At 40.3% G+C, this 133,398-nt stretch overlaps 2 protein-coding genes across 2 annotated transcripts; both read right to left on the bottom strand.

Moving 5' to 3' along the window:
• Positions 1-11,810: 11,810 nt before the first annotated feature.
• Positions 11,811-62,456, bottom strand: Daw1 (dynein assembly factor with WD repeats 1). The gene is made up of 13 exons (XM_036173457.1): positions 62,380-62,456; positions 50,749-50,821; positions 47,272-47,416; positions 45,407-45,465; positions 44,301-44,423; positions 38,295-38,394; positions 37,151-37,258; positions 33,933-34,039; positions 31,277-31,379; positions 30,405-30,519; positions 16,140-16,216; positions 12,993-13,155; positions 11,811-12,227 (listed from the first exon to the last, which is right to left on the bottom strand). Exons 1-13 carry the CDS (start codon positions 62,417-62,419, stop codon positions 12,193-12,195), a joined length of 1,248 nt encoding a protein of 415 aa, XP_036029350.1. The 5' UTR covers positions 62,420-62,456; the 3' UTR covers positions 11,811-12,192.
• A 30,296-nt stretch (positions 62,457-92,752) lies between these two features.
• Positions 92,753-100,779, bottom strand: Ccl20 (C-C motif chemokine ligand 20). Its single transcript, XM_036173021.1, has 4 exons — positions 100,701-100,779; positions 99,507-99,621; positions 98,657-98,844; positions 92,753-92,925 (listed from the first exon to the last, which is right to left on the bottom strand). Exons 1-4 carry the CDS (start codon positions 100,777-100,779, stop codon positions 92,753-92,755), a joined length of 555 nt encoding a protein of 184 aa, XP_036028914.1.
• Between the last annotated feature and the right edge of the window lie 32,619 nt (positions 100,780-133,398).

Raw genomic sequence — 133,398 nt, 5'->3', positions numbered from 1 at the left:
TTCAAAAAGCAAAGCCCTCGAGCCCTTCTCAAAACAAAACGAAGCCAAAATCTTATAAATCCTTTCTATCAATCTGTGTCTGAGATGCCTCATGGGCCCCCATGGCAGGATATCTCTCTCCAAAAAGTAATAGAATTGATTTGTTCAGCTCTAGATAGTCTTTGCCCAGAAGACACTGGCAAAAATAATAAGAATTATTATTGTTTTTATTATTACATCCATTCAAGGTTTTCTCCTAGTGACTTTTTCCCGTGGTTGTGATTGTTGTGGCCATGTCGAGAGACCCCGAGCAAGACCACCACAGAGCCAATATCAGATTATTATTATTATTATTATTATTATTATTATTATTATTATTGATAACAAGTAAGCCCGGGCTTGGTCCATTTCCAACACTCAACACATCAGGTGGGGAGGATGGCCCTGAGCTCTCAGGGTGAGGGTTTTTTAAAGGGAAAAACCGCAAGCACTGTGGTACAAGCCTTCGAGTCATATGATTGGGTGAGGGTGTATAACCTTTGAATTCACTGGTTGGGGGTTACAGTTATCATTTTTGGGCAAGCCTGGACAAGTCCCAGGCTTTGTCCTTGAGCTGCCATGGAGGCTGGCTGGCCTCGCACGTTCACATTGACCTGTGCATGTAGTTCTAACTTGGTGAGGGGTCCCAGACAGTAAACAACTGGCTAAACCTTGAGCAGTCAGAGTACGTGCAGAGCCGGGCACTAGAAGCGCACACCTTTAATCCCAGAACTTGGGAGGCAGAGGCAAGTGGATCTCTGTGAGTTCAAGACCAGCTTGGGCTGCCAAGTGAGTTCCAGGAAAGGCGCAAAGCTATACAGAGAAACCCTATCTCGAAAAACAAAACAAAACAAAACAAAAAAACAAAAAACAAAACAAAAAACAGAGTATGTGCAGAAACAGAGCTACTGCAAGGACTATGTCTTTTGTTCATGGCCCTACTAGAAACTGCTTGCTCAAGTCTCAGGAAACTGAAATTGAGGCCTGATCTCTGAGAGAAGACTGAGCAGCGTGTTATGGCATCTGCTTGGTGCTTTCAGTGGTAAAAGGCTGACAAAAGCAGATTAAGAGAGAATGGGTTTATTCTGGCTCACAGTTCAAAGGCACAGTCCACCATGACAGAGAAGTCAAGGTCACAAGAGTTTGAAGCTGTAGCACTCTTGGGCATATACCTAAGGAATGCTCAATCATACCACAAGGGCATTTGCTCAGCTATGTTCATATCAGCATTGTTTGTAATAGCCAGAACCTGGAAACAACTTAGATGCCCTTCAACTGAAGAATGGATAAAGAAAATATGGTACATATACACAATGGAGTACTACTCAGTGGAGAAAAACAATGACATCATGAGGTTTGCAGGCAAATGGATGGATCTAGAAAAAATCATCCTGAGTGAGGTAACCCATACTCAGAAGGACAAGAGTTTGAAGAAGTTGGTCACATGGCACTCATGACCAGGAAGTAGAGAATAATAAATGCATCCTTGGCTTGTTTTATCCATTTTATATACAGCCCAGGATCCCAGCCTAGAGAATGGTACCACCCATAGCTAAGATGAATCTTCCTACAACAATCAACATACTCAAGATAATCCCTCACAGACATTCTAGAATTACCTAGGAGACAAGCCTCTGGGCATACCTCTGAAGCTAATGGGTAGCCTTGAACTCACAGAGATCCGACTGCCTCTGCCTCCCCAATGCCTCCTGGTGATGACTTCATTTTTAGCAAGCAGTGTCAATGTGAGTAGGACAAACTCACATTGGGGGGGGTGAGGAGTTAAAGAAAAATTTCTGTCTGGGGTAAACAATAGAGCATGATGTAGTGGTTGAAATAAAAATGGTCCCCATAGGTTCATATGTTTGAATGCTTGGTCCCCAGTTAGTGGAACTGTTTGTGAAGGATTTGAAGGTGTGGTCTTATTGGAGGATGTATGTCACTAGGAGTGAGTTTCCAGGTTTCAAAAACCCAGACTAGACCCAATCTCTGTCTCTCTGCCTGCAACTTGTGGATCAGCTGTGAGCTTTCTGCTACTGCTTCAAGACCATGCCTGTCTGCTTGCTGCCATGCTCCTCACCATGATGCTAATGGACTGGCCCTCTGCAACTGTAAGCCAGCCCCTGATGAACTGCTTTATAGGTTGCCTTGGTCATGGTGTCTCATCACAGCAACAAAGCAATAATTAAGACACATAGACAAGGAGTGGTCTTACCCAGTTGCAGGTATAGAAAAAAGAGCTTCAGAGACAGAAGGCAAAAGCAGAGCCACAGAGGAAAGGAAGTGCGGCGCATCTCAAGACAGTGAGACCCAATGAGTACTCCTCTGATGTATAAGCTTGTCAAGGTGCTATAACAAAACATTCACACTGGGCGTCTTAAATAACTGAAACTTTTTAAAAAAGAGTTCTGGAGGCTTTGAAACCCACGATCAAGGTGCCTAAATGGCTGATTTATTCTGAGGTCTCTCTGACTTCCTGGATGACAGATGGTCTCCTAGCTTTGTCTCATGTGGTCTTTACTCTAAGAACAAATGACTTGGGGTCTATTTCTCTGGTTTTCTACTTAGAGAGTGGACTCTAAGGACACTTGTCATGACATGTCTTATGTCATTAAATTACTCAAAATTGAGTGTTAAATTTACTCACAAATAAATTTTCTGTGCAAGTTATGGCATATAATTTGTAGCAACTAACACTTGGTGATATTCATATTTTTCTGCTTCTGTTCTTCTTCCATACCAGATCTTATAGCAAGAACCTACAAATATTAAAAGGATTGCTAAATGGGCAATGCTAAAAAAAAAAATTCTATATGGATGTAACAAATCTCATTTAAACAAGGGGAGGGGTCGTTAGTGCATATAAGCATTAGTTCAAATGTTCAGAGAAGCAGCTGATGCTCTTCTAAATATAGGCCACCTGTTGTGCCTGAGGGCATCAGAGAAGAGCATTGGAGGGGGGAAGTCTCCATTCTGCGTCATCAGCAAGGAGCCTTCAGGAAGACTAAGGTGCTACTCCTGTGCCCTTGGACAAAAGCTGGCAATTAGGCACCAGTGCCTTCCCCCAGACACAAGTCAGCACTGATACCAACCTTAAATATACATTCTCCAGGGACACAGGGAAGGTCCGACACACTTGACAACAATCAATTACACTGAAGACATTGAGATAGTGAGTGTCTGTAGTGCCTTATTTCATTCCATTATCATATTTCCATGTCACAGATAAGGAAATAAGCCTGGTAATGTGACATATTCACAATGAGGGGAGCAATGAGTGGTATATGCTCTTATACCAAAGCCATACACCAAGTGTAGTGGATTTTCTCTCCCAGTCTTTGGTTTGAATTAAATGCTGTCTGCTGTCTGCTATCTGCCCTCTCCACCAGACTGTAGTATTGGGGAGTGGACCACTGTTGAGGATTTGCTTAAGCAGCTGAGCCAAAAATCTCTCACCCTTCACTGAATAAGCAACATATGAAGTAAAACTATATGCAATCATTATAGGTCAAATTTTGTCAAAACTGGCAATTGAATGTGATTTACACTAATTGCTTCTTCATCATAATAACCCAAAGCACAGTAACTATTCATCTACTTCTCCCTGGAGAGTGTTTACTGCACAGTCCTTTTGCCTCAAGCACACCTAGAAAATAAGTCTTATACTGCCTGAGGAAAGAAGGACAAAATTATCTTCCAGAACCTTCCATCACCATCCACGCACAAGCTGGAAAGCAAAGAAAAGCTGTCTTTGAATTAAGCAGAAATTCAGGCATTCTCCCTGAGATTGTTATTTCCATAATTAAAGATGAGTGTGTCCTAGAAATACCAGCAGAGTGTGTGGACGAAAACTAAAATACTAACCCAGAAGCACTCCTAAAAGAGATCCTTCCCAAGGAGTCCTTAAACACTTAGCATAGAGCAAAGTCAGAAATGTTGATGGTCCTTATACCAGAGAAGCCTATGTAAAGTTCATCTAAAGCCATTTGTTCTGAAGGATACTGGATTCTTTACTGGCAAATACAGTCTAGAGGATGTACCAATGTCTCCACTATATACAAAACAATGCATATCAGAACGTCAGAGAATGTCTCCACTTTTAAGTATTTTAAGTACCTTATACATTTTCATTTTTCCTCGAGTATTGGGAAAAAGGGTTCTAGAAGCGTTAGGAAATCATACTTAATTAATGATTTTTACATCTCATCTGTCTCCTTACCCACAAATGGAATTATTTTCGTTGAGGTGGAGGCTGGTAGAGGTGCCTTAACTGAGTTAGAAACAAGAAGAAAAAAATAAAGAAAGCCTGGGCTGACTCAGAGTCACCACTAGATTATTAAATTGAGCCCAAATAGTACTCACATCCCTGAATACAGAATAGCCACTACATTTCTTTAATCCTTTTTGTTTCCTAAGGAAAGGAGACATGGGTTACAAACAATATAATAATGACAAAACTCGTTTTGAATGGACAGATACTTTCATGGGTCTTAAATCCATCAAATTCAAGTTAGCAGACCAATGTCTACAAATACTAGCTAATATTAATTGACTGCTTCCTTTATATCAAGCTCTTTACGCGTTTATGGATTGATTTAATCTGAGGAAGTTTCCACATACTGCTATCCATTCTATTTTAAAGATAAGAAACCTGAATTACAGAAGGTTTGATGTCCCCAAGATCCCAGTGCCAGGAAGCAGAAGGCAGAATATTAAAACTTGCATTCCAATTCCAGAGCCCATGTTTTTAATCACCAAGAACTGTGGCTCAGGTGTAGCAGGCTGGCCAGGCAGCCAAATCTTGCCCCCAAATATTATGAAGGTTTGATCACAAAAGAAAAACAGTCACTCTATTCAAGTCAGAGGGAGACAGAGATAGAGATCTCCCACAAGACAAAATGACCCTTATTCTTTTGACAGTCCTCCCCAATTGTAGCCATCCAAACATGACTGGTTGTGCCTGAAGACTAATGAGAAGGTCCAAAGTTCCCATATTAAAAATAGTCTCTTAATGAGGGACCAGCCCGTGTTTCTTCTTTTCTTTCTGTAAAGCTGACCTTCGGTTGCTTTTGATGTCCTGGGAGGAAGTGATGACAGCAGCTGGGCTCCTGTGACAACTGGGCTCCTGTGACAACAGCTGGGCTCCTGTGACAGCAGCTGGGCTCCCTTGCCACCAGCTTATGAGTAGCAGACTTTCTTATAGTTTGGTCTCAAACTTAAAAAAAAAATACCTTTTCTTTTCTTTTTTCTTTTTATTTTTCACGTGCACTGGTGTTTTGCCTGCCTGTATGTCTGTGTGAGGCTATCGGATCTCCCAGAACTGGAGTCGCAGACATTGTAACCTTCTTCCATGTGGGTCCTACAAATTGAACCCGAGTCCTCTGGAAGAGTGGCCAGTGTTCTTAACCGCTGAGCATCTCTCCAGCCCCTGGTCTCAGGTTTTTGTCTTTGCCAACCAAATATGAACTGATTTACTTTACAATTATGTAATGATAAAATAAAATGCAGTATTTACTTTCAATCCACTGAAATTACAGAAAAATTTATTGACACACAAAACAACCCATGTTGGCTCTGATAAGACAGTGGTGTGAAAAGACTTTGTCCAGAGTTGCAGTCTTTGATACCAGTCATTAAAAAATAAATCTTTGCACATGGTTTCCCACAGGGGACCTTTAAAGAAACAATGGTCCTATCTGTTATTCAACTTACTGGTCTCTGTCCTCAAGACAGATGAGGAAAATGTCCCTGCAGAATGTCAAGATTAATGAGACATGCCATTTGTCCCAAATCTGCCAGGATAGTCCCAAACGTTAAACCATATCGCATCCTGAGTTATCATATCCCCACATAACCGTGTCTGTAAGGGACCTGGAATTTTAAAGGTTACTCTGTACAGTCTCTGTCAAGAAAAGCAAGAACTGAAAAAGGAGAAACACTGCCCCCTACTGAAAGGAGAGAAGAAATCAAAGCTTGTAAGCCTGTAAACTCTGTAAACAGCAACATGTTCCAGGTTCCTCAAAGCGAGCTTGTGCATTCTTCGCTCTCCCTAATGGGTGCTCCCACTTGACATGTAGGAACAAATATTTAAGCAACACACCGTATTTCCAGCAAAAGGGCATCAAAGGTGGCTTTGTCCAAAGTAATAAATCTAAAGTTTCCTTATAGGCAAAACAAATGGCAACCCTCACCATTATTTTACCTGCTGCCTCCCCTGAACTTTTCTGGAATTTACATCTTTTAAAGGTTCCCAAACTGTTCCCAAATCAATCTAATACTTCCAGATAAGGGAAGAAAGTGAGGAGGTTAAGAAGAGGTAAGGAGGAGCAATAGAGCCCAAATCATTTAAATTTCTGAGTATGTGTTATCATTCTTTAGAGCTCACCATTCCTATTCCTTCCCTCTGGGTAAACATACTGATTTATGAGAAAGTGTTGTAAGTATAAAATATTAAGCCCTTTTATAAGTACTGTTTATCTCATAAAGAAATAATCTTAAAAGGTGGGAGAAAGCCAGAGTAATATAGAACTTTGTTCAGTTTCTGCTCCTAGTGCCAGAGCGATAATAAAATGGTAGCCATATGGAGGTCAGTAATGACTTTGTGGCTAGAAGAAAAAGAAGAAATCGAGTTATCCCCCATTGACAGAAATGGTGCTTCTGAGATGACATCAAATGTAACAGATAGGGAGGGTAAGACGACAGTCATCCCTCTGTGACCATGGAGTTCTTTAACCATGTATTCAACCAAATATGGATCAAAACTGTTTTTAAAAACTGTATTTGCCAGGCGGTGGTGGCATACGCCTTTAATCCCAACACTCAGGAGGCAGAAGCAGGCAGATTTCTATGAGTTTGAGGCCAGCCCGGGCTACCAAGTAAGTTCCAGGAAAGGCGCAAAGCTACACAGAGAAACCCTGTCTTAAAAAACCAAAAGAGAGAGAGAGAGACAGACAGAGAGAGAGAGAGAGAGAGAGAGAGAGAGAGAGAGAGAGAGAGAGAGAAAAGAGAAAAAATTGTATTTATATGAGGAATCTGGACCCCACCTAAGTCATCTAAACTGACAGTCTTCTCACTTCTTAGCACTTCTGGTTCAAGGACTAAGAACCACAAAAAATTAGTTATAGTTACCTGAACAAAACGTGCACAGATGAAGCCAGCCTGGAGTGAGGAGGGGCTCACCAGCCCTCACCCCTGGCTGAGGGTCTATTAGCAGTTGATGGCTGCTAAGGGAAGGAGAATCAGTTTTCTCTAAGAGTGTGGCCTCTAGGAGGTCCATTATATTCCCTAAGTACATGACCACCAAAAATTGGATAGTGGATTTAAAAAAAAAAAAAAAAAAAAAGGAAACTGAACACGTGGTACAGGTGGGAATGTTGACCCCGGGGTCAAATAGCAGAGAGTGGAAGAGCTGGGCCTGCCCCCTACTGGCTGCGGCACTCAGGAGAGTGGGTCTTGCACCTCTCCTGGGCAATATGTAGAGTTGACCCTGGTGGTGTAGGTGTGGGTGAGCCACCCCTAAGGGAGTGAGAGCAAGAGAACAGGACCTATTCCTTGCAGCTTACTGCATAGACTGAGCTAACTGGGGCAGTGGTGAGAGCTCACCCTAGTGATGGGGATGAGGAGAGCTGGTGGGCTGACCAACCCAGCTACCCTTCAGGCCCAGAACCAGGGCTGTGAGTTGGTCTACCTCAACATCTACACTATCTAGGATCTGCTGGAGCACATGAAGGGGCCAGTCCTGCAGATCCAAAGCTGCAGGATCAACATGATACAGAGCAACAGCAAGATGTCCAAAACGAGTCTCAGTGATGGCCCAGCAGAAGCCAGAGGCCTTAAACCAAACCAGTGACTCAATTGCAGTGAACACTTGCAAGTAAAGATGTATGGACTAAAGGGTACACTGTCACTCACTGTGTCACACTGCAGCTTCCAGGATGAGATTTTTATTTTCTTTTTTTTTTTTTTTCTAAATTTTATTTGTTTTGTTTTGGGGGTAGGTTGCAGGGGCAGAGGGTAGACTCAAAGGGATGGGGAGAGGAATGGGTTTGGGACATATGATGTGAAATCCACAAAGAATCAGTAAAAAAAAAAAAATGAAAAATAAAGAGGAGGAAGAGATATGAAATTGGGAGGGGCAGATCTGGGAGGAGTTAGAGGAAGGAGTAGAAGATATATAACAGAAAATATACTAACACAAAGACAATTATCCTAGAAATGTTAGATTTTTTGATAAAAAAATTGATTATTTCTCCTTAAGACACTATAAAACATAAAATAGGCCAGGCAGTGGTAGTGCACGCCTTTAATCCCAGCACTCTGGAGGGAGGCCAACCTGGTATCCAAAGTGAGTTCCAGGAAAGGAACAAAGCTACACAGAGAAACCTTGTCTCAAAAAACCAAAAAACAAACAAACAAACAGAAAACATAAAATAGTTCAGATCTTTACTATTAAAGTTCTGAAAAAATATTGTGTTCTGTTTTCAAAAAATATGTTCATATAATCATAAAAGTATTAATCATACAAGTAACTATCTGTATCACATGCTTATATATACCAGATATTCATAATCCTCAAAATAGAACTATTATTATAACTTTTGAAAATAGGAGACTGTGAATCAGAGTAGTGAAGGCCTTCCCAACAATTAAGGGCAGAAGCCAGAACATACATCCAGATGTTTGTGGCCATACCACTCTGGGTATGTCTGACGTCATAAACTATGTGGGGCTGGGCCTGGTTAGTAACTGGATGGGAGACGGTGTATCCAGGCAACCTGACTCCACACTCCACAGGCTTGCTTATAGTATCATGCTGCCTTTAATTCAAATGAAAATAAAATGGATATGTCATCATTTTTCATATCATCTTGATTATTTAGGCACCTTTTTTGTTTTTGTTTTTGTTTTTTTGTTTTTTGTTTTTCGTTTTTTTGAGACAGGGTTTCTTTGTGTAGTTTTGGTGCCTGTCCTGGATCTCATTCTGTAGACTAGGCTAGCCTTGAACTCACAGAGATCTGCCTGGCTCTGCCTCCCGAGTGCTGGGATTAACACCATGTGTCACCACCGCCCAGCATTAGGCACTTATTTTTAAGCAAGCTGTGGTATCTAAAAATCTTAGTAAATATTCTTTTAAGAAAGACTTCCTTCCAGTATTGGAATCTCAGGGCTTCTCAAGGAGCAGGGGTAGGAAAACCACAAATTCAAGTCCAGTCTGGGCTACAGAAGGAATTCAAATGCGGTCTGGGAAACTTGGCAGGACGTATCCTCAAAAAGAAAAGAAAAGAAGTGAGGATGAGAGTACAGGTCAGTGGTAGAATGGCTGCCTAGCATGTGCTAGCCCAGGGTTTGATCCCCAGTACTGGGGCGGGGGGTGGGGGGAGGGAGGGGAGTGCAGGGCCAGGGAGGAGTAAGACTTCATTGGTACATAGAGGCAAAAAGAATAAACCGCCATCGGGCCAAAGCTCCCTACACCTTAGCTGGTTTATCAGACATTGAATGCCTACTAACTGTACGCTGGCTGACCCTTCTAAATAGTGTAACAAAATAATAATAGAGTCATCTGAGTGCCTTGGTTTGCTTTCTGCTGCTGTGATACAACAATTACCGAACCAACATCAGGGAGGAAAGGGTCTATTTGGCTTATATTTCCATGTCATTGCTTGTCATTGCAGGATGTCAGGGAAGGACCGCAAGGCAGGAGTTTGGAGCAGAAATCAACAGAGGAACACTGTTTACTGGCTTGCTTCCTCCTGCTTGCTTAGCTACCTTCCTCATAGAATTGAGGGCCCCTTGCCCAGGGATGGCATGGCCTACAGTGGAGTGGACCCTTCTACACCGATTAGCAATTGAGATGTCCCATAGTCATACCCATATGCTAATGCAGTGGAAGCAATTCCTCCTTTGGGGACACTCTCCCCTTCTCGGATGTGTCGAGTTGATAAAGATTGTAACACATGAACTAAAGTCAAAAGAGTCCCAAGCCTGTGACTACTCCTTGAGAATCTTAAAAGTAGCCACCACAATGGAAAAAGAAATGGGTTCTTTGATAAAAAGTGTCAGAGAAACAGTCTCTGCATGCAATAAATAAAACTGTACATGTATTGCTGATTTGGATCTGGAACATGTCCTGAAGTCCCATGTGCTAAAGAATTGCTCTCCAACCAGGCATTTCTGGGAGGTGGTGGAAACCTTATAAGATGGGGCCATAAGGGAGGTTCCAGGTCAGTGGGGGATTGTCATCAAAAGGGATTATAGAACTCCCCATCAGTGTGTCTCTCTCTCTAATTTCTCTCTCTCTCTCTCTTCCCCTCCCCTCCATCTCTTCTTCTCCCTCTCCTTCCCTCCACACCTCCCATCTCTTACCTCTCTTCCTAGTCATGAAGTAAGTGTCTTTGCTATGCCATATACTCCCTCATTTCCTTTACTACAAGCCCAGGAGCAACTGGACCAACCAGTTCTGTACTGAACCTTCTAAAAGCATGAACAAAATCAAACCTTTTCATAAGTAGATTTTTATTACCTTAAAATATTTGATCATAGAGGTGGAGAGCTAACTAAACCAAATACTGCACACTATACACAAAAGTCATGTCAAAATCCACTGGAAATTTTAACCCCAAGACTGGAAAATATAAAACTTCCCGAAGAACCATAAGAGGAATGTACTGTGGCACTGTTCTTGATGTTGAATTTTTGGACATGAGCCCAGAAGCACAGGAAGTAAAAGGAAAAAGTAATGAGACTGTGCCATCTAAAGCACCTCCAAGGAAACCATAGGCAACAGGGAAGCAGGGCTGGTGAGATGATCCAGTGGGGAAAGGCAAAGGCACTTGCTGCCAAGCCTGACAACCTGAGTCTGTCATCAACCCTGGGACCCCACGTGGTAGGAGAGAACTGACTCTGTCACGTTGTCCTGTCACCTGCATGGGTGCACCGTGGCATAAACAAGTAAATGAACAGAGCGCACACATGCATAGATACAAAGAATGGCCTTATTTGGCATGGAAAAGAGGAAAATTCTGTCATCTGTGAAACTAGAATAGTATTGAGGACACTGTGCTAATGAAAATCAGTCAGGCACTGAAATACAAACAGTGCATGATCTCAGGCATAAAAAGCCAAACTCAACAGAAACAGTAGATTAGTGGTAACCAAGGAATAGAGGGTAGATGAAGTGAAAATATATTGGCCAAAGAGTAAAAAATTTTAGTTAAATGACAAATAAATATAAATTTAGGGTACCATGTGGTGATGCTATGCCTTTAGATCTTTGTTAGTAGATCTAAACATCCTCATTATGAGGGATGGACAATGGATCTTTAAAGATTATGTGTGTGTATGTATGTGTGTGTGTGTGTGTGTGTGTGTGTGTGTGTGTGTGTGTGTGTGTGTTCATGAGTTTATGTGTACTACATAAATGCAGGTGACCACAGAAGACAGTGTCAGATTCCCTGGGACTAGAGTCACAGCCCACTGTGAGCTGCCTGATATGGGTGCTGGGAAATAACCCTGGGTCCTCTGCAATAGCAATAAGTGCTTGTAATTGCTCCAGCACCCCAAGATATTTTTAATATTTTAGCAACAGTTTGGTTGTTTTATGCTTCAATGATTTCATTCAGGGTTTTTAAATTTACTAATCTGAATATATATTCTGTTTAACACATCCTTAGAGATAAACTTACCTACATATATTCAATGCTACTTTCAATGCCGAATGTATTTGCTGATGACAACCATTTTACTCTTTGTTATCTTACCCTCCAAGCATATAATAAAACACTACTCGCAAGAAATTTTGTCTAAAAACTTTATTGAAGGGAAACTGTAACATAAACATTCAGGTAGAATCTAGAAGATTCTAGAATCTAGAAGTACTGCCAAGGCACTCTGACTCCATTTATCAGTATCCTGATGCTACTGAAACACAAAACACAACCCAAACAGTCAGTGACATTTACCACAGATTATGCTTGTTCCTGTCTCACCTCAGATAACATCAAGAAATGATGTAAGTTCATCAGTTTTCACAGTCATCTCTGTAAGTGAAGGACAGGCTGCTCCATGGGTGAGTTGTGCAAAAAAAGGAAGCAGAGGAAATAGGCTCACTTGTTCTCTGGGAGTTCAAGGTCTTGATCACTGTTGCCAACAGCCCTGCGCCACAGCTAAGCCCTTCAGTCAACGCCATATCCTGCAGGAATTGTCCTTGCTACCTGATGAAACAAATTGCACGATCATTTCCCCCTTATCTTACCTCTGTTATCCTCTCTTCAAACAGGCGGACTTTGTCCTGGGTCACTGCTACTTAGCCATGTATGAAATGTGAGGCTTTCCAAAGGACAGCTCACCAGGAAGTTACACAATTGCTGATAGTTGGAAAACATTCAATGCACGTTCTTTTCCCCACATATTAGCACTTTGGCCAGAAAGAGCCAAGAAAAAAGTTGTTTACATTTAACATCTCTACTAGGCCATTTTCCACATCATCTGTGGAAAATGAAATGTCCTGACTTGTTTACATTATTGGTGTCTACTACCAACAGCTGAGCAGTAACCATCAGAAAAGTAGAGTAACCAGCTAGACAAGTTCCAAAATGGCTACCATACCTAGAGCAACAGAATTAAAAGTCACAAACGTTTACAGAGAACACTCTTGTGAGTCCTGGTGCAATTTAATGGGAACCTAGCATGGTGGCTAATACTTCCAGCCCTAGCACTGAGGAAGCTGAGACAGGAGGATTGCAGCAAGTCTGAGACCAGGATGTATAGCAAGACCCCATCTCAAAATATTTTTTTTTTAAATCTGATAATAAGAACAAAAATTCAATAATGGAAATAAAATAAAATTCCAGGATAAGCCAGACCCCTAGAAAACTGAGCAGAGGTTGAGAGCATGAACTCCCTTTAGCATTCTTTTTAAAATTCTAGTAGACAATTTAAAAGGGAAACTAGCTCTGTGATGTCTATTCCCCCCTTACCTGTAATGACTATATTTCCTTTATAGTTGAAAGCACATGAAAATATTTCATCAGTGTGCCCCTCCAAGACCTGGAGGCACTGGCCAGTCTGAACATCCCAGATTCTGGCTGTCTTATCAGAGCTGCCTGTCAGGAGTCGGTTTCCTTGGGGATTGAAAGAGATCTGCAAAATAACAAAAGAGATGGTAATAAGTTGAAGTTTGGGTTAATAGATTCCCATTAGCAAATAGAGGGCTGAGTATCCATCTTCTCCCTGGCCTAGTGTTTATTTTTACTACAGTTTCTTCCTGATGGGAAAAATATAGGGACTAATATTTGAAAATTGAAATCTAGATGCTGATGTTTTATTGCTTACTTTCTCACAGTTCTCATTGTAAAAGACCAAAGCGCCCGAATACTTTGGATCTTCCCCAACAGTTTCTTCACAAAGACTCATGGTTCCTTCCTCACCCAAAAGAGAGGCAGAGCCTGGTTGTAGATAAAAACAAAGCAGGCTCTATCTGTAAAGTCCAATGTCACCGCTGCCACACATTCTTCTGTCACTGAAGCCACATGGAACACTCCCCCTACCCCGCCCTGCCCCGCCATCCATCTGTCTGTACCAGAGAAAGAGCAGGTACCCAGGGCTGCAAGAGGATTTTCATCTATTGCCACCCAAAATGCATCACTTTCAGATAATACGTTTGGATGCTTCCCTGGGTCCAGGCATTCTCCTTCAGTGTTTGAGTGGCAGAGGTACTCACTTCTGGCCCTTGCATTTCTCTGATATTCCCAGTGATAGCCCTCTATATTTATCATGAGCCAATGATTGGAACCACTTCCAGTGGGACTGAAAACATGAGGAGGACAAGTCCATGTCTGTTTCTCATCACTGTCTCACCAGTGTCAGCAAACACCTGGTATGGGGGAATGCTCTCCAAAGGTGATTACTGACACCTGCACTCATCTAAGCCATGCTAATGAAACCCACTGGATCACACACACAAAAGTACATGAAGCTAGAAAGAGGGCTAATTGGAAATAGGAAGAGAATCACAGGAAAGACAAGGGAAGGCAATCAGGACAAATATGATCACAAAACATTATATACATGCATGAAAATGTCATAATAAATCCATTATTGTACATAAGGAATATAGCCTAAAGTTTTAAGTGTTTAGTGAATGAATATATAAGATATTAACCGTTTGAGCTCTGTACTCCTTATAAATATTATTGCCATCATTAATTTCATGAGCAATATATTTGTTTCATATGTATATAATTTAATAATATAGAATTCAAGATTTTCTTATAGTCACATGTTCACAAAGACAAATACACACGTATTGAGGGGAAATGCCAAACATGACGGTAACTATCCTCAGGAATATGGCTCAGGCTGCCCTTCCATGTCCCACTTTCTCATACCCTCCAGCCATCCCATCACCTCTCAGTCCATGAAGTGGTCAGCAGCACCCATTGCCCTGGATACCAGCACCTACCAGCCACGGTGCAATGGCCACCAGCAACAGGGGTAAAGAATGGAGGGACAGGAATACACAAGGGCAATGCTGGAATCTCACTATAACCTTTGGAGTTCTGAAGCCATCAAGCTATTACTCCATAAGGGAGGGGCAGAGAATTTAGGCTGAGCTGGGAGGCAAGAGCCCTCCTCATTCAGTCCAGCATACTCTGTCATGTTCTAGGGACACATTCAAACCTCAGACACTCACTGAGTGGCTCTGCTCTGTGAAGCTTCTAAAAAGTATGTGATAAAACCCTGAGTTACAGCCCTAGAGTTTCAAGAAGGATAAGTTCACACTCTGTTAAATATTTCCAAACATCACTCCTTCCATCCCATCAAATTTATAGAACCCTTGAGGCACCACATGCTTTTTTGCATAATACAAACATGCATGTTTATTAGAGCTAGAAAAAAAGCACTTTACAAGCCCCTTAAATTGCTGAGTTGGGTATTTTCAGCTAATTAAATATTTGCTGATGTTTGAAAAGAATACTGTTTCATGCTTTTTAAGTGTTTAGGAAATCATTTTTTTTTGCTGAATCAGAGAGGGCATGCTTTAAAAAAAAAAAGGCTTAAATAGTTGAATTTTAGGGGAGGATGATATAATTAAAGAGACTAGAGCACTTTAGTCACAATACACCAGGGTTTTTTTTTTGGGGGGGGGTGGAGAGGGTGATTTTGTTTTTTGGTTGCTTGGAACAATGCACCATATAGCCCAGGCTGGTTTGAACTCCTGATCTCCATCTCCAACATGCCACAATTACATGCATGTGTCACCATGCCAAGCTAATCCTTATAAGAGCTATAGAATACTACATTTTATGTAACCAATACTAGATATAACTCCACTCTTCTAGGAAATAAATGAGCTTAGTATTTTGAAAGGAAAATTAACTGAAATTCCTGGATTCAAAATCCAGTCTGATTCATCCACATTTCTTTGCTCTCCAACAGGAAGCCACTGTCAATAATGGATGTAGGAAAGACAATGAGTAGCTTCAATGGTAGATATTTTCAAGAGGTGTCACCAGTTGCTGTAAGTGGTGTTTTTAGTCACTTTAGATGAAAGTTCATCTTCAACTAATCATCAAATGCAGATATGACATAAGCAAGTCCAATGATGTTACTCCTCAGCCATTCAACTCCAGGAGCTCTAGCAATATTGGACACCATATTAGACTCATTGAGGGCACAGCAATATGTCATTCTAGGGACTGGAGAGATGGCTCAGTGGTTAAGAGCACTGATTGCTCTTCCAGAGGACCCAGGTTCAATTCCCAGCACACATATGGCAGTTCACAACTGTTTGTAACTCTAGTTCCAGTGGATCCGACACCCTCACACAGACATATGTTCAGGCAATACTCCAATGCATATAAAAATAAAAATCTTTTAAAAAGTCGTTCTGATCATTTAACTTGGTTTTATCTTTCTTCTTTCTACTTCAAGCCACTTAATGTCAGAAACATTATTTCTCTGCCTGCTCCATATTAATAAATATGTTGGTTATTTTAAGGGTGAGTTCTGATCTATTAACTCACAGGGTTAATTTGAAGCTTCTATTATACTACTCATATTAAACATGCTCTTCTTCTTTTTGTTCTGGTAAACACACTGATCCAAATGAGAAGGCAACTCACCTTTGAGATTTCTCCTTCATGGCCTTCCAGTTTGGTTATGCATTTTCTTGTGGTTGCATTGTAAACTCTTGCTGTCCCTTTTGGAGAGGGATTGGAATATATATTAACCCATATGGAATGCAAGAAGTCATGTTATCTTAAAATCTAATCCTCTGACAAATGAGCTCTGCACTGAGTTTGTGCTTCCTGTGTTGAGAGTCATGCTCAACCTTCTAAATGCAAGCTGTCCCACTGCAGAAGAGACTGCACAGGACTTGCGCTCTATCTCTCACATTGTTGGAAGAGATCATGGGCTTCCAAGTAGAAGAAAATGTGATATGTGGAATAAAAAAAAGTGGAATAGATAAAATGATTTTTAATGTTATTTTAGAATTGGGATGTTTACAAACATAAAGTGTACAGCTGAGATGCTTCACAATCCAGTAACACAGAAATGTGGGGCACCTTAGAAAGGAAGACTAGGAACTTGAAATACTGTATGTGATGCAAAGACCCCTCTTTGACATCATCTCTATGAACAAGACAGGATAAGAATGAAGTCATGCACTAAGAACACCTTGGACTTACACAGGGACACTTTGCTCAGCCTGGAAGGAGGGGACTGGACCTGCCTATACTGAATCCACCAGGTTTAAATGAATCCCCAGGGGAGTCTTGGCCCTGTAGGAGATGGGAATTGAGGGGAGGGGATGAGGGTAAGGTGGGAGTGGGATGGGAAGAGGGAGGACAGGGGAACCCATGACTGATGTGTAATATTAAAACACAAATATAATAATAATAATAAAAAAGAAGAAAAGGTCCGCCCGAGAGCTCCCATCTGGTCCAGAGGTGAGTGCCTGGGGTTATAGCCAGAGAGGCAACTGCCCTTGGGTCCCACCACTGGACACAGGCTATTCTGGGAGGACCTGACCAACTGAGCCCCAGTTTCCTGCCAATCAGCAGGCCCTGCGGGAAGGCTCCCCTTTTCCAAGACTGTAGGCATACACTGCAGTCTCCACACCCTGCCCCCACACCCATCTGCTGGAGAGCCCAGCCACTTCCTGAGAAGCAGAGAACAGCCGCAAGCTTCCATCCTGCCCTGGAACTCCCATCTGGACCAGAGACCAGAGGAAATCCCATCTGGACAAAATAAGGAGACCCCATGGACTTCCCGAGATTCAAAGTCCAGCCCCCCAGCTCCTATCCAGCAAGCCCTCTCATATGGACCAGCGCTCCCATCTGGCCCAGGGCTTCCATCTGGACCAGAGAGAGGCTCCCTAAATCTGTCAACTCTCTCTGGACCAAGTACATTGATAAGACCAAGAACGAACACAAGAGGAGATGGGCAGAGGTCAAGGCAGGAGTACATACAACAAAATAAAGAGCAATACAGCATTACCAGAACTTAGCCCTTCTCCAACAGCTAGACCTGAACATCACAGAATGGAAGAAGAAGAAGAAAACAACCTTATAAGTAACATGATGAAGAGGCTAGAGCCTTATATAGAAGAAAGCAAAAATAAAGTAGAGGAACAGACAAACAAAAAATGGGAAGAACGCTATAAAAAAAAAAAAAAAAAAACTAGAGGAAAGGACAATTAAAGCAGAAGAAAATGATAAATCCTTGAATGAAAATCATGAAAAAGCAAGGGAGACAATCCAAGATCTGAAGAGGGAAATAGAAAAACTGAAGAAGACACTAGCAGAAGGAATGCTGGAAATAGAAAATCTGAGTAAACAAACAGGAACTTCAGAGGCAAGTATAACCAACAGAATGCAAGAGATGGAAGACAGGATCTCTGGTGTTGAAGATACATTAGAAGAAATAGATTCATCAGTCATAAAAAACACTAAAACCAACAAAGTCATGACCCAAAATGTCCAAGAAATTTGGGACACCATGAAAAGACCAAACCTATGAATAATAGGGATAGAGGAAGGAGAAGAATACCAATTCAAAGGCACAGAAAATATATTTAACAAGATCATAGAAGGAAACTTTCCCAACTTAAAGAAGGAAATGCCTATGAAGATACAAGAAGCCTATAGAACACCAAACACACTAGACCCCCCAAAAAAGTCCAATTGCCACATAATAATAAACAACTAAATGTACAGAATAAAGAAAAAATATTAAGGGCAGCAAAGGAAAGAGGCCAAGTGACTTACAAAGGCAAACCCATCAGAATAACACCCTATTTCTCAATGGAGACTTTGAAAGCCAGAAGGACCTGGACAGATATAATGCAGACACTAAGAGACCATGGATGCCAGCCTAGACTAATATACCCAGCAAAACTTTCAATCATCATAGATAGGGTGAACAAGACCTTCCAAGACAAAACCAGATTTAAACAATACTTATCCACAAACCTAGCCCTACAGAAAGCACTAGAAGGAAAATTCCAACCTAAGGAAGGCAGATACACACATGAAAACACAGGCAATAGATAACACCACAGCAGTAAACCCCAAAGAAGAGAAGTACACACACACTACCACCAAAAAATAAAAATAACAACAGGAACGAACAATCACTGGTCATTAATATCCCTTAATATCAATGGACTTAATTCACCTATAAAAAGACACAGACTAACAAAATGGATATGAAAACAGGACCCATCTTTCTGCTGCATACAAGAAACACACCTCAAATTCAAAGACAGACACCTCCTAAGAATAAAAGGCTGGGAAAAGACTTTCCAATCAAATGGTCTTAAGAAGCAAGCTGGTGTAGCCATCCTAATATCCAGCAAAAGAGACTTCAAACTAAAATCAATCAAAAGAGATGATGAAGGACATTACATACTCATCAAAGGAAAGATCCACCAAGATGAAGTCTCAATTCTGAACATTTATGACCCAAACACAAGGACACCCACATATGTAAAAGAAACATTATTAAAGCTTAAATCACATATAAAACCCCTCACATTAATAGTGGGAGACTTCAACACCCTACTTTCACCTCTGGACAGATCGGCCAAATTGAAACTTAACAGAGACATAATGGACTTAACTGATGTTATGGCTCAAATGGACTTAATCCATGTCTACAGAACATTCCACCCAAACAAAAAAGAATATACCTTCTTCTCAGCACCCCATGGAACCTTCTCTAAAATTGACCACATACTTGGCCACAAAGCAAATGTCAACAGATACAAAACAATTAGAATAACCTCCTGTGTTCTATCAGACCACCATGGCTTAAAGTTAGATTTCAACAACAGAAAAAACTATAGAAATCCTACAATCTCATGGAAACTGAATAATGCTCAACTGAATCACCAATGGGTTAAGGAAGAAATAAAGAAAGAGATTAAAGACTTCCTAGAGATCAATGAAAATGAATACACCACATACCCAAACTTATAGGATACTATGAAAGCAGTGCTAAGAGGGAAATTCATAGCACTAAATGCCCACATAAAGAAGCTGGAGAAATCTCAGGCTAAGTGACTTGACAGCACACCTGAAAGCCCTGGAACAGGAAGAAGCAAAGTCTCCCAGGAGGAACAGATGCCAGGAAATTATTAAATTGAGAGCTAAAATCAATAAAATAGAAATAAAGAGAACAATACAAAGGATTAATGAAACAAGGAGTTGGTTCTTTGAGAAGATCAACAAGATAGACAAGCCCTTATCCAAAATAACCAAAAGACACAGAGAGAGCATCCAAATTAACAAAATCAGAAATGAAAAGGGGAAATAACAACAGACAATGAGGAAATCCAGAGAATCATCAGGTCATACTTCAAAAACCTCTACTCCACAAAACTGGAAAATCTAAAAGAAATGGATAATTTTCTGGATAGGTACCACATACCTAAGTTAAATCAAGACCAGATAAACCATTTAAGTAGTCCAATAACCCCTAAGGAAATAGAATCAGTCATTAAAAGTCTCCCAACCAAAAAAAGCCCTGGACCTGATGGTTTCACTGCAGAATTCTACCAGATCTTCAAAGAAGACTTAATACCAATACTCTTAAATTGTTCCACACAATAGAAGCAGAAGGTATATTACCAAACTCCTTCTATTAGGCTACAATTACCGTGATTCCTAAACCAAACAAAGATGCAACAAAGAAAGAGAACTACAGACCGATCTCCCTCATGAACATTGATGTAAAAATATTCAATAAAATTCTGGCAAACAGACTCCAAGAACACATCAAAACAATTATCCACCATGATCAAGTAGGCTTCATCCCAGGGATACAAGGGTGGTTCAACATACAAAAGTCCAACAATGTAATACACCATATAAACAAACTCAAAGGAAAAAAACCACATGATCATCTCACTAGATGCAGAAAAGGCATTTGACAAAATCCAACACCCCTTCATGATAAAGGTCTTGGAGCAATCAGGAATACAGGGAACATACAGAAACATAATAAAGGCAATCTACAGCAAGCCAATAGCCAACATCAAATTAAATGGAGAGAAACTCAAAGCCATACCACTAAAATCAGGAACAAGGCAAGGCTGTCCCCTCTCCCCCTACTTATTTAATATAGTGCTTGAAGTTCTAGCCAGAGCTATAAGACAACATAAAGAGATTAAGGGGATACAAATTGGAAAGGAAGAAGTGAAGCTCTCCCTATTTACAGATGACATGTTAGTATACATGAGTGACCACAAAAATTCAACCAAGGAACTGATACAGCTAATAAAAACCTTCAGCAACATTGCAGGATACAAGATCAACTCAAAAAAATCAGTAGCCCTTCTATATACAGTAGAAACACAGACTGAGAAGGAAATCAGAGATATATCACCCTTTACAATAGCCATAAATGATATAAAATACCTTGGGGTTACTCTAACTAAGCATGTGAAGGACCTAGATGACAAGAACTTTAAGTCCCTGAAAAAAGAAATTGAAGAAGATGTCAGAAAATGGAAAGATCTCCCATGCTCATGGATAGGCAGGATTAACATAGTAAAAATGGAGATCTTAACAAAAGCACTCTACAGAGTCAATGAAATTCCCATCAAATTACCAACACAATTCTTCACAGATCTGGAAAGAATAATACTCAAGTTCATATGGAAAAACAAAAAACCCAGGATAGCCAAAAGAATCCTGTACAATAAAACAACTTCTGGAGGCATCACAATCCCTGACCTCAAGCTCTACTATAGAGCTACCATAATAAAAACAGCTTGGTACTGGCATAAAAACCGACATGTGGACCAATGGAATCGAATTGAAGACCCTGACATTAACCCGCACACATATAATTTTTGACAAAGAAGCCAAAAATGTACAATGGAAAAAAGAAAGCATCTTCAACAAATGGTGCTGGCATAACTGGATGTCAATGTGTGGAAGGCTGCAAATAGATCCGTATCTGTCACTGTGCACAAAACTTAAGTCCAAGTGGATCAAAGACCTCAACATAAATCCAGTTACTCTGAACCTGATAGAAGAGAAAGTAGTAAGTAATCTTGAACGCATTGGCACTGGAGATCACTTTCTAAATATAACACCAGTAGCACAGACACTGAGAGAAACAATCAATCAATGGGACCTGTTGAAACTGAGAAGCTTTTGTAGAGCAACGGACACGGTCAACAAGATAAGCCTCCAGAATGGGAAAAGGTCTTCACCAACCCCACATCTGACAGAGGGCTGATATCCAGAATATATAAAGAACTCACGAAATTAGACATCAAAACGCCCAACAGTCCAATTAAGAAATGGGCTATAGAACTAAACAGAGAATTCTCAACAGAGGAAGTTCAAACGGCTGAACGACATTTAAGGAATTGTTCAACATCCCTAATTATCCGGGAAATGCTAATCAAAATGACTCTGAGATACCACCTTACACCTGTCAGAATGGCTAAGATCAAAAACACAGAAGACAGCTTATGCTGGAGTGGATGTGGAGCAAGGGGAACTCTCCTCCACTACTGGTGGGAATGCAAGCTTGTACAGCCACTTTGGAAATCAATATGACGCTTCCTTAGAAAATTGGGAATCCATCTCCCCCAAGACCCAGCTGTAACACTCTTGGGCATATACCCAAGGAATGCTCAATCATACAACAAGGGCATTTGCTCAGCTATGTTCATATCAGCATTGTTTGTAATAGCCAGAACCTGGAAACAACCTAGATGCCCTTCAACTGAAGAATGGATAAAGAAAATATGGTACATATACACAATGGAGTACTACTCAGCAGAGAAAAACAATGACATCATGAGGGTTGCAGGCAAATGGATGGATCTAGAAAAAATCATCCTGAGTGAGGTAACCCAGACTCAGAAGGACAAACACGGTATGTACTCACTCATAGGAGGATATTAGATGTAAAACAAAGATGACTAGACTGCTACACAACTCCAGGGAGGCTACCTAGAAAACGGGACCCTAGGAAATACCCAAGGATCACCCAATGACAGAGAAATGGGTGAGATCTACATGAACAACCTGGATGACAGTGGGAGTAATGAAGGGCAAGGTTTGAGGAAAAGAAAGCTTAGGGGAGCAGGAGATCCCAGCTGGATCAAGAACAGAAAGGGAGAATGCAGAATAACAGACCATGATAAATGAAGACCACATGAGAACAGGAATAGGCAGAGTGCTCGAGAGGTTCCCAGAAATCCTCAATGTTATATCCTCTGTAGTCTGCTGGCAGTGGTCGAGAGAAAGCCTGATCTGACCTAGTCTGGTGATCAGATGACTAAACACCCTAACAGTCGTCTTGGAACTCTCATCCAATAACTGATGGAAGTGGATGCAGAGATCCTCAGCCAGGCCCCAGGTGGAGCTCCAGGTGTCCAAGTGTTGAGAAAGAGGATGGTCTGTAAGAGCATGAATTGTTGATTCCAAGATTGCAAAAAGCACAGGGACAAATAGCCAAATAATGGAAGCACATGAATTATGAACCAAAGGCTGTGGAGCCCCCAGCTGGATCAGGCCCTCTGGATAAGTGAGACAATTGAATAGCTTGAACTGTTTGGGAGGCACCCAGGCTGTGGGACTGGGACCTGTCCTTAGTGCATGAGCTGGCTGTTTGAAACCTTGGGCTTACACAGGGACACTTTGCTCAGTCTGGAAGGTGGTGACAGGACCTGCCTGTAGTGAATCCACAAGGTTTAAATGAATCCCCAGGGCTGCCTTGATCCCGGAGGAGATGGGAATGGAGGGGAGGGCCTGGGTAGAAGGTGGGGGTGGGGGCGGGAGTGGGGAGGACAGGGGAACCCATGGCTGATGTATAAATTTTAAAATACATAATAATAAAGAAAAAATTAAAAAATTTTTAAAAAGGAAAAGATAAATAAATAAATAGATACATAGATAGATAAAAATAAATAAATAAAAATAAATAAATAAATAAATAGATAAATAAATAAATAAATAAATAGATAGATAGATAAATAAATAAATAAATAAATAAATAAAGCTGGTCCACATTCCTCTCCACAATATCCTCACTCTGTGTCCTGACATGAGGTTCCTTAGCTACTTTATGTACACTTTAGCTCCCTCAGCTTCAAAATGAGGACAACAATTAGGCCAGCCTGAGTTAATTATCTTTTACTGTGCAACAAACTAATCCAAACTTAGGAACATCAAACAATAAACATCTGTCATTTTCGAGATAAACAAGAATGTTATACATCTCATTGCTTCTTAGGAAGCACAGAATCAGAAGAGGTTTAAGAATACCCTAAAAGAAAAAGAAATTGTTTTTGAAGTAATGGTTTGTAGAACAATAGAAGAACAGAATCACTATTGGAATAAACAACAGGTTTGTTTATTGGCAAGGAAATAAAAACTAGAATGGAACTTGTACTTTAGCAAACTCTTCATTCCTTGTAGTGGGTAGCTGTTCCATCTTTGACCTTGAAGCACAGCCCCTAATGTGGCATCAAGTTAACTGCCACACCTATCTATGATCTACCCCTGGGGCATGGCCAAGACAAGACCCTTTAAGATCTGAAATGTGTATTTGCCAGCTCTCTTGGCTCCTTGTGATCCTGGATACTGGATTACAGACCAAGTCCAAGTTCTCACCTCTTCTGGATCCTATAACCAACACTTTATTGGTTATTAAGTTACCCTGAAATAAACCTCTTTTAACTGCCAGATAAAATACATGAAATTGCCTCATTAATTGATACTATAATTCCTCAGCTTTCTGATCCTCCAACCTTTTCCCTAGCAAATGCTGTTGAGTGACTTCCAATATTCTATGCAACCTAACAGTTTATGTAATAAATATGTATGGATGATTAATTATGTCCTGTCTTGCTTTCCATAACATAGCTTCATGAGGAATATGTTGAATTATCCACAGTGTAACAAACTACCACATAAAATCATAACTTTCAAAGGCACAATGTAGATACCAGTGTTACATTATGTGTGCTTATGAGGAAGGAGGAAAGATTATGCAGCATTCCACACTATTCTAAGAAAACATGACACAGGTATAGCTTGACATCATACACAATAGACAGAGGTGATTATACAGAAATATAAACTAAGAGAGTAGTGAGGTGAAGTATCATACAATTTCATGCAATGTTATCAAGAACTAGACCCAGCCTAAAGCCCACAGGTATTTACTATAGGTATGCAATATTGTGTAGAATCACACATTATTCTCAAGGATATGGTATGCATTCAATATGATAGTTTATACAGATTGTTTAAAGATTTATTTTCTTTTTAATTGTGTGTATTTGTATGTGTCTGTGTGTAGGTATTATAGGTGAGTGCAGGTGCTGATAGAGACCAGAAGAGAATGTTGCAACCAACAGAACTGAAGTTGCAGGCAGTTGTGAGCTACCCAATATGAGTGCTGGGAACCAAACTTAGGTCCTTCTTAAGAGCAGCAAGCACCCTTAACCACTGAACCATCTCTCCAACCCATCTTATACAGATATGATACAAAGATATGATACAAAGCCATGTGTTACATCACTAAATAATGGAAGCATAGTGTGGTAGAATGCAAAATGTCAAACATCTTACACAGAGAAAGTGTAGCATCTGTAAGGTCTTCAAAGACAGTTAACATTACACACAATCACTGGGAATAAAAAGCAACCATTGTATGGCATAATATATGGTAACAGAAGCTGTCACAGAAATAACATATCCACATATGTGGTTATATATTGTTTGGAGTGGCAGAACACATAAAGGAAATATGTCATTCATATCCATGGTATCACACATATTTAAAAGAAATGTCATGACATATTGTAGAATCAAAGTTGGATGTGGTGTTCAAACATCATCTTCATAAGATGATATAGATATACACAGTATAAGCATATGGAAACTCAGAATAAACTATATAAATCTGCATAGTGTTTTACCTCACTCTTGCTATAGCTCAAACCAGAGAAATCATTATAGTCAGATATTGTCTAAATATGGTGTAATATCATAAAGGGGCTTTTGGAAGTAAGACAGAACAGTATGACATAATATGGGATCACTGTGAATATGGCATTTATAGAATATTAAAGCTATAATATAGAAAAGAGAAAGCATGGTACCTGGCTAAGCAGATAAAGCACACATAGTATTGCATTATGTTTATCCAAGAAGGCCAGAAGCTCATAGTGTATATTATACATGGTCAGCATGCATAGCGAGGCACCATAACACATATATGTTTCAATATGTCACTCAGTAATCAAAAGATGGCATACATACATTTTAATACACTGTCATCAAAGATAAATGTATAATATACTCTTGCATCATAAGTGGATATCAAACTGATGTGACAGGTGGCAATTCATCATATGTGTTTATCAAAGAGATGATGAGATAGTATCTTAGGTCATTTTCAAGGCCTTGGATCATATCATAATGCATGGGACTCAGGAAGACCAGAGAGACACAGTCTATCACCAGACATAGTTACTGGGGACATGGAGAAACAATGCAGCACCACATGTGGCCATCAGAAAGATAATAGAGACAGTGCATGCCACGATCTGTGGTCTTCCTGGAGCTGAGGCACATTCAGTGGATATTTCTGTGTGCTGATCAAGGATATAACACAATACAGTATGGGGCCTAACTATTAAAGAGACATCAAAAACACAGTGGAGCAGCATAAAAGATGACTTATATTAGTGTTACCATGCATTATGTCTGAATGATGGCATTGACTCATTAAATACCATTTTTGTTCATTTGTTTTTGAGATAGGGTCTCATTATGCAGTCCTGGCTGGCCCAGAGCTCACAGAGATCTGCCTGCCTCTGATCCCTTTCTCTAGCATCTTCTCATAACAACCTTTGTTCAAAGTTACAAAGCTATGTTATAAGAAGTGATATTTCCATTATTGGTTTTATGATATTGATTTTATGCAAACAAATTCCTAGATTTACACAGTATAGCAGTCTTTAGTCAAGAAATAACCTACGAGACATATTTAAACTAGGCATTATAAATTAAGGAATGTGATAACCAAGAAAGAATGAGGACAGGGAAGCAGCTAAGGACTAACAAGAATTAAAGTCATTTAAAAGGACAGCATTTGGAGAACTTTTCTTTCCTGATATCAGTATTTTCTTTATGCCACAGTAAATAGGACTGTGTGGTCTTGGCCAAAGAATAGACATAGGTTACAAATAGAGAGCTCAGAAGAGGTGCACACACATGGTCCCCACCCATTGCCCAGTACAATTCAATGGAAGAAATAAAATGTCATATGGATATAGGTATGGGAAGCAATGAGCTCACACTTCTATTTACTCCATATACAAAAACTACTGCAATAAAATGTAAAATCAAAAGCTATAGAAATGCAACAAGTTCCCTAAGACTTAGTAGGTTAAAGACTTATTTATTACCCGATAGTTTCTGTGTGGAGAACTCAGGAGGGACTTTGATAGCTAAGGATATCCTTACTGGGTCTAAAAAAAGGGGAGTGCCACCATGTTTAGCTTAAATACCATTCTTTATGGCTATCCAAAAGAAGAAGTGTATGGTGTCATCACAATGATATTTAATTTCATAATTAATACATAGGGTAGCTTCATATATCATCAAAAAGATGAACAAAAATAGAATGTTATTTGAGAATGTTACTATGATATCATAGATATCATAAATCATATACTATCATCATACATCATTATTAAAAAAGGGGGTAAAAATAGAGTTTTCATGCCTATAATGCTATCAGAGATGTGAATAATGGCAGGGTATCACATAGTCATCACAATACATCACAGTATGACCATACTATGACATAAAACTTAAATATGAGGTGCATTGTAGGTTTTGTTGTATATTTTTGTCATGAATGTAGAGTAGACATCTACAATATCATTCTGCATCATCATAGACTTTCATAGCAGGATTACACATGGTTATCAAAGAGGCAAAGTAGTCATACTGCAGTGCCATATGTAGTATTCTAAAGTGTGTACATACAGTTTAACATGATACATAGTTGCCATGTACATTACCTACAGAATAGAATCATGCATAATTATCAGAAATTATGTAGACATACAATGTCATCTTATTAACAAAGAGATGATATATTAATGCAGTATCATGTATGATCTTCAAGAAGATTATATAAGCATTATGTATAGCTGATACAGTCAGTGAGATGATAAACCCAGTTGTAACAGAGATGATACATATACAGTATATTACCATTATTCAATAGATTATGTGACACTGAGATTATCTGTAGAGAATATAGAGTAAGATATTGTCAATATTAATAATATATATAAAGTAGCATTATATAAAGTAAGATATTGTCAGTAGAGATCTCACACACACACTACAGGATTGTATAGAGTAAGGTATTGTCAGTAGATATCAAGTATATGTATATACTGAAGCATTATATAAAGTAAAATACTGTCAGTAAAGATATATATATATATATATATATATATATATATATATATATATATATATATATATATATATATATATATCTTCATCATATAGAGTAAGAAGCTGCCAGTAGAGCTCATGTGTATACACACACACATTATATATAATATATATAATATATATAAAATATATATACTATATATATGTAATCATAAGGTAGATAAGATAAATGTGGCAAGTAACCTGACATAAACTTACTGTAGTGTTAGAGGTGTTATTTTCTACTTCTGACTCTGATACACTGTGGCATAAAACATGCTCATCCAGAGGGTGTGGCTGACTGTGAATTCTCATAAGTGATCATCAGTGAGATGGCAATATACTGTCATTTATTGATAGAAAGAAAGTGGTATGGCTTGACACAGCTTTACTTATAACATTCTCAGATGTCATTCACACAGTGAACAGAGTTATGAATAGTATTCAAAGAGATGAAACATAGACTGGTACCATGCATAGGCATTTATTTATGTGACTGTTTAGTGTAGTACCATAACTGACCATCAAAGCCATGACCTGCAGCAGGCCACAAGAATATATTATAGAGATCAAGCTGTATATTAAAGCGATACTTAGAAAAGTCAAGGTATTTTTCTAGAGGAAGCCATTTATCAAGGAATATTTGGTGTTATTCAATTTTTAATATATCAGCTGTCTTTTACTATGAAATTCTTGTGTTCCCATTTACTATGGTCATATGGCAAACAGATTAGCTTCTCAGACCTACTGCTGATCCACTAGGTAGCAGCCCTGCAGGGCCTAGGAGACAGAGCATAGCTTTGTTTCTTGTGCAAATGAAGCTCAGGCCACCCCTTGCCTTCAGGCCAGTAGCATTGCAGAGCTATTGACTCAGAACAACAGGGCTTTTTGCATAACCATGTGCAGTAAAGATGGGATTCCTGACCAGAGCAGAGTCCCATGGCCGGGAGAGAAAGAGCATGATAGTTTCTGTAAGATGGTAAATAGAACCATGTGGCTGGAGAGAAGATAACAGGGCAGAGTTTCTCAGAGCCAGGAATAAGGAACAAGGAAGGAAAGATGGAGGATGAAGGAATAGAGGACAAAGAAGAGGTCAAAAGCATAGGAGCTTAGTTAGGTCTATGACAAGGCAGAAGGTACAGAGAGGAGCTGTATGTGAGGACAGAGCTGAAGCTGTATAGATATAATTTTGTCCTGGAGGAATAAAGAAACAGATGAAATAGCATGGTGTATATAGATTCTTTTCCCTCAGATAACCCCACGCCAGATGTAGCATCTTTCCCAGGACCCTGGGAGGGATTTTCTCAGGGAAGGCCCTTGGGAAAATTCCATTAATGACTAAGAGTATAGTGTTGGAGAATACACATGAAGGAAACTTCATGGATACTGTATAACATCATGTGTGGTGATCAAGGACAAGGGCACACAATATTATAGCACCATTTATAGTTAACAAGCAGCATCATAAATGATAATCAGGCCAATGGTATAAAATCAGAATGAGGACGTGGGGTTTCAAAAATATACAGGAACATCAGATAATGGGGACATAATACGGTATTATATTTGCCTATGAACAAGGTAATGGAAGCATACTGTAGGATATGTTTCTCACAGGGATTTGACAGACATAGTAAAACAGCACATTATTAGTAGTGTTCATGCAGTTTACTTTGGTAACATCAATAGTGGCCAACTTGATAATCCCAAAACAATGGAACATTGTGCGCAATCATCAAAGACATAACAGTGAACATGGGATCATACACACAGAAGACATCAAGACCTGTAGAAACACATGTGGTTCTATCAAGGAGATAACACAGACAACAGAGGTTGGGGATTTAGCTCAGTGGTAGAGCCCTTCCTAGCAAGCACAAGGCCCTGGGTTCGATCCTCAGCTCCACATACAAAAAAAAAAAAAAAAAAGAAGAAGAAGAAGAAAAACACAGACAATGGAAAAACATTACATGTGATTATTAAGAATGCAACATAGACCCAGGATTTGTGACAAAATCAGCAATGCCTACTATTCAGAGACTGAGGCAAAAGGATCACAAGTTTAGGCCAGCCTGGGCTATGGAGTGAATTCAAGTCCAAGATGGAAAACTTAGAGAGATCTTTCCTCAAAATAAAACTCAGGGTATATAGTTCAGTGGGAAAATGTTGCTGAGCTCATACTAAACTGTAGATTCAATGACCCAATATCACACACAAACAAAAAGAATGTGACAGGACACACTATGATGACATACACGTCATCATGGAGATAAGACACATGTTTCTACCACAACAGGTTCTTGGGGAGATGGAGCATGGTATAGAGTCAGGCACCATTTCTAAGGCAAACATAAATTCCTCCATAAATTAGCTGTGTGACAGATGACTTACCATCAGCAGAAGCCGTCGCAATACGTTTCCCCGTGTAATCAAAGCAGCTGTCTAGTATTTCATCATCGTGGCCTGTTAAGGTTGCTACACATTTCCCACTTGTAGCATCCCACAGCTGAAATTGAGAGACACAGAAACTATCAACTAAGCAACTAAATCCCTCCCCAAATGGGAAGATGTCCAGGGATCTTCATGACATGAGTGTGCCTTGCTAAATAACTGTGCTAAAAGGATACATATAATTCTTTCTGATCAGTTAATTCCACTTTGATTTATGATCAAAGACCACAGCCAACCATCTGGTCACAGGAAAATCAAAGAAGAGACACTTAGAATTTTCCACATCATTAAGGAATTAAAAATCATCCTAAGTGATTTGCTTCAGGGATTGGTATGAAGATCTTTTCTGTGACAAAGATTTCAGATGATTATGAGTTTGATCCCAAACTATTATGACAGAAAATGAAAAGATTTGAATGCTACTTGTATAATATTGAGTTACAAATGATTATAACCTCTCAATAATTATTTTTTGAAGTGAAGAAAAGAGACTCAATGGCAGGAAGAAACTTATTTGAGGCTCTTTGAGGGTCGTGCCAATCCAAGCATACTAAATAAACAGCAGGACACTGAATAAAATTAATGTGACTTTTCAAAAAAGACCTTTCTTGCTTTGAAGCAATCAAAATTGTTTTATCACCTCCTAGTTCCTTCAAGCTTAGAAAACTGGTAACTTTAAATAAAAATTAGCAATTATTATTTATAAATCAGTGTTTAATGTCCTCCTTGAAGTGTGTTAGTGTTATGATGAATACCTGATGCTGTATAAAGGACAGAGACATGGTACAAAGCAAGGCCAACTTTGAGCTCACCATGCAGGTCTTGTCCATGGAGCCTGTTAATATTAGAGAGCAATCCCAATTGAACAAGGCACTGCTGATCTCAGCACAGTGGCCAATTAAAGTGTGCACCTTCCTGCAAGACAAAAACAGTTACAGCCAGTAAACAATGTCCTGGTTTCATTTCTGTGTGAGAAGCCACCATGAAGAAAGCAATGTAGGGTAGGAAGGGACTATTCAGCCTGTCATTCTAGGGTACAGCCCATCATTTCAGAGAAGCTAAGGCAGGGACTCAGACAGCTGGTCACATCTCAGAGGGAAGCAAGAACACCCCACACCCCATGCTGCCTGCTCGGTGCTGCTTCTACGCAGCTAGATTTCTTCATTCTTAACACAGTTTAGGGCCCAGGCCAGAAATGGTGCTGTCCACATCCAGGGTAGGTCCTCCTACATCGATGAACATTCAACATGAATCTCCCACAGACATGTCCACAGGCCATCTTTATCAAAATGATTCCTCACTTGGAGTCTTTCTTCTCAGGTGACTCTAGGCCAATGGTTCACAACCTATGGGTCACAACCCCTTTGGTAAAACTCCATCTCCAAAAATATTTACATGACATTTCAGAAAAGTAGCAAAATTATAGTCATGAAGTAGCAATGAAAATAATTTTATGATGGGGGTCACCACAACATGAGGAACTATACTAAAGGGTCACAGCATTAGGAAGGTTGAAAACCATTGTCCTAGGTTGTGTCAGGTTAACAATAATAAACTAGCTGCCATGGGTGTTTTACTACAGCATATATACACATGGTCAAGCCCATATAGTGCACTAAATTTTAGTATTTACAAAATTGCATTTTTTATAATGAAACAAAAATTAGTTTTGCTGTTACTCAAAAAGAGAACACTAATTTCAGTAAAAATACATGTGAGTTTTAAGCAATCAAAGATAATATGACTGAGGCTGGAGAGATGGCTCAACAGTGAAGAGCACTCACTGAACCCAGAAGGCCCATGTTCAGTTCCCAGCATCCATATGGCAACTCACAACCACCTGTAACCAGTTCCAGGAGATCCAATGTCCTCTCCAAGCCTCCCTGGGCACCAGATAGGCATGTGATGCATATACATACATGAATGCAAAAACATTCACATACATAAAGTAAAAATAAATCTTTATTTACAAAGGAAATATGATTGTGTCTGACTTATTCCAACCCCAGTTTCCAATTTGATCAGAAACGTATTGTATCATGTGTTCACATATCACACTGTACCCCATAAATATGTACAATTATCATATATTAGTATGACTTTGAAAAAAGTATTGAAGGAGATAGCGATGTTAACTACCCTATTTTCATCATTTAACACTTTATCCGTATATTGAATTATCACACTGTACATATAAATATGTACAATTAAAATACATTTTGAAAACTATAACTTTACTTAAAGTAACACTTCAGAAAAGACTGGGTAATGGTTCATAAAGATAGCCTCAAACTCTAGAAACGGTCTTAAAATCAACGAGTACAGCTAGGAAGGTAGCTCGGCTGGCAGAGTGGTACTTTCTTACCATGAAGAACACTCTGGGTTTAATAGTCCCCAGTATTACATGAATCAAGTGTGGTGGCACATGAGTATAATACCAGCATTCAGAAGATGGAGGCATGGAGATCAGAAGTTCAAGGTCACCCACAGCTACAAAGAGAGTTTGAGGCCAGCTTGAACTATATGGAAATCTGACTCCAAAAGTAATTAATTAGCTAGCTAATTCATGAATGAATAAAAGCACATTACTGGATCTCACAGAGCCATGGGTGTTCAGAAGCAATGCATCAAATGGTCCTTCCTTCACTCACGCTCTTGTGTAATACCACTGGTAATGAATCCTTCTATCCAAATTTGGAGTTCAAGAGTAGAGCTTTCCAACACAAATACGCTAATGTAGCTAACTCTTGACAAGTAAGAATGACAACCTTTAGAAAGGAAATTGAAGTTCTTGGGCTAAATTAAGTTTAGGAACTAACTACAAGTTTTAATTCATTGAAAGTTCATTATATAGTACATGGGACTAATAATAGTTACGTAACCAAGCTCTTCATAACTTTCTCCTTTCATGTTGCCCAGACTTGTGGGAAATCCCTTATTTTGTGGTTCCAAAATAGCACTAAAGAACCACCTCTGGGGGATTAGGGAGGTGACACACGGTCAAGAGCACTTGCTGCTCTTGCAGAGGACTCAGGTTTAGTACCTAGCACCTACACAGTGCCTTTCAAGCAGCAAAGTGCCAGACGCATTTGTGGTGCTCATCCATCCATGCAGGAAAATTACTAAAACACATTTCAAAAAATCAACTATGAGACTGGACCTGCCTGTACTGAATCCACTAGGTTTAAATGAGTCCCCGGGGGTGTCTGGGTCCTGGAGGACATGGGAATGGAGGGGAGGGGCTGGAGGAAGGTGGGGGTGGAGGCAGGAGAGGGGAGGACAGGGGAACCCATGGCTGATGTATAAAATTAAAACACATAATAATAAAAAAAATTTTTCAAAGTTAAAAAAAAAGCAACTATAAGATTGCAGAATTTAAGCCACAAACTCCTTAGGCAAGGCTAAGCTAATGTATAACACAGAATCTTCTTAAGCTCTGCCACAGGTCAAAAATATATAGAAAATTACCTTCCAGTACTTGCATCCCATACCACAACTGTGTGGTCAAAGGACCCCGTGATAATTCTGTCTCCTGTGGTGTCAAATGACAAGGAAATGATTTCTGCCAAATGACCCTGGAAAAAGAACAGACACAGTTATATGCATGTGTAGATAAGACCACACTGATAAGAATATGTGTAGATAAGAGTACAGTATCATCCAAAAGACGGGAGAGAAAGGTACAGGGAGACACAGGAAATCTTGCTCAGCTGGGCTGGGCTGAGCTGGGTAGAAAGGGTTGCGCATGTGCACAGCTTTCTCTGCAGGGTGACAAGGAGGTTGAGAGATCAGAATTTGGTGGTGTGCACAGTAAATCAACAAAGTTCACTGTCTTGCACACTTCAAGTAGGTCCATTGCAGGACAATGAAAATGTTGTAGGGCAGGAACTGGGTTATTTTAAAAATAAGAGAATGTGCTAGGAGAAACTAGAAAGGTCTTTCCCATTGTCCTGGGAAGGCTAGAAGGGCTGTCATTGGGTAGTCATGATACTAATGAGTGGAAAAAAGAAAACAGTAGACAGGATAATCTAGTAACTTTAAAAAGGAAGAAACTTCTATGGTAGTGTGATGTGGAATCAGTGGATGATAGGCAGCTGCCCATTGTAGTTACAGTTTTCCTGCCTGGCCCACTATCAGGACAAATCTCTCTTACCCGCCAGTCCCATAGTCGCTCAGACCCAACAAAGAAAGCACACAGAGACTTATATTGTTTACAATCTGTATGGCCATGGCAGGCTTCTTGTTATCTACTTTTTCTATCTTAAATTAACCCATTTCTATAAATCTATACTTTGCCACATGGCTCGTGGCTTACCAGTACCTTACATCTTGTCATGGCGGTGGCTGGCAGTCTCTCCGCCCCAGCCTTTACTTCAGTTGGTAGAGCATGAGACTCTTAATCTCAGGGTAGTGGGTTCGAGCCCCACGTTGGGCACCAGATATTAGTGAAATTATTAAGGCCACTCCACATAGTTAAAAGGGAGGTTTATTTTGTGGGGTCACTTAAAAATGAAGGGATAGGTTGTAGGGTCTGGCAAAGGTATGGCGCAGTCTGGCGGTGTTCTCTGGAGAACTCTGCTTGGTCTACCTCCAGCGTCCAGGGTCCCAGAACCAAGAGAGCCCTCTCCTCTCAATCCTGGGTCTTCAGCTTCCTCCCTCAGCCCCGCCTTGTGGGCGTGACCATTACCAAAGCCTCAATGGGGGTTGGAACTTCCAGGCCAACACTGGGATGGCTACCCACTACAGCCCATAACCTGACTTTCCTTCCTCATAGGCTAGAGTTCAGGAGCCCACTGTATGAGACTATATGAAGAAGTTCATCCTGCAGCAAATTCTGAGAATCTGGAAAGAGGATCTTATTCACAATATGAGCACCATCTTCCTAATTATTTCAGTAAATGAATACAATTAAATACCTTTATTTCTATTCATTTTGTTCTGATTTGCTTCTGCACTATATCCTTGAACACACAACCCTCTTGTCTTCACCTCTGAACTGCTAGGATTGTCCCCCCTCGCCGTGTGTGTGTGTGTGTGTGTGTGTGTGTGTGTGTGTGTGTGTGTGTGTATCTGTGTGTCTGTGTGTCTGTGTCTGTGTAATGTTATGTATACGTGCATGTTTATGGGTGCACTAGCCTGTGGAGGCATTTGTGGAGACCAGAGACCAACTTCATGTATCTTTCTCCATCACTACTCACTTGAGTGCTTTTGAGACTGAGTCTCTCCCTGGACCTAGAGCTGACTGTTAGACTGGGCTGGCTGGCCAGGATCCATCTGTTCTACCATGCCAGGCACTGGGGATACATGTCTGTGTCACCACACCTGGCTTATATATGAATACAAGGAATCTGAACTCGGTGTCTTACGCTTACTGAGAGGGATTTACCCGCTGAGATGCTTACTCAGCCCTTGAGGCTATATGTGGATAATAGAATAGTTTAAAATCTCATCTACAAACTGACTGACTGACAAGGTGAAACATAGCTGAGCATCCGAATTTGGGGCATGCACACAGGTTCCTTTCTACCAGCAGATGGGTATGCAGGCACACATGCATAGCAGGCCTTGGTATGCCAAACAGGCCCAGAAGAGTCAAGAGTAAGAAAATATATTGAAACCACAGACATCAACTAAAACGAAGTTTTCCTGAAAGACAATACAGTCAAGAAACTCTGTACCATGTGGATGTTAATAATGGTAGGTATTCAGATTAAAAAAAAAAAAGAAAGAAAGAAAAGAAAAGCTATTGGAATAACTTTTTAAATGATGTTTTCTTTCCCTCTTGTTTTAGTCTACTTTTAATTTTCTTAGAGAAAGTATCTTGTTTGTGTTTGTCTGGTGGTGGTGCATGCCTTTAATCCCAGCAATCAGGAGGCAGAGCCAGGCAGATCTCTGAGAGTTCAAGGCCAGCCTGGTCTACAGAGGGAGATCCAGGACAGGCACCAAAACTACACAGAGAAATCCTGTCAAACAAAAAAAAAAGCGAAAGAAAGAAAGAAAGAAAGAAAGGAAGGAAGGAAGGAAGGAAGGAAGGAAGGAAGGAAGGAAGGAAGGAAGGAGGAAGGAAAAGAAAATCACTTACACTTGTAAAGGGCAAGGAAACCAGGACCACCATCTGATGGCCCCTACTCATTACAACAGGGACCTACTTTATCTCACTTGTGGTCACTTGAGCTGGGTGGGATGCAATGGAGGGTGACAGGTCCTGGGAAGGTATCAAACACGGGGTGGTAACAGGCAAGACGGAAAACCATAGGTATCCTATCTGTGGCTCATGCCCTTTGCTCTTTCTGCTTCCAGACCTTTGTCCTTCTGTGTAACTCAGAAGAATCTGAAGCTGGGCATGGAAGGAGCAGGAGAGCATGAACCACAATCTCAAAAAGAATTTCTGGTGTGGCTCTTCAGTGGTGCATCTTCCACACAGGAACAGCCCTACCCATACCCTTTCAGTCAGATAGACAGGGGATGCTAAGATTATGTGATTTACATAATAAAAAGCAAAAGCTGGGTTGGTTGCTCTACCTTCACCTGAGTCTGACCCAATAGTCAGAAAACCAACTGTAGGATCTCCCACAGTTTAAACACCAGTGGCTCAAAAACTTCCTTTAACATATCCTTCACTTCATAACAAAACACAGCTAATAATCAACATGGAGGATGACAGGCTTATTACAATATTGACCTACTGTTAGAGTGACCACTTCCTCTCCATTCTGAATGTCCCATAATTTGGCTGTGGTATCCATACTTCCAGTAGCAACCAATGTACTTTGTGGGTTGAATGATAAACACACCTACAGCAAATGAAATGGGGGGAGCTTTAGAAAAATGATGTTTCAGACGCTTAATAATGCATTGGAACTCTTGCAATTTCCTTAGCAGATGTCGGTTTAATGGTTTGTGTAAGAACACACCAAGCCATCAGAGTGGGAAACTTGTTGGCTCCAGGTAGAATCCTGAGCAATCTCCTACTAAAGAGAGGCTTTGTTCCTCTCCTGTCACCTGCTGTGTCACAGATTGCCTTTACAGCTTCCAGAACACAGAACAATGAGAGCCAAAGCACAGCCCATCTCCCGTGAGTTTCATGCTAGGGGCTCTCTGTGTCTTTGTAGCTGTGATCACAGTCCTGCTGAGAATGCTCTTTGGTGATTAACTGTGACTTCTGGCCCACTTTGTCAATTCCATGTCCTGGATGGCCTTTCTGAAGGCAGTCTTTCTAGTACTCCCAGACCCATGCCTTTGGTCTTCCCGTTAGCAACTGTGTTTATGACTATAACTTCACCACCAGCTAGTCCATCTCTGGTTACAATTTCCGAATACTTTCAGCTTTCTTTTTCACTTGCCATCCCATCCTTGTCCCAGGAAATCTTCTGTGTCCTTGAGACCTCTGCCTTGTCTCCTGGTCTGTCATTACCATTCAGCTAATGGTACTGGGAGCATCACTGCCCCTAGAATACTCAGCCTACACATCCAACAGGGTTCACAGAAGCTTTCTTACAGCTCCTGTGACAACCTCATCAACCCTCATGGAGTCATTTCTCTAATGATAAGCTAATGAAAACCAGAGAAGAGGTCTGCTCATCACACTTAGATGCCAGTCACATCACATGGCTACTTATAGTCACTGCAGACTACCCTAAACATATCTATGAATGATTAAATCTTAAGTGGTGGGAGTTACATGGACAATCCATGGAGACTGAAAATACTGGGTCAAAGTTTGAAAACTCAATATAAAAGTAACCTCCACTCTCACTGTGGAGTCCTAAAAGGAAGAGGAAGAGGAATGTGAACGAGTCTTCAGAATGTCAACATGTTAACTGTACTCACGATCTCTGCTGTGTGGCCCCTGAAGGTGTGGTAACACTTTCCCGACTCTGCACTCCAGAGCTTACAGGTCTTGTCAAAGGACCCAGTGGCAATTTTGTCACTGTGAATTTTAAAGGTCTGGATTTTAGAAACAAATTCAGCCACATTGCACAATACCCTGAACTGAGACTAGACATGCTGACATGTGGCTATCATCCTACATAGGCATACACTGCACTGTTAAAATAGGAAGCAGTTTCCTGTTGGCTCCAGTGAATAAAAAAATCAAGGTCTGATTTTTAATGGTATCAATTCATATGCATGGATGTCAAAGACATCTCATTAAAGGTATAAATATATTTTTGTAATTAAACAATAGCAATGTAACTTCAGAAAAGAGTGAGAGAATTAGCCCTGCCCCACACAGGAGAGCAGTCCCTGTGCCCCATCTGGGCAGCACACTAGAGGTAAACCTGTTGTTGGTGACACAGGTGAGCCAGTCCAGAGGGCGTGAGAGGAGGAGAGCTGACCCTGCTCCCCTTGTATGCCCCCTACAGCAATTGGGAGAAAGGGAAAAACAGTAGAGCTGGGCCTAGCAATATGAGTGAGGGGGACCCAGATCTGAGGGCCTAAGAGCAGGAGAACTGCACCCCACCTCCTTGATGCAAGCTTCATTGGGTGAGCTGGCTGAGGCAATGCTGGAGCTCACCAGGGTAGTGATGATGAGGGAAAGCTAGAGAGCTGACCAACACAGCTGCCACCTAGGCCCAGAACAAGGGCTATGAGTTGGCCTACCCCAACATCCACCGAATCTATGAACTGTTGGAGCATGTGAAGGGGATGAGCCTGTAGATCCAAAACAGCGGGATCTCCATAACACAGGACATCAACAGGATATCCAAGAGGAGCCACAGTGAGAGCCCATTATTGGTGGTGTAGTAGAAACCAGAGGCCTTGAGCCAGACCAATGACTAATGGTAATGAACACTTACAAGTAAAGATGAATAGACTAAAGAGTAAACTGTGTGTCTCAATGAGCTACACTACAGCTTCCATGACAAGATACTTCTTCTGGTTTTTTGTTGTTTTTTGTTTGGTTTTGCATTTTTCTTTTAAATTTAGTTTTGATTTGCAGGGGAGGGAGATAAGTGGACTCTGAATACATGATGTGAAATCCACAAAGAACCAATTAAAGTATAAAAAAGAAAAATTAGCTGTATGAATATTAATAATATACAATCTTAGCTATATGGACATAGAAAAACTCTATTATAGGTATACAGAAGGGAAACACTAAATTTTAAAGGGGAAAGTCAAAGTCACAGAGATAAGTCTAGGAAAACACGTGGTTGATAAGATCTTGAGAAGTTTGGACTTCAGTGATTCCTTGAGAAAAATAGTAACCAAATTATGCCTGTTGCAGAGACATTTACAGAGGATAGACTCAAAGACTAGAATACTGTGGGCAGAAGAGATGGTTCAATTGGTCAACTTCTTGCTTCACAAGCATGAAGTCCTAAGTTCAAGGCCCAGAACCCACATGAGAAAGCAGGAGAAACAGCTCAACAGTTAAGAGTCTGCACTGTTCTTGAAGAGGACCTGAGTTTGATTCCCAGCACCAGCATCAAGTGGCTCATAACCACCTACACTCCAGTTCTGGGAGACCCAATGCCCTCTCTGGTCTCCACAAGTACTATATTCACATGCATGCACTTGCGCACACACACACACACACACACACACACACACACACACACACTCACACACAGAAGACTTGGGTCCTTTTCAAACCAAAGGTTATGTTGACTTTAGGACATGAATATTGTCCTTACTCAAAAGGCCTGATTGTCCTTCCATCTTAGCACTGAAATCTTTCATTTCACCCATAATCCATATTGGATTATTTGTTGTGGTGGTTTGGTTTGGTTGGGTTAGGTTTGCTTCCTACAGGGTCTCATTACATAGTCCAGACTGGCCTCAATCCAAAGATTCTCTTGTCTTTGCCTCCTGAGTGACTCTAGATATGCACCTTCATGCCTGGCATTTTATTTTATTTTATTTTATTTTATTTTATTTTATTTTATTTTATTTTATTTTATTTTATTTTATTTTATTTTATTTTATTTTATAGGAATCTAATTTTCTGGAGAGATGGCCCAGGTGGTTAAAATCACTGGCTGTTCTTCAAGAAGCCCTGAGTTCAATTCCCAGCAACCACATGGAGGCTCACAACCATCTATAATGAGATCTGGTGTCCTCTGACATGTAGGTATATATACAGGCAGAACACTGTATAATAATAAATAAAAAATCTTTAAAAAAATAAAGAATCTAAAATATTTGTTTTCTTTTATTTCTCTGGTGTTTTTGTTTTTCTTTTTCAAATCCAGGCTCTTGCCTCTCCTGGACAAGTGTTCTACCACTGAACTATATCCTCAGTCCCGACATTGTCATCACATATTATCTTACTGAAGATTCATTTTTTCAGAAGCATAAGGACTGGGCCATAAGGTTCAAGTCACATACACTAAAGAAAGTTATAAATGTCCATGCCAGGCATGGAACTTATATTTGTCCAGACTAACACTGATGTCTTGCCTTTTTCCTCTAGTTCCAAGCCACCCACTCAATGTACCAGCAATCACTCTTGACTAAATGAAGCAAGGACTTGCTGTGGATGCTCCAGAGTGAACACCCACAGAATGCCCAAAAGCTTCCTGACACTCTAGGCTGGTCAGGCTCCAGAGTCTCAAAAGAGCTCCTCCTGTTATGTGGTGATTTGAAACAAAATGGCCACCAAAGGGAATGCCACTATTAGAGGTGTATCCTTGTGTGGGTGTGGTCTTGTTTGAGGAAGTGAGGCATTGTGGAGGTGGACTTGGAAGTCTCATATATGCTCAAGATACCACGCAGTGTTTTTGACCACTTCCTGTTGCCTGAAAGATGGAGAACTCTCAGTTACCTTTCTATTACCATGTCTGCCTGCATGCTGCCATGTCCCACCAGAATGAAAATGAACTGAACTTGGGAAACTGTAAGCCACCACCTCAATTAAATATTTTCCTTTATAAGTGTTTGGGTGGGAGCTCACATCAGTCCCTGGCACCCTGGCATCCTATACCCAAAAAGTCTGAAATGTTCTGGTGGAAGAGCCCTCTCAATTCCCCTTCCCCATTTCTTTCCCCAAACCCACCCCTTCAAAAACCGTCAAACACAGGTCCTCCCCCAGAGATGCTCAAGACCACTCCCACGGGGTATTTAAGCTACATCCCAAAAAACAGACAAGTGGTTTTCCAGTCTCTCATCCCCATCTCCTCTCTTGGGGCTGGAGAATCACCCAGGAATGCTTTACCCAGTTTCTAATTTGGTCTAATTTGGTCTGATTTGGATTGCTGCATCAGCAGAGAGGTTTGTTGGGGTGCAAGAAACTTATCAATAAGAGTTGCCATTGTCATGGTGTCTCTTCACAGCAATGGAAACTAAAACACATAGTATCTGGTCTAAGACATAAAGGCATTTTACCTTCACTTCTGCTGCCTTTCAACGTCTGTACATCATGACTTCAAAGACTTGTGAGTTACCTCAGTCCATTTTGCTGGCCTTCCTGCCCTTCAAACACTTAAGTCTCAAGTTGCCATTGTCTCTTAATCAATTTGTGCTCCATGGCAAACTGTTCTCTATGTCTTATGACATCATACCATAAAAGATAATTATAGGTTGCGTTTTAATAATTACACTATTGAGCCAAAACTTACCCTTTACTTTATAAAAACACACCAACACTAAATGAGCAACACACACACACACACACACACACACACACACACACACACACTCACACACACACATACATTTGGACTCAAATGTGTGGTTACACACACACTCACACTCCATCTTATTCTTTGATAGCTATCTCTAATTCATTTCTCTGAAACCAAAATGCAATGAGGTGCAATGGAAAATCCTGCCTTAGCTCATAAATAAATCATCAGACTGGGATGACTATTTTCATAATTTGACATGTGAATTTTCATCAGAGGCATGGGTAGACTTCAATAGAACAACCAGAATATATGCCTCTCTTCAGAAAACTTTGTTCACACAAGAATGTCATGCCTGTTAAAGAGACTACTGAGGAACATTTAGTAAAATTAAATATTATATCAGTATTTAAAAAGTATCATTTTCAATAAAAAATTGTATTGCTACATATTAGTTTAATAAGGCACTAAAAATTATTCTCTATAATGTAAAAAATGTATGCATCAAAGTTAATTTTTCTTCATAATTTATCAGTTTATATTACCAATTTAAGTTGATTGTGCCATCATAATTAATGTATTTTGGGAGCATATTTTAAAAGATATAATTGTACTAGAAGCCCACATGTTGATTGTTTTAACTGTGATGCAAAATGTCTAGTCTAAGTGCAAACAGTCTTGCAGACTCCATTGTCTCCCTCTGCAGCTCTGTCAAAGAAGGCTCCAAGCATTGTGAAGGCTGGTCTCCTGCCTCCTCACATGTCCCTTTGACCCTTTCAGTCTGCCAGAACAATCTTTGTCAAAAGCACTTTTTACTGTTCCACTCCTGTGTTCACAAGCCTCTGTGAGCAGTCTAACCCTGCGGGGTAGAGTGTGCCTCCACAGCTCATGATGACCTCAGCCCTGCATCCCACTTTGGGAAACAGTCCCTTCAGAGACAGACCAGCTTGCTGGGCTGCTGGTGAATCGCCAAAGTAAAAGCCCAAGCTGCTACTGCCCCTCCCCCTGGTATAGTCACCAGGCTTCTACCTTCAGGGTTCAGCTTTATGTGAGTCACCTTAAGACACCCAAACAGGAAGAATCTCCTTGGTTCCCTCCTCTTAGCCCTTTAATCACTTACTGTTTTGTTCTTGTTGTGATGGTGAGATGGTAAATAAACCAGATCCCTCAAACCATTTTCACTAATGGAAAAAGTCATTGAAAGGGATCCATTGAGAAAGAAAAGTACAAAAGTTTTTGAAATTTTACTTTGAAATGTATACACCCATGTGGCACCCTTGTGACAGAAAACCAAGGTCTCTGAACTCACTAAACTGGCTCAGGGTCAGCAAATTAATCACCTGGGTTACAGAAATCTGGCTGAATCCCCACAATTTCCAGCTTTGTTTTCCTTGAAAGGAGATGAGAAGGAACTTGAGGGATGGTTCAGGGAGTAAAGGTACCTGCTGCCCAACCTGAGATGAGATTCTTCTCTTGGTCTCATGTGTTAAAAGAAGAGAAGTGAATCCTGGGAAATATCCTCTGACTACAACATATGCACTTTGGCATCAGGGTGTATGTGTGTATATATATATATATATACATATACATACACACACACATACACATATATATGTATGTATATGTATAAAGTTTTTTATATATATGAAATTTAAAAAGTTGAACATATATTTTAAGATTTTAAATAGGATGAGAAATTTGAAGAATTTAAATACACTAGAAGGACAAAATCCATTGGCTCTTACAACTTCATCAGGAAGAACTTCCTCAAACATTTCTCTTACTGCTCTTAAGGTGCTGAGTCAGCTGGCCAGAGGTTGGCCTGAAAGAGGCCGCCATTGTTCTTGGCACTGTTTCTTAGCATATTACTATATACATTTTTTTCTGCCCCACAAGACTGAATATTCACTTAAAAGTGAAAGAAACCATGTTGTACAGTTGATGCACGTCACGCTCTCCAGAGCCATGAGCTTTACATCCGTAAGAGCCGCTTCTTAGGAGCTTCAAAGGGCAGGAACCAGCATGGCTGCCCTCAAACTCCAGCTGACTCTCTGCAGGGTGTTCCTGGGAAGGGCACTTCAGCTTCCAACATTTTATAAAGCTGATGTCTATCCCAAAGGCAGTAAACATGGAAGACTTGAAAAGGCTTCCAAGGAACATGGCAGAAACTCAGTAAATCTTAATCCTGTCTTCTCCCCATTGTCAAGCAGTAGGTGGCAAGATGAATACAGGAATGGTGAAGGAGTGAGGGATGGAATGAACATACCCATAAGGATTGTTGAAGGCTATGGCATAAACCACATTCCTGTGGCCCTCCAGCGTGTGCAGCTCCTCTCCAGATGCAGTGTCCCACACCTTGCATGTCCGGTCATAGCTTCCTGTGATAAAGCTAGCACAGGGAATATGAGCACATTGCACAGTGGAAATGGCAGGCACTGCACTCATAGATACCTCGCTGGTTTGTGTGTTTTGGTTTTTGGGTTTTTTTTTTTCTTCCCACTGGATAATAACCCCTTTACCATCCTTTGGTATGCCTCTTAATATTGGAATCATACATTCAAAACAAAGAACAGTTTGCAAATCCTTTGACTTTAAAAAAATCACTAAATAAATAAATCTTCCAGCTCTATTCCTATAATACATACTCTTATACAATTAAAGTGTGTGCTATAATGACTTGTACGACTTTTGCGAAACTGCACATACTTCATTGTGAGTAGGACTATGCTCCTGGTTGTTCAGATCATAACTTTTGACATTAATTACCATTGTCCCTCTCTTCTCTACACTCTACACACCCCTGTCATTATATTCTACAATATCAAAATGTGTTTCTGTTTGAGAGCCATTTAGTCTGTGCTTCTTTATGACAGCAATCTTAGCAGACTGACAAGACATATGTGCATGTTTGTATACCACAATGATCCTTTTATCCCATCCTTCCTAATCAGACCCTCAGAGCCCAAGCCGATCAAAGAATTTTCTGAACACAGCCTTGGTGGTTATAAGCATCATACATCAAAACAGAGCTAGACAGGAAAGGCCCACTCTGAATGAACACATGCCAATTAACTGCAGTGCTTCCCCTGATTGGCAGTTCCTACAGCCCAGGCAAAGTTGCAGGTGCCCAGTGATGTGAGTCTTCTTGGTCTCAGCTGTAGTTCTCAATGACACCTCTCATACAAAATTATACAAACACATAGAGAACTTGGGCTACAGCCATGAGAACAAGTGCTTTCCTCTGTAGTCATCAGGATCAGAAAATCCAGGAGATGGGCACATTAGTTCCGTAACTAACTGAACTACTTGAGAACCTCTCAGTAATGTTCATCCTTTGCTTGCTACAAGTTAAAAAGAGGAAGGGAACCTTACCAGGAGCCTGCTTTGTTGAGCGCCACATTGGTCAACGGCAATATGTGTGCTCTGAGAACCTTCAATAGAAGGAAACACTGTTTATTTTGGATTCACACCAAATTAAATGTACCCATTTTCACTTCAAAAATTGATGACATTCTATGTATTCTTAAACATATGTAGTAAATGGACAAGATCCAGTAGTCAAACAAACTATTAATAAAACAGCAGTGTGCCTCTGATAAAGACAAACTATACTCTCAATAGCCATAGATAATTGCAAAAAGTAATTGACTCTTCACTTCCCATCAATACCAATTTACTGTTGAGATAAATTATGGTTACCAAAGAAGATTCCAAATGACACTTTTTTTTGGAACATTGTTTTGTACATGCTACATATGGTCTCCTATGAATGTTTGAACAGTGTCATAAGGAAAAACCTTAAACATGTTTCAAATACTTTTTACAATGCACTGTTCCTTTTTTAATCCTAAAACTATCTTCATATTGGAATGTCTCATTTATCTTGAAATCCCTACATTATCTATCAGTTAGTGAGTGCTTAGTGGATATTCATTGACAAATATAGTAACTTAATAACATACAAGTTGAGGAGTTAACTAGGGTGAGTCAGCTTCAGATATGTCTGCTTCCAGAGTACAACTACTAATATCTTCCTTTTTTGGCTATCAAGTATGTTCCCTTGCATGAGAAATCACAGCTTATATTTGTAATTAAACAGTGCCACCTGCTGTAGAAAAAAAAAAAAACAAAGCATGAAAAGTCTTATTTTTCTGGGAACTTGAATGGGTGAGAACAAAGGAGAACCTGGACATTTATATCAGGTAGACGCAATGAACGCAAAATAAAAAGAATGTCTGTTTTAATAATAATACTTCAAAACATAAAGTCAGTGTAACATGAAGCAATCTTAGAATAATTTTTAATTTAATTTAAAAAGATTTTCTTAAGTAATTACACAGATACAATTGTTATATTTCTAATTTAGTCAGAAACTGACAAAGAAAAAAGCTTATTTATACTACATTTAGTTAATAATTCACTAGCTTGTAGTTTAGTTCATAATAAAACAGAAAATAGAAAATGTTGATATATCATGAAATACAACTTCTTAGAAGTACTGTAACTAGAAAAGAATCTTAGTAATTCAAAAAAAAGGGAAATAAATTTATTGCAAATCCTTATTGAGCATCTCAAGAAGTTAACATTGTGAACTTCCGTCATTCTTTCAACAAATACCCGTTGAAGGTTAATCTTGGCCAAATGCAGGCTGAACCCTAAAACCACAAGCAAGTACTTTTCTAGGGGAAAAAAATCTAGCTGGGTGGTGGTGGCACACGCTTTTAATCCCTGCACTTGGAAGTCAGGGGCAAGTGGATCTCTGTGAGTTCAAGACCAGCCTGGTTTACAGAGAGAGTTCCAGGACAGCCAGGACTATTTCACAGAGAAACTGCTTCTTGAAAAAAGAAAAAGAAAGAAAGAAAGAAAGAAAGAAAGAAAGAAAGAAAGAAAGAAAGAAAGAAAGAAAGAAAGAAAGAAAGAAAGAAAGAAAGAAAGAAAGAAAGAAAGAAAGAAACAAAGAAAGAAACAAAGAAAGAAACAAAGAAAGAAACAAAGAAACAAAGAAAGAAAGACAGGAAGGGAGGGAGGGAGAGAGAGGGAGGGAGGGGAGGGGAGAGAAGGGAAGGGAAGGGAGGGGAGAGAAGGAAAGGGAAGGAAGAAGAAACTAAACATGTTTTAAGGAAAGATCTCACTTGTAAGAGAAATCAATAACACACCCAAGTTGTCCTTCCTAGTGTCCCTACACATGACTTTAGCAGGTAGCAGCCATGGTCCTGGTGTCCCTACATACGCCTTACCTTGAACAGGTAGAAGTTGTGGTCACAATGCTGCCTGAGTTTCTCCTGCAGCCGCTGGACCAGGAGTCTGACTTGCTGTGTTCGGGAAACCGTGATCAGAGGCTCCACTTTCTGGATCTCTTCTACTAAGGTGTTGACATCAGTACTGAAATTTACCCCAAAACACTTGCATGTCAAATGTGCATCTATGCTCACAACATGAAGAAATCCATCATTCTGAGCTGGGGAGGGGTGGCTTGGTGTGTAAAGGTGCATACTACACAGGCATGAAGACCTAAGTTTAAGTCCCCAGAAGTTGGGTACACAGTACAAGTGCAAGTAGTCACTGTGCGCCTCTGGGGAGGTGGAGGCAGAACTGGAAGACTCTTATTTTCTGGTATAAAAAAGTTCAAGACCAAAGCTTGTGACTTTTTTGAATGGTATATTACTGTTCCATGTTACATGCTGGCTCTGCTTGTGCAAGTGGAGATTTCCATGGGGTTTCCTACACAGTGAATCTCGGGTACTCTAACCTATGGAGAATTCCTCCAGGCTCACATGAGATTTCAGTGGGAGATCTCTGACAGTCCATCAGCCTTATGAAATACTTCTTTACTGAGGAAACATCAGGCTCAATTGTGTCTTTTAAACTCAATAACCAGTACTCCTCAGGCCACCAATAAAAAGGAAAGTCTGAGAAACTAGTACAGCCAAGAAGAACTTAGGGAGACATGAAGACTAAATGACCTATGGGCTCCTGGCTAGAGTCCTAGAACACAGAAGGGAAAAGGGGTAAACCTCAGGGAATTTGCATACAGTTTGGACCTGGACTAATGATAATGTATCAATGTTAGTATGCTGACTGTGACAATTCTACCAAGCCAACCTAAGATACTAAATAGGGAAACCTGACCACTCTGTCTTAAATCATTTTCTAAAACTATTCTAGACTAGCCAGTTCATATCTTGAAATAACCCTGCTCAGGAAAAAAAGAAAGAAAAGGAAGGAAGGAAGGAAGGAAGGAAGGAAGGAAGGGAGGGAGGGAGGGAGGGAGGGAGGGAGGGAGGGAGGGAGGGAGAGAGAGAGAGAGAGAGAGAGAGAAAGAAATGGCAGAGTGATGGCCTTGTAGGTGGAAGTTTTTCTGTGTCATGCCCAGTCTTGCAGTCTCTCAGACCCAAGTAAACACACAGGCTTATATCAATTATGAATTGCATGCTCATGGCCTACAGCTCAATTTTCTTGCTAGCTAGCTCTTATAACTAAATTCAGCCCATTTCTATTACTCTGTGGCTTTACCTGTATGCCATTACATGCTGCTCCCTGGATGGTAGGATGGTGTCTCTCCTGCCTCTCCTTTCTCTTCCTGTCTATCCTTAATTTCCCACCCACCTATAACCTGACTTGCCAGAGGACAAATGACTTGATTTATCAGCCAATCAGAGCAACACATATTCACAGAGTACAGAAAGACATCCCGCAGCACTTTTCCTTTTCTGTCTAATCAAAAAGAAGGTTTTAACTTTAACATAGTAAGATTATATATAATAGAACAGTTATCAAGTAGGAATTACTGTGACAATATCTAGTCTATTTTTATTTGGCAAAATTAAAGAAAATATTCTATCATCTATCCTATATTTGTAAGTCTAAAGTCTCATATCTAATTTATCTTTTATCATAAGCAAGGAAAATTATAATTTATAACTCTCTAGTCTTCAACTACATCAAAGACCCTAGAAGGATATAATATTACCTAAGTAAACAGGAAGTGCATTGTATGCAACTTCCAAATATCTACAATGACAGGGATAGCTGGCTGCCTGGACAGTCACCCAAAGTTCCTCTGCAACTTTGGGGAATCAATCTTCAGCCTATAGACTTGGAATCTCTCAGTCACTTCTCTCTGTATCATGTAGAATGTCTAGCAGTCTTCTCTGAGAAGCAGGAAACTGAAGGACCATTTCACCTTGTTGTGGCAAATTCAGTGGTCATTTTCTTATAGGTCCTGTGTTTCCAGTTTATACCACAGACTATCAGCAATTCAGACAAGAGCAGTTTCTTGCCCAAATGACTATTTTTGCCAAGAAGAATATAAACACTATATGGAGTGTCTTCGACGCCCATCTTCCTTTTTGAAGAAAATTGGCACTGCCAGAAGCAGATGTGTCTCATATTCTGTAGGTATTTGAAGTGTTTGAAGATTACCTACCTAATTTAAATATATCTATATTTCTATACCTAGAAAACTTAACTAACATGACTATAAGTGTGATTATCATAGATGACTAATTATTAATCTGTATTTCTTAATTATACATTATAATTTCGAATCAATTGTACAAATATGATATCTTAAGCAAGAGTAGAAATACACATACAGTATAAAATATTTTAAGCAAGTTGTTGCTCTTTTAAAGTAGATTCAATAATCTACCCTTCTATCCTATCATATTTATATTCTATATTTCTATATCATCTTTTTCTTTTATCTTGTAGAAAGAGCTTGACTATGACCAATAACAATTTGTAACTAGCCCCCTAAACAAAGACAAATATTCATAATCCATTTTTTGGGAATGTGGGCTTGTGTTCTAGGCTATTTGGTGCTGATAGGGGATGCTGGTAGTCTTATGGGGATCCTGAGAAAATTGAAGATAATGTTCAAGTCCTGGGAAGACCAGCTATAACTTTTGTTGATAGGTGACCACTGAATTTTGCAAGGTAAAATGGTTCTTCAGGTTCCTGCTTCACGGAGGAGACTGCCAAATATTCTACAGGACACAGGAAGAAGTGACTAAAAATCTCTAGACCTATTGGCTGAAGATGAATGCCCCAACATTACAGAGGAACTTTGGATTACTGTCCAGGCAAGCAACTGTCTCTGTCATTTTCAGAATTTTTAGAAGTTGCTTATAATGTATTTCCTGTTTATGTAGGTAATACTATATCCTTCTGGGGTTTTTGATGTAGCTGAAGACTAAATAGTTATAATTATAGCTTTCCTTAGTCATGATCAAAGTTAAATTAGATATAAAACTTTAGACTCACAAATATAGGATAGATAATAAAAATATTTTTCTTAATTATGCCAAATATAAATAGACTAGATATTGTAACTATAATTCTTGCTTGATAACTGTTTGTTATATGTAATTTTACTATGTTAAAGTTAAAACCTTCTTTTTGATTAGACAGAAAAGGGGAAGTGCTGTGGGATGTCTTTCTGTTCTCTGTGAATATGTGTTGCTCTGATTAGTTGATAAATAAAGCCATTTGGCCTACGGCAAGTCAGGTTACAGCTAGGTGGGAAATTGAAGAGAGAGAGAGGAAGCAGAAAGGCAGAGGGGAAAGAGACACCAGAACCGCCAAGAAAAGAAAGATGTGAAAATACTGGTAAGCCACAGCCATATGGCAACTTATAGATTAGTAGAAATGGGTTAAGTTATAGGAGCAAGCTTCTGATATGAAGTACATGCTGCATTACAAGGCTAACTTACCTTGGACTGAGCTCAAGCAAATCTATGGATTTGGTCTTTAATTCTCCACCTTTTTCGTATTCCAGCATAATTCCTGTAAAAAAACACAAGCATGATATAAAGTGCTTAAGAAAGGCTAGGGAAAGGTTTATGCACTTTGAGTTCTTTTTTTTAAACTTTTACTTTTCAGATTCTTAATTGTTTTGTGTCTGTGTTTGTGTGTGTGCTAGAGAGGGTGTGCACCTCTTACATGAGCACACATCTGGAAGCCAGAGGTCAATGTCATGTAGATTCATCTACCATTCTCCACTTAATTTTCGAAGCAAGGTCCCTCAAGCTCATCAGTTTGGTTAGGCTAGCTTGCCAGTGAGCATTTGGGGTTTGCTAGTATCTGCCTCCCAAATGCTAGGATGCCTTAGAGCTGAAATCTGGTCCACAATCTTGTGTGGTACTGTACTTTGAATATGAACTCTCCCCCATCAGCTTACAGGTTCACAGCCAGTGATGCTTTTTAGAAAGGTCATGGAACCTTTAGGAGGTAAAGCCTCCTTGATGGAAGTGGGTCACTGTGGAGCAGGGGAGGTTATAGCCACACCCCATTTCCTGTTCATGTTCAGCTTTGTGAGGATAGATGAAATGTGACCAGGCCACAGAGCAGCCACAGTGGAAGCCCTGAGCTTTCCTTGTCCTAGGTGTACTTGGTCCTGGCAGGTAGAAGCAGCACAACAAAGTTCCAGATGTGCTTAGCCTGTGCCCCACAGCAGGCCCAGTGCTGGTGGAAGAGGGACACAGCAGCAGCCAGGACCTCCTGCACTTTTCCCCGAGGCTGATCACTGGAGGACAACCCATCCCACCCATCCTAGAAGGAGAAACAGTAAAGTCCTGGTATACCAAACCTGTCCACAACTGCACCCTGAAGCAATGCCAGAGATGCCTCGTGTCTCCTTGTCCTCCAGCCAACGGCATCACTAGTCTGGTGGGGTGACCCAGGGAGTCACTCACAACCTGTGGAGAAGTACTTTCCTGCCCCTCACTGAAGTAACAACACCCCTCATACTGATAATCAGCAAAGGCCAATAACAAAAAGCAATGCTGAGATGAATCAGACTTTTTAATGACCCGGTATACACATTAAAGAAAGCATCATTAAAAAGTGTCTCAATGCGGGCTGGAAAGATGGATCAGCAGTTAAGCATGCATACTATTTCTGCAGAGGATCCCAGTTCTGTTCCCAGCACCTCCAACTACCTGTAACTCCAGATTCAGAGGAATCAGACTCCACAGACATCTGGAACTCACATGCACATGCTCACATACAGACACATACACATTATTAAAAATAAAAATAAAATCTTAGCAATAATAAATGTTTCAACAAACTCACAGCAGCTGATTTGCTGGCATAAGATCTATACAAGGTTGAACCAGGCAGCATTCTAGCACTGAGAGAGAAAATGAGCTCACAAGTCCCTATCCCCAGCTGAGGAACTGATGAATGTTGGAGAGCGAGAGTCGGTTTTATTTAACAGTGTGGTCCCTGGTAGGCAAACTATGTCCCAGGGGATAGCCCTACACTCAGGAGTGTATGAACAGGCATGACGTTGAGGAGTGAGTGAATCTGAGAACAGTTGGAGGAGTGGAAAAAGAATATCATTATTATATACATGCATGAAATTTTCAAAGAATTAATAAAAATACATGTTTTAATACTACAACAACCACAAATCCACTTACAATATTTTTTTAAGAATGGAAAAAAATCTCTGGCAATAAACAGAATCAAATGAAAGTTTAAAAAATAAAAAGGGAAATAACTTGTGGAAGCCATCTTAATGGATTGGCTCAATCTTAAAGAAGACTAGAGGCATGATGTGTGTCTGTGAAGACTGAGATATGAAATATACTCAACCCACACAGCAGAGAGATAAGAGACTAGAGCAAAGAACTTATCACATCCTAATCACACGCACTGCCTGCCTCATAGTACTTCCTCTGGATGCCACACGCCTCCAAACTCAAGCCTGGGCCACAAGAGTCTCTGAAACTTTTCAGACATCTTGGGACAACAAATATGCTTTCATTGTGGAATGGTTTCCATGTTAAAGCTGAGAATTTTTAAGCGTTTACTAAGTGGTTTTTATAACAGATTCATAACATGCTAACGTAACAGTAAACTATTTAAAAAACAGCCATGAGTTTCCCAAAGAAAACCATCAGAACAGTAGTTTCACACGCATCTTCAATACCCAGCCTAACTGAAGCCAGCTGTTCTCTCATTCCCATTTCTGCATTTAAATTCTTGCCATATATATGCTGTTTTGGATGAGATAGAAGGGAAAAATGGTCATATACACATATGTAACATATAATAGCTTTTCCAAATGATGCTGGTTCTTCATTAATATGATATTAAAACTTAACAATTAAAAGTTCTTTTAACTATCAAGTGATAGATTTAGTATAGAACTACAACCACTTCCGTGAGTTCTATGATATCCAGATACACGAAAATCCAGACTTTCCATGGATTTTTATCCGGGCATAACTGGGAAACACTCTTTGAATCATGAGTGGCTTCTGCTATTCACAGACTCACACAGCTTCCAGTGACCACATCTGTGAGCAGCATCTCCAATCTGTCATCAGAAAACTCTCACTGCTGACCACATGGTGGGAACTAGTTTTCTGAAGTTGTTGTTTTATTGCTGGCAAGAAATCCTGCGGCTTTCAGTAGAAACTGTGTCTCTCAAGTGGCCCAAACCTGAAAAGTGTCAGTTTTCTGTCCATCTGTCAAGTAAAAATGATCTTCAAGGGGTAGGAGTTGATGGGTGGAGGGAATACCTCATTCTACAACTCACACAACTGCAGTAGGAGTTGATGGGTGGAGGGAACACCTCATTCTACAACTCACACAACTGCAGATAGTTGTCCTAAGGACCACTGCAATGCTCACTAAACACAGGAACACAGTATGTGGTTGGACATGTGTCCTCAGACTGCTTATTTAGATTACTTTCCCTGCCTTTGTACCCACGAAACTTCAAAGGTAGCCAGTTCTGGAGTTCACATTCCTGTCTACCTCCAATATAACTTCCTTGGGCTTTTCTGAATGTGCTCCCTCTTTCTCCTCCAATGGCTTTGTTTCTTTTGACCTGAATATATGGCCAAGCACTCTTCTCACTTTATCTATCTATATGTCCCTCTATCTGCCCCTATCTATCTATCTATCTATCTATCTATCTATCTATCTATCTACCTATCTACCTATCTACCTATACCTATCTAACATCTATCTATCTAACTACTATCTTTCATTTGTGCTCATGGTTTTGTCATCAATATGCTAACCATTAATTATAATTATAAAAATTAATTATAGCTCCCCACTATAGGCTTCTTGAGTTCCAGACATGTCAGTGACCGCCCTCACATTAAACAAGCAATGCTCTCCTCCTAGCCCTGCCCCCCTCTAAGGTCCCTTCTTGGTGTTGTAATCTTGGAAGGAACTCATCTCAATACAGTCTTGCAAAACTTGGCAAAACTCTGTAGACCACCCAAGTATCGGTTAAGTAATGAAGTTTCTACCCTAGAATAGAAAAAGCATTCAGAATGCTTTTAGTGACCGATTGAACTGCCCAGAACCTTCTAGCACAGGAGAATGACTGGACTGGACTTAAGGCACTATTTGCCATAGTTGGTCTTGACATAGTTTGTCTTTGTAGGAGATAGTTGTAGTAAAGATTTGGCATCAGACTCAGGTTCTACAGTTGCAAAATAAACTTAAAACCAGAAAAGGTTTTAAAAAAATTGTTGTTTATTTAGAATAGAAACAGACAACCTTTGGCACATTGAATTTTCGGCAAAATGTGGCTATTACATTTTTTCTCATTTTATTAGTCCTTTAAGTATGTCATATAATATGTTTTGACATATTCCCACCATTCTCCAACTCCTCCAAGATGCACACCTTGCTTCCCTACCCTCCCAACTTTGCGTCCCTAGTTTTTATTTAAATCCTTCACATTTTTAAAAATGTTTTAAGAACATAGTTAAATACACTATGACCTAGAAATAAACTGAAGGGAGTTTAAAGGAACCATTTAAAAATCTAAGGTTGAAACTGGATAAATTATATACAGATATTTTAACAAATGAAGACGCAAATAATGGAAAGATCCCACCTACAATTGCAAAGGAAGCTTCTGGGTGCCTGAATATAAAATCAATGAGAAATACACAAGATATATCTGAACCATTAAACAGCAGCCCCAAAACTGTGATGGTGGAGAAATGCAATTTTGAAAAACAAAAGTCAATATTGTAAAGATGTCGAATAAATGCATGAAACTGATATCATGAAATTTTTATATTTGGAACTTGACATATTATTCTACTATGCAGAACAATAAACTATAGTTCTGATACAAAATAAATCACTGTGATAGAATTATCTACACATTGACATTTCAGAGTAAGGTTAGGGGAGCAGCATATAGAATTAATGGGCAAACAATGTGTTATTTAACAAGCAATGATGTAAAAATCAGTTGGATTTCAAAAACGGCATAGATATCTGCCACACATATACAAAAATATGCTACAAGTTGATTAGAGATAATATTTATAATAAAATATGAAGTGGTTTGAGTAATAGAACATATTTATATTTCAGTGTCCAAAATCAGTCCTTTAAGTATGTGAAACTCAACAGCTAAAAATGAAGTTTCTGAAGGAGACTTCTGCAATTAATGATAAGCTCCAGCACAGTAAAGAGTTAATGCAACAATTTATGATCAGTGAAAACATTTCAGCTTGGAAAGTTCTTCAGTATGAAGAACTCTAAACCTGATTTTAAAGAAGAAAACTGAACAAAAGGCATGAGTGGCTAACTTTTTTTGGAGGAGGGGTGGACAGACAATGATGAATAAATACACAAAACAAAATAAAAGCCTCTGTCTCGTTAATAAGAGAAAATAAAAGATATGATTTTCCTAGACTAGTGAAGATTGTGAGTGCTAGCAGGCCTGAAAATGCAGCACATACAACTCTATGAAGAGACTTTGTCACAGGATCATCACATCTTCCAGAAAATGAGAGCAATCTTAGTTCTTTAATTTTTTCTTAAGATTTATGCCTAAATAAATATTCCCATGAATTTTTAAAGTATAAATATTTAAAAATTGAAGATAAGAGAAACTATGAGGGTTATCATTGTTAGAATATAAACTCTTAAGGAATAAGGCCCCCCCAGATTAACTGACCCAAATAAGATACAGCATTTTAAACCATATAAAGCCTACCTACATGTGAGGCAGTATTATCATTAAGATGTTTTTCCCTTTCTGTGACTATAGGATTTTATAATATATATAAATGGACTTGTGTACTGTTATTGAGGAAAGCAAGCACTCAAAAATGTTTTCTAGTAAGTGCTGTAAGGTAAGCATTCTCAACCTGTGGGTCATGACCCCTTTGGAGTTCAAACAACTTTTCCACAGGGATTGCATATTGGAAATCCTGCATACTAGATATTTACATTATGATTCATAACAGTAACAAAATTATAGTTATGAAGTAACAAGAAAAATAATTGTATGGTTGGGGAATCACCACAACATGAGGAACTGTATTAAAGGGTCATAGGATTAGGAAAGTTGAGAACCACTGCTGTAAGGGTTGGCTATGGAATAAGGTCATTTGTGTTTTAAAGATTCAAAAAAATAGAAGCTGACACCCCACATTATACAATCTAATATCCTAAGAAAATGCATTTTCAAAATTAGCAAATGAACTTTAATCTAAAGCCTGATCGGCTCTTTTCTACTCACTGTTTACTTATCTTTTTTCTATCGAAATGAGTGATGTCCAAAGCCCTGAGGCTGACTACTAAAAATCAATTAAATTGTTGTACAGCGGGGTCTAGAAAGTAAAGTACAAAATCTAAAACCTGCACCTTTGGCTGCATCACTATGTCAAGACAATGTGTCCATCCTGTCCACCACTCCTGGGTTGCAACTGGAGCTGAAGGCTGTGGCGTGAGCTACAGAGAATACAAACGAGCAGACAAAGGTGCTGATAGTGTCCACATCTTCTCAGGGATTTTTCTCCACCTCTCAACATTCTTCGCCTTCTGCTGGTCATAAGTTACTATGCATAAGCCTAGTTCTGAAAACATTGTGGGGAGAAGCCTCTTCCCACATACTGTGGCAATGCATCACGAAATATTAGTGTTCTTTACTCAGACAGTAAAGCCTTTGAAGTGCTGGTAATCTTAATCAGTTTAATGGATGTTTATTTCATTCCTGGCCAAAGAGCCAGGAACTGAACACAAAACAACAAAGGAGACAAAGGCTGTCATAACTGCATTGGTGGCAAAGCTCATCAGCACCCACACTTCAAAAGGCCAACACCTTTTGGTTAATGAACTAGTGGACATGACCAGCATAGAGAGTAAGTGGTCTTTGTTGGGTCAGCCACATCCTGCTATGTGCATTTAGTCACCAGGTATTTAGGTAAGGGCAGGGTTGATTTAGTATATGCTAACAGTAGGGTGTTTCAGACGTGTAAGGGGGAGGATTAAAATGAAAACCTTAGAAGGCAAAACAAAATTGTTCTCAATATAGACCTCATAAAGGGAGTATAGGAAACATTCCATGTCAAACATTTTTTCCCATATGAAAATATTAGTAAAAACACCCACTTGCTATTCAGTAGTGTCTGGGAAACTTGCATATATAATAGCACCCCCAGGACTGGAATTTAGAAATCAAATATCTAATTGTGCTAAGTAATATGGCCTCACTATTAAAAAAAAAAAATCAAGTCAAGAATGGCAAGCCAGAGTGTGCAGCCTGCCTGAAGTCTGAGATTCCTGTTAGAACACTGGCTGTCAGAGCTGAATCAAGCAGAGATCAGATTTCTCTGATCTATTCTTGTTTCAGCTGAAATTCCAACATCATCCTTGCATGCCATCTCATCAGACTTGCTTATTCAACAGATGTGAGTGGATATCTTATGCACCAAGCTCTACATACCTGCTGAAAATAGAAGATAAACGAAGCAGGCAAAGCCCCTCATAGAACTCTTATCTTGTGAGGAAAGTTAAGCAAAAAAAAAAAAAAAAAAAAAAAAAAAATAGTGATGAGATAGTGTGTTGGATTGACATAGCCCTGAGGTAGCGTGGGAGAAGAAATCAGGAAAGGGTTATCTGGGAACTACCTTGAGAAGATGGGACTTTTAGAAAGAGAAGCCATCTAGACTTCCCTTGATATACCTTTGAGGAAAGTGCTAAAAGTTTGGGGACACCTATTACACAAACAGCCACAGAAAAACTATTCCAGGGAGAGCTAGCTAGTATCAGTCTCAGGGATTCTACATAGGACCACATCCAGTGGGTCCAGAGCACACAGAAAATGGTGGTGATGCTAAAGAAAGACTCAAAAAATATCAGGGTCAGAGAGGCAGAAGGATGAGGTCCTGCAGAAGGTTGGATAGCATGACCTTTTGACTTTGAGATTGAAAATGAACAAAAGTGTGTGGGGAGCTTGAGTTACACAATGACTTTGTCAGATGGACATATCAACAGAGTCAGCCGGTTGCTCTGTTGACATGGGGCAAAGTAGAAGCTATAGCAACAGAGAGAATTGATATCATGAAATGAAGGTGAAATGGGGTTTCTAATGTCTGGTGATACTGATATAATGTTTTATCAGATAGATGATGGATGGATGGAAGGGTAAACAGATAGAGATGATGGATTAGTGGATGAATAGATGGGGAAAGAAAGTGTGAACCAACAGAGTTACTCATTCAACAAGTTATGAAGTGAGAAATAAGAATAATGCAAAATCTTTGTCATGAACTAGTTTGGAACCAAAGGTGCAGCTGAGGTAGGAAAGACCATAAGAAACTTATCCCATGTTGAGGTGTACATTGGATGTACCTATGCAGATGTCAGGCAGTTAGGTTGCTCTGGACTACTCAGGGTGGTTTCTCAGCCTTGAGGAGAGTTTAAGTTGCCCAGCAAATGAGTGGAAATAGATGACATAAGTTCAAGGTCAGAAGTCTGGGGCATTCCAAACTAAGAAGGAGAGGAGCCAACAGGGCAGATGGAGGAGAAGTGAGATCCAAGAGTGGCAGAGTATTCATCTGAGAACCCAGACAGAGTGACCACAGGAGTCCAGTGCTGCTGTCTACTAAGGGCCATAGCCAGTGGATTCAGATTCATGGAGGTCAGTGAGGATCCTGAAAAAAGACAGGAGTCAGGTAACTGTGGTAACTGTGAAACAGGAAATGAGCTAAAGAGAGAAAAGAGATAGGTTGGAGGGCATGTGGCTCAAAGTAGGTTTACACTGAAGGGACAGGGCAAACCATGCTCGCAACTGGAAAGCCAGCAGAAGTGGAAGGTAGGTGCTACTGACTGACAGCTTGATATACCCAATCCACTTGCCCCTGCAGAGCTGCTTCTGGTCATGGCATTTTCACAGCAACAGGAGTCAAACCAGAACAAAGTCTGGTAAATGATTACCCTACTTGATCCCTTTGCTGTAGAGCTCAGGTTAGGGATTTGGGCTGTGAGGCCTCAATAATCAGCACATTATACATTTTCGGTGGGGCACAAACTAGAGTCATCTGGAAAGAGTTCCTGCCCTTACTTCTTTCATTGATAGACTGTAATAGGTATGTGCAAGCCAAATAAATCCTCTCCCCCTGCAGAGCTGCTTCTGGTCATGGCGTTTTCACAGCAACAGGAGTCAAACCAGAAAATGTCTAATGTGCTGATAATTGATTATTGAGGCCTCACAGCCCACATCCCTAACCTGAGCTCCACAGCAAAGGGATCAAGTAGGGTAATCATTTACCAGACTTTGTTCTGGTTTGACTCCTGTTGCTGTGAAAATGCCATGAAAGAAGTAAGGGCAGGAACTCAAGCAGTAACAGAGGCAAGAACCATGGAGGAACAGTTCCTACTGGCTAACTCCCCATGGTTTGCTCAGCCTGCTTTCTTACACAACCCAGGACCACCTACCCAGGGTTAGCATTACCCATAATGACCTGGGCTCTCCTACATCAATAGTGAAGAAAAAGCCTCATGGACTTGCTTATAGGCTAATGTGGTGGAGGCAATTGCTCAACTGAAGTTCCCTCTTTCCACATGACTCTAGTTTGTGGCAACTAGCCAGCAGTGTCATCTGGTGATAAATACAACAAAAATACAAAATGGGTAGAGTAAGTCAGTAAAAGGTATTTTTGACACGGAAAAGGAAGGCTTTCTCCAGGTCAATGACATTAACTGAAACAAAGTGAAGAGGCTAACCATTGTGAGGTCTAGGGGAACCTTTGTCCAGGGAGGGGACATTGAGTGACAGGCCTGTAGCTGGAAGTTTTCTTCGGTCCCGCCAAGCCCCAGCAGTCCCACGGCCCACTTACAAAATGATCACTCAGAAGCTTACATTATTATAACTGCTTGGCCATTACCTCAAGCTTATTACTGACTAGCTCTTACACTTAAACTCACCCCATTTCTGTTAATCTATATGTCACCACATGTTCTGTGGCTTTAACTGTGTGCCATTACATGCTGCTCCCTCAGTGGCCAACTGGCATCTCCTCACTCAGCCTTCCTCTTCCCAGAATTCTCCTTGTCTGCTTATCCCACCTACACTTCCTCCCTGGCTACTGGCCAATCAGTGTTTTACTAAACCAGTGTACAAAAGCATTATTTCACAGCACAGGCCCTCTTCTAAGTTTTGGAAGACTAGTTCAGAGGTCTAAAGTATAGACAGGGTAGAGAGTAAAGTTCTAAAGTCAACAGAGCAGGCTGAGCCAATTCTTTCAGACTGCATATTTTATTCTGAGCCTAACAGGACCATAATGGGAGACTACTGGGGACGTTTGCTTCAGATTCTACAGGCAAACAGTAAATAGAGTGAAAACCAAGACATTGAAGTTTCCCAACAAGAGATGGCAGATGCCTGAATCAAGAGTCAGGCTATGCCAGCAGATGGAATGGATGCTGAGCCAAGAAAACTGTGTGATACAAAGAAGGGCGAACTAGTGGAGTCATGAAATATTTTAGAAGTAGAGGTGATAGAATGTGTTGACAGATGGAAAAGAGCAAGCAGAAAGAGGCAGTGAGTGGTGGCAAGGGAGAAATAAAGGATGGACATGTGGCTTCTGCAGGAAAAAAAATAAACTGGGCAAGAAAAAAAGAGACAGTTGAAGATATCTGCTGACACTGGACAAACTGTAAAAACAGCAAAATCAGGATGCCCTCCAAGAAAGGAATAATGACACCATGTCTATTAGATATTTTTGTTAGAATTATTAACTGAAATGTTGGCTGCATTGCTGAGGAAAATGAGATCGCTGTCCTGAAATTCTTCTAGCTCACATCCATAAAACTTTCTTGGTTAAACTATACAAAGTGAATTAGCTCTCCTCCGAAATTTTTGCAGTTTCTTTACTCAAATGTGCCATTCAGCACCTGTGTTTACCAGTTATTCGGAGCCCAAGTGTTGAAGACTTTCATTTACATATTTCATTTTATTTGCTATTTCAACTGCACTCATTATTTATGTTACGTGAAAACGTGCATATATTCCATAGTACATGTACTCAGGTCACAGGATAACTTCGGGGAGGCAGTTCCCTCTTTGTCCACATTAGACTGAACACTGAACTCAGATCATCAGGCTTGGCCACAAGTATTTTTACCCATTGAGGCTTCTCCTTGACCCTTTTTTTTTTAATTTTTGAGTTCCTAGTAAGAAGCTGGGCGTTTTCCTCCTGATTTGTTGTTGTTTTGGTTTTTTTTTGTTTGTTTGTTTGTTTGCTTGTTTGGTTGATTGGTTTGGTTTTCAAGACAGTTTTTCTGTGTAACAGCTGTAGCTGTCCTAGAACTCACTTTGTAGACCAGGCTAGCCTAGAACTCAGAGATCCGCCTGCTTCTGCCTCCCTGGGGCTGGGATTGAAGATGTGCACCCACCACTCCTTTCTCTTCCTCCTATTTTGTACACAACAAGTTGTATTTCATTTACTCCTGATGGTGACTGTGTTCCCCCCACCATCCAATCTATAACATGTGACCACCAGAAAAGAATAGCCTACTCTAAAACAGCAGCATTTCGTGAGCATATTTCATAATCACCACGTCAGCATCAAGGACTCTGACCTTTAAACTCGTACGGCGAGGTGTACAAAGCATATAAATTCTCTTGATGCGGCAGACTGGACTGCGTAACAAAGGTAACATGCTCGGTTGATTGTGCATTTTTTCTTTTCACGCTTCCTTCACTTACACTTGGTCATTAAGAGTTTAAAATAGCAGAAGATTCACCTCTTGTGTTTGAGAAAACTCTATCCCAAGACGTCACTATTCTCTACCCCTCCAGCCCAACCCTCCTCAGGCTCGTGAGTTACTAGAAAGCGTTTTAAAAGTTTAAGGACTTCCTCGGAGAATCACTTAAAGGATTTTGAGGAACAGCGGGCATGTGAAAGGGTAGGAGGCCCAGACTGGAGAGCTTTGGCTTCCTGTCCTACTCGGTCACACCAACAGGACCTCGATGTCCTGTTCCCCAAGTTCCCGCCCCCTCCTCCGTCCCACACCGTCGCAGTCTGGGAATCCAGGGTCCACGCGTGGAAACTCCGTACCTGGTGGGTAATACCGAAGCAAGAGGCTCTTGAGCTTCATTTTCTTACTCGTCCACGCTGATGGGCTTCGTAGCCATGGAAACGGACAAACAGTAGTGGGTCGCTGAGGCGCATGCGCAAGTGTTTTGGCACAGCCTTTGGGGAACCCGGCCGGGGCTTGTCCGGAGCTTGGAAAGCTGGACTGGCTGCGGCGGGTTGTCACAGAGTAGCCAGTGTTCCGGGGGTGGCGCTAGTCTACCTCATGGGAAAGAATTCATCCTTCAGCTGTTGAAATTTTTTTGCTGAATACACTCGTTTATTTTAGCTCCTTTTAGGGTGAAAGAAAAATAATTGCTATTGTGGAAAAGAAAATGTCCATACAGTTTCAAATAAAGACCAAATAAAGTTATGCAGTTTTAAGAAACTATTGGATTAGTATTCTGCCGCCTGCCAAAGCCTCTAAGCTGACGCTTTCTCTTTCCTTTCTTTGTTAAAAAAGCTAAATATAACAATCTTGTAAGATTTTAAAAAGACAAACCTACCAAGACTACTTGCTCGGGAAATCGGAAAGAAAGTTGACCGAAGGAGTTTTGCTGATAAATGCAAGCAAGCCTGGTAGAATCGAGCAACACGCACCTTCAGCTGGAAATGTCACACACTGTCAAACAGACATACATGTGACCTTCTGCCTCTTCCTACACTACTATTCTACCAGTCATTACAAGCCTCAAACCTGGGGAGGGGATGCGAAGGAAAGAGATGAAAATCTTCCTTTCTAGAAATGAGGAAGTCTGTGTGGTAGGTGGTGTTCACCTATGTAATTGCTTCCGCACTTGCCATTTGCAAACATGACTTTTGGAAAAACAACTTCACTGTGGAGAAAGCTGGTGGACAGCATTGAAACCATGTCATCCAAGTCACCTTCAACAGTACTGAGACACACTAACATCCCATACTCGCTTGTCACAGTACACCAAAGAGATCACAATTCTGGAAGTCCTGCCTGAAATGCATGACTTGATGAAACCCAGGAGGAAGTATCTCTCATTCTTCACTGGCTTTCTGTCACTGTAATAAAACACCCGAAAGAACTCGACTTGAAGGCTGAAGGGCTTGTTTTGGGATGGGGGGTTTTGGAGGTTGGAGTCTATGGTTGGCTCTGTCACTTTGGGGTCTATCCTTGGGAAATCCTGGAATATGCTGGAGGAGGCTACTCACACCTCTTGGTGGCCAGGAAGCAAAAACAAGGGGCGGGGGGAGGGATAAATTAAGAGAACCCCTAAATGCTATACTTCTTTGAAGTAGGCACCAATTCCTTAAGCTGCCATTAATTCCCAATAGACAATTAAGCTGTGACTTAATTGTGACAATGGCCAGTCTACTGATGAAGTTAGAGTCACCTCAAAAAGACACCACCTCTGAACACCACTGCATATTGGAGTCCAAGCCCTCAATACATACTTCTTCTGACCCAAGTGATAACATACCCTTGGAGTTGAAGCTCGGTCTCCCAAGGGCTAATACCTCGGGGCAGGGAAGTTGGAGGGGCGGGGGAACAGGCCTTGCATTGGTCTTTGGATGAGAATAATTTTTCAGAAATGTACACACTAACTTCCATTCAGTTTCCAAAGCCCAAGTAGTTCCTTCAAGGTCCTCTTATACACAGAGGGATATTAGGGTCCTAATTTTACAACCCAGAACTCTTGTCAAATAGCCAAGCCCTTTTCCTAGAAGACAATAGAATTGTGTACAAACAAAAAGGTGATTCAGAAAGGAGCAAGTAGAGAGTTGAGCAGCCTCAGAACTCTCTTGGCTTTGGCCTAACTTGAGGTTAAAGCTGACTCATCACTTACTCATTGCCAGAAGCCACAGCACCATCCTTGCCACCTGTGTGAGGAATTCTTTCATCTCCAGTGCATGTGTTATGAGCAATTCACAAAAAAAAAAAAAAAAAAAAATACACACAATGCCCAGGTGATGGTCCCCATCACAGTGCAGGCTGAGCATAACTTCCTCACAGGGCTACATTATTGCTCTTCATGAATGGAACCCTCTGTGGTTTTGTACAATTCCTCACTAGATGACTAGTTGACATTCACAGGGACTTACACAATGTAGTGTTTGATTCTGGGTCTCTTCCCTGCAGTTGACTAACAATCTCTTCCACTGCCCCCAAATTTCACATGTTCAAATTCTTACCCAAATGGGATGGTATAGGAAATGGGGTTTGGGGAGCTACTTAGGTCCCGGGGGTGAAGCTCTTATAAAGGGGGGCTGCAGAAAGTTCTTTAATCCCCTTTCTATATGAGGATATAGTGGGCTGTTAATAGTCTAAAACCTAGAAAAGAGACTCACCAGAACTAACTGGAGTGTTGCCCTGAGCTCAGACTTCCTGCCTCCTGAATCATGAGAGATTGTTTTCTATGGGTCAGGGAAATAGAAAATAAAAGTGATCATTAATCTTACCCAGCCACCCACCCTGTGAGCTACAGTAACATCTGTCCTGGCCAGAGATGCCCACTGGTGCATTAGTGGTATGAACAACATGTGAGTAACCAGCAACACTATGATTGGTGTATGGCCTGCTCCACAATATAAAACCTATACCCCAGTGCAGTTACCAGGCCAAGAACCTGTGGCTACACAGGTCATCAATCTATTCATCAATAGAACAATCTACTCTTATTATTATGATAAGTAGATAAAGATTTGAATGGACTCCTAATGACTCGTAATTATACCCATAGATTAATGTGTCTCTTTGCCATCATCAGAAGAGCTTCCATTTGTAGTTCATGGTTAGTAATACAGAAACCCACGACTGTCTAAGGTGAAGAGAATAAGAGACTACAGAATGTTTGGCCCTAAATGGGGCATTTATATCATACTCCTTCCTCTCATGGTTCATGGTATCATTGTAGAGGATGGGCAGAGAGGTATTAAGAGCCAGAAGCAGTGGGTGAATACAGAGAAATAGTGTCCTCTGAAAACAATGAATACATAAGAACTCAGAGAGATCATGACAGCCCCATACAAGCTCAAGTCAGACCAAAACCCCATGGAGTAGGGAGACAGAGGTAAAGTCCCATTCTAGTTAAGGAACTATTTGCAATAAATAGCTGCTGATAAAGGGAGAATCTGTTTTCTTTCAGAATGCTGCCCCTGGTAACTCAACCATGCTCCAGTGGAAGCCTGCACATCCAAGAATACATGGGCAGCACAAACCAAAAATGATGGATGAAAAAAAAGAGAGAGAGAGAGAGTAGAAGCTTAGAAACTTGCAGGATTCTTTAAACTCTCAAATCCCCCCACCCAGTGCCATACCTCCTCCAAAGCCTCCCAAACAGAACCACCAACTGGAGACCAAGTAATCAAATGCTGTAGACAATAGAATATATCTTCTTAAACCACCACAGACAGGAACTTTATTTTCATATCCTCAAATATAAATGAGACCCTAAAAATACATGGAAAGAAATTGGAATTCTTTACATAATGTTGCTCCAGATATTCTAGTAATTGGCAAAGGCCAGTGGACACAGATGAGAGAGTGATAAAGTCACCAGGAAGGTAAAAAAAAAGGGAGAGGGCAGCTCCTCAAAGCAATAGAGGCAGAGAAAGGCAAGGAGACAGAGGGGAGAAGTCAGACTAGGCAGCAAGGGTCTAGATTCAGCACTGAGGATGCACAGAGGGGAGTGGGAATATGGCTTCCATCTACAGCTGGACTTTGTGGAATCCATTGGGACCCTCCTTGGGAAAATCACAGCATCAACCAGAGGTCTGTACCATTGGGTCTTCAGTGGGAACAGTACATAAAAGACGACTTCCATATGCTGGAGAGGAAGAAAATGTGTGGATGTTACAAGCCGGACAGGGGAGGATGAGCTATGCATGGAAACTAGAGTTGGCCTTACTGCACTGGGACTAAGAGTAGAGGGCCTGCTTCGCGCTGTTGTGCATGGTATTTCACAGCACTTTACCTCTTCTCATACTGCTTGCACGCCCATAGAAGGATGCAAAAACATCTTCTCTTACCTGGAATTTGAAAATCAACACTAAGAATCCACAGAGTCATTCAGTAAATAGGCATGAAGTAGCTGGTAAAGCTGGATGTGTTACTGTTAGTGGTATCTCCTCCTGAAGAACATTGCAAAGGAATCAGTGTTCAGGAGGATTTGAAATGAGTCATACTTAGGTTATGGTATGCTCTGGACGTGGATAGAGGGAGCCAATCCTTTCTTTCCTCTCTTTGGAGTCTTAGCCATGAGGTGGACAGCTTGGCTCCACCACACACTCCCCAGTGGGATGTACTACCTTCAACACAGACCCACAGCAACAGAGCCTTCCAAGACTGAATCTTCTAAAACCATGATCAAAATTAACTTCCTCTTTTAAAATTTGCATTGTCTATAGATGAACAAATATATGAAAATATTTCAAATGAAGTTGCTCCCCTAATAGGACAACAATGTTCCTACTAAATCTTATAGGCTAAAAAGAATTAAAAGTCTAGTGCTAGGAACAAATTACCTCTTTCAGAGCTGTTGGCCACTGAGGTCCCATAAACTCTTAAACATTACAGGCTATTGCCAATGCTAGAAATTGATGGTAATCCACTATGGCTGAAGACACCATGTACTTCAGACACAGAACATGGAGAGGTCAAGCTGTTTCTGACGTAGAAATGTCATTCCTCCTAGCTAACTTTCTTGATGCAGGAAGGCGCTACGGAGATGACAAGCTAACTCCGGCTGCCTCTGAAGCTCAGAGAATTTCCAAGCCCCAGAAATGTTCTCACTGGCACACTGTGACCAGCTGCCAAGTTATAGGACTTAGTGCCAAACTGACTCAGAGACAGAAATAGATGAAATTCCCCTCACAATTCTATGAGTCTGTGATTCTGCCCTCTTAACGTATTTGTGTGTTTCATAAGATATTAAGAAATGTTTTGGTTTTTTTTAACATGGATTGCTGGCTAGAAAACTACACTTCCAGACCTCTCACCCTGACTTTGATGAAGCAGGTTCTTTAACTGGCTTACCTTTGGTTACCCAACTCTAAATGACTTTCTTCCATCCCATTCAGCACTCACATCCCACAGCCTGCTTATTCCTGCCCTGGGATTTTATCCTTATTCCTGACACCCAATAAACCTCCTCCTCATCATCATCTGCTTAAAGCATTATCAGACTAGAATCATCTTTTTGACATGTTCAATTCAATATCCTTCCCAGAATATCGTGCATGTGGGTTGCACATCACACATCCCATAACATCCCTGCTCTGCCATTCTCTCTTCAAGCCCTCACATAGACAACCAGTCTGGATGCTTTCAGGTATGACCCACAATTCATTCCTCAGTCACTTCATGTTGAAAGCTCCATTACATTTAAATTTCTTTTTTTCCTTTCTTTCAACTAATTTTATTCTTTATTGTTTGCCCCCACCCCTGTGTGTGTGTGTGTGTGTGTGTGTGTGTGTGTGTGTGTGTGTACCATGAATTTCTTCTATCTTCTGCTAGTGGGACTGAATCCTGTCATCTAGTTCATCTAATGGGCCCTTATCACATCCTTGACCACAATGGCCTGTTTCTTTTCTCTCCTTACTTGCTCCACTACCTTGGATTCAAGTTTTCTAGGCACTAGAAGATCCAAAAGGTCTATAAAAATATATTCCCAATTCTAACTTCAGCATAGAAATCCAGCCCCAGAAGGTCGCTAAGGGTTTTCTTACCAGGACACCAAGTAACACCAAATAGAAGCTGGACTACTGGTAATGAAGCTTTTTTTTCGCATGCCATGTACGGGCAGGGTTGGCCACGTGTTGCACTGGGAGCCTCTCGTGGTGCTTGTTGGTATTCCTACACCTTTTTGCGTTCTACCCTGGGAAGTGACCAGGCTTGCTAAATTCACCCACATCATTGCCAGACAGTTACCAGCACTCCTCCTTTCACGGGGTATACTTACAGATGGTCCAGACGAAACTGTTTGCCTCTGTCCATCAAACTTTCTTATGTCTACACCATCACTCAGATATCCACACTGTAGATGGGAACCTCACCACATGATCCTTTAAGGAGCTATGCAAATTGTAGTAATTCTCACACTCCACTCCAGGGTCCAGTGGTCTTTCAAGTGTGTCAAGTTTCCAGCTCCATAGGAAAAAAAAAGAAGAAGAATCCCACTTGAGTCTGTGGCAGGTTGTCACTTCTGTTCAATATCTGCCCATATTGGCAAGACATGAAATTTTCTTTGTGGGGCTTTTGAAAGTTCATTATCACCTTAGGGACCTTACACATTATTCTTTTGTTCCCATCTGGGATCCCAAAATTTCAGTGAAGTTCTGCGACCTTGCCCTCCTACATGTAGCCTTGACAAGGTGTCTCCCTCCCTTCCTCCACCACACCCAGATAATTGGTCATCATCTAAACATGCTACTGGGCTGCTGGAGATGGCATGGTTGGAAGGGGATGGGCTGGAAGCAGTTTTGGGGTGTCTTTTGTCTTGCTGGAGGAAAGAGCCTTTGCTATGGTTGCCAATGATGTGCCTCTTGTGGTAAAGGTTAAGACTTCACATTTCCAGGACCTCCAGGGTGAGGATATCTTCACAGTAGGGAGATTAGAGCTCAGTAAGCTAGCCTTTACTCTGCCTATCCTCCCTGGCAGGGTTTTCTAAGCTAATTAGAGTTCCCAGCCACGTGGCCTAGCAGGGAGCTGAGGCACTGGTTCTCAGGAGGTCTCCCTAGGCTACCACTCCTAGAAATGAGGCCCTTGCACATTGCCTTATTTGGGCCATATGCCAAACCACTCTAGTGTGCAGTGGTCTCTTACTTAAGATAGTTCAACTTAGAATTTTTCAATTTTTTGACTTTGTGTTAGTTGTAGGAGCAATACATACTCAGTAGAATCATATACTTGGATTTTGAATTTTAATCTTTATCCAGATATTCTATGCTGGAATCAATGAACTATATAGAACAAGCACCAAGATACAATATTGCTAAGCTGCAGTGCTCAGTGGAAGCAGTCTCAGTGTGAATGGGTTCATTAGAATACAGCCTCCTTGTAAGTGAGAAAGGCATCTGTATTTTCTTTCAACAAAGGACACGTGTGGAAAATGTGTTGTAATGTGTGACTAGGCTAGAATTGCTGAGAGTCAGACCCCTGCTATTAGAAAGCATCCTCCTTAGGGACACAGCGTGCATATCAGAGGACACAAACATGAATCAGAGGAGTTCGGTATTTGAGTTTCAATTCCACCAGATATTAACACAGTAACTTTTAAAAGGTCAGTTGCTTCCACTTAAAGGGAGAATAATAATCCTTCCTGCTTCATGGGAGGACTTTAAGAGTTGATGACCTACATGCAGTACACTGTATCCAAGTTCTAGACATTAAGAACATTATTCTTGAAGTCTTACTTCAGCTACCCCCTTCTATAACCAAATGCTTTAACTCTTAAGTATGTCTTGGCATGCAAAGTTTATCAAAATAAACACCCATTCACAATAAATTATCACTGAAGGAATTTTGCCATCTGGGAAAAGTTCTGCATGTGATAAGTAGTTCCATGACAGTAGGGGGCAGCAGCGTACATGGTTCTATTTGAATGCTGCTGTTTTCCTTTGGAAAACCTTGGCTAGGTCAGACCAAAGGGTACTGAGTGGAGTAAACCCATTCCTTTTAACTTCGTGAAACCTGTCTTTAAAGGTAATTCTGTGTATATAACAAAACCCTATAAGAACAGATGGGCTTTTTCCTTTTCTGCATGTATATTGTGGTTATTTAGCTTGGTAATTTTGTAGGACTCCTAACAGAGGGAGTAGGGGTGTCTCTGACTCTTGGGACCCTTTTCCTCCTACTGGGTTGCTTCACCCAGCCCTGATGTGAGGGTGTTGTGTCTAGTTTTATTGCATCTCACTGTGTTGTGTTCAGTTGTTATCCTTGGGTGGCCTACCCGTTTTGAAGGGAAACAGAGGTGGAGTGGATCTGGGGAGAGGGAAAGTGGGGAAGTAGAACTGGAGGAGTGGGTAGAGAGGAAAATGTAGTCAGGATGTATTGTATGAGAGAAGAATAAATTTTAAAAATTATGCATTTATTTACTAAAATTAATGTAGTCTGAAGGTATCCCTGTCTTTGTTTTGAAAAAATCTTTCACCATGCTGCATACAGGTTGAAATGACACTGTACTCCACAAAAATCTACAATAATTAGGTATCAACTAAAAATAAAGTACATTTTAAAGAGTTTTAAAATTTGTGAACTAGATTCAGCTGTCATTTTCTACTGCATTTAAATTTCCTTAACTGTTCCTAATGTGTTCTTAGCCATATTTTAATATATTTGAATGACAAAAATTATAACCAGTCTTGAAAATATGATTAAATGCTGATACTTGCATTAATATAAAATTAAAGTTATGGTTTAAGTAGCCCCACAAAAGACAAATATGCTAATAATACAAGTTATTATGAAAGGCAATAGTTATTAAGAACCTACTGTGTGCCAGACATTAGGCTAAGTGCATGACACAAATTATGGCATAATCTAATATTCTCAAATCTTTTTCAAAGTTTGCTGTCCCCATCTTATAGATGAAAACCTGATGCCTTAAAAGATTGAAAAAAAAATACAAGCATATTCCTTCCTGAATTTATAACTTTTAAGTAGTTCTTTTATTTTGCCAACTTTCTTGCTTGACTTTTAGTCTATATTTTTAACTAAAAATGAAAAAAAAACTTTTTGCTTATAACTTTGTTTCCAAGAATGTAACCTTTTTACCATGAAAAAGACCTGCAGCTATTGCTTCTCTACATGTGTCTGTGTAGAACTCAACACCACACAGTCCCTGCAGCACACTCTTTCTAATTTATGATAAAGTTCAAGATAATAACAGCTCTGGCATATCTCAGCCAGAATCTCAATGACAGGAACTGAACCAACTACGCGGTTACTAAAAAGCAGTATTTTCAGTCAGAAAAGGGAAAATCAGCCTCCCTTTATTTCAATTTGTTTACCATGAGAATATTTACAAAAGGTGACATTTGAGGACCTGGGTCTGTGCTTATTGTTGCTCTGTCATGACTGGACCAAGCCTTATGTCCCATGGACCGTGCAGCCATATAGAATAGTATCATTCCTGGATAGCTGTGAGCAACAGACTGAGCATATGCTTGGACTCTGCTAAAACCAGGATTCCAAATGTTTTCAGTCTTGCCTATCTCTGGTTCCACTTCTGTCCCTTTCCTTTCTAACACATTTTGGCTTCTTTCTGATCTCCCTTCCTCTCAGTTTTAGTCCATATATCTGCCTCTAACTCTACACCTATAACAATCCCTCCGCCTCACCAGCTCTTCTTCAGCATCTTCCTGGACTCTTCTGTCTCTGCTGTCTCATAGTTAATCACCCTAAAAGACCTTTATTTTCTATAACACTTACATGGTCATTTCGGCTGCCTGGGGGGTTAGCTCCCTGGACCCTATTTCATCCCCATTAGAGATGGCCTAGTGCCTGTGGCAGAGTGCATGCATCCTCACAGCCCAGGTGCAATACATGGCTTGACTTCCAGCAGCAAGTGACACCTTTGTCCTTTGAAAACAGAAGTACTGGAAAGAGGCACATCCCATGCTGTCACTCTGTCATGCAGCCATGTGGTTTCTGCAGCAGTTTCACGGGGCCCTGTGCATCTAAACTACTGACTTCACAGATGGGAAACAAAGCAAAGGCCATCAGAACACCAGCGATTCCATGGTCCCATAGCCATCAGCTACTTGCTGATATCCTGGCTCCCTGCTCCTGCTCACAGCAGAGCTGGTGACAAACCTGATTCTAGCTGTTTTTTGTTTTTTTCCAAATTCTGCTCCTCTGACTGTTCAGCAGTTTAGAAAACTTGTGTTTCCCTGTTTTAAGCACAAGTTGTTCATTGGTAAGATAGGTGAGTAGAAGCAACAAACTCTCAAACAGCAGAGTCTGGGGATGGTACTAGGTGTTTGGAGTCAGTGACCAGTACAGAAAGAGATGCAGAGAGTTCTCAGGTTCAGGGATTCGGGTCATCTCAGCAGCCATGCTACTTCTCTGTGATGTCACTGTGCTGATAAGATGATATGAACACAAAGAGGGCCTGCCACTTCACTGACATTTCTAGAAGACTAATGTCCTTGGACTTGTCAGTAACTGAAAGTAGAAAAATACAATGCAGAATGAATCCCATCTCATTAGGAAACAAAAACTAATCGAGGCAAAATGTTGCATATCGCCTACTGAGTAAACTTGTGAATCAATGAACAGAGGTAAGTATAAGAAGAATTTGCATCTGTTCCAGGAAGAAATGCAAGTGACCATTCTGTCACTTACACTTGTGAGTCCAAAGGTCTCCAGCTTCACAGAACATGGTGTAAAACCTTCTGGCAAGCCTTCACAGAAGAGCTGCAGCTTGAAACCTATGGTTGGAAGTGAACCATCTCCTGTGCCTTGAGTAGCTCTTCTTTTAAAAATAGTTGTTAGTTTATTACAGAGACCTGATTGAAACTAATCCTCTGCCCTTGACAAACTAAATGGGAAGAGCAGCATCTAACAATCTAATCAAAGAAAACCCTGATGCACAAGTCACTAGGTAAACAAAATTAAAATTTAAGCTCCCTAATACACCCATCTGGAGACACTAACATTGTTTCTTCCACATACAGTTTTCCCCTAATGGGGAGCTCAGTTAGTTGTAGTAGGAAATATAATCAAATGTATATTAAATATGTCCCCATATGTGGTGAGTAGATGGCTATGAAGTTACAGTCCCAGCCAGAGGAACTCTGTCCTAGGAGAACGTCCCCCAAAGGTCTCCATGGGAATGGAGCTTATAAACAATGGTTTTGTGTGTGGTGGGGGATTGTTCTCTGGTTTCCTTATTAGGAGTTGACCTCATAGCCTCATACACACTATGTAAACATTATACCACTGAGCTACATCCTAAGCTCTATGAATATTCCCAATAATCAACAGAAAAAGAAACCCATAGTGGAGAGACCCGTCAACCTCCTCCCCATCAACTCCATTTTGAACTCTTGAGGGTCATGCATAAGTTTGGCTCTTGAGGCAGGGAGGGAGGAAGACATGGATGGCTAAAGAGAAGTCCCTCTCAGCAAGGCTGACCTGTTGTCACTGAGGTGAAGTGCATATTGGTTGCTGAATGTTCAGGCCACCTTCAACAGAAACCAACCTGAAATCCTAATTGTGTATTGCATCCTGAAAGGCCAGGCTGATTCTGTGAAAAAGAAATGGCCGACCATTGAGGAAGGAAAAGACTGTGCTCAGTGGAGAACAGTAAATATGGAGGGTTTTTTTGGGGGGGGTGTTTGTTTTTGTTTTTGTTTTTGTTTTTTTGCTGGAGCTGAGGACTAAACCCAGGGCCTTGTACTTGCTAGGCAAGCGCTCTACCATTGAGCTAAATCCCCAACCCCTTGGAAAACAGTAAATATGGATAAGAACATTCCTTCTGTTCCTTCATGAAACACAGGCTGCTTTATCCATAATCACAATGTCAAAGGAATATTGCTTCTCAACATGAACGTCATGTCCATGCCCAAGAATAAAGGCATTCAAAAGACTTCTTCCTCTTGCCAAGACATTGCATGGCTTATAAGTGACAGAGTACGTAGTTGCAGAGTTGGATGGAAAATAGCACTTTGTTGCCCTGATATGATTATTTGCTCTGAACTACAAACTATATTGAGTGCAAAGTCTTTGTAGATAGAACACAGAGATCCAAAGAATGAATATGGTTTTGGCATCTCTGAAAAAGGGGTTTTTATTGTTATCTTTTCAACCATCTTTCCCTTTCCTTGGAAATTTGAGATTCCCAAGGACGAAATTAGCCAAACATTGTAAGTATGTTCTCCTAGCCAAAGACTTCCCTTTGGCGATTTCGGGGTTGTTTATGTCCCTGTGTAAATATAACAAAAAGAGGGGTTACCACAGTGACTGGAAAGATTATACTATCAAGGAGAAATGGGTTCCTGTTAAAATGAGAGACTATTCCTCAAACCTAGATTTTCCAAGGGATGGCATTCTTGTGATAGGAAGACAGTGGGTACTAGATCAAAGTCCTCACTAAGCTTCATGCCCTCCACTAATTAAGATTTGAATTACCAGGGTTGGGGATTTAGCTCAGTGGTAGAGTGCTTGCCTAGCAAGCGCAAGGCCCTGGGCTCGATCCTCAGCTCCACAAAAAAAAAAAAAAAAAAAAAAAAGATTTGAATTACCTTGTGACTATAGACCCTAAGCCAGGAGATGGATAGCTGAGGCAGAATTGACAATGGAACGGGAAGCATATGAAGAATACATTCTAATTAAAACTGATGGTCAGTTGCAAAGTCATTGATGGTCATTGTTGTAGCTGAAGTATTTCTTTGTATATCATTTTATTCTCTCTATCCCTTTCCCCTCTCTTACATGGGGAATTGTTGGTGGCATGTAAGTTCATAACTTTATCCACAAGTTAAAAATATAACAACTGTGATAGGAAGAAACAATGATGCCCAGAGATGAGTGTTGCCACTGATAACGACCAGGGTCTTTGTTTGGGAAAAAATATTGCGTGTGTTCTCATTTTCATGACAGGTGGTTTCATAACAACCATGGAGCATTTTTATAATTGCTTTTGCTATGACTTGCAATCTACAAAAGAGAGCAGATTGAATATGGAGGTCTAGTAATTGATGGTGTGGTGGGAGGAGAGAGTAACCATTGGCTCTGTGGAGTCCATTTCAGCCACTTTGTCTCTGGCCTTTACCGCAAGCTGGAACTGAAAAACCAAACTAAACTTCCTAGCCATGCTTGCTCAGGTTTCCACTGTGACCAGACCATGCAGGCTCTCTATGAACTATACCAAAGAAAAGGCAAAAGAGTGTCCAAGCCTATGTTTGGGCTATTTTTTAACCAAATTTCTAGAAAGCTAGAGCTGTTCAGGTCAGAGAAATGGAAATTTGAACCCTTCTACTGTTGCTGAATTTTGTAAGAATGTGGGCCATTTATGGGCTTTCTAGATCTCTGAGCCTTACTATCCTATATGGGGAAAACATGAATTCCTATCGCTAGAAGAATTAAAGAAAAAGACACGTAAACCACCAGCAGGGTACCTGGCACAAATCACAGAGTGCCAGTCCACTGAACAACTGACAGATGGGTTTGGCAATGTGACATCTGGTCATGCCTTTTCCAGTGACAACTAGAATAAAAACTGGGCAGTGTTACAGGAAGGCTAAAAGACAAATTTGCAATATTATCTACCTGGGCACGCAGCCAGGGGAAATCTTAGCCTAGCTAGAGTCTGATTTCTTTTCTGGATGTGAAGTTACTTAGACAAAGTCTCTCAACGTCACAGCAAAACTGGACTATCTCATGGCTTACAGGGATATGGGACAGAAATATATCCTGTACATCCCTGTATCAACTACTATCTTGCTAACTTTCCTTCTGGGAGCAGGAAGTGCTATTTAATACACAAAAATTTCCCACAGTGACCCCTTTCCAGCACTTCCCACATGTTAAAGTTCCTGAAAGCTGTTGTTATACGCCCTCCAGTCTCTTAATAAACCATTTGAATGCTCGCTCTTAAAACTCCTTCCCCAGGATTTTAACTTCTAGACAGGAAAAAAAATTCAAATAGTTTGTTTACCCACGGAAAGTACCTCTTTTTAAACAATGAAGTGAAGTGAACAGTCCTGCCAAGGCTCTTGCTTCAGAAATGTCTCACACCTGAGCACCTGGGCAGAACAAGAGGGCTGTTGATTATCCAGTAACAAAGCACATGGCATGTGATACAGATTCTGGTATAAACCTCTAGGTATTTAGTGTACCCAGGGTGGGGGGAGACAGTTCCTCTTTTGAGAATTGATTTGGAAGAGACAAATAATTTATTCTTTCTGTTATTGAAATATGTCAGGCCTCCAAAGAAAGCCCCACATGAAACTTAATACATTTACTAAATTTCTATTTTCTCTGCAACCAAGAATATAGAAATGATGAATAGATATCTTAGAAATGTTTGTATCTGCATAATAGATTTTGTTCAACAAATGTGTTAATGCTATTCATGTATTAATGGGTAATGGCAATGTGATAGATGGAAGAATAAGTTGTAAAAGACTAAAAGAATAATAAAATGGGAAGATAATGAATCAGAATTAGAGAAAGAGGAACAGAAAATGAAAAACAAAGGAAGGGAGGGATGGAAGAGAGAGGAGAGGTAGAAATTAACTCTAAAATGTAAGTAGAAAGCATATTCTTAAATAAAACTCTGCAAGTCATTAGAGGTACATGAGTCACCCAGCTCATTTCTGCACTTTCCAATGATGTGTGTGTATCTACTACCACATCAAGTAGGCTCAACGCCAAGCCAGTGCACTGTTGCTCTGCATGAAGCTGAAGAATCATCATAGAACCACAAAACCACAAGTCATTTGAAAGACCTGAAAACCCAGACCCTCTCCACAGTCACTGTTCAGCTCTAGTGGTTCTTTGAAATAATGTGGCAGATGTTTTTCAGGATTCTTGGACACAATTTTCTCTTACTGTTAAGTCCTTCTTTTGCTGTCTACAACCAGGTTAAATCTCGAGACTGTGCTCAGCAAGGCTAGCTTTCTTCTATAGAACAACCCTTAGGACATGCCTTTCAAAATGGCCTCCAAATCCTATCCCTTCCTTATACCAATCTCCACTGCCTTCATTCCTGAGATCCTGTTACGATTTCAGATGAAATGGCCTCCACATGCCCATGTATTTAAATGCTTGGTCCACCCCTGGTGGTGGTGTTCTGGGAAGTTGTGGGATTGTATGAGGTTTGAACCAAGTGAGTTGCTGAGGGAGAAGGGCTTCAGGATTATAGTCCAGCCTCACTTCTGGTCAGTACTCAGCTTCCTGGTCTAATGAGATCTGCCAAGCCCCACTACCAGCCTCCTCCACCATGCCTTGCCCACTATGATAAACTATGTCCCTTTATACCTTGAGCCAATTACACCCCTCCTTCCTAAAGTTAGCACATCCTTGGAAAATGCTTCTCTCCTCTCTTCTTTTCCAAGCATGGCTCATTCTCTTGTTGTGGTCTGAACAAACAAATGAAAAAACTGATAGCATCTCTTATTCTAGAAACTCCAAGTCCAATGTTGTGTCTTTCATGAATGTCTGCATGGGAATGGGGGGCAGCCACATGGTAACAGGAACTTTCCCTGATGGGAACTTTATAGGACACATGCTTCACACCAAGCATCAGTTTCTGTCTCCTGGAAATTATTTAAAGAGATCAAGGAAGTGTGTCTTTGTACTAATGGGCCTCCATGCTCCTTCCCACTAGGGATGTCTCCATGTGGTCTTTTCTTTCACTTTCTGCCTTGAGGGGAGTTCTCCCTGGACTCACCCTTAAAAGTTGACATACTATAAGCCTGAACACCCAGTTTCTTCTTTAACCATCCCCTTGTAAGCTCTATCCCAGCCAGACTCTAATTTCTCCTGCCCACCACTCTAGTGAAGAGATAAATTCTGAGTCAGGCAACATGCAAAATTATGTAGACACAAGCAACATGAATCCGGGCTGCAGATTTAACTTCCATTTCCTCTCCTACAAAATGAGGTTGATAACAATGCATACCTTCTCGAGTCCTTGAGAGATGTGGTAATCCGTGGCCACCCCAATTCATGCCTGGGGATTCAGTGAGCACTCAGGAACTGATAGTTATGTAACAATGCTTATCCTGGCCCTGCCTCCACAGGGAATCCCTGATTTCTACAGTCCCACTAAGGAGTGGCTGTCTCTTGGCTCTGGAGTATCATGGGCAAGATGCCCTAATATTGAGCAGCTTGTGGAACAAATATAAAATTATGTAGACACAAGCATTTTCTCCCTAAAAATTCTGTTATGGTTATGTACTATCCTTGTCTGGGGAGGTTCTATAACTTCCAGTGTGTACCCCACACCCCATATAAGTTATCTGGATTTAAGCAGTCCTGGGTAGGACTATAATATAATAGGGATGGGAGCACAGAAGCATGACAAGGTTATTAACACAAATGTCTATCTGATCACTTGAGTAGTTTGGGAAAAATAATACCTGTGCCCCCAGGAACTCTGGATCTAAAATGAAGCTGAGTAATTAATTGTCTGTTCATACAACTATACAAACTGGAGGCTTTGGTCAGCTCTGGACAACCACTGGCTGGCAAGTTTCCATCATACTTTTCCAACACCATGAAAAATAGCAGGCTCCCAAACAGACACTGGCGCTATAGTGTATATTCAAAGAGGGCTGCCTTGGTTGGAGCACTCTCATTTGGACCTACAATAGGTTCCTGGGGTGCAGTTTGGGTTTCTAGCATATCTCAGGAAAGAAATGTCCCGGGTCTTCCGGTCCTTTCCTTTCCAGTGGCACAAACCACCAAGCACAACACCTTCTTCCCTGAGAGTGAGACAAGGCTGAAACCCTGAGGCCACTTCTTTACTTTGACAGAGTGGTTTAGGTTGAAGGGAAATAGCCTCAAGAACATTGTTTCTGTTTCTGTCCACATGTGCAAACAGATTTTCAATAATAAACTGATAACATAAAATCATACTGCACCAAATATAAACTTGTCAATTGATAACCTAGAATAAAAAATGCAAGTCAAATAAACCATTGTGATATTGTTCTTATTTTCATCTATCTGAATTCTTAAACACTCTTTTAAAGACACCCATTTGTCAACATGTTCACCTCCAGTCACCTCTTATAATATTTCCCTTTTTTCTGAAATTGTTCTTCCCATATTTTTTAGTGTTAAAATATCCTTTCATTGATAAAATGGTAGCATATTTGTACATTTTTTTTGCTAGAGCTGAGGATTGAACCCAGGGCCTTGTGCTTGCTAGGCAAGCACTCTACGACTGAGCTAAATCCCCAACACTTGTTCATTCTTATATCCATGACTAATGGCATACAGTGGCAGGGATGACCAAAATGTATGAAGTGTTTGAAGGAAATCAAGATTAGTGGTTATGCAGTGTTCTTTTGAAATAAAGAAAACCACCCAAAGAGTAATGTCAGTTGGAAGGATAAGGGCAAATGGATACATGGCTGAATGGTAATTGGGTAGCTGATAGAGATGTAGGGAGACAGACATAGAGAGAGTAGAAAGAATTTTTAAGAGAGAAAATTCCATGAAAAAGAGGAGGAAAGTAGAAAAGAAATAATGCCTGGGCAACATTAAGGAATAAAGACTGCAGCTGGATTACCTGCCAATCATGCATTCACTATCCTCCTCTGAACAGGAACAAAATTATTGTCATCATCCCAGTGTCCTTCCTACCTACACATCCTCATCCTCTGCATCTCATCAACAAACAGTGAAAGAGGGAAAGGAAGGGGGGAAATATGTGGAACATAATTTCACTTAAAAAGTTATGCTGTGGTGTAGACAAACTTTTCCTGTGTCCTACCTGGACAAATCTCTCTCACCCACCAGTCCTGAAGCCTCTCAGAACCAAGTAAACACATAGACACTTACATTAATTAAAACTGTTCAGCCATGGTTCAAGCCTTTTGCTAGATAGCTCTTTTATATCTTAAATTAGCCCATAACTGTTAATCTATATATTGCCACATGTTCCGTGGCTTTACCTATGTGCTGTCACATGCTGCTCCCTGGACTGCAGGCTGCCATATACTGACTCAGCCTTCCTGTTCCCAGAATTCTCCTTGTCTGTTTACCCTGCCTGGCTACAGGCCAATAAGCTTTTTATTTATCAACCAATCAGAGCAACACATATTCACAGCATACACAACATCCCACAGCACTGGGGACTGGAGAGAAGGCTCAGCAGTTACGCACTCTTGCTGCTCTTCCAGAGAACCTAAGAGTGTTTCCCAGCACAAACATGGGACAGCTCACAATCATCTATAACTCCAGTGCCAGAGAATCTGTAGCCCTCTTCTAGCTATCATGGTACCTACATGTGGCATACCCACACCCAGATAGATACATAAATAGAGAATAATAAACAAAATAATGATGCCATTTGTCTGAAACTCAGATTTCACAGTTTATTCTCTAATTTGTTTTATCTAATAACCTTTCTTGGAGTCATATCAACCAACTGGATGGGAAGACATTGTGGGGAATGATGCTCCAAGAAGTGTTTGTGGTCCATGTTGGACCAAAGTTGCTCATCAGCCAGCTATAGCTGAAGTTTTCCTGGTCCTGCCTGGTCCACAGTCAGGACAAATCTCTCTCATCAGCCAGTCCCACAGCCAAGTAAACACACAGAGACTTATATTACTTATAAACTATATGGCCATGGCAGGCTTCTTGCTATCTAGTTCTTATATCTTAAATTAACCCATTTGTATTCATCTATACCTTGCCATGTGTCTCATGGTTTACCAGTATCTTTACATGTTGCTTGTCATAGCAGCAGCTGGCAACATCTCCTGACTCAGCCTTCCACTTCCCAGAATTCTCCTCTTTCTTTGTCCCGCCTATACTTCCTGCCTGGCTACTGGCCAATCAGCACTTTATTAACCAATCAGAGCAACACATTCAACATGCAGAGCGATATCCACAGCAGCCAGCAGCCTCTCAAACTGGCTCTATACTCCAGCCATTGCCTCCTAGGTCACTCACCAGCTACACTAGTCTCTTCTGCTCTGCTTCCAAATGCAAGTCTGGAAATATTACTACTCTCTATTCCCTTCACAGACTCTCTATGTAGTCTGGAGACACATGTCTGGATCTACTTCTGTAGCCTCATGGATTTCTTACTCATTCATGTCCCTCACTTCCAATTTGCATCCCTCTTAGAAAACTTTGATACCATTTGTATCAGAGAGGGGCACATAGAGGCACTGAACTGCCATTTAACACCAGGGCCAGGCCAAGAGGTCTGGGGCAAGTCTGCTTTCCCTGCACTGTCCTGCATTCTGTTGCTTTGCTCCATGGATGTTGAGCCTAGGCTCTCTGACAGTTTCAGTAACTTCTCCTAGCATCTGCAAAAGAATGGAAACTTATTTCACAGAATAATCCAGACTATTCACTCATTTAAGTAATGGGGGTAGAGTGGGGTGTTTAGGCTTCTATTTGGAAAGAAAGAAAAAAATGGCATGACCTAGTTTTCAACTAGGTCAAGATGTGGTAGACTGAGTGAAATCACGAAAGTCATGAATTACTCCAGAGCACAGGACTGTGTGAAGTCACTTCCTTAGTGCCCCGTTGGCTGGCATGTAACTTGCCTTTCCAGCAGAGCTAGTACTTAAGCCTGAGGGGACGAGAAGATGAACTCATCACTTAAATAGCCTTCTACTTGCATTTTCCCATATACTCTCTAGTTGTATCAAGTTGAGCATTCCTTTCTGCAATGGTTGGATTTCCCCTACTTTAAAGACTGGGAATGAATACAAATGCATGTTCTCATGGTGTGTTTTCATCTTTTCTGCCTCCTTTCAGTTTTACTTCTAACAAAACACAAAGCTAGTAGCACTGGAATTTAGGAAATCTAGGAGTATTGTGATTGTGGTGGTATTGTGTTTACCTATTGAGATTCCTGCTACATGTGATCTATATTTTCTTTGTGTCTGTGTTTGTGTTTGTGCGTGCACACATGTGTGGAGGCCAGGTTCATGTGTCATTAGGAATATGGTCCACAGTGTTTTTTGAAGCAAGGTCCCTTCACTGGCTAGGAACTGACTGGTTTGGCCAGGCTGACTGGCCGGCAAGTCCCAGGAATCCATCTGTTAGCACTTCCTCTAGTCTTGCCACCATCCCTGCTTTTAAGGAGAGTTTTGAAGGATGGAACTTAAGTCCTCATGTTTATGTGGCAAGCACTTTAAACTCTGAGCCAGATCTCCCTGCTCTCTTCTCTATCTTCTATAGACAGCTGTAGCTGAATGTTTTTCTGTGTCCTACCTGGTCCACAGCCACTCAGACCCAAATGAACACACAGAGGCTTATATTAATTACAAACTGTATGGCCTACTAGCTCAGGCTTCTCACTAGCTTTATCTTACATCTTAAATTAACCCATTTCTATAAATCTATACTTTGCCACATGGCTGGTGGCTTACCAATATCTTTACATCTTGCTTTTCATGGCAGTGGCTGGCAGTGTCTCCTCTGTTCTGCCTTCCTCCTTCCTCCTTTCTAGTTAGAATGTTCCGCCAAACCCTATTCTGCCTCACCACTGGTCAAATAGCTTTATTTATCAACCAATCAGAGCAACACCAATTCCAGAGGAATAAGGTATCACCCTTCCCAACTAGGGCCACATAGAGCCAGAGGCAAAAGGGACCATCAAAATATTCAGGCGGTAAGGATATAACAATCTATCACTATTCAATACTCAACAACTGATCACCTGTATATACCAAATGCTAAACAAAACAAGCAGGTGCCTTAAATAAACCACCTTGAATAAGGCTTGTCTCAGGTAAAAAACCAAGCAGAGTACTAAAACATCACAGCCACTTTTAACATGTCTCCAACCAGACAGGCCAGATCTACCACAGATAAATGTCAACTCCAAAAACAAAATAATAATGAGTCTTTTCTCTAAGCTTTTCATGTCACCAGTGTTTTGTCAGATAGAAGGTTCCCAGCCACACCATGGAGGACAGACAGCTGCAGGACTTCATCCTAAGACCAGCCACACCATGAAGGATGAACACAGCTACAGGACTTCATCCCAGGACTTCAGGCAGAACCAAGAACCCCCAAGAACCAATCAACATCCACCATTCATCCTGAAGCAGTCTTTGAGAGAAAGAGCATCCCATACCCATCTATCCACATTTTTTTTCTTTTTTAAAACATGAAAGTCGGGAATGATAGAGAATTACATGTCCACATGGTTGGGCTTGCCCGGCGGACCACCTAACTATTTCCGGTCCAGAATAGCCATCTCTGGGTCAGACATCTTGCGGGACCGGGACTCTGTGGCTTTATGTGGTTTCCTGTTCGCATGCGCGGCCTAACCTTTAAAAAGCCTGCGCCATCTTGCATGAGCCCCCCCTTATCTCCTCACCCACATGTGTTTCACACAGGCCTGTCACCTCTATCCTCTTTAATAAAACTCTTCTGTGATCTTGTCATGTTCAGGACATGTTCCTAGCGCCACGTAAAAACTAACAATTTCTCTTTTCCTGACCACACTATTTTTCATTTCTTTTGACCTTTGCCCTGTCTTCCTCCAAGTGGGAAATGAGCTTCAGAACCTAGCTGCAAGTATTTCTTCTGTTTCTTGTTTCTCCCCTCTGCTTTTCCTTTTTATATCTCTTCTCTTCCCTCTCTCCCTCACTCTCCTCCTCCCACCCCCTCTCCTCCACTCATCCTCTATTCATTCCTCCACATGGCTCTATGCCTCAATTGTTCCAAGTTTCCCTCAGCCTCTTTTTCTGAGGAGCTCCCTGATTTTGCCAGTATTTGATTCTGCTAGTTTGTTTTAAAAGGAGAAAGACATTTCAGATCTTCCTTTTCATAACAGAAATTGAAAGCCTGTGGAGACATCTCTGTCTTTGACCTGTTTCATTGGCCACCTTGCTCATATTCTCACATAGACCTAGCCTGCTGACCAGTGCAACAACTCTGTTTCCTAGAGCAAGGCCTCTGCCTCAATGCCCTGCCCTTTATATATTTATCTCTTAGTTTCCCAGGGTCACCTTACACATGACCTTCTTAGCCTGGTCAAGGAAAGTTCACCTATGCATCCATCAGTCCACAGATTAAACCTCCTCTCAACCTAAATTCAAACCAATATTAATCTTTGTAAATCTATGCTGTTTATAAAAGCATATGGAATGCATAAATAAATGCATGGCATATTAAATAATTAATATTTCATAGAACCTCTGTAAAAATAAAAGCTCTCCAACCCCCCATGCGTCCTGTATCAGCCATTCTCTGCTCATCAGTGTGTTATCACTAAGACTTTTCTGTCTTTCTGGCAAGTGCTTCCATTCTATTTTATCTTCACTACCTTGGTATCTGTATTGAAACACATAGTTTACTGTTTACTATTTCAATTTTTTTTTTAAATGAGATTCCCCCAAGTTCTCTGTCATCTTCCTTCCTCTCAAATCTGTGCTTACAATTCCAGGATGCCATTGCATTTAGTTACACATTATTGTTATCTCCTCCATTTAGACTGCCATTGTATCTGACAGCCTACATTTCACTTAGGCATTGTAAAGCTGCTGGGCCAGTTTGGAGCTACTGTAAACAATGCTTCTGCAAACGTTCCAGAACAAGAATCCCGTCCCACATGTGCATGTGTCTCTGCAGGGCAGGTAGAAGAACTGCTGAGTCACAGCCGATACACCTGCTTTGTTTCCAAATGCCAAACTGATGTTTTCCAAAGGTGTCGCCACAGTTTGCACTCCCAGCATCAGAGCATGGAAATTCCTTTCACTCTACAATTCTGACAAAAGCATTGTTCATCCGGTGGGCAGGGATGGCATTTTCATCTCTCCATGCCCAGAGCTACCAAATTGACTGATGTGTAGGAGGACCATCCATCCATTTGTTCATTCATGAAATTCCCTTACACTTATGAATCCTTACTGACCTCTTTGGTATCTGAAATTCCCCAAGGATCAATTTGGGGAAGTCTTGGGGTTGAATGCATGTGGACAACCCTGAGTAGAAGACTCATTTTTCCAATCATTCATAAAATGTTTTCTCTAGTGGTACTATGGATTTATAGAGAGAAGTGGACTAACTTTTATACAAAGCAGAGTAAGGGAGGCAACAGTGGATTATACAGCCAATGTCTAAAACCCTAGGGCAAAGAATGGAGGATTCCCACCTCTCTTCTCTCTCTGTCTCTGTCTCTCTGTCTCTGTCTCTCTCTGTCTCTCTCTGTCTCTCTCTCTGTCTCTCTCTCTCTCTCTCTCTCTCTCTCTCTCTCTCTCTCTCTCTCTCTCTCTCTCTCTCTCTCTTTCTGTCTCTCTCTCTCTCTCAGCAACAGCTCTGTACAGAACCATATCCAGGAAAGATGGAAGGATGTGGGAGGAGGAAGGAACCAAACACGAAAGGAACAGGCAATCTGGTTTCTGCTTCTGTGGAGTTCTGGAACTCATCTGCATCCATCTTTGCCTCTAGGACTGCTGGTAAATATTGGATAAGGATAATTACATCTCTTTGACTTTTGTTAGAATTTATAGAATGATACCCAGTGTTGTTCTTCACATTTCATTAAAAAAAAAAGATTTAGAAGAAATGAGACATTCTAAGTAAACGTTGAGCCAGAAGTTGAAAGGTTTAGAAGAGTGTATTGTTTGCCCTTTGCAACTTATTTTGAAATTTATTCTAAAATATGTTGGGTTGATAAGTGGATAGACTTAGGAGAGAAAGCAAGGATGTGTATACATACACATCCAATACACAATGCAGTTGTGCAATCGCTCTAGCTTGTAAGCACCATTGCACAAATATTTCAATGTTTCTATATGTTTGAATTTTTAAATAATAAAATGCTAGAAAACCATGAAATAAAGCAAAGAAAAGAAATGAACCTAAATATTAATATCAAATCTAATACTTCAAGAAACATTTTAACATAGTACTTTGTAAAAAAAAAAAAAAGGCAGTATTTATTCCAAGAAGAAATAAATCTAAAATAATAAACAACTCCACTCAGTGGTTTAACTCTTTTTATTTACAGAAGCCATCTATTAATGCATCATTTTTCTCAATTATTCCACAATAGTTACATAAATGTATGGGGTATAATGAAAATTTTGACAAATACATTCTTTGTTTAATAAATAAATCAGTATAATTGCCATATTCAGTACTCAAACATTATTTGCTTTTGGTGAAACATTTAATATCTTTTAATTTTTATGTTTACTTATTTTTCATGTGGAAGGTGGGGAAGTATGCACATGTAGCGGTCAGGGGACCACTTGCAAGAGTCCATACTCTCTATCCACTGCTCAAGGTCTGAAGAATCCCATTCAGGTCATCCAGCTTGGCCCACAGAAAGTGCCTTTAACTGATAAACCATCTCACATGGCCTGAAACATTTGTTTTAAAACCATGACCCTCATGTCTCAGGAATCCAAATGCTGATGTTATATATGTTATATATTCATTTTACCTGAGCTACATAGCAAGACCTTATATCCAAAATGGGGGGGAAGGAGGCACTGATCAATGAAAATAAAGGATTGTTGTTTCTTGAAGTTATCCTCCATCCCAAATTCCTACTTTGAAAAATAGTAACTCCCTAAGTACTACATATTGCCTCCCAAGGGTGAAAGAAAAGTTCAGCTTTGTAGAGTTTGCAAATGAAGATAAAAAAATATAATAATAATAACAAGAGATTTTCACCACCAAAGAAATAATTGACTCAGAATCATCAGGCATACAAAGCTACCAGTAAAATCATGGCGGAAGCTGGATTTGACATCCAAGTGTCAACCCATTGGTTAGTATTTGCCAAAGGGAGGCCTCTCTGATGATGGAGAGATCTGACCTTTGAAGCCTTATCAAGCAGTTAAATTAGCATTACTAATAGCAGAACAGGGTGGCATAATGTGCTCCGTGGAAACAGGCACACAATCCAAACCTCGCCTAGGAAATCATATCAGAAAAGTTTACATACAACCACACAACTATTCACACAACTATTAGAATTGACTTTCAGCTTGGAGACAATATAAAAGACAGAAAAAAGCTAAAAGAAACAAACCATGATTATTTAATCAATGTGTAAGGTCTAGCTTTTAGATTATGTCAATGGGCACCATGTGGAAGTCTTTGTGGGACCATAATTTGGAAAAGGTAACAAGGTCTAAAAACAAAGAAAAGAAAAAGTGTGGAGCTCTGTTTGGGCATGTATAATATGGATCTACCCATTTGAAAGGACTATACAAGAGAATCTCATGGTCTCTCCATTTCTACTGAACATTTAGAGGTGAGGCATAACCATTACTCCAAATGATTAATGAATCCAAGTCAACATGTCACAGAGAAAGTGTTCACAAGCAGGAGTGCAATGCCGTAAAATGTGCACAGTCATTGAAGATTGCTTATCATGGTAGTTCTCAACCCATGGGTCACGACCTCTTTGGGGGGGTGGAACGACCCTTCCACAGGAGTTGCATATCAGATATTTATATTACAATTCATACAGCAGCACAATTATAGTTATAAAGTAGCAATGAGATAATTTTATGGTTGGGGGTCACCACAACATGAGGAACTGTATTAAAACTGCATTAGGAAGGTTGAGAAGCACTGGCTTATGATATGCATTTGGTCGTTCAACTTTCAACTTTTCTGTACATTTGAACTTTTAAAAAAATGTCAACAGAGAAAATGGGAAATAATGAATAAAAACTTTAGGATCTCACAATAAAGACTGTTATTTCAAAAATACAGTAGTGTCAAACCAAGATAAATACATTTAAAGTCAAACCTGGTGGCACATGCCTGGAATTTCAGCTACTTGGGAGATGAAAATGAAAGAAGATCTGAAGTTCAAGAGCAGCCTAAGTAACGTAGCCAGTGCCTGTTTCAAAATTTAAAAAGGCTGGAGAAGCATCTCCATAGTAGAGTGGTATGTGAGAGGAGGTGGGTTCGATCCCCAGTATTGTTCCATCCTTGATCATACCTGGCATCTAATCCTAGACTCATCCAATGGATCAACATCTTATCATCAAGTAACTTTTCAAAGATCAGATCATATATTCCATCCTTCTGTCTTATAGAAACAAAATCGCAACTTCCTTTGGACACTTCCTGACTGGCATACTCCTGCTCAGTCAGATGCCCTGCAGACTCCTCAAGGACTCCTCTGTGCCCTGTTCATGGTGGACACTGCTCCTTTCATACCCACACTGTCTCTTTTGTTCACTTTCTAAACTGAAAGGCTAACAGTGGCAATCTACAAACCACCTGTCAGCTAGAGAGTTGGATATGAGTCAGGATCAGCCATCAGATAACCTGCTTCAGTATTTGAGATTCACACCTACAAGTAACGTTATACAGACTGAGAAGGTTGTATTTACATGTTTAGGAACATATATGTATATACATATGCATACATTTATGTAACAACAGTTGATAAAAAAAGAAGCCATGAATTTGAAAGAGAGCACAGAGGAGTAAGGGGATGGGTGAAGTAACGTAGTTATAGTCTTTAAAAAATAAAACATAATTTTAAAAGATTTGAGATTCAGAAGTGAGATGCCATCACTTTTAACATCACACACACACACACACACACACACTTCTATTTCTAGATATTCATGTCTGGAGAAGTCACAGAGGCCAACCTATTTTGCTGCCCTCTCTCATCTGCTTCAGCTTCCTGAAGAGACTTCCAGTCCCTGGACTGCAGCTCGGTGTCTACTTTCCAGGGTCCTGGGCACGTACAGGTGGCTGAAGTAGAACAACACATGCCACACAGCAGCTGGCAGCACCTATCAGAGCTCTCAGCTTCAGAACTGCACTCAGGAGGGATCGGTCCTTTCACATTTCTAGAACCATTCCTAAGAATCTCAACTGTGAACTCACTCCTTCAGGTTTCCAGGAATTGTCTATAACCCAGTTTCCTACACTAAACCCCATCTTGATTAAAATGCCTACAGAGGTTTTTGTTTCCCACGTGACACTCAGACTGACAAAAATTTGTGAATCTGGGAAATAAGCATCTAAAAAATAAGTTATTTTGAAATAACAGGAACTTTCATATGGACTGGGAGTAAAAAATCTGGGACATGAAACTGCCTTAGATAATTGAGGATGGAAAATACAATACTCGACCCCACCCTAGACCTATAGAGTAGGAATCTCTCCAGGCAGAATACCGGATACATTATGCTAACCCTCCAGGTATTCCTGATGCAACCTACCCAGTGTAGAAGTCCAAAGGCTGTCGTGTAAGATTATTACATGTGAGGTCACTTGGGCGTCACGAAACCCAGCCTGCTACCTGACTGATGCAAGAGTGTCAGGGCTGACATTTTCTTATTTCCCAATCCTCCTCTCCATCTACAAACACTGCCAATAGCAATCTGTCAGACCAGTGGGAACCCTATACTATAGGAAGCCTCCATCACCAAAAGAATGAAGTCACTGCTTCCAGAACTATACCACAAAGCCAATGCCCTTGGAAAACTGCGATTTTAAAACCCAAGTTTGCTTTAACTTTGTACGTACTACACAACTCCTAAGCTCTTTGAGAGGTATTTATTAGTTGTTGTGGTTTAAATGAACTTATTTCTTGTCATAGTAAAGTGTCCATAACCGGCTCATGCTATTGGCACTATTGATCTACAGCCGGTGATACTTTTTTTTGGAAGGTCTGGGGACATGAGTCTTGTGTGGTAGAAGTGTGTTACTAAGCAAGGGCCTTGCTGGTATAGCTGCTTCTGGTTCCAGCTAAAGCCCTCTACTTCCTTGTCAGCTGCCCATGGGGGTGACCAGGCACCTCTTGACACTCCCAGAAGCACAGACAGAGCCACTGCTTATCCCCGGACAGACTGACATCCCGTACAGAATGGCATCCCCTGAAACAGGAGCCAAATAAACTCTCCCTCTCTTGATCTGCCTCTGTGGTGTGTTTTGTCACAGCATAGAGAAAGCAATTGTTCTACTAGCTTAAAACACATTCCAGATATCACAGATATGCCAAGTGAGATAATGAAAGCAGTACATCACAGAAACATGGAATTCCACACTTAGAAGCAAACATAAGGATATTTGTTTGATAACAGGGATCTATTGTTGGAAGCACATTTGAAAGCAAGTTCATTGTCGAGAAAAGAGGTTGAGGGCCCTTACCTTTCTCCTTAGTGACTGTTGAACAAAGAGCAATGTATTTAACAGGGTGTTCTAGGGGCCTTTCAAATAAATGCTAATACAGTTCCATTCCCTATTTCATCATTATTTCATGTTACTGAAAACTTTCTTTGAGATGTCTACTGGCCTAACCCTGTATATGGATCCATTTTTAAAATAAAGTCAGAGATATGATCAGAAATAAGCAGGATCTCAGATTTAAGAGTAGAATTGGCTGCTGTGTCCTAGCATTGTGACTGGAGATAGACTCCTGAGCACAGAAAGAAAGGAAGGAAGGAAAGAAAGAAAGAAGGGAGGAAGGAAGAAAGGAAGGAAGGAAGAAAGGAAAGAAGGGAGAAAGGAAGGAAGGAAGAAGGAAGGGAAGGAGAAAAGGAGGGAAGGAGGGAGGGGGAGGGAGGGAGGAAGAGAAGAGGGAGGAAGGAAGGGAAGCAGGTAAGCCAAGAAATTTTATCCAGCTATTTAAAGCATAGAACATCACACATTTATTGTGTTGTTGTTACACCAGTGAATTCAAGACAGTTCACTAACTTAGAAGATGTATACCAGGTGCCTGGCATGTGACTGGGACTCCTCCTAGCCTGGGATAGTGTGGCAAACATTCCAGGCATGTTACATCTATCTAGAATGTTACCAGTGATCTCAGTATTTCCTTCTGTCCAGACACTACAAAGATGTAAGCACTGGGGCCACACTGGTCAGGACTCAGTCCTCAGCCTTACTTCTTACTGATCACACAATCCTGAGAGTGAGACCAATCTGCTTCCCCTCCTCTTCAGTTGCCCATCAGATAATAAGGTACCAACCTTGGAAACAGCTTGATCCCGCCTCAGTGACGGCCTGTTAAAGTCCTTCAGATGAGGAAAGGTAGCTCTTGGAGAAAGAAAGCAAAATTCTTACAAATTCCCTCTTAAAGGATCTATCTTGAGAGCCCCATTCAGATAGGGCATCTGCCAGCTGACTCTGACCTCCACAAAGAGGAGAACTATTCTCTTTCCTGTGTTGGAGGCCCAGAGACCAGGCCCATCCAATGGTGATGATCATTTGGTCTAGATACCTCTTCCACTCCAGACCGAATCATCAAGTACCAAGGATTTCACCTTTAACAAGCAACATGGAGAAAAGCTATTTAAGGACCGCACAGCCCCCAAACAAAATCTAACGATAACCCAAACCAAGAGGCTTGCTCATCACAGGAGGATTTTTTCTCCCAGAATGCTGACAGAAAAGGTAACCATCTAATTTTTTTGAACATCTCTAGAATTAGCCTTTTTAATTAGAAGTTACAAAGGAAGATAGTTGGCATGTGGTACCTTGTTAAAACTGTCCCTACTGTTTGGGTTTTCTCTGAAATGGAAAGGTTTCTGTCCTTTTAGATTCAGAAACATTTATCTTATGTATCCTACAAACTACATTATAAATTATCACAATAACCTATTGAAATTTTAGATAACATTCTTTTTGAGGATTTTTCTGATTAAGAAATTAATACACATAGAGTTAATATAGTATATAATATAATACACATATTAACAAATAAAACAAAAATGGAGCCTCATGGTGGTGGTGCACGCCTTTAATCCCAGCACTTGGGAGGCAGAGCCAGGCAGATCTCTGTGAGTTTGAGGCCAGCCTGGGCTGCCAAGTGAGTTCCAGGACAGGCACCAGAACTACACAGAGAAACCCTGTCTCGAAAACACACACACACACACACACACACACACACAAAAAAAAAAAAAAAAAAAAAAAAAACCACAACTGGAAGTTGCTTGTTACCTAACAATTTAAAGTTTTTAAAAATGATTTGATCATTGTTTCTCCTTCCATTTTATTTCCTATTAATATTTATTTTCCTCATAATATTTAAAAATAATACTAGGAATACCAATGTTTGCTAGTGCATATTCTCATTTGTGTCTATCTGTAGTTGAACACGTCTGATTGCTATTTCACAGAAATTGACTCATTTCTCTATTGTTTTTGAGAGGCCCCCCAAGCAGATGCTGTTACAGGTGTTGGGAATGCAATGATGAGTGGTAGGCTGAAATCTGTATCTTAATAAATTTGTCATGAGTGGGACATAGTTGAGAGACCAGCTAGCCCATGCTTACACATATAAAAAATAGTTACAGGTAGTGAACATGTCAAAAATGACATTTGAGTGGCCTGCCATGAGTCAGAAATAAGGTTCCCAGTGTAAATTTATTTAATCCTTCCCATTTTTTCAAGTGCTAAAACAAATGACTTACCAGGCATCTAACTATTAACAAGGTATTATAAAATAAATAACTAGAAAAACCTACTGAGGTCAGGTGGCCAGAAAGGCCCACCCTTGTGGAGATGTTTAGTAGTTACAGATTGCAATTTAGAGAGTAAGATGGGGGCAAGGTTATCACTGTGTCCAGAATTACGCTGTGTGAATTCATGGGGTCAGCTCAAAGATACCCACAAGGCCTTGCGGTTTTCTATAGCTGCAACGAACTTCAGGCAGGCTATCCACACTTACAGGATTCTGACATTACCTCCCTCCTCAGAGTATCTACATTAGAAAACTTTTTTGTGGGCTTTTTTCCCCCAAACTCATTGAGATTCAAGTTTTTGTAAAGCCGTGTTTTCTTCTCGGACCCGAGAGTCAGCCTTTAAAATATAATCATCAAGAACAAGAACCTCATACCCTAACCTCCCAGCTCTGCCCTTAGGAGAAAAGCCTAACTTCTGGAGCCAAGCATTGTTCCAAGATGTAGCTGTTTCATCTTAAAATTAAGATGAAAGCATTTCCTTAAATGACGACTACTTTTTGCACCCCCATCTCCAGACACATAGGCTCACATACATTCACTAGGCCATCCACACATTCCCTAGGACATACACACCCACTAACTACATCATGAACAAGAGCTTTGGTGTACAGATGTTGACTTTTCCACCCAAGAATGTTAATGACATTCTTACTCACCTGGCAGCATATTTCTTGGAAACCCTGGCAGAACCTGCAAGGCCCAAGTAGAACTCCTGGCCCTTCCCTTAACTATTAAAACTACTTCCATGAGTTTAGAAACTGTGTCTTTGTGCTTCTCAATTGCAGGATAAATGTAGGACTTAAGGATTTTGTTAGTGGGGTTTTTGTGGTTGGTTAGACTCAGAGAAACAACATTTTATACCTTTGTGGTACAACAGGAAACATCTCTTTAACTTAAACTGACATTGGCACCCATAGTGACTCATGTGCAGGCAGGTTCTACCATCCAGAGAAAGTTCAGCTAACTTCCACGCAGAGAGGAGGGCAGGGTGTGTCAGGCTGTGCAGGATGGCAGAGGAGCAAAACCAGGCAGATGGGGGAGGTGCAGGCCGGCTCATGAGTGCTGAGGGTTGAAACTAAGGAAATAAAACCCTTTCAACAGCAAAATGTAGCATCTCAGGCAAGATCAGATTGTGCCCAACCCACCAAATACAAGGAGTCACAATCAGAACTGGGTGATGAAAGAGGGTAGGGATAGCTGGGGATAGCTGCCATAATCACCCTAGACTTGATCTTGTTGAAGATGACAATGGTACCTATGGATCTACTTGGAGTCCGTACCTCATATGCTTTCAACAAAATTCCAAGGCCAAGCTGACTTCATTCACTAAAACAGAAAAAGAGAGTTCACTGATTCCCACTCCATCTCAGGATAGGGAAAGAGTGCAAACACTCATACACACATAGTGATACCCATGGTGTGTTTCAGCATGCCAGCCACTGCCTTGAGATGTCCATAAATTGCTCCCAAAATAACTCAGGTTGTCTGGGAGCATTAATAAAGAAGTCTTACCTGTACTGTCCCTCTGTCCTCACAAAACAGGACTAAGGAAGACAAAAGAAATTTCTGTGGTCAAAGAATTTACATTAGGAATTGAAGATCTTGTATCAGAATGTGGTCTTGGATTGTGGAGGTGGCTCAGTCATAAAATGCTTAGTGAGAAAGGATAAGGACCTGAGTTCACACCCTCAGCACCCACATCAAAGTTGGGCCCTTGATTACCCATAGGCCCTTTGCTGTGCGGCTCAGACAGTAGATTCTCAGTGCTTACCTGGTCAGTCAGTCTAGCCCAAACTATGAACTCAGACCAACCAATGAGAGACCTTGCCTCAAAAATATGGTGGAATATTAAAGAATATGACACCCAAAGTTGACTTCTGGCCTCCAAAAGCCCAGGCATAAAATAATTAAAAACTGAAAATAAATCAGTTAAAATGTGGTCATAATAGACAGTAGAAGAGAATTTATGAACAGATATAAGTGTATGATCAGCCTCCCTCTGCTCTCCTTGGCCTCTTAGCCTCAGGATCCTGTCCTGCCTGGATGCCTCAAGTACTCACACATCAGGTGAGCAACTTTGTCTTTCCTGAATTATGGGAATTCTATCTTTCCTGAATTATGGGCTGCAAAGCACTAAACTCATTGTGGCCTGGTCCTAATGTATCTCACTCTAACTCATCTCCCACACCTGGAGATGAAGTAGAGTTCAACTCCTCACATCACTGTAACAAACTACTGTTTTTCATCCTACAAAGGAGAAAATAGAAATATAAAATACAAAATGATGTTCTTGGGGCAGCCTTTCAAACCTGTGAACAGCAAGTTCATATGTCCTATGAAAAAGCCATGCTAATCATAAGAGGAATGGAGACCAGTGCCCCACTTTAGACGATGCACAGCATTATCCATAAACTCAGCATTGTGCCAGAGTCCTTTAAAAACACTGGGTGCATGCTTTCATTGAGTCCAAACCATAGTATGGAAAACAAACTTGTAAAACTGCCTATCTTGGTGGGTGTTGAGGCATCCTCTCATGTTATCACTGGAGGTCTGAAGACTTGATGGAGTTCATCACTCTATACACTATGTCACCACCACTGCTTAGCCCTAAGAATGAGCATGAGCTTATGAATTGCACATACAAATAGAAAGTAAGTTAAGAGAGAGATTCTAGGTTTTTTTTTAATAAAAAGCCAGATACCAAAACGTATATTCTGTAGTTTCATGAGTATGAAATCAAGAAGAGGCTATCTACTGTGAAACAAACCCAGACATCTGTTACCTTTGAGCTGCAGGTAGAAGAGGCTGTGAGGACACATTCCTAGGTGCTAAAAATATGTACTGTCTCTAAGTTAGCAAAGTTGCTAACAGGTATTTACCAATGTGAAAGAAAATTCATCAAGCTATATATGTAAGATGTACATATTTTAGTGCATGTAAATTATATCTCACATGAAAATTAAGTAGAAAAATGTACATTCCAAAATGAAAAACAAAAAGACCTGTAAACTAAGAATCATATCAATGATCTAAAATCATGATTAGCCCCAATAAACTAATGCATTGAATATTCATGATACATAGTAAGGTCCTCTGTGCTTGGAGGCCAAGTTCAACTATGATTCCAACATGATTTCTAAAATTGCCTGCTCGATTAATATATCCACAAGCACATACCCATGCATTGGTCACCTTTGTTTTTTCATTGTTGGCTACTAAACTGGCACCTGTCCTGGAGACATCAGCCTCTGCAGACTTACCTAGCAGTTATTAGAATGCTTTATTCCCAAAGCTTCAGACATGTTCAGAATATTAATAAAATATATTCCTTTTCTGACTCTACAAGGTTTACCTAGTGACCCCTCCTATATGTCAGCCAAATTTCCCATGCCCTGACAATAGTTCTCTTCATCTGTGCAGTTCCGAGAAAGGGTGATGCTTACGAGTGGACCAGAGGTAGTTAAGCTATCTCAATATTCACCAGCCTTTCTCTTCTCTACCTTTCCCTCCGCCTTGACTTTAGTTGAGGTCTCATTACCTCTCACTCTTTGGAACAGCTGTAGTTCCCATTTGCCTCACCTCTCTCTCCTCCATTACCAGAGACCCCACCTGCCTTGGCCTTTCTAGTGGTTCTGTGGCAACCCCACGGTCAAGCCCAAACCACTCTACTCAGTAAAGGTAACCATTTCACTGAATCTGCTGTCTCACACCCCTGTCACTTCCTGTATGCATTCTGCTTCATCCAGTATTGCTCCATGGGTGCATGACTATGATTGACACTTCAGGTGGGACAATTCCTCATTGTGCAGAAGTATTCTGTACATTCCAGTAGGTTTAGCATCCCTGGCTCCTGCCCACTGAATGCCTGTGGTACCCACCTTCAGATATTGTGACAACTAAAACATGCCCCAGATGTTTCCAAACACTCTGAGCTGCCCCCTTTCTGACTGACTACCTCCTACTGGTGCTTCATGCCTCACCTCAAGTGCTGAGCTGAGCCACATGGAAATGCTTTGGTTATAGTGCAAGAACATGGTATTCACTACTTAATATGGCTAACCTAAATAGTCTGTTCTCCTGGAAGGCTTCCCTAGTGAAGTACAGGTATACCCCCATGACTGTCTATATTAAAGTGCTTGCTACCAGGTACTGTAATAGCCAGGCTACTTATCACCCCTTCCTCTTACCACATGGATGAACCCTAATTAACTATGAGCACATTACCAACTCTTACATCATTTCATCTCTCTAGCACTTGTGTTTGGTGCATAAGGAGACTAACCCTGGTCTAGCTGAACCAATGAACAGGATGTTAGGCATACTTTCCCTGATGACTCAAGATTACTATTCCTGGGCATGGAGATGTCTGCAGGGCATACTGAAGCCACTATTCTTTATAGCTTGTTGTCAGAAGACCTGACTCTGGCCTGCATTATAGGGGTGTGTGTGTGTGTGTGAGTGTGTGTGTGTGTGTGTGTGTGTGTGTGTGTGTGTGTGTGTTATGAACTTTGCTTTATTACATCACCATGACTGACTCCAGTGGTCCTTAGTGCTCTTTAGAAACAGAACCAGGCCATCTGGAGGGGTATGGAAGCACACTGGTGAGCCTGCAGAATGATGCCGTTCTTTGAGAGTCCTATTGCTAGATTCTCTCTAGTTTTAACCATCTCAAGTCTTCCCTCTGGCTACTAAGGCTTTGGGGTTCTAAGACCTTTGTAAGTAGTTATTTTCCTTTGGAAGACTGCTTACAGGTAGCTCAGGACTTAAAAGTATAGAAAGGTTCCTAGCTGAGATGAAGAGCTGCTGGTAGAAGGATTAGCAAAGTGACTTCCCCAGGTGTTTTCTAAATGGTTGCTGTTTCTATATAGCCACCAAGTGTATGGTTCTACTTATTTATGTTAAAATTCTTATATTAATAAACACTGGACTATACATCTCAAATACAGGACCATTCTAATTTTGGAAGAATGACTGCCAATTACAAAAGTGAAACCTTTCTGTTGTAATCTATACAAAAGCCAGGCCATGAAGAGCAGAAGCAAAGGGGGAAACCAGGCAAAATTAAATGAAGATACATTCTTTTTCAGAAAAATTCATGTGTGTTGTACCATTAAATATCCTTAATATAAGTCTCAATAAATAATATGTGATTCCATCAACAAGTAACTTTTCAGTCTTTTTATTTTCAATATATAATCATAATTACTTTCTACTTGGTAAGGTAATTACATCAATTTAAGAAACAATTAAATACACAGAAGAAAATTAAATATTTTTTATAATAGCTTATTGCCTACAGTAATGTCCACATAATCTTATTCCCTTAAACATAATATTATACCTTACATTAATGGGAAATTAACATTAAATAACTACACATAGAAAACCTAGATCTATAAATAACATAAAACACAACTGAACTCTAACACGAGCTTAAACAAGACACAGTATGATGCAATATGAATCAACTTCATCTATTGGACAAGTCCAGTGAGACACAAATCAGGTCTGTACAGTGATGTGCAGGTGAAGCCTCCAACCCCAGCTGTGAGCATTTCATCCTTGGACTATGGCCAATTCCATCCAGAAAAACATCAGTTTTTATTCCTTATAACTTTCAGGCTGTAATAAAAGAGGGAAAACGTGTAAACTGCAAATAGAGGAATGGATGGTAGGAATGGCTTTGGTACCCATAAGTTACTTCACACACCTTCACTCTCATCTCAATATGAAGCGCAGCTCAAAGTCCATATGGGGAGCTTGAGTCTGAGAAAGGATGGCCTTGCTCAACATATCTAAGATAGTTCACGACAGGAACAGGCTATGAACACTGGTCTAGGGTTTCTAAGTTCAGTATATATGGTGCAACAGTGTTAGCTACCATCTATCGATTAAATGCTACATTACTGATGTAAACCAGAATCACTGGTCTCTTTTTAATTAAATTTATTTTTTCAGGGTTTAGCAACCAACCAAGCATCAGAAAGTCTATAAATGATAAAAAGAGGAAACATCTCAGCAATGAAAATCAAGTCGCTAATGACTATCAGATGCACAGAGAGATCTGATACATCATGTGTGAAAAAATATTAAGCTAAAATAATAACAAACACAATGACGGCATTGACATATAAGCCTCAAAATGCATTCTATGCTTGCATGGTCTAACCCAAATTCCCCCTACCCAAATCCGATATTTCTAGACTGAAGACTTCCTCCGGGCCTGAGGCCCACCCTCTGTACCCTTCTTCCCCCATCATTTGGGTAGACTGCTTGTCCTTCAGTGATCCATACCTGAGGAGGCGCATGGCCCTTTTCACCCAGGCCTGCTTTGGATCAGCACACACAGCTAGTTTCTTTTTGGTGTAAAAGCTGAAAAATCAAAAATTGAAAATTTTATTTGCTTTCAATAAGCACTTAAACGTGTTTGTTTTTCACAGAACATGCAAGGAGACTTCACATGCTTGTTCATTGTTCCATACACTAAGCATTTGGCTCCAGAGATGAAAGGAAAGAGAAAATGCTCATAATAAATCCTGATGGAAGGGATGGAAGAGACTTCTTTAGACTTTCCCTACAATGTAACAGATGACTACAATAGCAGAAGATGCAGTCCAAGACTTATCATTCAATGTTTGCTGCTGGTGGAGATTTGTAATATGTATGTACATGGTTGGTAGCTTGTATTATTCCAAAATATAACACCCTAAAAGAACTGTGAGTATTTTAAGTGATATTATAATTAGCCCCATTCTCCAGTAGAAAATGCTGAATTCAAAGGTATCTTTCATGTGTCACATTCAACAAGTTTATTCTAGAAAGTGACTCTGCCCTGTGTGGTGTTTACTCCTTCAAAATCTAAAAGCTAAACTTTGGATTTATTCCAGTCCTACTTAAGCTTGAAGTACATATGAAATAAAGCTATTTTGTTCCATGTATTATTTCTGAATAAAATTCCAATAAAGTTTAAAAAATGTTTCTGAAATTACCGTGTATTCCTGGCATAATGGAATTAAAGTTGATGGATAACTTACATGACAGCATTAATGTCACAAGCTTCGTCAGCCAGCTGTTCTGTGAAACCCACAATAGCTTTAGAAGGAATGGCACTCTTTGTGTACCGAAGGCAGCAGTCAAAGTTGCTTGCTGCTAAAAGAAAAAACCAAAGCCTTTGAGTTCACAGGGATGAGTTTCCATGTCTTTGAAACCTAGTTGAAGGTCTTCTAGGTCTAATATAACATAGTTCCCAGATATCATTTTTAAAAATGATATGATGTAATGTTTTGTTCAACTAACACAATATACAAGCCTCTGGCATGTCTCAATCTTTAATAAGAAATCCAAATATTTCATTACAGTTTGCCATAATCACTCAAGAATATGGGTATCCATCCCCACCACCATCCTTCAAAAATAAAAGACCTTTATAGAGAAGCATTTCATATTCAGAATATAGTGTGGGGGAGTCAAATTTTTATGTGCCCTCTGGCCACTGAGTGGGCAGTAGTGAAATTACAAAGAAAATATGATTTTCTAAGAACTACAAAAAAAAAAAAATACATAGGGAAATGTAGCCATTAGGAGTTGTGCCCAAAGCATGCTGAAGCTGTTGTATTGGCTGGTGGAATTTAAATCCCGTTCATGAAGTTCACCATGTGTTTTCAGGCATGCACCTGTTGCAGATAGTGATATAATAAAGCAGTACTTGGACACTCCTCAGAGTTAAAGTGTAACCTGCTGTACGGTACTGGATAAATGTTATCTCAAATAAAGAACAATGTCCTCAGGCCTCACGGGGACACTAAGGTCAAGTGTCACAGTCTGAACCTTAAAGGGAAATTATCAACTTTACTAATATTACTTCGTTGGGAGGTTTAAAAAAAGGGCTGGAAGTGAAATATTCTTCACATTTCTGAATGACCATATGCCCTGAGATTATCACACTCAGAACATCACTCCCAAAAAAGCTACTTAGGCATTATCCTGAAGTTGACGTGTCTCCAGAAGCCCATTCACTCTCCAAATCTGCTAGAATTGACAGCAGAGAAGATCCCTGGTTGCTAGCATCCACTCTTTCCTCCTCCTCTTACCCAGGAGACTCCTCTTACGCAACCAGACCCTCTTATACTCTTCTTAGTGGGCTGCTCTCCACAGGGCATCCCTAGATAAGGCCTAGGGGGAAGGAAAGGCTTTGTCCCTCCTGTACCAGCAGAAGGGACCACACTTACCTTCTGACTGGCTGTGGAGGTGAGCTAGCAGCACCCCTGCCAAAGCAAGGCAGAGTAGGCTTTTGCCACTGCAGAACATTCTCAGCTCCAGGAGTGATCTGCTCAGTGCTGGGTGCTCAGTGCTGGGTACCCAGTGCCCTGTGAGTGTTCTTCTGCTCCAGCACCAGCTCTACTTATAGCAAAATATTGGGAATGTACACAAGAAGGCGTGTTCTTTCTCAGGGGTTTTCCCCCATTGATTAATCTGCCTCCTCCTGTCATCACAAAGAAAACCCACAGGGAAAACTTCCTTCCTTTCCCTAATGTTGGGAAGGTGTGAAGGTCAGGTGGGGGCTGAGGAGGGGAGGGAGGGGAGGTGGAGCACAAGGGAGGGGAGAGTCCTGTTAATTCCTCTGGATGTAGGAAGAAGAAAGGCAACTCAGACTCATGGCCCAGAAATGGCACCTATCCAGGTTTAATTTAATCTCTCTCTCTCTCTCTCTCTCTCTCTCTCTCTCTCTCTCTCTCTCTCTCTCTCTCTCAAAGCCTCTGAATGAAAACATTTCCATACTCCTATTGTTATACCAGTTTCCTGCCCACAGCCAGCGATGGAGGGGGAAGATCAGGCATGCTGCAACACAAGTTTGTGATTACATGATTGATATTTAGCAGTCCCAAAAGATTCTAAATTTCTAGACCAACATCCAGAGCAGATTGTAAAGCGACATGACAGAAGTGTCCCAAACTGTTATGGAAAATACCAGCCTTGCCACCTCCCCTCCAGCAGCAACTTCACCTTGATTTTACACCGGAGTCTCTAAGAATCGTCTGTATTTATATGCCTTTAATCAACACCACAGCCCGGAACCACCACTACCCCATCTGCCTTTCATTCTTTGTGATGATGGACTTAATACAGAGCCTAAGGGAGGGAAGAAAACAAACACTATCAGCAATGGCCCAATCTGAAAAACAATCCCCAAATGGTAATGGTGATAATAATAAAAATGTATTGGAATCTCTACTAAGAGCTGTCTACCAGAAAAATCGAGTGACAATAAAAGAATTCAGAAAAAATAATAATAAAAGATAACTGGAGTTTCCTATCCTTATGCTCAATTGATAGATTTTAGACAAAACAGATAGATACTGTTCCAGATAAGGATGGATTCTCACACTATTAAATGATCTAGACATTCATGAGTATAGGAATATAGACATGAAAGGTATGAACATATATATACATCAAGCAATCGCACCACTAAATACATGACACAAAAATTGACATAGCTGAAGAAAAAAAAAAAGAAAATTCAATAATACAAATTGAAGACTACCATTCCACACTTTTCAGTGATTATTTAAAAAGAAAAAGTGGGCTGAAGATCTACCCAAAAACCAGGCAACTTAAACAGTACTCTAAGCCAAAAGACAACAGACATCTCTAGAACATTCTACCCAGAAATAAGATAATCATTTCTCTTAGTTGTACATGAAAGAATCTCCAAGATAAATTGCATGATAGGTTACTGAAGATGTCCTAAAAAATTTCAAAAGTGTTTAAATAATAGATACTATGTTTGGGGGAAGCACAATGACATTAAACCAATAGGAGAAGGAAATTTGGGGATTCAAAAATGTATAAAAATTGATTGACATATTCCTAAATAAACAACATGCAAAAAAAATCACTAGAAGTAGAAAAATACTTTGAAATGAGTAAAAACAGAAATACAGCTTTCTAAAACTTAGAAGAGACTGTGAGAACAGTGCTCAGAGGGGAGCCCACAGCTGCAACATCTTCATTAAAATCAAAAAACGATGTCAAGTCAGTACCCTTACCTTCTGCTTCAAGACACTCGACAAAGTAGAGCAAGCTGAACCCAAAGCGGTCAAAGGAGGAAATGCAAGGACTACAGCAAAGCAGCAGAGGAAACAGATGGGACCCGAACCTTATTCTTTGTCATGGCTGACAACATTGGCAAACTTTAATTCCAATAACCAAGAAGACAGAGAAGAAAATCCCCTCAGGGATGAGAGCACATAACTACCAACTTGAAAGAAAGTCAAGAATTGTAAGAGAAAACTATGGACAACTATATGTCAACCAAACACACAACATGAATGAAAGGACCACACTTGTGCAACTGAGTCAGAACTGGAGTAGAATACTGAGTAGATTTCAACAAGGGATCATATTAGTAATTTAGTTTTTCTTCACAAAGAAAATCCCAGGATCAGATTGGTTCGTTGGTAAGTTCTGTCAAACAGTCAAGGAAAAATTGCTATCAGTCTTCCACAGCTTTAACAAAAAATCAAGAGAGAAAATTTCTGACTCATTCTTTGAGTACAGTATTGGTGGACGATAATGAGAGGAAGACCTCATGTAAAAAGAAAACCCCAAGTCAGTACTTCTTAGGAAAACAGGACCCTAGCTCTCAGTTCCCAGTACTCCAGTTGGGCAAATCACCTCTAACTCCAGCTATAAGGGAATCCGATGCCCTCTTCTGGTCTCACAGACACATACATATATATAATTAAGAGTAATATAAATCTTTGTTAGAAAATTTTACAAAGAAACAGACACGAAAGTCCTCTACAACACACTAGCAAACTGAATCAAGTCACTTATATAATAGACTTATGTATCACACTTAAATGGGATTAATTATACCAGCCAACTAGGACATTGGGCACCTCAGAGGTCATGGAACTAAAGGATATGTACTGCAACATTTATAAAAAATAATCCATTTGGAAACATATTTGATACACTCTAATGCTTACTCATGATAAAAATACCCAACAATCTCGGAGTCATAGAGAAATTCCTCAATCTGATAAAGTTGATTTATGAAAACCCCAGAGTTAATGTCATGCTTACTGTCGAAAGGCTTAATACTTGATCCTGAGGGCATGAATAAGACAAGGATGTCTGTTCTCACCATTTGGCACTGTACTGGATGTGCACATACAACTAATTAAGCATGAAACAGGGAAGGAGGGGGCACCCAGATGACAGAGGAAGTAGGAACTGAATAAATGTGCAGATGATAGAAGCTTGCACATGCAAATTCCTTTTTTAAATTCTCTAATATGATTAGAACTGATCAACAATTTCACTGAGGTCCAAGAATCAACCTCATTCTACAAAAATAATTGTATGTCTATAAACTATCAGTGAATAATCTGAAAATACAACTAAGAAAATAACTTTACAACATTACCAAAAAGAATAAAATATGAGCTGTTTGTGGTGACACATGCCTGTCATGTCAGCACTCAGAAAATACAAAAAATAAAATAGGCACAAATTTGAGAAAAGAATGGACACAAAGAAACCCTGTCTTGAGAAGTCAAAAACAAACAAACAAACAAATAAACAAATAAATAATAAAATAAATTTTAATTAACTCTTTAATGAACAAAGTGCCTGAGTAGCCATTTCTCCAAAGGGCCATATAAATGCCCGATGAGCACGTGCAAAAACCCAAGCTATTTAGCGTTCTGAGTCACACAGGAAATGCAAATCAAAACCACCATAACATACCACATCACACCCACCAGGATGGCTACAATCAGTAAGAAAATAGGCCGAGCTGCTAGTGCTGTGGAGAAATGGGAACCTCATACATGCTACTGGGAGTGAGAAACAGAGCAGACATTTGGGCAACAGTTTGAGAGATCGTCAAGTGTTTAATCATAGAGTCGGACCCAGTAATCCCATCCCTACATATACACCCTAGAGAGTGCAAATACACATCCTCACACAAACTCCATGGATGGCTGGACTCACAACAGCTATCAAGTAGAAATAGTTCAAGTGTCATTGGCTGATGAATAGATAAATGCAATGAACTATTACCTAGTAACCAAAATCAGTGAAGCAACAGAAACACAAAAATGCATGAACCTAGGAAAACACTGTTCTCAGTGGAAGAAAGAAACTACCCACATGCAATTCCTCCTATGGGAACTGTTCAGAACTGGCAAATCAGTAATAGTAGAGAGGCAACAGGGTGATTGTCCCGGGGAAAGCTGAGGGAATGAAAGCAGAATGTGGGTGACTGCTAATGGATCTGTGATACTTTGTTCTTCTTTACCCCCAAAACGGATACTGGTCATGGTTGCACAGCCTGGGGAATATATGGAAACACAGCAAATCGTGCAGCAGAGCTGGTGGTTTTTATGGTATGTCAATTACACCTCAATAAAGATGACAGCAACAAAGGAGTGCCCTGTTTGCCTGTGTCTGGTCCCTGCCCCAGCTGTCAAAGCCTCTTTCTTCTCTGTCACTAATCAGGGGGCCTTGCAGCCTGTGTTCACTTTTTCTGTTCCCTCCACTCCCATCACACCCCCTGCTCGTCTCTCTCTTTCTCATGTCTAAATAGGCACAGAAAAGAACCACCCTTTTATATTTGATATTGAGATAAGTAGGAGAGAAAACATAAAATTTGTCATCCTAAGTCTAACCTTTCTCACTTAGCATGATGATTTCTAGTTGCATTCATTAAATATCATCATTTCATTTTTATTTATGGCTGCATAAAATTTATATAACACACATTTGTAGTGTGTGTGTGTGTGTGTGTGTGTGTGTGTGTGTGTGTGTGTGTGTAACATTTTCTTTACCTATTTTATGGACATTCAGGCAGCTCCCATTTCTTGGTCATCATCAATAGCGCCCCACTGAACATGGATGCACATCTATACACATATCTCTGTGGTACCACTTAGAGTCCCTTCTATAAAACCAAGAGTGTGTAGCTGGGTTACATAGTACTTCTGTTTTTAGTTTTCTCAGAAATTTTCAAATTAATTTTCTCATAGTTAGACATTTGTATTCCTACCAGTGAACAAGAGTTTTTCCTTTCACATCCTTTCCAGCATTAGTTGAAATAAGTTGGAACAATACTGCATATTACTTTCTTGATCTCAGCCATGATGAGTGAAATGAGATAGACTCTCAAAGTAGTTTTTGTTTGCATTTTCTTGATTACTGAGGATATTGAACATGTTTTTAAAATGTTTACTGGCCATTTTTTTCATTCTTTCTCAAAGTAACTTTGATTGAAGTTGTCCTTCGACAAAAAAGTTATCACAGAGGGATTTTTTTCTTTAGTTGGTTGAATTTTTATGAGGGGTAGGGGTAATTTCTGGAATTTATTCTTTTCAAATAACTTAGACACAACTGTCACAAGTCCTAATTCCCACATATAGTAGACTCTCAGGGTCTTGCTTTCAACACCCTCCCAAAAAAGTTGACAAGTATCTCTTCTATGGAAGGAGCTTATTGGTGTATATATACAGACAGCTGAAAGCTGGTGTCTGAATTCAGTGTAAGCATCTTTAAAAGCAGTATGCACCACATATATTTTACTTAAAACATTAATAGAATTGCTAACAAAATGACCATGTAGACATTGCATGACTTTATTTCTGTTTCTATGATAGGTGAATATTAACTTGGCATGACAATCATGCTCTGTGTCCACCCAACATCTTCTGTCTCTGCTGAATTTCCATGACATGTCTTAGGAAGGAGGAAGTTCTTTGCAAAGCTGCATGGATTGTGCCTCTATCAGGTGCAAGACAAAGAATGTGCTATGAAAGCAAGGAGCCATGATGTTTGATTCCTACTAAAGAGAGAGCATTCCTGGGAGAGGAGAACTTCATAAGAGGACATAGACCACCATAGGTCCTGCAAAGTACTGCATCAGAGATAAACCAAAAACTGTGGCGGAACAAGGATGATGTCCCTGTCTGGAGCAGCATAGGAGGATGTCTAAGCTTCAACTTGAAGGGAAGTTAGACACTTCCCTCCCCAATATCAAATTCAAACATCCCCAGCCTTCCTTTCTGATCACCAAGAAACTGTCAACTTTAAATTTCTAATCTTTCAATGAAAAGTTCAACCCACACTGGAAAAAATGTCCAATCATATGGATGCGTATCTTGCACTCTGAGTTCCCGACTTTGTGACTTCGAAAGAAAGTAAGAAACTGACTCTCAGATCTCCTCATAAATAGGGATAGTAAAATGTTTAATAGAACACAGTAGGTTTTCAGCAAGTATTCTCCTCTTCCTCCCTCTCAATTTTCCTTTCTGGTCTCAGGATTAACTCATTCCATATGTCTCCTCTTAACTCTATGTAACCATACAGTTATATATCACATTCAATGCTTATATGATGATGCTCCAGTATGATTATATGGAAACAGCAGAAATGTTATTGTCTAGTAATACTGTGGCTATCTTAGCCACACTCATGTTTGTGACGATGCTGATGTAGAAAAGCCTGCTGTTCTGTTAGTGCATATGATACTATACAGCTGTGTGCAGTATGTGAGGCTTAATAATTATTAGTCCAGTGTTACAGAGCTACTGAGTTATGTACTTACAATTTTCATGATTATATTAAGGTGTTATGAGATGGAGGGAGAAAGACAGAGAGAGAAAGACAGAGACAGAGAGAGAGAAACTGGAAAACTACCCAGTCCTTCATGAGGTACTTCAGAAGAGGACATTGTTGCCATGCAGGACAACAGCTCCATGATGCTATTGCCCCTCAAGACCTTCCAATAAGCCAGGATGTGGAGGCAGAGTACAGTGACATACATTTCTGACCCTGGTCCAGCTATGATTTGGATGTAAAATGTACCCTCATGTGGTGGTTTAGAGAAGAATGGGCCCTTGAACCTCGGAAACTATGAGCCAGCCCCAATCAAATGCTTTTCTTTATAAAACTTGTTGTAGTTGTGGTGTCTTTTCACAGAAATAGAACACTGACTAAGATATCCCATAAACTGATGTGTCTAAACACTTGGACACCAGATGGCAGCTCTGTCTGGGAAAGTTTCAGATCTTTTGAGACTGTGATCTAACCAGTAGAAGTGGGTTTCTGGGAATGAGCCTTGAAGACAGTATCGGCTTCAGATTTTACCCTAAGCTTTCTTGGTCTGCTGACAAGCCATGCCTGGAGTTCCTGCCACTGCAAAGCCATTCCAGCTGCCGTGCCTTCTACACGGTAATGTACTATGCCCCTAAAACTGTGTTCCCAAATAAATTCTCCTCTCTTAAGTTGCCTCTGTCAAGTATTTTGACCACTCACACCAACAAGGAAAGTAACCAATACAGTGGTTGTTCCAGATAAGCCTGGCCCCATTGTGTGATAGCAACTCCCAGGTGCTGTGAGACCAAAGACAAGAGACAAACAGACCCAGGTCCATACAGAGGACAACTCATTGGTCACTTGATGATATTATTGGGACAGGGCAAGCCAAAGTAGATCTCTATAATTTAAGTCAGACTATGTGGACTTTGAAAGCACTCAAGACAAAAGTGACCTCCTCTGATATGTAATGTACCTGATTTATCCCAGACTGGTATCAAAGAGTCAGACATATGCCTGGTGCCAGGGTCCAGTTGTAAAGCTCCACAAACTACTGTTATGGACTTTGTCTATTTATAGTAAGCTGGGTAAGTATTTGGGGAATACCAACCAGGTTTACTCTAAGGGAGTGGTGGGGATTAGGGCTCAAGATGACTCCAGCCCTCAGAAGGGGAACCCAGAGAATAGGTTAATGTGTATGTTTGTGTCTTACTTTTCACAACTAAGTTTAGAAATGAAATGGTAATAATGATGAAGAGAAGATAAATGTTATAAGAAATGAAACTATTTCTGCACTGTCCTATGGTGTCTTTGTGTTTTAAGCAATGTTTCTTTACCAGAGTTAAAAGGTTTTAAAAATGTAAATATTTATAAAGTAAAATTTTCACAGTGTCTAAGGCTCATTTAATCCTGAAAAATTAAAAATACAGTACTTATAAACTGTGCACAAGTGTATAGTACTGTCCTGGGCCTCCACATTCTTCCACCCCTCACCAGCCAGTGGTAGAGTGATGGCCAGCCCTTTGAGCTTCAGCCATGGAGCCTGCCTCATACAAGTTTATCATCTTGTAACTTTTATGGCATCATTTTATGGTGTCTGTCCTGTGTTTAAGAACACAAATACTTACACTCATCTACAGTATCCAATAAAGTCACGTGCTGTGCGGGTTTATAACCTAAGAGCAAAAGACTGTACTTTGAGACAAAATATGTAATCAACTACACATCTCAATTTGTGTAAGGACTTCAATGTACCCAACAGAATCTCCTGTGTTTTTCTCAGAACCTTGTTCCATTGTTAAGAAACATGTGACTACATTTCAGTTCACTCATCTTCAAAATCTAACTTTAGCTTCAAGAGGTGTCCCACCAAAAAAATACACTCCATTATCTGTCCTGCCTACTTGGAAACAAATATGATCATAATAACATATACTATGACATGTGCCTCAGGAGTATAAAACTCAGTACAGAAACACACTGGAAACTAACATTTCTGTTTGTCTCTAAAACTACTGTGATAACATTTGCTCTATTTATGTGTTTTTGTCTCTGAAAATGTAGCCTATGGACCAATGCTATCAGTTCTTTGCTTTTATAATATCACACTTCCTATATTTTACTTTCTCTTTTATTGAAGTAAAAAGACTCATATGGACACTGTTATGTTTTTCTAAATGAGCATTTTCCTACTACTGGAAAGACACATTTGCTGGAAGGAAAAAAAGAAAGAGCAGGAAAGAAGGAAAGGAGGAGGAAGGGAGGAAGGAAGGAAGGAAGGAAGGAAGGAAGGAAGGAAGGAAGGAAGGAAGAAAGAAAGAAAGAAAGAAAGAAAGAAAGAAAGAAAGAAAGAAAGAAAGAAAGAGCCTTCAGTCCCACCCAAGCCCAGGCTCCTCCATAGGCCTCTCCTCACATTTGTGAGGCATACTTTTTTGCTATCAGAACCATCCTGATCATTACAGATGCTGAGAGGCATCACTAGTGTTCTACTTACAGCAGTAACCACTGTCTCCCAACTCCAACTGTGACAAACAAAATGCCAATTGTTTCTAGAGGACAAAAGTCTTTCCAAGTGAGAGCCATAGTCTCAAAGGAACAACAATGAATACATTTTGTATTTTATTGGATTTCTAGGTAAGTATTTTCAGTGATACATCTTACCTTTAAAAAATATATCTTATTTTAATATATATAATATAAATCAATATATTTAGACATTTTCTCATACATTAAATATTTCTTTAATTAAAGGTTTATAAGCTATACTCCACTCACAAACCAAATTCAGCCCACTTCCTGATTTGTGCACAAAGCTTTACTGGCACACACCATACTCTCTTGCCTCAGCATGTTCATGGTAGAGATGAGCACTTGAAATGGACTGTGTGGCCTGAAAAGCATAAACTATTTACTCTCTAGAGTTTTATAGTTTCCCACATCCTGTTCTAGCATTTGATCATTTTGGGGCAAGTACAGTTTATTCATTCACTTGGGAGAGTTAAGTTGTTTACAGTTTTTGCTATTACAATTTTTTTAAGGTGAGCATGTAACCTTGAGAATTTCTTTCATAGTTTTTGGAAAGTAGTCAGGGTTTCCATCATTCAGAATCTCAAAAATAAGTTTTTGACTATCACTATTACTTGTTGATACACAAAATCTCTCTCTCTCTCTCTCTCTCTCTCTCTCTCTCTCTCTCTCTCTCTCTCTCTCTCGTGTGTGTGTGTGTGTGTGTGTGTGTGTGTGTGTGTGTGTGTGTGTGTGTGTGTGTGTGTGTGTGTGTGTGTGTGTGTGTGTGTGTGTGCTATGTGGTTAGTTATCACATCATGACAAGAACCAGAGGATGTTTCACATGCAACTTTACTGCTTTTAAATTTTCTTTCTTTGTGATGCAGGGGATTATACCCATACCTTGTACATGCAGACTGCAAGAAGTTGAAGAGTTGAAGGGGTCTTTTTGTCTAGAAGACCTCTTTAAATCTCTACTGGTCATAAGTTCTAGAAATACTTGAGCCACTTTCCACCCTTGGCTTCAGGAGAGGTTTTTTTCAGGTGCTACTAGGGCAGCATTGGTTCCAAAGGTGGAAATTTATGAAAGGTGGTTGGTTACAGGTTACATCAAGGACTAGTTTGAAGCCATGGATTTTAAATCCATTTGGTCATTGGTGTTCACCAGTTTGGCCTGAGAGAATCCAAGAACAGCAAATCCACAGGTGCCACACTAGTGAAAACTTGAATGTCCCAGAGAGTATCAAGACCAAGAGAACAACGAAGTCACCTGCATAATACAAGAGGGTTTTACACACAAGTTTTATCAGAACGTGAACATCATCGTTAGTTACAAAAGAGCAATTTCAAAGATCACTATTATGACTGTAATTATATAATATTATAATAGTTTTACAATTTAATTCAGGCCTAGTTGTTGATACAAATGAAATTTTAGAGCTACCTTCAAATTTCAAATATCCATGACACACCAGAGACAAAGATTCAGTGGACAATTTTCATGATAATTTTTTGAAACTTTAGTGATATTCTTCATAAACTACATTTTTTCAGAGCTTACAATATTTTTACTAAAAATGTAATTACATCATTTCCCTTTCCTCACTCTAGCCCCTCCCATAAACTATCCTCCCTTGCTATATCTCTTGCAAAATCATAACCTCATTTTCTTAAGTCACCTCACATACATCCTAAATATATAAACTCGATCTGCTGGTTCTGTTCAGTGTTGCTTACGTGCATATGATTTCAGGGCTGGCCACTTGGAATTAGATAATCATCAAGTCGGAGCATCCCTGGGAAGAACCGTTTCTTTCATACTTAGCTTTCCTTTGTTGTCCATAAACTACAGTTCTACTCTATCCACATCATGGGACACTTTGTCTTTTATTTTAATAAATGTATAAATAGGGTTAGTAGCTTACTGTCTGCCTGTCCCCTAATGTTATTTATTACACTAATTCCTCTGCCTGCTTTATGACTGTTTTGATGAATTATGAGTGCAGTTAAAGTGTTCTTACCCATTTCTTTTCTTCTTGAACAGTGCCAAACTATAAACTTCCTAAAGGCAAACAGCTTGAAGTCCATCTAACTCAATACCTTGATGTTAAAGGTAAGGTTACAGAAGTCAGAGAGACATGAGACATTGCAAGTTTAGACCTGGGGGACCAGAAGTGATGCTTCTACCCTCCTCCCTTGGTCAATGTCTTATTCTTCATTTCCTCCACAATGATTTATTACCTAACTGTGGAATAGACCACAGGACTATGCATGATTAACCTACACATTAACCTAGCTTCTTTCAGAGAGCAACACAAGTTGTAGTTTCTATTCAGACTTAATCATATCCAACGTATTATGAAGATCACTAAATAAAATAGCCATGCATGCACAACTACTAAGGAATCTAAGATAGGAAGAGCATTCCAGCTCAAGAGTTGTATGCCAGCCTGGGCAACATAGCAAGACTCTGTCTCAGAACAAATGAATTAAAAGGCTACAGTTTCATAAATGACAACTATGTGAATTACTGTAATGACTACTTAAAACAAACATCTTGATTTGGATTTCCTTGAAAGCACTGAAAATGCAGATAATTTAGTTGTGAGGTCATCTCAGGAAGCATGGAAACAGACAGGAAGAGGGATTAATAGCTTCCAAGGTCATCCATGGGCATTGGGAAGTTGGCTTTACTAGAAACTCCTGAGGGAGAAAAAAGTAAATGGTTGTCTTGAAAATAATCCCCTTGAAGGATGAGAGACAGCACTCTTGCTCTGGTTCAAACCCTTTGTTAGTGGAAGATTTCTTCATGGGCAGTAGCCTCCACTGGTTTTATTCAGTATTGGGAGAAGTGGAGTGATCCAACATTCTCCCTCAGCTCAGAACTCATTTAGGAGCTAAAAGGAAGGTGGACATAGAGGAAGCCATTTCCAGCATGGGCATTGGCAAGGGCTGACATTTACTACAGACATCTCAAGAAAATTCTTTAGAAGCAGCTATCTTTTTTTGTTTGTTTGTTTGTTTTGGTTTTTCAAGACAGAGTTTCTCTGTGTAATTTTGGTGCCTGCCCTGGAACTCTATTCACATCATGGGACATTTCGTCTTTTATTTTAGTAAATGTATAAATAGGGTTAGTAGTTTACTGTCTGCCTATTCCCCAATGTTATTTATTACACTGTAGACCAGGTTGGCCTCGAACTCACAGAGATCCGCCTGGCTCTGCCTCCCAAGTGCTGGGATTAAAGGCATATGGCACCATCACCTGGCAAGAAGCAGCTATCTTAAGAGCAATTGTGAATAAAAGAAATATCCTGCATGCTCAGGCCAGATGATTCCTCCAAAACCCCAGAAAGACAACTCAGCAATTTAGTTTTACAAAACAAAACAAAAACAAAAAGGACCCTGTCTCCTCCAGAACGCAGTGAATATCCATGAGCTGTTGCTTTATGATTCATTTATTCTGGAAGAAAAGATTTGACATATAAATTCATGATGCTGCAAGGTCATATAGCCGTGGGGAGGGATACTCATGTGCTATACTCAGGAAAACCAAAGTGTCCTGGCTATAAGAGCTGCAGATGACTAACAATATTGTCATTGCTGTAAAAAGAGAAAGACAAAAATAATCATGCTGGGGATGTTCAGAGCCAAGGCATGGAGGGACTTGCAAGCATCTTGAAGAAAACACCAAAATACAGAATATTTTTGCAATTTTTCATAAGCTCCTTACAAAGAGTAGCTTGCATATTACCTAAGGAAATGTTATGAGGCCCTGTAATAGACCTTAATAGACTCACGCACCAACTGATGTGTGTGTGTTATGATGCACATGTTCATGTATATGCACATGTAAAAATCCAGAGGTCAATAACAGATGTCTTCCTCAACGTTTCTCCACTTTATTTTTTGAATGAGGGTCTCTCACTGAATCTAGAGCTCACCAGTTGGCTAGACTGGCTGTACAGCAAGCTCTGGGAGGATATTCACCTCTCTCCTTCCCCTCACACTGGGGTTGCAAACATGTGCCATTGTATCTGGCTTTACTTGGTGGCTGATTATAAGTACTTACGTTCTAATGCTAAGATGGCAAGCACTTCACCAGCTGAGCCCCTGCTGTCTTTTAGAACCAAGAAGTATATCACTTAAAGATTGCCTCCCTCATGTGCTCGAATAGGCACATCTTGTGGTCAAAAGAATTTGTTGTTAGGTATTATAAAAGAGATTGCTCCTGATTATTTCAGATTACCACTTCAACTGCTTGAGGAAGTTGGGGACTTGGCTGTTCTCCACCAGCCCTTCACGGTAATATGATTCTGATTATTAATGTAACTGTAATGAGAGCTCAAAAGTTTCTGTAGAAATTTCCCACTGTGAATCCTGAAACCAACAAGCCTCTCTTGCTGCTGGAAAGTAATTTGCATAACCAAGTCAGTCCACTTTCCATGGCTAAATTTTCATTTCAATTAAGATAGATTCTGTTCTACCAGATTAAATTTGTTCTTAGGGAGCTGATTGTTATTTGTTTGCTTGTGCATGCTCATGTCTTTAGGATACAATGGTGTTTTCAAATACTCCCATTTTCAAACCAACTCTGCATTGCTTTATCCAGTCACTAACTGAGTTCCTCTAACCTGAATGGCTCAGCTAAGACTTATACAGTGAAACCCAGACTGAACAAGGACACAGATTCTTCTAAAAATCTGATGCTGAATGTGTGAATGCAAATAGAACTCTGAGAAGGCATCTAATTTTTCTAGGTGTATACAATTGACAGGTGCACAGTGACTGATCTGTTGTATTGCAAAACTGTTTTTCATGTCTGCAGTGTATAACGTTCACCACACTACTACACTTACTTATTTAAATACTCTGAAGCATTCATTTGATCTTCTTCAAAGGACTTTCCTTGATGAAACTCTATGCCTCTTGTTTGAGTTGACTTTCCTTAAAATAATATCCAGTAGAAAAATACAACAAACACTCCCCAACAGTGTTACAGTTAATTGGCATATGAAAATTTTCTAAGGTGGCAAATAGAGGCCAACCTGTATGAACCGCGCTGAGAAGGATTCTGAGGAGAGAGTGTCACAACGTTTGGAAATGGTGGCTTTGAGTTGGGGGATTGCCTAATAGTCTAAGAACTATGCATTTGTAAGCCTCAAAAACATCTCTCTCCTGAACTTCTAAGTGTGATCTTAATGTAAGGGTTAAATGGTCCCTCTTTTCCTCAAAAGATTTTACCACAAAACAAAATATGCTTGTTATGCTGAATATATCAATCACTTACTGTCTTTTTGTGGAAGTTGGAGAAAGTCTATAAAGCAAAATACAGGGGAAAATTTTTGTTTTAGTTTATTATTTTAAAAATTACTATAGGGCTACTGAGATGGATCAGTGGGTAAAAGTATTTGCCACACAGGCCTGACAATGTGAGTTTGATTCCCTAGAACACACAGTGAAAAGAAAATTAACTCCTCAAAATTGTCCTCCGATTAACAAATGACTACCAAATACATATGCCCATATACACTATAATAAATAAATTGCTATGATGCATACCCTGTTGGAATACAAAAATATATAAATCTAGCAAACAAAAAAATATCATATGCTCAACATTCAGAGAACAGAAAATTACTTTTAGACTGGTTGCTAGTCACATGTTTTGCATAAATTATGAGCACCTTAAGATGTCTCCTTTTCATTTAAGTCTATTGACCCATACCAACAAATGAACTTTCTATGTCATCATTTTCATTTCCTATTACATGTTTATCCATGATTTATCTCCATGTGTTGTTGTAAATCGTTCATTTCCTATCACTTATACTGCAAAAAAGCATTTTTGTGGGGGTTGGGGGAGGAAGCATTTTGCATGAATTTTTGCACATATCCTTAGTTATTTTCTTAAGAGAAATCCAAAATATGGAATTGTGGAATCAAAACAATCCCCTGTTTTCCTAGACAGTTAGCAATGTTGGGAAGTGAATGAATTTGCTCAGAGCATATGAAAACAACTAAGACTCATTAAGTGGAGTCTTCAGTTTGCCCCATGACCCAGAGCTCATCTCTCCTGTGATATGCCCTGGTGCAAACTCACTAGCAGATGATCATTTTGAACTTTTCCTCCTAGAGGAGAGACTGTCCTGTGATGTAGATGTGCCACACCCTAAGCTCATCAAGTAAATATTTGCCAGAAAAATGGAAGAACGGGAAGAAGAGAGCCAAGGGACAGAGATGGCATTCCCGTACTTTCCAGAGGAGCCTCAGGGTACTGAGTATATTTATTCAGCAGACCAAAGGTTTTAATATGTAACTTAGCTATTGCTCCAATGATGATGAAATCATGGTAGCTCCCTATTGTAAAGTGGAAAATTCCCCTACATATTTTTCTCAAAGCTGCCACGAAGAAGTCAGCTAAAAATAACCATCTGACTGATCAGAAAGTAACTTGCTAAAGAATTCTGTTCATCCTTATCACCAAGTGCCCATGGTCGTCCATAACATGAAGCTTCAGGATAGAGCTGAGAACAACCATTTGATCTTTACCAATGCCATTAGCTAAAAGGCCCACATGTCAACATGATAATGGGCAGTGTTTCAATACTTCAGTTTTATACAGGTGTAAGTTTATTATACTTCTGTACAGAAGGTTCAGATACGCATTTATTACGTTTCTTTAGTCTAGGACATCTAAGCCTAATTGTTTATATAAGACAATACATATCTATTAAGACTATCATCAGAGCCAGGCTTGACAGAAGCGCATGCTCGTTAACCCAGCTACTCTGGAAGCTGAGATAGGAAGATTACAAATTCAGGAGCTGCCTGAACTACAGAGTTCAAGCCTAGCCTGGGCAACTTAAGGAAACCATTTCAAAATAAAAAATCAGAGGATAGCTGAGATATGTTCGGCTCTGCATTCACTCTCCAGTACTTCAAATTGTGTGTGTGTGTGTGTTTGTGTGTGTGTGTGTGTGTGTGTGTGTGTGTGTGTGTGTGACAAAATATCTTAGAAAAGCACCTCAGGAAGGCAATGGTTGACTTTGGCCCACAGTTTGAGAGAATGTCAAGGCAGCAGGAGTTTAAAATAGATGCTCACACGGTGTCCACAGTCAGGAAGTAGACAGAGTAGAGAGAGCTGAATGTCAATACTCAACTTCTTTATTTCTTTTTGAGACAGGGTTTCTCTGTGTAGCTTTGTGCCTTTCCTGGAACTCACTTGATGGCTGGCCTCGAACTCACAGAGATCCACTTGACTCTGCCTCCTGAGTGCTGGGATTAAAGGCGTGCGCCACCACCGCCTGGCCTCAACTTATTTCTTTTTTTTTCAGTCTAGGAACCCAGTCCATGGGCTGGCAACATCCATGTGCAGGGGAGTTTCTCCCACTTCATTTAATCGGCCTAATCTAGAAATTCCCTCCTACATATGCCCAGAGGTTCATTTTTATGGTGATTCCAAGTCTTACTAAGTTGGCAACCAAGATTAACTATTACTCTGTGTGTGTGTGTGTGTGTGTGTGTGTGTGTGTGCGCGCGCACATGTATGAATATGTCTGAATGCAAAAATATATATATTTAAATAACTAGTCAAAAAGTTGAGAAGAAGAGACTGAGTGCTCAGCCCTACGTGGAACATCTTTAACATCTTACCCGTACTGTGGCTTGAAGAACATCTCAGAAGAGGAGGCAGAAAGGATATAAGAGCTGGAGGATGAAAAGGATGCTGTGAAACACTGTCCTCTACAAATGGCAGGGCTATTGCACACATGAAATCATAGCTGTGGGAACATGCACAAGCTCAAGTCGGCCAAAAGTCGAGGGAGATGAGAAAGATGAGGGCGATGAGGGAGATGAGGGAGGTGGTCTCCAGGCTCCACCCTTTAGTGAGAAGCTATTGGCAGGAGATAGCTGCTGAAGAGAGGAAATCATTCTTCTTTGAGGGTGTGACCACTTGTAGGTTTCCAGCAAGCCAATGGATGGTCCCACACCCATCCACATATGGGTGTCACTTTTCAGGTTCAGTCAGATATCCAAAAGAAGAAAAAGACAGGAAATTAAAGAGGGGGACGTTGGAGGAATGTGGAGCAAATTAGAGGGAGTAAGTGGAAGTGCTTATGTTCATATTGCATTGAATATACATGGATGAAATTCTTAAAGATTAAAATATATATTAATTTTGAAAATCATATGCAAAACTGTTCATTCAAGTACAACTAGAATAAGGAATATGATGATTAAAAAACAAATATTGAATAACATTAGACATAAAATTATAAAACAACCATAAAGTTGGGTGTTTTACTGCCATTTAATATCTTTGAAGTACTTATGAGACAAGGAATGTTGTCACATAATGATAGGAGACAAGTAAGAAACAAGACTATAAACGATAGGTTAAATCATCATAGAAAATCATGCTTACTTACATTTATGTCAACAAAACCTGAATGAAATTCACCAATATTAAAATAGAATTATCCCCCAATGTAGGAAGGTCATGTCTTTTATTTTTCTCATTCTCTTCTGTATCTTTTTAAAAAAAATTTAACCCCATTTAAGAAAAAGAACAATGGCTCAACAGTTAAGAGCACTGACTATTCTTCCAGAGGACCTGGGTTCGATTCCTAGCACCCACATGGAAGCTCCCAACTGTCTGTAACTCTAGTTCCTGGGGACCCTACACCCTCACACAGTCATATAAGCAGGCAAAATACCAATGCACATAAAATAAAAATTAATATTTTTTAAAAAAAATAAAGAAAAAGGACAAATTGTTTTCAAAACCAAATGCAAAAAGAACCCAGACCCTAGTACAGGAAGTAAATTGAAATTTTATTTTTACTTTCAGTAGTTTTCTAGTTAAAAACAACAACAACAGCAACCACAAAGAAACAAAAAATAAAACAAAAAAGTCACTAGAAGAGAATCAGGGCCTTATTAACTTGACATTCCCAGACCATGTTTTTACAAAAATAGTAAGATTGACCTTTCAAAATTCTCACTGCCTCTGCAGGTTTGTGGATGGCCCCAGAAAAGACATAACTCTGCTGGGAACACCATGACACACCTTGTTCTAGAGTATGCAGAATGAAGTAAAACCTTATGGGAGACAGTTTATATAGCTACTAACCCTCCTGCTAATTTAATTCTGAAGTTGCTTTGTCCAGTTAGGGAAAATGTGTCCACCAGACAGTTTTAGAACAAATTGCTCTATCTGCCGGGGCTGAAGACTGACTAATTACCAATTATCCATGTCAATAGCTCATGTGTGACTGGGAAAGTTATCATGTTCTTTGGCTCTCAACCACTCTGCTGGAAAAAAAAATGCAAATACTAGCCTCTGAACTCTTCAGGAAGTAGAGGGTATCAAAAGTTGTTCACGTATTTCAATAGCATAAAATAATTTTTATAGATCTTGCTACCTAGTAACTTCATTTCTACTCAGTAGGAAATAACTCTCAGCTCTTGCAATATGTCAGCCTTATAACTCAAACCAGCTTGTAACAATCCAGTTTAACCAGTAGATGTTTTCCACCATGGCCTGGTCCTATCCAAGCCTCCAATTGACTTGCGTATTTTCCACGACTGTATTCCTCTCATAGCACAGATAAGGCAAAGCCTAGGCTGCCTTGTACCTTCCTACTACATACATTACCATTTATGATATTCCTTCAGTGCTCACAGGTGCCATTGGGAGTAAACTCAATGACAGAACCAGATAAGCAACTGGAATGTTCCATCATGCCCTCTGGCTTAAGCCGTGAGGCACTTACTTATCTGCCTAAAGTCTATATGTCAGTTAATAGATGAAATGAGTGATTAGCTCCATTCAAAAGCTGTTAAGATAGCCACTGGAATGAGGCAGGGTGATAGCATAGCTATCCAGGGAATGATGCTAGTTAAGTTTGGAGCCATTACTGGATAGCTCATTGACTGCTTCTGTCTAGGCCTGCCTCATGGAAGGGGGACAAATTGTATAGATGGGTCACAATGGTGCTTTCCTCTGCCATAAAAATCAGTCCATCTCCAAAATTACACCCAAAACCTTTTGTGAAGATTTCCCAACAGAATCCACCCAGTGTAATGTATTAAGTATCTTCTGCAATGCCTGCACCCTATCTGAGGACCACTGATTCACCTCATGAGAGACTCACAGGTGAAGCCAGGAACCCCCCAAATGTCAATGCCACACACAAAGTTTTCCAGGAAGAACACTGCTCCGACCATGAGTCAGATGTCTCTGATGACATTACCCAAGGGTAAGCAGGACCACGGGGAGAATAAAAATTTAAGGAAAATTATTGTGTGATTCTATGAAATTGTATATCCCACCCTTAGAGTCACTGGAGACTTTTTCTCCATAAAATGGTGTGTTATTAACCAATAGAGATCCGTGATCCCTTTCCCAATAACAGTAACTCATACGCCACTGAATAAGAAGCTTGGGATGCACCCTCACAGGTACCCACTGTGCATTTTTTTACTCAAGTGTTTTCTTTTAACATCCCTCACATCTCACTTGGGAATTAAAGCTTTTTTGCTTTACTTCCTCCTTTCCTTTCTCTTTCTCCATTCCTTTCTTTCTTTTGCTACTTGATCTTTCTTTTTCATTTAAGTAGGCCGTTGTTTTACACACACAAAATATTGATTTAGGATACATTTTGCCTTCTCTTTTGACTCATTTTTTTCTTCCTTTCTTTCTATACCAAAGGCATTTCCATTATTGATTGAAATATGTGTATTCAGTCCTATGTCAATCACAAACATAAAAGATGTTAGCAAATTCTTGCACAGACCCTTCAGAATTTAGAATCAGTTAGTAATGATTACTAGGGTCACAAAGGATGACCATTTTAGCCATTTCACATGAAAAAACTTGGTTAGAGAGAAGGCAATAATAAAAGTATTAGCTGACATTTTACTCATCCCTTCATCTCCAGGGATCCTGTGTAGTAGATAGTCATCCCAGCATTGGCCTGGAAGTTCCAACCCCCATTGAGGCTTCGGTAATGGTCACGCCCACAAGGGAGGGCGGAGGAGGAAGCCGAAGACCGAGGATCGAGAGGAGGTCTCTCTCTTGGTTCCGGGACCCTGGACGCTGGAGGTAGACCAAGCAGAGTTCTCCAGAGAACACTGCTGGACTGCACTATACCTTTGCCAGACCCTGCAACCTACCCCTTCATTTGTAAGTTACCCCACAAAATAAACCTCCCCTTTAACTACGTGGAGTGGCCTTAATAATTTCACCAATAATCCTGACTCTCATTGTACACATAGACAGATGACTGGGTACAGAAATGCAAAGAGTGGAACCCTGGGAGAATTTTTTAATGCACATTTTAATTAGTTTTTGAAGAATTTCATATACATACAATATATTTTTATCATATTCATCTCTACTTCTTCCCCTAACTCTTCCAAGATCCTGCCATCCACTTCTCAATTTCATGTCCCTTTTTTCCCTTTTTTTTTATAACCCACTGAGTCTAATTTGCATTCTTTGTATACTCCTGGGTGTGGGGCCATTCACTGGCACGTGGTCTATCTACCAGGAACCACATCCCTAAAGAAAACTGCTCTCCCTTCCCTAAAAGCCACCACATATAAATAGCTCCTCCACTAGGAGCGGGGGCCATGAGCCCCACCCCTGTCCATACTAGTAAATGTTGACTGGCTGGACCCCATGCAGGTTTTGCATAGCAACTACAGCCACTGTGTGTTCATGTGTGCAGTGGTCCTGCCATGTCTAGAGGACACTGTTTTACTTTGGTCCTCCTCAGTCTTTGGCTCTTACCATCTCCCACCTCCTCTTCCACATGGTCCCTGAGCCTTCAGGGGAGGGGATGTGATGTAGATGTTCCATTGGTGGCTAAGCACCCAAGAGATGCTTCTTTTATGCATTTTGACCAATTGTGAGTTGCTGCATTAGAAAACTCTCCCATGAGGTCTGAGAGCTATGCTGATCTATGAATATAGAGACATGAACATAGAGAAGACTTTGATTCTATATCCATTAGCAAAACAGGATTGATGGGTTCACCAATAGAGCCTGTGAGCTTCCCAACCATGGGTTTTGGATGATCTATAGTACTAGACATGCATTTCATTCTGTGGAAAAGGCCTTCAATCCAATCTGAAAGTTGTTAACTCCAGCAACATTTGTACCACTACTGCACTCACAGCATGTCATACCATACTAGTAATTATTACAGTTGAACAGGTGAGTAAAATTGTTGATGACTCTGCTCCCCCCACAGCAGCCTGCATAGCACTTTTCAGTCCTAGGAAAGCTAGCCAGAAAGGGGGAAACTTTCTGGACAGGGCCAACTTGATTTCTCCGTGTCCTATAACCAAAGGGCATAGTGTCTTCAGCAATAGGGACTTCCCATCAATTCCTGGGCAATCAGAAACAATGGTAACAGCTTATATTGTTTGGGGGTATCTCTGGGATAGCCTCACCAACAACTCAACGGGAGGTATCCCATACCTGACACTGGACTTTTTATTTGGCAATCTGTGTCTTCTGGGAGAGGCATTATCCCCTTTGTAGGGGTAAGCCAAATTAAACTCTTTCATATGAAATTAGGATATAATACGTTTCCATGTGATTCTTTTCAAATCTCCTCGGTGTTAGTTACACTTTCACTTTACTTCTGGAGAGTTTTCATTAAAGAAAGAAGAGTGGAGGGAGAGACTGAATGTGGGGCTTCCTAGAAAAGCAACAAAACAGATAAGGAAGGCTAACAAGGGCTCAAGAGAAGGCAGCTGCTACCAAGCCCAAGGACCTAATTTTGGTCCTCAGGATCCACATGACGGAAGGGGCAAACCAGCTCCCAACAGGTTGTCCTCTCACCTACACCTGTGCATACTAAATAAGTGTGGTGACATTGTGTTCCCCAAAATATTGTGCACCTTAATAAACTTATCTGGGGTCATAGACCAGAACAGCCACTAGATATAGAGGCCAGAAAATGGTGGCACACATGCCTTTAATCCTAGCATTCCATAGGCAGAGATCTACCTGGATCTCTATGAGTTCAAGGCCACACTTAAAATAGCCAGGCATGGTGACACATGCCTTTAATCACAGGAAGTGATGGCAGGAAGCAGAAAGGTATTTAAGGTGTGAGGATAAGGAACTAGAACTGGTTAAGCTTTTAGCAGTAGTTCAGCTGAGATCCATTTGGATAAGGACACAGAGGCTTCCCATCTGAGGAAACAGGATCAGCTGAGGAATTGGCAAAGAGAAGAAGCTGTGGTCTGTTCTGCTGCTTTGATCTTCCAGCATTCATCCTAATACCTGGCCCTGGGTTTGATTTTATTAATAAGACCTTTCAAGATTCATGCTACAAATAAGTGTCATTTTAATCTTTAAAAAAAAAAAAAGACTAGGGCTGCAGAGATGGGTTAGAGGTTAAGAGCATAGGCTGTTCTTCCAGAGGTCCTGAGTTCAATTACCAGCAACCACATGGTGGCCCACAACTATCTATAAGGAGATCTGATGCCCTCTTCTGGCATGCAAACATGCATGCAGGCAGAACACCGTATACATAATAAATAAATCTAAAAAAGAAAGGAAGAAAGAGAGAGAGAGAGAGACACACGGAGGAACGGAGGAAGGAGAGAGAGAGAGAAAGGAGAGAAAGACTAAAGCCAGGCAGTGGTGACACATGCCTTTAATCCCAGGCAGGTGGATCTCTGTGAGTTCAAGGCCAGCCTGGACTATGGAGTGAGTTCCAGGAAAGCCAGGGCTGTCACACAGAGAAATCCTATCTCGAAAAACCAAAAAGAAAGAAAGAAATAAAGATAACAAGACAGAGAGAGGGGGAAGAAAGGAAGGAAGAAAAAGAAAAAAACTAAAAAGCCTAGTTTTTTTTCACAAATCTGGATTATACCAGCACATATAAATAAGAAATGGTTCCAACTCTTCCTGCCTTGAAAACTAGGCTATGAGATATTTATGTTTGTGTCATAGGCAATAGTAGGCAAATAGTACTCCCAGCCATAACAAAAGAAGGTTCTGTTTGTATGAATGATGATCAATACAGAGACACTCAGCACTCAGGTGTTAAGAAAAAGCAACAGTTCAGTGCTTGGTTCTAAATGTATCATTTCCATCTCCCCCTCTAAGGCTCTGCAAACATTATGGAAGAGGGAGCAGAGAGAATGTAAGATCTAGACTATAGAGGGAAGGAAAGTGAAATGCTGTCTTCCGGGCAGATGAGAAACAAGATGGAAGGCTGAGGATTGTGGTAGATCAGTACTTGCCCAGAATTCATTGATTCCCAGTACAAAGGAAGGGAAAGAGAGGGGACAGGATGAGAGGGGGAGAGAAATAAAAGAAAATATATGGTTCTATACTGTGGGTTTCCCTTATTAAAGAAGACAATTCACCATCAAGCTATTGAACACCCACACTAATAAGTACACTTAAGAAAATAAAACAAAGCAAAAATTCAAGAATTAATTCTCTGTCCTCATTACGTTTATTAAAAATAATGTGGTGGGGTATGAGAATCTGACACATTACACTTTATCAAAAGATAAAATTAATTTGTTCATCTCTCCACACAATTATCTCAAAACTTGTCATGACATAAGTAAGAACATTCATTGAGTAAGAAGGAAAATACACATTCTGGAAATGGGAGAAATGGAATATTAATTAATTAATTTTATTTATTAATAATTAATTAATTGAAAAGGTTTTTACTTGATGCAAAAACATCTTGGAAGCTCCCAAATGTGCTAAGATACCTCTGGTCTTTAAAAAAAAATTCATAACCCTCTTCTTGCCTGACATTCCAAAAAATATTTGCAATCCTCCTACACTCAGCATGATACCATCCCACAAAAGTTTCCCCAGCATGTGTGCCATTTAGCCAGAGGTCTAAGGATGCCACCACCTTTCCTCCTTTACTTCGACTCTTGCAGCTATGGCTGCTGATCTCAGTCCTGCCTCTCTTGTGACCTAGTTATCATTTCCTGCATACCAAGAAGAGACTTGATTTTGCCGGAGTAGAAAGTAGCCTGTCAGCATCTTATCCCAACAAATGCATTAGCTCTTGAGTGTCTTCCAGTTCCCAGGAATGAGTAATAGCCACCTAGCATGTCTGTACGTGAGCCACCCAATTCTCCAATCCATGAAAAAAATGCTCACACACCAGTTTGAGATGAGCAGAGCCAAACCACCCGCTCACTAGGGTGTGACCCAAAAGGAGGATGTAGGGATGAGAAGAGTGGGAAGACAATGTCTGGGAAACTGAATGCAAAAGGCACGTTCACCTCAGGCAAAGGACACAGCCAGGAGCAGAAGTGAAGGGTGTGGTGATATTGTGTTCCCCCAAAATATTGTGCACCTTAAACTTATCTGGGTTCAGAGAAAAGAACAGCCACTAGGTACAGAGGCTAGATAATGGTGTCACACACACACACACACACACACACACACACACACACACACACACCTTTCATCCTAGCATTCTGAAGGCAATCCATCTGGATCTCTGTGAGTTCAAAGCCACACTAGAAACAGCCAGGCATGGTGACTCACACCTTTAATCCCAGGAAGTGATGGCAGAAAGCAGAAAGATATATAAGGCGTGAGGACCAGGAACTAGAGCTGGTTACGCTTTTAGGTTTTTGAGCAACAGTTCAGCTGAGATCCATTCTGGATGAGGACTCAGAGGCTTCCAGTCTGAGGAAACCGGATCAGCTAAGGAACTGGTGACATGAAGTGGCTATGGCTCATTCCGCTTCTTTGATCTTCCAGCATGTATCCCAATACCTGGCTCCAGGTTTGTTTTTATTAATAAGAAATTTTAAGATGCATGCTACAGAATGGGTCTGCTCCTTTGCCTGAGATCCCTCAGCATCTCCTGAAGCCACATTTTCCAGTCATCTATTGGTGTCCAGGGACACCTAAAGTAGACAAGATTCCCTGGAACACCTATATGCCTGGGAGTGCTGGGCAAGTAAAATAAGCCTCACTTGTTAAAGTTCTACTTATGACCTTCAGCTGCAATGCGGCTACCTAAGGACTGTGTAGAAACCTCTGGTTTTATCTCCTGTTGAGCCCTAGAGCTCTCCACTGTGTCTTCCCCCCATTCCTGGAGCAACCAGATCACTGTCTTTCTTAGATGTGATATCCTCTTTATCACTCAAGATGCAGCTTGAAGCCACTTTTCCAGGCAGAGAGATGAAACAAGATGAGTCTTCACTGTGAACTCTCATAGGGCCTTTGTTTTCCACACCATGTGCCATCACAGCCTTGTCTCTTTAGCACCTCGCAGACTCTTCTCAGAGGTTCACACGTGTCTACACAATGATCCAAACACATGGGATCACTCCCACCCTTATTTCCTATGTCTATTAGTCACTGATGATTTTCCACACTTTACCTCCAACTCACATTTCTCTCACCAACCTTTGCTGTCTGGTCTCAGGTTTCAGAATTCAGTGTCTGTATTAATACACTAAGTGACATTCTCATCCCAGGTACAGAACCAAAGATGGTAGGATAGCAACACAAGGAACCTATCTCCAATGTTGTAGTTGGTTGGTCACCTCAGGGAATAAAAAGATATTGGCATATCATACCAGGCTCTCTTTCTTAGGGGGCTAATTTTCTAATATATCACCTTTTAAAAAAATTATACTATGTTTACTTATTTAAGTGAATACCAAGACATACACATGGGATCAGACTACAAACTTGAAGGTTCTGGTTCTCTTCTGCGATGTGGATCCTGGAGATTGAACTCAGGTCGTCACGATTGGCAGCAAGCACCTTTAGCTGCCACCTCACCAGCTTCTAATTCATTTTTTAGATATCCACCAATTATGCAAACCAATAGAATTTCTCAATGTATTATTTCTGGATCACTGTCATCACAATACTTCAGCAGAAACAGCTTATGAGAGGAAACGTTTACTTTGTCTGTGGTTTCTGAAGGTTCAGTTCAGGGTAGGATTGATAGGGTAGGGCACTACAGATCAGTTCATGGTGTGGGAGCATGTGGTAGAGGTTGTTTGGATGACTGACAACATACAATGAAGCAGAGAGAGCCCTCCACAAACCAGAAGCCATGCATAACTTCAAAGGCTCATCACTAGTGACCTAATTCCACCAGCTAGGCACCCTATCCTAAAGGCCCCTCAGCATCCCATAACACCAGCAGCTGGGGAACAAGTATTAGATAGATAGATAGATAGATAGATAGATAGATAGATAGATAGATAGATCGATCTGTAAAAAGCATTTCAGATTCAAACTTTATAGCAGTAACCAAATGTGAAATTCAGAGAAGAGAAAAAAAATGTTTAAAGGTAATAGTTAGCCAGCATGGAGAGGGAAGGGACTCATGAGTGCTGCTCCTAGCTGAGAGCTATTGGAAATTAATGGCCACCAGGGTAAGGACAGTCAGTGTTCTTCAGCAAAGTGCATTACTTATGCTCTAGTGGATAGCCCTATGCTCATATACACAAGGGCAACACTAACTGGATTCAGTGGGTTATAAAGTATAGATAGATGATAGATAGATAGATAGATAGATAGATAGATACATACATACATACATACATACATACATACATACATACATGCATACATACATACACAAGATATGAGGAGGATATGTTTGGAAGGAGGACATGGGAAAGGGGTTATCCAAGAAGAGATGGGAGGTGAACTGGGGAGCAGAGGGGAAAAATGTGATCTAAGTACAGTGTATGCACATATGGAATTACCAAATAATAAATACAATTTAAAAATAAAAATAAAGGGAGTAGTATAGTGCATGCATATGTGAAATTACTAAAGAATAAATACAATTAAAAAATAAAAATAAAGGCAGTAGTTTGAAAGATTTTCCTACCTAATGGAAAATAAAAGACCTTGACCTGCCTGTACAAAAAAAAAAAATCCATCATTAAGATGAACTTAATTTGTAAAAATTTTAAATTTTTGTGATTTTAATTTATAAATTTATGTATTTTTTCAGTGTTGAATAAACAAATACCAGAAATCACAAATATTTAGCCTTGCATAGGCTCTAGTAGAGCTTTGGGGTCATAAAATCTTAAGATCTGAGAAAAAAAAAAACATCTCTTCTGTGAATAAAATGAAGCTTAAGTGACCTATGTAAACATGTCAGTAATCACTGGGATGTCAGATACCCTAGAAACCACTCATTTCCCAACTAACTAATCTTGCTGTTCTAATAGCTGAAGAGTTCCTCCCACTTTAAACTCATTACCTACCAAAAGACATTCTAAGATTGTAATAAAAAAAATCCTTATTTAAGAGTAGAGTGAACATAGCAAGACATAGCAAAATATTACATGAAATAAGTTTGCTAAAAATAAACATAGACAAACCCTAATATCCCTTTGATATTTTCAAATGCCTTAAGGCCTCTCATAGAACCAGTTGCCACTTGCTGTCAAGATGTCACTTCTGCTGAAGTTGAACTAGAGTCCTATGTCAAGATAAAAATGACTATTCAGGGTTCTCCATGTAACATTTCATTTATATTTGCATGAGTCTTTGGGTACATATATCTGTACTTCTCTTCTAGATAAGGAAACTAGAGAATTGAGTTGCTTGTTTAAAGTCCCCCAACTAATAGTGTCAGATCTTGGTTTTGAATCCATCCATATCCACAGTCCATTTTGGTCTATTTTTCTGCTCATTGATGTTGGCTATAGGGATTGAAATGAGGGTGAGTAAGATCACTGGGCTCTGAGCTTCACAGTAAGTGCTTATTCTAAATGGCTTTCTGTTGTTGTGATAAACACCTTAAACCACAAGCAACCTGGGAAAAAAGGATTTTGCTGTGGGATGTTCTCTATTCTGTGAATGTGTTACTCTGATTAGTTAATAAAGTGCTAATTGGCCAGTAGCCAGGCAGGAAGGATAGGTGGGACAAAGAGAGAGGAGAATTCTGGGAAGTGGAAGCTTGAGTCAGGAGATGCTGCCAGCTGCCACAATGAGAAACAAGATGTAATGTACTGGTAAGCCACAAGCCATGTGGCAACTTATAGATTAATAGGAATGGGTTAATTTAAGATGTAAGAACTAGATAACAAGAAGCCTGCCACAGCCATACAGCTTATAAGTAATATAAGTCTAGCGGCTGTGGGAGCCAGGTGGACACAGGAATACTCCAGCTACAGGATTTATTTGCTTTACACATTTCAATCACAGGCCATCAGTAAGGTAAGTCAGGGCAGCAATTCAATCAGCAGAAGCAGAAACCATGGAGAAAAGCTGTTTACTGGCTTGCTTTCTTATAGAACCTAGATACAGGCAGATCTTTCTTTGGGACCATCACCTCCTCAATAATGACATGGAGACTTCTTATTGTTATGAAAGTTTGGCTAATAGCCTAGGCTTGTTTCTAACTAGCTCTTATAACTTAAATTAACCCATTTCTATTAGTTTACTTTCTGCCTCATGGATTTATTACCTCATCTCTGTAGTGCCCATCCTGCTTGCTTAGCTTTTCCTGGTGTCTCCACCTTCTTCTTCCAAGTGTCCTCTCTGCCCCAAAAATCCTGCCTAGCTGTTGCCCATTCAGCTTTTTATTGAACCAATCAGAATGACACATCTTCACAGTGTACAAAAAGATTATTCCACAATACCCAGGACCATTTGCCCAAGAGCATCTGCCCAGGAGTAGAACCATGAGCTTGGCCTTTGCATGTCTGATATTAATCAAGAAAATATCTCATGGACCCTCCAACAGGGCAATTTGATGGAGACAATTCCTCAACTGAGGTTTCCTCCTCCCAGGTGTACTGACTGGTTTTGTGTGTCAAGTTGACAAAGGCCAGAGTCATTAGAGAGGAAAGAACCTCAGTTGAGAAAATGCCTCCATGAGATCCAGCTATAAGACATTTTCTCAATTAGTGATTGATTGGTGAGGGCCTAGCCCATTGTGCATAGGGCCATTCCTGAGCTGGTGGTCCTGAGTTCTATTAAAAAAGGCAGGCTGAGCAAGCCAGAGAAAGCAAGCCAATAAGCAGCACCCCTCCATGGCCTCTGCATCAGCTCCGGCTTCCAGGTTCTAGCCCTGCTTGAGTTCCTGTTCTGACTTCCTCCAGTGATGGACTATGATCTGGAAGTGTAAGCCAAATAAACCCTTTCCTCCCCAATTTGCTTTTTGATCATGATGTTTCTTAGAAGCAATAGAAACTCTAAGTTACCAGGTGGCTAATTTATGTTAAGTTGACAAAAACTACCCAGCACAGCAATCATGCCCAAGTCCACACAGCCAGACTGTGGGTGAACTACAAGTCCAGTAGTAACCTGGCTTGTTCCTGGATCCAAGTCTCACCACTTTGCTAGCTGTCTAACCTTGTGATCTTGCTTTTGTCTGTTGCTGTCCAAGTTTTCCCAACCCTCCATGGTATTTTTGGGGGTAACTCAATCTTCTATGAGCTCTTTGCTCTCCCTTGGTGTCTTTGTATTATATCTATCACTTAGGAAAGTTAGCAGCAGTACTTACACACTGGAGGATTAACCTAATATTTTTTAGGTACGTAAGAATTCCTGGAGATAGGCTTCAAGGACATTTCCACACTCCTGCAGTTGTAGGTAAAAGGTTGTGTTTGTGGATTTTCCTTGAGAGTTAGCCCATAGCTTGTATTAGAGCTTTTAAAGAAGATAAAACTCCAAAGAGCTGAAGAATTCTTTCAAACACTTCAGTTTTCTTTGAATTTAAAAAAAAAAATTTTTTTTTAAAAGGAGTGCCTGGGGTTATAGCCAGAGAGGCAACTGCCCCTGGGTCCCACCACTGGACACAGGCCATCCCGGGAGGACCTGACCAACTTGGCCCCAGTTTCCAGCCAATCAGTGGGCCCTGCGGGAAGGCTCCCATTTTCCAAGACTGCAGGCAGACCCTGCAGTCTCCACACCCTGCCCCCACACCCATCTGCCTGAGACCCCAACCACTTCCTGAGAATCAGAAACCAGCCCCCACCTTCCATCCTGCCCTGGAACTCACATCTGGACCAGAGACCAGAGGAACTCCCATCTGGACAAAATAAGGAGACATCAGAGACTTCCCAAGACTCAGAGACCAGCCCCCCAGCTCCTTTCCGGCCAGCACTCTCATCTGGACCAGCACTCCCATCTGGCCCAGAGCTTCCATCTGGACCAGAGAGAGGCTCCCTAAATCTGTCAGCTCTCTCTGGACCAAGGACACTGATAAGACCAAGAACGAACCCAAGAGGAGATGGGCAGATGCCCAGGCAGAAGTACATACAACAAAATAAAGAGCAATACAGCATCACCAGAACCTAGCCCTTCTCCAATAGCTAGACCTGAACATCACAGAATGGAAGAAGAAGAAAACAACCTTATAAGTAACATGATGAAGAGGCTAGAGCCTTATATAGAAGAAATCAAAAATAAAGTAGAGGAACAGACAAACAAAAAAATGGGAAGAACGCTATAAAAAACTAGAGGAAAGGACAATTAAAGCAGAAGAAAATAATAAGTCATTGAAAGAAAATCATGAAAAAGCAAGGGAAACAGTCCAAGACCTGAAGAGGGAAATAGAAAAAATGAAGAAGACACTAGCAGAAGGAATGTTGGAAACAGAAAATCTGAGTAAACAAACAGGAACTTCAGAGGCAAGTATAACCAACAGAATGCAAGAGATGGAAGAGAGGATATCTGGTGTTGAAGATATGTTAGAAGAAATAGATTCATCAGTCAAAGAAAACACTAAAACCAACAAAGTCATGACCCAAAATGTCCAAGAAATTTGGGACACCATGAAAAGACCAAACCTATGAATAATAGGGATAGAGGAAGGAGAAGAATACCAACTCAAAGGCACAGAAAATATATTTAACAAGATCATAGAAGAAAACTTTCCCAACTTAAAGAAGGAAGTGCCTATGAAGATACAAGAAGCCTATAGAACACCAAACAGACTAGACCCCCCCAAAAAATTCCCCTTGCCACATAATAATTAAACAACTAAACTTACAGAATAAAGAAAGAATATTAAGGGCAGCAAAGGAAAAAGGCCAAGTGACTTACAAAGGCAAACCCATCAGAATAACACCCTATTTCTCAATGGAGACTTTGAAAGCCAGAAGGACCTGGACAGATATAATGCAGACACTAAGAGACCATGGATGCCAGCCTAGACTAATATACCCAGCAAAACTTTCAATCATCATAGATAGGGTGAACAAGACCTTCCAAGACAAAACCAGATTTAAACAATACTTATCCACAAACCTAGCCCTACAGAAAGCACTAGAAGGAAAATTCCAACCTAAGGAAGGCAGATACACACATGAAAACACAGGCAATAGATAACACCACAGCAGTAAACCCCAAAGAAGAGAAGTACACACACACTACCACCAAAAAATAAAAATAACAACAGGAACGAACAATCACTGGTCATTAATATCCCTTAATATCAATGGACTTAATTCACCTATAAAAAGACACAGACTAACAAAATGGATACGAAAACAGGACCCATCTTTCTGCTGCGTACAAGAAACACACCTCAAATTCAAAGACAGACACCTCCTAAGAATAAAAGGCTGGGAAAAGACTTTCCAATCAAATGGTCTTAAGAAGCAAGCTGGTGTAGCCATCCTAATATCCAGCAAAATAGACTTCAAACTAAAATCAATCAAAAGAGATGATGAAGGACATTACATACTCATCAAAGGAAAGATCCACCAAGATGAACTCTCAATTCTGAACATTTATGACCCAAACACAAGGACACCCACATATGTAAAAGAAACATTATTAAAGCTTAAATCACATATAAAACCCCTCACATTAATAGTAGGAGACTTCAACACCCTACTTTCACCTCTGGACAGATCGGCCAAATTGAAACTTAACAGAGACATAATGGACTTAACTGATGTTATGGCTCAAATGGACTTAATCCATGTCTACAGAACATTCCACCCAAACAAAAAAGAATATACCTTCTTCTCAGCACCCCATGGAACCTTCTCTAAAATTGACCACATACTTGGCCACAAAGCAAATGTCAACAGATACAAAACAATTGGAATAACCTCCTGTGTTCTATCAGACCACCATGGCTTAAAGTTAGATTTCAAAAACAGAAAAAACTACAGAAATCCTACAATCTCATGGAAACTGAATAATGCTCAACTGAATCACCAATGGGTTAAGGAAGAAATAAAGAAAGAGATTAAAGACTTCCTAGAGATCAATGAAAATGAATACACCACATACCCAAACTTATAGGATACTATGAAAGCAGTGCTAAGAGGGAAATTCATAGCACTGAATGCCCACATAAAGAAGCTGGAGAAATCTCAGGCTAAGTGACTTGACAGCACACCTGAAAGCCCTGGAACAGGAAGAAGCAAAGTCTCCCAGGAGGAACAGATGCCAGGAAATTATCAAATTGAGAGCTGAAATCAATAAAATAGAAATAAAGAGAACAATACAAAGGATTAATGAAACAAAGAGTTGGTTCTTTGAGAAGATCAACAAGATAGACAAGCCCTTATCCAAACTAACCAAAAGACAGAGAGAGAGCATCCAAATTAACAAAATCAGAAATAAAAAGGGGAAATAACAACAGACAATGAGGAAATCCAGAGAATCATCAGGTCATACTTCAAAAACCTCTACTCCACAAAACTGGAAAATCTAAAAGAAATGGATAATTTTCTGGATAGGTACCACATACCTAAGTTAAATCAAGACCAGATAAACCATTTAAATAGTCCAATAACCCCTAAGGAAATAGAATCAGTCATTAAAAGTCTCCCAACCAAAAAAAGCCCTGGACC

This window comes from Onychomys torridus, chromosome 23 (genome assembly GCF_903995425.1).
Source record: "Onychomys torridus chromosome 23, mOncTor1.1, whole genome shotgun sequence".
Classification (NCBI taxonomy): Eukaryota; Metazoa; Chordata; class Mammalia; order Rodentia; family Cricetidae; genus Onychomys; species Onychomys torridus.
The sequence above is the reverse complement of the archived record's forward strand: the minus strand, read 5'-3'. Positions and strand labels throughout refer to the sequence as shown.

Excerpts from the sequence above, each read along its gene's own strand:
- Daw1 (XM_036173457.1), bottom strand. The coding sequence starts at position 62,419 with ATGAAGCTCAAGAGCCTCTTGCTTCGGTATTACCCACCAG. Across the intron at positions 16,217-30,404 it reads TGCGACGGCTTCTGCTGATG|GGACAGCAAGAGTTTACAAT; the intron begins GTAAGTCATCTG and ends CCTCTCCAAAAG. Across the intron at positions 12,228-12,992 it reads AGGAAATATAGTCATTACAG|GTAGCAAGGACAATTCCTGC; the intron begins GTAAGGGGGGAA and ends TTGTTTCATCAG.
- Ccl20 (XM_036173021.1), bottom strand. The coding sequence starts at position 100,779 with ATGTTCTGCAGTGGCAAAAGCCTACTCTGCCTTGCTTTGGCAGGGGTG. Across the intron at positions 99,622-100,700 it reads CCTCCACAGCCAGTCAGAAG|CAGCAAGCAACTTTGACTGC; the intron begins GTAAGTGTGGTC and ends TTTTTCTTTTAG. Across the intron at positions 92,926-98,656 it reads TCTAGAAATATCGGATTTGG|ATGAAACAGCTACATCTTGG; the intron begins GTAGGGGGAATT and ends CTTAATTTTAAG.